Source organism: Erinaceus europaeus, chromosome 2 (genome assembly GCF_950295315.1).
Source record: "Erinaceus europaeus chromosome 2, mEriEur2.1, whole genome shotgun sequence".
In the NCBI taxonomy this organism is placed as follows: Eukaryota; Metazoa; Chordata; class Mammalia; order Eulipotyphla; family Erinaceidae; genus Erinaceus; species Erinaceus europaeus.
The window spans coordinates 6,716,515-6,852,108 of NC_080163.1; the positions used below are offsets into that span (position 1 = coordinate 6,716,515).

Consider the following 135,594-nt stretch of genomic DNA (forward strand, 5'->3'; position numbering starts at 1 on the left):
ATTCAACCTGGGACTTGGAGCCTCAGGCAGGAGAGTCTCTTTGCATAACCATTCAGCTATCCGACCCCCAACACACACACCCGAGAGTCATCTTTTGAAAACACAAAGCTGGGGGCCAGGTGGTGGTGCACCTGGTTGAGCTCGAGTTACAGTGCACAAGGACCCACGTTCGAGCCCCCAATTCCCACCTGCAGGGGGAAAGTTTTGTGAGTGGTGAAGCAGGACTGCAGGTGTCTCTCTCTTCCCATCTATCTCCCCCTTCCCTCTCAATTCTTGGATGTTGCTTTCTTTTTTAAATTTCTTTATTGGGGAATTAATGTTTTACATTCGACAGTAAATACAATAGCTTGTACATGCATAACATTTCCCAGTTTTCCATATAACAATACAACCCCCACTAGGTCCTCTGTCATCCTTTTTGGACCTGTATTCTCCCCACCCACCCACACCAGTCTTTTATTTTGGTGCGATACGCCAATTCCACTTCAGGTTCTACTTGTGTTTTCTTTTCTGATCTTGTTTTTCAACTTCGGCCTGAGAGTGAGATCATCCCATATTCATCCTTCTGTTTCTGACTTTTTCACTTAACATGATTTTTTCAAGGTCCATCCAAGATCTGAAAACAGTGAAGTCACCATTTTTTACAGCTGAGTAGTATTCCATTGTGTATATAGACCACAACTTGCTCAGCCACTCATCTGTTGTTGGACACCTGGGTTGCTTCCAGGTTTTGGCTATTACAAATTGTGCTGCTAAGAACATATGTGTACACAGATCTTTTTGGATGGGTGGATTCCTGGCTGTTTCTATCTAATAAACCCAGGTAATATATACACACGAAGCTGCCTCAGTTCTCTCCTGGCTTCTCCCCCAAGAGCAGCACCCCTGGCAGAGCCCTACTCCTTGTCAGAGGACTGAGAGAGCATTTTTTAAAAAATATTTTTATTTATTGGATAGAGACAGTCAGAAATTGAGAAGGGGAGATAAGGAGAGAGACAGAGAGACACCTGCAGCCTTGCTTCACCACTTGTAAAGCTTTCCCCCTGGAGGTGGGGACCAGGGGCTTGAACCTGGGTCCTTGTGCACTGCAACATGTGCACTTAAGCACGTGTGCCACCGCTGGCCCCCCATTTTGTTTATTTATTTATTTATTTATTTATTTTTAACCAGAGCACTGTTCAGCTCTGGCTTATGGTGGTGCGGGGGACTGAACCTGGGACTTTGGAGCCTCAGGCATGAGAGTCTGTTTGCATAACCATTATGCTATCTATCCTCCGCCCAGGCCCCCAATTTTTATTTTTTAAAATATTTATTTATTCCCTTTTGTTGCCCTTGTTGTTTTATTGTTGTAGTTATTATTGTTGTTGTCATTGTTGGATAGGACAGAGAGAAATGGAGAGAGGAGGGGAAGACAGAGAGGGGGAGAGAAAGACAGACACCTGCAGACCTGCTTCACCGCCCGGGAAGCGACTCCCCTGCAGGTGGGGAGCCGGGGGCTCGAACCGGGATCCTTACGCCGGTCCTTACGCTTTGTGCCACCTGCGCTTTATTTTTATTTTTTAATAAGACAGATACAGAAAAAAAGATAGAGAGAGAGACCAGAGCCCTGCTTCAGATCTGGCTTATGGTGGTGGTGCTGGGGATTGAGCCTGGGACCTTTGGTGTCTCGGACAGGCATGAAAGTCTTTTTCCATAACCATTATGCTGTATCTCCAGCCCCCTCCTTTAATTTTATTATTATTTATTTAGTATTGGATAGAGAGAGAGAAATTGAAAGGGAGGAGGGGGGAAAGAGGGAAAGAGACAGAGAGACACCCACAGCCCTGCTTCACCACTCATGAGGCTTCCCCCTGCAGGTGGGGACCAGGGGCTCGAACCTGGGTCCTTGTGCCCTGTAATGTGTGCACTGACCAGGTGCGCCACCGCCTGGCTTGAGAGGATGAATCTAAAAGGGCAGAACTGGTGACTAGGGTGCTGGCTCACCCATCCTAGGAACTCTCTGAAGTCAGGAAAAATGACAAGCAGCGCTTTATGTAACACTATGGAAATTTTCCAAAGCGTGCTCTCACTGAAAGAAAGCCCCGACCGGAGAATAGAACGGAGCCCTGTTCTTGCCGGTGGAGCAGAGCAGAGCGCGTGCCGGACCCCAGCTCTCTGGCAGGTCCAGGAGCCAGGATGGGGGGCTGGCAGCTCTGGCCAGGTCACTGAGGGACTGAGTTTCAGCGCTAGGCTGGATCCTGTGAAGAAGAATTATGTTGCAACAAAAGATTTCTGAGGCTGGGGAGAAAGCCCAACACCCAGCCACTGGCATCATCAGAAGCCAGAACTCAGCAGTGCTCTGGTAAAAGCAAACCAGAACAGCAAAGTTTGAAAAATGGGAGCTAAAGGGAGGAGCTGCTGCCTGGCTGGCTGGAGGTCGGGGACAAAGCAGGGGCCGCAGGGGAGGCCGGGCAGTAAGGGACCAGGTCCTGCCCGCCTGCTTTGGGCAGAGGCCGGCACCTCGGCAGGAGTGGCTGGCAGGCAGGCAGGCAGACCCAGACTGCCCGGCTGTGCTGTGCGAGGAGGAGGAAGACGTTCCCCCGTCACCCACCCCCAGAGAAAATCTGGCCAGTGGGTGGAAGTCTCTGGAACTAACTGGGGAGCTGGTTCTGGGAAGAAGAAAAACTTGTGTGTGTGTGTGTCTCTGTGTGTGTGTGTGTCTCTGTGTGTGTGTGTGTCTGAGTGTGAGTGTCTCTGTGTGTGTCTCTGTGTGTGTGTCTGAGTGTGTGTCTCTGTGTGTGTGTGTCTTGAGTGTCTCTGTGTGTGTGTCTGAGTGTGAGTGTCTCTGTGTGTGTGTGTCTCTGTGTGTGTGTCTGAGTGTCTCTGTGTGTGTATGTCTGAGTGTGTCTGTGTGTGTGTCTGTGTGTGTCTGAGTGTGTCTTTGTGTGTGTGTGTCTGTGAGTGTGTGTCTCTCTGTGTGTGTCTGAGTGTGAGTGTCTCTGTGTGTGTCTGAGTGTGAGTGTCTCTGTGTGTGTGTGTGTCTGAGTGTGTGTCTCTGTGTGTGTCTGAGTGTGTGTCTGAGTGTGTGTCTGAGTGGTGTCTGTGAGTGTGTGTGTCTGAGTGTGAGTGTCTCTGTGTGTGTGTGTCTGAGTGTGTCTGTGTGTGTGTCTGTGAGTGTGTGTGTCTCTGTGTGTGTGTGTCTGAGTGTGTCTGTGTGTGTGTCTGTGTGTGTGTCTGAGTGTGAGTGTCTGTGTGTGTGTGTCTGTGTGTGTGTCTGAGTGTGAGTGTCTCTGTGTGTGTGTCTGAGTGTGAGTGTCTCTGTGTGTGTGTCTGTGTCTCTCTGTGTGTCTGTGTCTCTAAGTGATTGTGTGTCTGAGTGTGTGTCTGAGTTTGTGTAAGTCTGTGTGTGTGTGTCTATATCTGTGTGTGTGAGGGTGTGTCTGTGTGAGTCTGTCTGTGTGAGTCTGTGTGTGTGTCTGTGTGAGGGGGTGTGTGTCTGAGTGTCTGTGAGTCTCTGTGTCTGCGTGAGGGTGTGTGTGTGTGTGAGTGTGTGTGTGTCTGAGTGTGAGTGTCTCTGTGTGTGTCTCTCTCTGTGTGTGTGTGTCTGAGTGTGAGTGTCTCTGTGTGTGTGTCTGTGTCTCTCTGTATGTCTGTGTCTCTAAGTGATTGTGTGTGTCTGTGTAAGTCTGTGTGTGTGAGTCTGTGTGTTTGTGTCTGTGAGTCTGTGCGAGGAGGTGTGTATCTGAGTGTCTGTGAGTCTCTGTGTCTGTGTGAGGGTGTGTGTGTGTGTGAGGGTGTGTGAGTGTGTGTCTGAGTGAGTGTGTGTTTGTGAGTCTGTGTGTGTGTGTGTGAATCTGTGTGTGTGTGTCTGTACGTCTGTGTGAAGGTGTGTGTGTGTCTGTGAGTCTCTGTGTGTGTGAGTCTGTGTGAAGGTGTGTGTGTGAGTCTGAGTCTGTGAGTCTGTGAAAGTCTGTGTGTGAGTCTATGTGTGTGTCTGAGTGAGTCTGGGTGAGTCTGTGTGTCTGAGTGTGTCTGTGAGTCTGAGTGTGTCTGTGAGTCTGAGTCTGTGTGTCTGAGTGAGTCTGTGTGTCTGAGTGTGTAAGTCTGTGTGTCTGAGTTAGTCTGTGAGTCTGAGTGTGTGAGTCTGAGTGAGTCTGTGTGTCTGAGTGTGTCTGTGAGTCTGAGTATGTGAGTCTGTGAGTCTGAGTGAGTCTGTGAGTCTGAGTGAGTCTGTGTGTCTGAGTGAGTCTGTGTGTCTGAGTGAGTCTGTGAGTCTGAGTGAGTCTGTGTGTCTGAGTGTGTGTCTGTGAGTCTGAGTCTGTGTGTCTGAGTCTGTGAATCTGAGTGTGTGAGTCCGTCAGTCTGAGTGTGTGAGTCCGTGTGTCTGTGTGTGTGTCTGTGAGTCTGAGTGTGTGAGTCCGTCAGTCTGAGTGTGTGAGTCCGTGTGTCTGAGTGTGTGTGTCTGTGAGTTTGAGTGTGTGAGTCCGTGTGTCTGTGAGTCTGAGTGTGTGAGTCCGTCAGTCTGTGAGTCTGAGTGTCTGAGTGTGAGTGTGTGTGTCTGTGAGTCTGAGTGTGTGAGTCTGAGTGTGTGAGTCTGTGTGTCTGAGTGAGTCTGTGAGTCTGAGTGAGTCTGTGTGTCTGAGTGTGTGTCTGTGAGTCTGAGTCTGTGAGTCTGTGTGTCTGAGTCTGTGAATCTGAGTGTGTGAGTCCGTCAGTCTGAGTGTGTGAGTCCGTGTGTCTAAGTGTGTGAGTCTGTCAGTCTGTGTCTGTGAGTCTGAGTCTGTGAGTCTGTGTGTGAGTCCGTCAGTCTGTGAGTCTGTGTGTCTGAGTGAGTCTGTGAGTCTGAGTGTGTGAGTCCGTCAGTCTGTGTCTGTGAGTCTGAGTGTGTGTGTCTGTGTGTCTGAGTGAGTCTGTGAGTCTGTGTGTCTGAGTGAGTCTGTGAGTCTGAGTGTGTGAGTCCGTCAGTCTGTGTCTGTGAGTCTGAGTCTGTGTGTCTGAGTGAGTCTGTGAGTCTGTGAGTGAGTCCGTCAGTCTGAGTGTGAGTGTGAGTGGAGGGCCGAGGGTCTGGGTGCCTTGGGGAGGGTCCAGGTGGGCGGCAGGTGCGAGCAGCCGGCTCCCTGCAGGTCACGGCCACGTGGCTGGGTGACAGGCCCAGCCCGGATTTCCAGGCTTTGAGAGCCTGGGAGGACGAGCCTCCCTCGGGGCCTCAGTTTACCTGGGAGACCGGGGGTGGCCCACACGCCCGACAGGGAGACAGCGAGGCCGGGGGCGAGCACAGCCGGGGCCGACGGCGGGGGTCCACGCCCGGGCCAGGCGGTGTGACCTCTGCCTCCCGGAGCTCCCGGCCGGGCCTCAGTTTCCCCACCGGCCAGACGCGCCGTGGGCACCCCGGGCGGGGGTCTCGGCTGGAAGGCCGGGGCCGGGATCGGGGTCTGGCGCCCCTCGCAAGGCCACTCACCTGTGGGAGCCCCGACTTCCGCCGCCCCGAGCTCCCGGCGCTTCCCGGCTCCTGGGCGTTTCCCGGCCACGTGGTCCGCCCCGCCCCCCGCCGCAGCCAATCGTCGCTCAGAGGGCGGGCGGACACGCCCCTTTCCCTCGGCCAATCTGCTTCACATCCTCAACCAAGCGGCCGGCCCTGAAGCTGTGATTGGTCCTCTAGGGCCTGGGGGCGTGGCTAAAGGCTTTTACTGACCAATGGCAAGTCGAGGCGGGCGAGACTGGCATACAGGGGCTGGGCGGCCGGGAAGATGCGAAGAGGGTGGGTTTCGGGCGGGGCTGGAGGCAGGGGGCGTCCACCGCCCCACCCGGGCCTCTGCGTGAGCGAGCGGTTCCTGCTACGAGGCCCTGCGGTGACAAATTGCCGTGGCCTCAGGTTTCATCATCATTTGTTTATTTGTTTTTTTAATTCTTAAAAAATATTTATTTATTCCCTTTTGTTGCCCTTGTTGTTTTATTGTTTTAGTTGTTATTGTCGTCGTTGTTGGATAGGACAGAGAGAGAGAAATGGAGAGAGGAGGGGAAGACAGAGAGGGGGAGAGACAGACTCCTGCAGACCTGCTTCAGCATCTGTGAAGCGACTCCCCTGCAGGTGGGGAGCCGGGGTTCGAACCGGGATCCTTATGCCGGTCCTTGTGCTTTGCGCCACCTGCGCTTAACCCGCTGCGCTACAGCCCGACTCCCAGTTGTTTGTTTTCATGAGAGAGATACTGAGAGGGACAGAGACCAGAGAGATACTGACCAGGGACAGATACTGAGAGGGACAGAGACCAGAGCCCTGCTGAGCTCTGGCTCATGGTGCTGCTGGGGATTGAACCTCGGACCTTGGAGCGTCAGGCAGCCAAGTCTCTGCACATGCCCAGCTCAGGTTTCAGCAGCAGCATCTTCTTCTGTTTCTTTTCTTTTCTTTTTTTTTTTTTAATATTTATTCCCTTTTGTTGCCCTTGTTGCTTTATTGTTGTAGCTATTATTATTACTTTTAAAGGTTTTATTTATTTATTCATGAGAAAGATAGGAGAAGAGAGAGAAAGAACCAGACATCACTCTGGTACATGTGCTGCTGGGAATTGAACTCGGGACCTGACGTTTGAGAACCCAGTGCTTTATCCACTGCTCCACCTCCCGGACCACCTGTTTCTTTTTTTTATTATTTCTTTTTTTTTTTCTTAGGTTTCCTTCTTTATTTATCTTTCTTTATTGAGGGATTAATATTTTACATTTGACAGTAAATACAATAGTTTGTACATGCAGAACATCTCTCAGGTTTCCACATAACAATACAACCCCCACTAGGTCCTCTGTCATCCTTTTCCAGGACCTATATTTTCCTTAGGTTTCACCTTTACGGCCCTAATTCCTACCAGAAATCCCACATCTTGTATTTTTTAAAAAAGATTTTATTTATTTATTTATTCATGAAGATGAAGAGAGAGAAAGACTCAGACATCACTCTGGTACATGTGTTGTGGGGGATTGAACTCTGGACCTCATGCTTGAGAATCCAATGCTTTACCACTGTGCCTCCTCCCAGACCACCATATCTTCTATTTTAAAGACATCTGGGTACAGGACTCAGCAAATGGGACTGTGATTCTGCAAAAGACTTCCCGAGGCTCCGAGCTCCGAGCTGCAACGCCCAGCACCAGCAGCAGGCCAGAGATGAGCAGGACTCTGGTAAAAAGGCAAACAAGGTGAAGCTCACCTGGCGCGAAGCCCAAGGACCTGCGGAAGGATCCCGGTTCGAGCCCCCGGCTCCCCACCTGCAGGGGAGTCGCTTCGCAAGCTGTAAAGCATGTCTGCAGGTGTCTGTCTTTCTCTCCCCCTCTGTCTTCCCCTCCTCTCTCCATTCCTCTCTGTCCTATCCAACGACGACGACATCATCAACAATAATGATAATTACAACAATAAAACAAGGGCAACAAAAGGGAATAAATAAATAAATAAATAAATAAATAAAGGGAGTCGAGCGGTAGTGCAGCGGGTTTAGCGCATGTGGCACAAAACGCAAGGACCGGCTTAAGGATCCCAGTTCGAGCCCCGGGCTCCCCACCTGCAGGGGGGTCACTTCACAGGCAGTGAAGCAGGTCTGCAGGTGTCTGTCTTTCTCTCCCCCTCTCTGTCTGCCCCTCCTCTCTCCATGTCTCTCTGTCCTATCCAACAACGACGACATCAATAACAACAACAATAATAACTACAACAACAATAAAAAAACAACAAGGACAACAAAAGGGAAAATAAATATATTATTAAAGTTAAAATAAATAAATAATTACTTGGGCTAGTGCAATAGCTCACTTGGATAGAGCACTGCTCTACCATGTGCTCAACCCAGGTTCAAGCCCCGTCCCCACCACATTGAAGCAAGACTCAGTGTTGAGGCCTCTTTCTCTACTCTGTGTCTTTCTCTATAAAAAGTATTTTGGGGGGGGGGGTAGCGCAGCGGGTTAAATGCACTTGGCGCAAAGCACAAGGACCAGTGTTAAGAATCCCGGTTCGAGCCCCCGGCTCCCCACCTGCAGGGGAGTCGCTTCACAGGTGGTGAAGCAGGTCTGCAGGTGTCTGTCTTTCTCTCCCCCTCTCTGTCTTCCCCTCCTCTCTCCATTTCTCTCTGTCCTATCCAACAACAAACTACATCAACAACAATAATAATAACCACAACAAAGCTACAACAACAAGGGCAACAAAAGGGGGGAAAAATGGCCTCCACGAGCAGTGGATTCATGGTGCAGGCACTGAGCAATAACCCTGGAGGCAAAAAAAAATAAAGGTGGTGTAGTTATTTCCTGTCTGCACTCCACCCTCCAAAACTGAGCTGCAGGTATTCAGGGGTCGTATGTGTTTTATTACTAGCAGGCCTGCAGTGCTGGGACCCAGGACTGGCACACAGTAGGTGCACCTGGCGGACAGGTACTCAGAGGTCACTTAGGCAGAGATGAGTCTGGAAGAGGCTAGGAGGGTGGGTGAAGGTGCGGTTCCCAGCACAGGCAGAATGGGGGGCTGGACCTGGAATAGACCCCATTCTGAGGTGGGACTAACAGCTTTTCCAGAAAGGCCTTGGGGACTGGCTGCCCCCGGGGAGGTGGCTGGAGAGCTGTAACCTGGGGGTTGGGGGCTGTGGGGAGCTGAGGCATTAGGAGAGGGTGTCAGAGGGGCCAGAACCACAGGCCCTGGACTGCTCCCACCTGCCAGCCTACACCCAGTGGGGAAGCTGGGGTGTGTCCTCTCCGCCCGGGGCCCAAGGGGTAGGGGACTGAGGTGAGAAGTTTGACACCTGCCCGGGGCACGGCTGGCACAGCTCGTGCTGGGGGCACTCAGTGGGCACAGGGAGCTGCTCTAGAGGGAGGGAGATGTCGTCGAAGAGGTCAAGAGGGGAGGCATCTAGGGCGTCCAGGTGCAGGCTGTGGCTGGCAGGGGCCCCTTCACTGGGGGCCGTGGCACGGGCCACCCCCAGGAACGGGGATGGAGGTGGCGGGGGCAGTCTTGGGGATGGCCGTCTTTGGGGAGGCGCCTCCTGGGACAGGATGGACAGGGCCAGGCTCTGGGTGGCCGCCTCGATCCTGGCAAACTGCCTGTGGAGAGATGGGCATTGGCTGGGTGACCACAGGGCACTCCCACCCCCACCCTGTCCAGCACCGCAGGGCTGCCCACCCCCTGCCCTGCTCTCCATCCCTTTGCAATGCCCCCCCCCCCAATCCCTTGGTCGGTTTTCTTGAGTTTAAAGATTTGGTTTTCTCTGGGGGCCATGTGGTGGTACCCTTGGTTAGATGCACACATTACAGTGTGCAAGGACCTGGGTTCAAGCCCCTACACCCCACCTGCAGGGGGAAGCTTTGTGAGTGGTGAAGCAGGGCTTTAGGTGTCTCTCTGCCTCTCTCTCCATTTCTATCTCCCTCTCCCCTCTCAATTTCTCTCTGTCTCTATCCAATAATAAATAAGTAAATATACTTGGTTTTCTGAGCCTACACTGGAAAGCACTGGACTGTTGGGACTGTGTGTGAGCCTGACAGAGCTCCGGGAGAACCACCCCCGTCCCTGGACGGAGGTCTGAGAAGATCCCTTCTTGGTGAGTCTCTCTCAACCGAGGTGAGCATAAGGGGGGAAACTCAGACTTGGTTCTTTCCTTCTTGACTCTCAGGCCCACAGAAACCCCAGTACTTCCCTCCATTAGCTGCAGGCCACATGGCCGCAGATTCACTCATTCAAAGTCACCTTCTGATCACAGAAGAACACACCTTATCACACACTCCATCACACACCTCAGACCCCAGACAAGAGAAATTCCAAACTATATGGCCTTTTGATATTCATCTTCTCTCTGTCTCACCCTACGGGTTTAACCCCTATGCTTGTCTCAAATAACTTTGGATAATTAAGTTGCTTGTGTCATGGAGAATAACTGTTTGTATCTCATCAATTCCTGTCATACCAGCCCCCTACCCTAGGGGCATGCTGACTGTTAAGAAACCTGTAATTTCTGACATATTTCAACAATAATTCCCTTCATTGCTTTTCTATTTAACTCATGTCCACTTTGCTAATAAATGGATTCTAGGATTGTAGACACGCTAAGAGTCCCCTGGTGTCTTTTACTTCGTGTCACCCCTGTCGTGAGCGAGAAAGAACCAGCCCGTTGCCTTTCCCCTGGAGACCACCCCGCCATAGAGAGACCCCGAAACTGGACAAAAGTAGGAGACATCACAGTAAGCACCACCACCATAGCCTACATCACTATCACCCCGACGACCACCACCTCCACCATAACCTACATCACCACTGCTACCACCATCACCATCACCACCATCATAACTGTCACCATCATAACCCACATCAACATCATCACTGTCACCACCATCACCACCACCACCACCACCACCACCATCACCACCAAAACCATCCCCACCACCAATATCACCATCACCACTACCATCACCATCACCATCACTATCACTACCATCATCACCATCACTATCACCACCACCACCATCACCATAACTATCATCACCATCATTATCACCACCATTACTGTCACCACCACCACCACCATCATCACCGTCACCACCACTAACACCATCACTACCACCACCTGCATAACCAGCATGAGCACCATCAGAGGTAGCCCTGTCGTGGGGCTCGGGACTTGTGAGCCTGAGAGCCTGAGTTGGATGCCCAGAACCTGTGCAGGATGACACTCTGGCCTTCCATAATCAGGCACATCGGCAGCTGCCTCAGAGGTAGAGTGAAGGACTTGCAAACATGGGGCATTGAGTTTCACCGCCATGCCACATAGGGCAGAGTGATGCTCTGGTTTTTATTTATTTAATAGAGACAGAGAGAAACTGAGAGAGGAGGGGGAAATAGGGAGAGAGAGAGAGAGGGAGGGAGACATCAGTAGCCCTGCTTCACCACTCATGAAGCTTCCCCCCTGCAGGTGGGGACCAGGGCCTGAACCTGCATCCTTGCGCACTGTGATCTGTGCGTTTAATCAGATGTGCCGCTGACTGGCCCCTCTGGTTCTCGTATCAGTGCATACCACCCCCGTTTAAAGAACATTTTATTTTATTTTTCTTTCTATTTTTATTTGATAGGACAGAGAGAAATTGAGAGGGGAGAGGGTGATAGAGAGGCAGAGAAACAGGGAGACACCTGCAGACCTGCTTCACCACTCTGAAGTGGTGAAGGGAGGGTCCCCTGCAGGTTGAGAACGGGTTCAAACCCAGGTCTTTATGCATGGTGACATGTGTGCTCAGCCGGGTGCACTCCCACATGCTCACCCCATTCTATTTTAGAACCAGGGTCTCCTGCATGTGATTTCACTTCTGGGCAGCCTTTCTACCTTAATGACAGAGGCAGAGGCCATGGCAAACAGAGCTTCTCGCTGGTGCGATCCTCCTCCCAGGCGGGGCCAGGGCATGTGATCGACTCAGTGAGCTCTCTCCTGATCTCATGCAGAAATCCAGGAGGATGGCAAAAGCCGCCCGCCTGCCCTCCCTCCAGGCTCCCTGGGGCCTGGGGTTCTGGCTGGGCTGGTCCCCCCATGCCCAGGACTCACCTGCAGATCTGCTTGTGCAGAAACCTTCTGTGGTTGGGTCTCCTTTTGGGGGGCCGACTCCTCCGGGGATGCAGGGTTCGGAGCACATGGGCGGCCGCACCACTCACGAAGGCACACAGCTCCCTAGGGCCGGGCTCGGGGACTTGGGGGGCTGTGGGGACCCCCGGGTGCATGGTATTCCTGTTGCTTAGAGATACGGCCCCTAAATCTGTGAGCCAGAGGGGCTCAACGCTGAGAAGGTGGGTGGTTAGAGAGAGAGCCTCTGGGAGGCCTGGTGGGTAGCTCCAGAGGGGAGGCACTGCCTGGGAAGGGGCAAATTCAGGCAGGTGCACCTTTCTGAGTTCCTGTTCCTCCTACCAGAGCTGGAGCCTGGTGGGCTCTGATGTAGAAAGATAGGGTCAGAGCTTGGGGAGGGGGGCTTCATGAGCACTGCTTCCTACCACCAATTAGCGCATAGTTGGACCTGGGATCTGGGGGCAGGGGAGCGTGGCTGGGGGTGCAGAGAAAGGCACAGGATGTAGCCAATTAAGGGGACAAAGGGCTCGTTAGGGAGCCCTGTGAGGAGAGAGTCAACCGCAGCGATTAAGCTGGAGGACCCCTAAGTGGAGTGTGTGTGTGTGGCGGGCCTGGAGCTGGAGCACAGGCTGGCGGGCTGGAGGACCCCTAAGTGGAGTGTGTGTGTGTGGGGGGCCTGGAGCTGGAGCACAGGCTGGCGGGCTGGAGGACCCCTAAGTGGAGTGTGTGTGTGGGGGGGGCCTGGAGCTGGAGCACAGGCTGGTGGGCTGGAGGACCCCTAAGTGGAGTGTGTGTGTGGGGGGGGCCTGGAGCTGGAGCACAGGCTGGCGGGCTGGAGGACCCCTAAGTGGAGTGTGTGTGTGTGTGGGGCCTGGAGCTGGAGCACAGGCTGGCGGGCTGGAGGACCCCTAAGTGGAGTGTGTGTGTGTGTGGGGGGGCTGCAGCTGGAGCACAGGCTGGCGGGCTGGAGGACCCCTAAGTGGAGTGTGTGTGTGTGTGGGGCCTGGAGCTGGAGCACAGGCTGGTGGGCTGGAGGACCCCTAAGTGGAGTGTGTTTGTGTGTGGGGGGCCTGGAGCTGGAGCACAGGCTGGCGGGCTGGAGGACCCCTAAGTGGAGTGTGTTTGTGTGTGGGGGGCCTGGAGCTAGAGCACAGGCTGGTGGGCTGTGGGGCCACACTGGGCCCTGCCGGCTTCCTGCTGCCCAGGCCTGGCGTCCAGGGGGAAACTGAGGCTCATGGGTGTGGGTCTCCGTGTTTGAGGTCAAGTCAAGAGAGGAGTTTGCTCTGGGCGCTGACACCCCACATTCTGGTGGGGGCTGGGGGGGACCGTGGGGCTGTTTTGTGCCAGCCCACCTGGGGGAGAGGAGTAACTCATGGGGCGGGGGCAGGGTTTCTCTGCGTGTCAGGGAGTGATCGTCGCCACTGTCCCCTCCTCAGTCCTCCCCTCCTGGCTTCACTGCCTCTCCCCGGCGCCTCCAGCCCTGTTTCAGGGACCACACATTGGCCTCTGTTCTCCCATTCTCTGTCTCTTAGGTTTCCAGTGGGTTGCTGTCTTTTTTTTTTTAATATCGATTTATTTTTTCAATTTTATTATTGGATAGAGACAAAGAGAAATTGAGAGGGTATGGGGGAGATAAACAGGAAGAAAAGGAAGCTTCACCCCTATAGGTGGGTACCAGGTGTTTGAACCCAGGTCCTTGTGCACTGCATTGTAAGCGTTTGCGCTTAACCAGGGGCATCACCACCTGGCCCCTAGGCTTTTCTTTTTTTCTCTTTCTTTCTTTCTCTTTCTTTCTTTCTTTCTTTCTTTCTTTCTCTCTTTCTTCTTTCTTTCTTGCTTGCTTGCTTATTTGGAGCTTGCCTCCAGGGTTATTGCTGGAGCTCAGTGCCAGCACTGGGAATCCACTGCTCCTGGAGGCTATTGTCCCCATTTTGTTGCCCTTGTTGTAGTTGTTATTGTTGTTGGGTAGGACAGAGGGAAATGGAGAGAGGAGGGGAAGACAGAGAGGGGGAGAGAAAGACAGACACCTGCAGACCTGCTTCACCGCCTGGGAAGCGACTCCCCTGCAGGTGGGGAGCCGGGGGCTTACACCAGTCCTCGCACTTTGTGCCATGTGCGCTTAACCCACTGTGCTACCGCCCAGCACCTACCCCTAGATTTTCAGCTGTGTTGCCTCCCAGGCAGCGGGTCTATTTTTTTAATCCTTTTTTAATTTTAATTTTTTAAATATTTACTGGGGGTGGGGGTAAGTTGCATAATGGCTATGCAAAAGAGACTATCATGTCTGAGGCTCCATAGTCCCAGGTTCAATCCCCCTGCACCACAATAAGCCAGAGCTGTGCAGTGCTCTGGTGTTTCTATGTCTTTCTCTCTCTGTATCTCTCTCAAAAATAAAATAAATAGGGAGTTGGGCAGCAGTGCAGCAGGTTAAGCAGGTCTGGTAGGAATCGCCTGTGGCCAGTTAATGTAAGATAAACATAACTCCCTGCCCTCCATGCGGCCTCAGATCTCATTCTTTGCTTACTTTTGAGCTATATTATGAAATTTCTTTTATTACACAGGCATCTGTCTGTCCCTCTCCCTATCTCCTCCTCCCCTCTCAATTTCTCTCTGTCCTACCAAACAAAAATATTTACTTAAGAGAGAGAAACTGGGGGGCCTAGGTGGTAGCACAGTGGGTCAAGCACACATGGTGCAAAGCACAAGGACCGGCAGAAGGATCCGGCTTCCAGCCCCCAGCTCCCCACCTGCAGGGGAGTCACTTCACAGGCGGTGAAGCAGGTCTGCAGGTGTCTGTCTTTCTCTCCCCCTCTGTCTTCCCCTCCTCTCTCCATTTCTCTCTGTCCTGTCCAACAACAACAGCTATAACAACAATAAAAACTGCAAGGGCAGATTCGACTTCCGGAGGCGGAGCTACGAGCAGCAGATCGCTTTCTCTCCTCTCCTCTCCCGGATCAACTAGGAATACCAAAGGAAACCACCCGGACCGAAACAAGACAGGACTAGAATGACCACAGGAACCCAGTAAATCACCCGTGAGTACAAACACGCGTGGCTGGTGACAGAGAGGAGAGAGGGGCCTAAGGAGAGATTAAGTGATTGCTAACAGTTCAACAGTTTATTAATGGAGACACCACCCCCAGTCTGCTCCACCAACAAGGGGACAGCTGAAGGGAGGAGAGGACTCCCCAGAGACTCACCAAGTGCAACTCTGAGTCTCCATTGCTACTACCCTCAGAATCTGGAGCAGCAACAGGGAGGGACACCAGGAGACAGAGATCTAAACGGGAAACTCAGGAGAAGACCTATACCTCGGTGGCATAGCTGAGGGGCTGTGAAAGTCTCTTTGCATAACCACTGGATTATCTCAGCCACACCCTGCTTTATCTCTTGGTCAGGAGTCAGTGATTAAGCCAAGAAGCCTATTGATAGTTTAAAAGCCCTCAGGCTCCCATAGCCTACAGGGGAAAAAAAAAAAGGCTTTTACACCACTAAACTCCAACTCAGGGATTGAAAAAACTGTTAACTTATATAAAATGGTTAAAACAACAAGAAAAAATATTGGAGACTCGAACCAGGACAAGAGTCCAGCTAAAAGTCCTCCAGAGGGTGAAGCACAAAACAACGAGTTCAACATCCAAACATTAGCTAAGGAAATAATAACAGGAGTGAGTAAAGAATTTGAAAAAATTGTAATCAGAAATGCAGGACAACAAATGAGAATATGGAAGAAAATTCTAATTATCTCATGGTTATTAGAGAGCTGAAAGCTGAAATCGCTGAGCTAAGAAGGTAACTAGCTGAACAAGCTAAAACAGTATCAGAGCAGGGCAACAAAATAGATGAACTCCAGAAAGCAGTAGAGGGCAGAGAGAATAGAATCAATGAGGCTGAAGACAGAATTGGCAAGATTGAGGATGAATTAGAGACAACTAAAAAAGAAGTAAGAGATCTCAAAAAGAGATTAAGAGATGCTGAAAACAACAACAGAGTCCTATGGGATGACTTCAAAAGAAACAATATACGCATTATTGGCTTACCAGAGGAAGAAAGAGAAGGGGAGGAAGAAAGGGTTCTCCAGGCCATAATAGCTGAAAATTTCTCTAGTCTAGGCAACACCAAAGACATAAAGATTCAAGAAGCCCAGAGGGTCCCAAACAGAATTAACCCAGACCTAAAGACACCAAGACATGTCATACTTAGATTGGAAAGAAATAAGGATAAAGAAAGGATACTCAAGGTTGCAAGAGAAAAACAAAGAGTCACCTACAAAGGAAAACCCATAAGATTAGCAGCAGACTTCTCCATACAAACACTACAGGCCAGAAGAGAATGGCAAGATATCTATCGAGTGCTCAATGAGAAAGGCTTTCAGCCAAGAATACTATATCCTGCTAGACTGTCATTCAGACTAGATGGAAGCATCAAAACCTTCTCAGACAAGCAACAGTTGAAGGAAGCAACCATCACCAAGCCTGCCCTGAAAGAAGTTCTGAAAGGTCTCCTATAAACAACCAGACCACCACAAATAGGACATATATCAAAACACTCTAAAACTCTACAAGAATGGCGTTAAAATATCTTCAATCTTTGATATCAATAAATGTCAATGGCCTGAATTCACCTATTAAAAGACACAGAGTAGGAAGATGGATCAGAAAACACAACCCAACAATATGTTGTCTACAGGAAACTCACCTAACCCAACAAGACAAACACAGACTTAAAGTGAAAGGATGGAAAACTATCATTCAAGCCAATGGCCCACAAAAAAGGGCAGGAACAGCTATTCTCATATCTGACATGATAGACTTTAAAATAGATAAGATTAAAAAAGATAGGAATGGACACTACTTAATGCTCAGAGGATCAGTCAATCAAGAAGACTTAACAATTATTAATATCTATGCACCCAATGAGAAGCCATCTAAATACATCAAACTTCTACTGAAAGAGCCACAGCAATATATTGACAGTAACACAATCATAGTAGGGGACTTCAACCCCCCACTATCTCAACTTGACAGATCATCCAGGCAGAAAATCAGTAAAGACATAAGGGAGCTAAATGAAGAGATAGATAAACTAGAACTATTGGACATTTTCAGAGTCATTCATCCCAAGAAACTGGAATACACATTTTACTCAAATCCACATGGATCATTCTCAAGGATAGACCATATGTTAGGCCACAAAGACAGCATCAGCCTATTCAAGAGCACTGAAATCATCCCAAGCATCTTCTCAGACCACAGTGGAATTAAACTAACACTTAACAATCAACAAAAGATTAGTAACAGTCCCAAAATGTGGAAGCTCAACAGTACACTTCTTAACAACTTCTGGGTCAAAGAGGAAATCAAGGAAGAAATAAATGTTTCGAGAGTTCAATGAAAATGAAGACACAAGCTATCAAAATATCTGGGACACAGCTAAAGCAGTCCTAAGAGGGAAGTTCATAGCTATACAAGCACACATTAGGAAACAAGAAAAGGCACAAATAAACAGCCTGATTGCACATCTTAAAGACCTAGAAGAAGAACAACAAAGGAATCCTAAAGCAACCAGAAGGACAGAAATTACTAAAGTTAGGGCAGAAATAAATAACATTGAGAATAGGAAAACCATACAAAAGATCAATGAAAGTAAATGTTGGTTCTTCGAAAGAGTAAACAAAATCGACAAACCTTTAGCCAGACTTACAAAACAAAAAAGGGAGAAGACCCAAATAAAAAATAAAAAAAGGGAGAAGACCCAAATAAATCGGATAGTAAATGAAAGAGGAGAAATCACAACAGACACTGCAGAAATTCAACATATCATGCAAGGCTTCTATGAACAACTATATGCCACCAAGCTAGAGAACCTGGAAGAAATGAATGATTTCCTAGATACCTACCAACTTCCAAAACTAAGTAAAGAGGAAGTGGATAACATGAACAGGCCCATCACAGCTAATGAAATTGAAACAGTTATCAAAAATCTTCCCAAAAATAAAAGTCCTGGACCAGATGGTTTTACAAATTAATTCTACAAAAGTTTCAAAGAAGAACTAATACCTCTACTTTTAAAAGTCTTCCAGAAGATTGAAGACACTGGAATACTCCCTGCCAGCTTCTATGAAGCCAACATCACCCTGATACCAAAAGCAGACAGGGACACAACCAAAAAAGAAAACTACAGACCAATATCTCTGATGAACATAGATGCGAAAATATTGAACAAAATTCTAGCCAACCGGATACAGCAGTATATCAAAAAAATTGTTCATCATGACCAAGTGGGGTTTATCCCAGGCATGCAAGGTTGGTTTAATATACGTAAGTCAATCAATGTGATCCACCACATCAACAAAAGCAAGACCAAAAACCACATGGTCATATCAATAGATGCAGAGAAAGCCTTTGACAAAATACAACATCCCTTTATGATCAAAACACTACAAAAAATAGGAATAGATGGAAAATTCCTGAAGATAGTGGAGTCTATATATAGCAAACCTACAGCCAACATCATACTCAATGGTGAAAAACTGGAAGCATTTCCCCTCAGATCAGGTACTAGACAGGGCTGCCCACTATCACCATTACTATTCAACATAGTGTTGGAAGTTCTTGCCATAGCAATCAGGCAGGAGCAAGGAATTAAAGGCATACAGATTGGAAGAGAAGAAGTCAAACTCTCCTTATTTGCAGATGACATGATAGTATACATGGAAAAACCTCAGGAATCCAGCAAGAAGCTTTTGGAAATCATCAGGCAATACAGTAATGTGTCAGGCTATAAAATTAACATTCAAAAGTCAGTGGCATTCCTCTATGCAAACACTAAGTTAGAAGAAATTGAAATCCAGAAAGCAGTTCCTTTTTCTATAGCAACAAAAACAATAAAATATCTAGGAATAAACCTAACCAAAGAAGTGAAAGACTTGTATACTGAAAATTATGAGTCACTACTCAAAGAAATTGAAAAAGACACAAAGAAGTGGAAAGATATTCCATGTTCATGGGTTGGAAGAATTAACATCATCAAAATGAATATATTACCCAGAGCCATCTACAAATTTAATGCTATCCTCATCAAGATCCCAAGCACATTTTTTAGGAGAATAGAACAAATGCTACAAATGTTTATCTGGAACCAGAAAAGACCTAGAATTGCCAAAACAATCTTGAGAAAAAAGAACAGAACCGGAGGCATCACACTGCCAGATCTCAAACTATATTATAGGGCCATTGTCATCAAAACTGCTTGGTACTGGAACATGAACAGACACACTGACCAGTGGAATAGAATTGAGAGCCCAGAAATGAGGCCCCACACGTATGGACATCTAATCTTTGACAAAGGGGCCCAGACTATTATATGGGGGAAGCAGAGTTTCTTCAACAAATGGTGTTGGAAACAATGGGTTGAAACATGCAGAAGAATGAAACTGAATCACTGTATTTCACCAAATACAAAAGTAAATTCCAAGTGGAACAAGACTTGGATGTTAGACCAGAAACTATCAGATACTTAGAGGAAAATATTGGCAGAACTTTTTTCCGCATAAATTTTAAAGACATTTTCAATGAAACGAATCCAATTACAAGGAAGACTAAGGCAAGTATAAACCTATGGGACTACATCAAATTAAAAAGCTTCTTCACAGCAAAAGAAACCACTACCCAAATCAAGAGACCCCTCACAGAATGGGAGAAGATCTTTACATGCCATACATCAGATAAGAGTTTAATAACCAACATATATAAAGAGCTTGCCAGACTCAACAACAAGACAACAAATAACCCCATCCAAAAATGGGGGGAGGACTTGGACAGAATATTCACCACAGAAGAGATCCAAAAGGCCGAGAAACACATGAAAAAATGCTCCAAGTCTCTGATTGTCAGAGAAATGCAAATCAAGACAACAATGAGATATCACTTCACTCCTGTGAGAATGTCAGACATCAGAAAAGGGAACAGCAGCAAATGCTGGAGAGGGTGTGGGGTCAAAGGAACCCTCCTGCACTACTGGTGGGAATGTCAATTGGTCCAACCTCTGTGGAGAACAGTCTGGAGAACTCTCAGAAGGCTAGAAATGGACCTACCCTATGACCCTGCAATTCCCCTCCTGGGGATATATCCTAAGGAACCCAACATATCCATCCAAAAAGATCTGTGTACACATATGTTCTTGGCAGCACAATTTGTAATAGCCAAAACCTGGAAGCAACCCAGGTGTCCAACAACAGATGAGTGGCTGAGCAAGTTGTGGTCTATATACACAATGGAATACTACTCAGCTGTAAAAAATGGTGACTTCACCGTTTTCAGCCGATCTTGGATGGACCTTGAAAAAATCATGTTGAGTGAAATAAGTCAGAAACAGAAGGATGAATACAGGATGATCTCACTCTCAGGCCAAAGTTGAAAAACAAGATTAGAAAAGAAAACACAAGTCGAACCTGAAATGGAATTGGCGTATTGCACCAAAGTAAAAGACTCTGGGGTGGGTGGGTGGGTGGGGAGAATACAGGTCCATGAAAAATGATGAATGAAATAGTGGGGGTTGTATTGTTAAATGGGAATCTGGGGAATGTTATGCATGTAAAAAAAAAAAAAAGAAGTAGAAACGCAAAGCAGAAATTGACTGAGTTTGGAGTATGGCACCAAAGTAAGAAAGCAGAAGTATACTAGAGTTTGCAGTGAGTACCTCCCTAATACTTCCTCTCCACTTTTCCATGCTTTGGGTCCATGATTGCTCAACAATTTGTTTGGCTTTGTATGTTAACTCTCTTTTCAGATGACACCAGGTTCCAGGTGTCATCAGGATGCCGGCCAGATTTCCCTGGATTGAAGACCCCACCAATATGTCCTGGAGCTCAGCTTCCCCAGAGACCCACCCTACTAGGGAAAGAGAGAGGCAGACTGGGAGTATGGACCGACCAGTCAACGTCCATGTTCAGCGAGGAAGCAATTACAGAAGCCAGACCTTCTACCTTCTGCAACCCACAATGACCCTGGGTCCATGCTCCCAGAGGGATAGAGAATGGGAAAGCTATCGGGGGAGGGGGTGGGATATGGAGATTGGGCGGTGGGAATTGTGTGGAGTTGTACCCCTCCTACCCAAAAAAAAAAAAAAAAACTGCAAGGGCAACAAAATGGGAAAAATAGCTTCCAGGAGTAGTGGATTCATAGTGCAGGCACCTAAGTCCCAGTGATAACACTAGAGGCAAAAGATAAATAAATAAATATGAGAGAGAGAGAGAAACAGAACCAGACCACCACTCTGGCACATCTGGCCAGGGATCAAAGCGGGGACATGCTTGAGAGGCCAACACTATCACCATCATCATTATTAATCACACGCGAGGGGGAGGGTTTTCCAGAGACAGAGTGAAGCCAGAGCAGCTCTTGGGGACATGCAGTGAGGGATCTCGACAGAGACCTCAAGTGTGAGAGTCCAGTGTCTCTCCCTTGAGGCATCTCCCCAGGCCTAAGAGTCCAACTTTTTTTTTTTTTAAGATTTTATTTATTTATGAGAAAGACAGGAGGAGAGAGAAAGAACCAGACATCACTCTGGCACATGTGCTGCCGGGGATCAAACTTGGGACTTCATGCTTGAGAGTCCAGTGCTTTACCGCTGTGCCACCTCCCGGACCACAGAGTCCAACACTTCCTCCCCTGTGCCACCTCTGCCTCCTGCCGTCTCTCCTGTTGCCACAGGGTTTTCAGATATTAACATTTGTCTATTGTCATTTCCTCAGGGAGGGGAGCCCCAGAGGGCTGTGGTCGGCCAGGTCTCAGAGGCTGGGAGTCCAGGGTCGGGTAAGGGGCCCAAGGGAGCGCTGCCTGGTGCCTGTGTGCGACCTTTGCGTGCTCTGCTCCAGTAGCCGGCTCGTGCCCAGACACCTGGCACCAAGGGCCACACCTGCCCGCCAGCTCTGCCCTGGTGCCAGGAACACACGCGGCCACCAGCCCGGCAGCCTCAGGCCTGGGACCATCACCAGGGGGCGCCAACTTGCGGGCGAGCCTGGGAGCCTCAGCGGGTGCTGCTGGGTGGGGCTGCTGGCTCTTTGTCTCCTGAAGAGGTGTCCGCCCAGCTGCACCCTGCAGCTGGAGGTCACGGAAGGCGTTCACAGGGGCCCCCACCTCATCCCAAAGTGGGAGGGTGGCACCCAGTCGCCCAGCAAGCTTCCTGAGCTCCTACTGTGCGCAGAGACGAGGGTGCAGCTGTGAGCGGCCTTGCCGTCCCCGTGACTGGCTGGGAGGGAGACACCCAGCAGAGTCTCAGAGGAAACATGGCAGAGGACCAGCTGAGACTGGGAGTGGGGGCTGCTCCGGATGGCTGCGTCCCAGGTCCCAGCAGAGGGCACAGGAGCAAGGCTGCGAGGAGTGAGGGAAGAGCTGTCGGAACGGAAGGGCAGGCTGTCAGGGCTTCTGGGCCAGGAGGGCTACTTGAGGACGGGCAGCCCTGAATTCCTATGACAGGCCTTGCTGCGTCTGGGTTGTAGAGAACCCACTCCTGACCCCCTCCAAGCATGGCAGCAGGCATGAGCAGTGCCCAGCCAGGCGCCCAGACTGGGCTTGTCTCCAGCCTCACCAGCCCCTGTGGGCACTTCTTGTTCAGGAAATCTACAGAGAGTGCCCGAGGGGTGTGTGGAGGGCTATCGTATCTGTTTCTGTTAAGACTTCATTATTATTAATTTGTAATAGAGTTTTATTTATTTATTCCCTTTTGTGGCCACTGCTGTTTTATTGTTGTAGTAATTATTATTGATGTCATTGTTACTGGATAGGACAGAGAGAAATGGAGAGAGGAGGGGAAGACAGAGAGGGAGAAAGACAGACACCTGCAGACCTGCTTCACTGCTTGTAAAGCGACTCCCCTGCAGGTGGGGAGCCGGGGGCTCGAACCGGGATCCTTGCACCGGTCCTTGTGCTTTGTGTCATCTGCGCTTAACCCGTGGCGCTACCGCCCGACTCCCCATTATTATTAATTTTTAAGTATTTTTATTAGTATCTTTATTGGATAGAGATAGCCAGAAATTGAGAGGGAAGGGGATGATAGAGAGGGAGAGAGACACCTGCAGCCCTGCATGACCCCTCTTGCAGGTGCGGACTGGAGGCTTGAACCTGGGTTGTTGCACGTTGTAATGTGTGCGCTCCACCAGGTGTGACACCACCTGGCCCCATTATTATTATTTTTTTAAATTTATACTTAATGGATAGAGACAGATATTAAGAGGGAGGGGGAGAGAAAGAAAGAAAGAAAGGCATCTGCAGCACTGCTTCACCACTCAGGAGGCTTTCCCTTTGCAGGTGGAGGCCAGGGTCTTGTACCTGGGGCCTTGGACAGGGTAACATCTGCGCTCAACCAGGTGCGCCACCACCTGGCCTCTGCTGCTTTTTACCAGAGCACTGTTCAGCTCTGGCTTACGGTGGATGGGGGATTGAACCTGGGACTTTCGAGCCGCAGGAATAAGAGTCTGTTTGCGCAACCATTACGCTAGCTACCCTCCGCCCGCTCCTTATTTCTTATTTATTAAAATTTATCTATGGGAGTCGGACGGTAGCGCAGGTGGCACAAAGCGCAAGGACCGGTGTGAGGATCCCGGTTCGAGCCCCCGGCTCCCCACCTGCAGGGGAGTCGCTTCACAGGCGGTGAAGCAGGTCTGCAGGTGTCTGTCTGTCTCTCCCCCTCTCTGTCTTCCCCTCCTCTCTCCATTTCTCTCCGTCCTATCCGACAACAATAATAACTACAACAAGGGCCACAAAAGGGAATAAAGAAATAAGTTTTAAAAAAGATGTCAAGAATAGAAATTCTTTTAAAAAATAAAATCAAACGTATTTATTTTGATAGGGCAGAGAAAATGAGAGGGACAGGGAGATCGAGAAACAGAGACACCTGCAGCCCCGCTTCACGGCTCAGGAAGCTTCCCCTCTGCAGGCGGGGAGCCGCGGGCTTGAATGCCCGCAACTCAGCACAGCGGCTCAGATCTGGGGCTCGCGAGGGGTGGCCAGGGGCTGGCAGAGAAAGCACAGTCGCTCCTGACCAGGAAGGAGGCCCCCAGGCTCCCCTTCCCGCTGGCCACGAAAGGGGCCACCTCTGCCCCTAAGCACGAAGGCCGCTGGGAGCCCCCAGCCCGCCAGGGCCGCCTCCGTGCACGTGGCAGGCGCCCGGGAACCCTCAGCCTGGCGGTCCTGGGAGCAGGGGGTGCGGGGGCGGGGGCTCCTCGAGCCTCAGTTGCCCCCGTGGGAGAAACAGGAAGCCCGAGGGCAAGCGCAGCTACAGCCTGGAGAGAGGCCGTGCAGGAGCACCGCGCGGCGGGACAGGCACCCAGGCCAGAGGATGCTGCCAGCCCTGTGCGCATCCCGCCCGCGGAGGCAGGAGGCCGCGGCCCGGCGCGAACTACAAGTCCCAGCATGCCCCGCGCGGCCGCGCGGCGCCCCAGAGCGCGGCGCTCGCCGGCGGCCAATGGGCAGAGGCCAGGGCGGGGTCTCGGCGGAGTGCGTGGTGACGCGCGGCGGCGACGTCGGGGTTTGTGTGCGCGAGCGGCCGCCGATAAAGGTTGGGTGCCGCGCGCCGGGGCCCGCGGGGCGGGAGCGCGCCCCCGCCCCTCCCCCGCCCCTTCCCGCCGCGCCGCCCGGAGCTCCACCTTCCCGGCGTCCCCCGCGGGCCGGCTCTGGGGCGCAGCGGCTCGCCCCCCTAGTCGGGGCTGCAGGTGAGAGACCGGAGGGCGGGGGGGCGGCGACTTCGGGGGAAACGGCGAGCGCGCTACCGGAAGGGGCGCCTTAAAGGGGAGGTCGCCCCTGCACGGCCGACGCGGCAGGCCCCGCCCCCTTAAAGGGCCAGGAGCGGGCTGGGGCCGGCGGGGCGGCCTGGGCGGGGGCCGGGGCGGGGAGTGGCCGGGGGCCGGGGCAGCCCCTCGGGCCTGCAGCCTCCGCAGAGGACGGGCCGCCTGCGAGAGGCGGGAGCCTGGGGCTGTGCCGGACGTTTGCATTCTTTTTCACATATTTACTTGGCATAGAGGCCGACCCTGCGAGGGGAGGGAGGGAGACAGACAGAGGGACACCTGCAGCACTGTTTCACCGGGTGTGAAGCTTCCCTTCTGCAGGGGAGGTCCGGGGGCCTTGAGCCCCGATCCTCAACCAGGTGTACCACCAGGCCCCGGCTTTTTAATAATTGATTTGGGGGTCGGGCGGTAGCGCAGCGGGTGAAGCGCAAGGACCGGCATAAGGATCCCGGGTTCGAGCCCCCCGGCTCCCCACCTGCAGGGGAGTCGCTTCCCAGGCGGTGAAGCAGGTCTGCAGGTGTCTGTCTGTCTCTCCCCGTCTCTGTCTTCCCCTCCTCTCTCCATTTCTCTCTGTCCTAGCCAACAGCGAACAACATCAACAATGGCAATAATAATAACCACAACGAGGCTACAACAACAAGGGCAACAAAAGGGGGAAAAATGGCCTCCAGGAGCGGTGGATTCATGGTGCAGGCACCGAGCCCAGCAATGACCCTGGAGGAAAAAAAAAATTTTATCCCCTTTTGTTGCCCTTGTTTTATTGTTGTAGTTATTATTGTTGTTGTTGGATGGGACAGAGAGAAATGGAGAGAGGAGGGGAAGACAGAGAGGAGGAGAGAAAGACAGACACCTGCAGACCTGCTTCACCGCCTGGGAAGCGACTCCCCTGCAGGTGGGGAGCCGGGGGCTCGAACCGGGATCCTTCTGCCACCTGCGCTTAACCCGCTGCGCTACCGCCGGACTCCCCACCAGGCCCCTATTTTCATTACTTAAATATTTGTTTGCGTATTGTGAGAGCTGGAGAAGGAGGACCAGAGCGCAGCTCAGCCGTGGTTTGTGGCAGTGAGGGGGGCTGGGCCTGAGACCTCTGCGGCTTCCTGGGAACCCCGAGACGTAGCCCCCAGAGTGAGCCGCCTTCCCGGCCCTATGGAGTAACATTTACGCAAACACACAGTCACCGTGTTTGTTTCATGTGAGGTATGGAGGCGCCAGAGCACTCGCCGCTGCAGTGTAGGCCCTGAGCTCTGCCCGCTGGGCTGTCTCCCTGACTCAGAAACTCCGTTTTCAAGTTCAGACTTATTTATTTATTTAGAGACCCAGAGCGTCGTTTTGCTACATGTGATCCTGAGGTCATGTTTGCAACTTGATGCCCGAGAGACTGAAGCTTTAGCCACTAGCATCACCTCCCGGGCGGCACTAATTATCACCATGACTATATATATATTTTAAAATATTTATTTCCCCTTTTGTTGCCCTTGTTGTTGTTTCTTTGTTGTTGTAGTTGTTGTTGTTGATGTCGTCGTTGTTAGGACAGAGAGAAATGGAGAGAGGAGGGGAAGACAGAGACGGGGAGAGAGAGACAGACACCTGCAGACCTGCTTCACCGCCTGGGAAGCGACTCCTCTGCAGGTGGGGAGCCGGGGGCTCGAACCGGGATCCTCACGCCAGTCCTTGAGCTTTGCACCACCTGCGCTTAACCCGCTGTGCTACCGCCCGACTCCCCATGACTATATTTTTAATGAGACCAGGGCACTGTTCAGCTCTGATGTAGGCAGTACCAGGGATTGAACCTGGGCCCTGTGGTGTGCAAGCCCTCGGCCCCACCTCAGTGTCACCTCAGCCTTTTTCATAGCCTTTTCCAAGGGGCTGCCCAGCCTTCACACAGGCACGTCCAGTCATGAGCCCTTGCCCTGTGGCCGGCGTCCTTCCAGGCTCGGGGGGCCTCAGTGAGTGGATGGCGTTGGCACGTAGCGGCTGGAGGCCGGGGTGCCGCCCACTGTCCCGCCTTGCCTGGGGGCAGCCCGAGTGCCAGCCCCACCGCAACACTGAGTCTGGGGCGGCCAGGCTGTAGACACCGGGAGGTGGGCAGCGCTGGCAGGTCAGGGGGCAGGGAGCAAGGCTGCCCCAGGTGGCACCCGGGACGGGTGTGTCAGGGGCGCCCGAGCAATGAGGGGTGTGTGTGTGTGGGAAGGAACCTTGCAGGGCTCTGTCCTCTGCTGGGGGCGGGCAGTGAAAGGTGTTCCCAGGTTTGCTTTAAAACATGGGGGCTGGGAAGGGGTAGGGACGTCGGCGGAGGCTGTCGATCAGCGGCCAGGAGGAAGAGGCAGACTTGAGAAAGGGGGAGAAGTCTCCGGATCCCGAGCCTGCTGGCGCTGGGCATGAGAAGGGACAGAGAAAACTGAGCAGGGAGGGACTGAGAGAGGAACCAGAGCAAAAGTATCGGAGTTCAGTTTTTTTATTTATTTTTATAATTTATTTATTTTTTAATATTTATTTCCTTTTCGTTGCCTTTGTTTTTATTGTTGTAGTTATCATTGTTGCTGTTGGCTAGGACAGAGAGAAGTGGAGAGAGGAGGGGAAGACGGGGAGAGAAAGACAGACACCTGCAGACCTGCTTCACCGCCTGTGAAGCGACTCCCCTGCAGGTGGGGAGCCGGGGGTCTCGAACCGGGATCCTTATGCCGGTCCTTGCGCTTTGCACCACGTGTGCTTAACCAGCTGTGCCACCGCCCAGCTCCCAGGAGTTCAGTTTTTAAACAGAATTTATTTTTCCTTTCCATTCGCTGGCTCCCCCCTCCTCAAATAAAGAGGATACCACAAAGGCACAAAACTTCCGCAAGCCCTGGCCCTATGAGTATTTTTTTTCCAAGGTTTTATTTATTTATTTGCAAGACAGGAGAAAGAGACCCAAACTTCACTTTCACACGTGCACTGCCCAGAATCGTACTCAGCAACTCATGCTCAAGAGCCCAAGGCTTCATCTGCTGCGCCACCTCCTCAGTCACAGGTCCACTCGCTAATTCAAGGGACAGAAGGCGCCAGAGCAAAGATGAGCGAGGTGGGGATGCCACCTGCAGGCCGGGCTTTCTCCCCACCATGCCACCTACAGGGCCAGTCCTTTGAGGCCTGCTTGCTTTCTGTCGTCAGAGCGTTGCTTGTGGTGGCACCAGGAATTGAACCCTCGACTCTAGCTCCTCAGGTGTGCCGGTCGGTGGTGCTGTGCCACCTCTCTCAGCCCTCGGGGCCTCTTAAAGGCTTTCAGGAAGGAGCACACGGACCAGGGTGGGGTTCAAAGGGGAGCCCGGGCAGGAGAGAAAAGCAGAGAGTCCCCCAGGGTGGGGTGGGGCTTGACAGAAGCCCAGGCCTGGGGCACCTCCCGTGTTGTATGTGTGTTGGGGGGCTCGGGGGCTCTGTCCCATCACTTCATTCTCAGCGAGGAGATCCGCGCTAGGTGCTGGGCCCGAGACTCCTTTGGCACGAATGCACCCTGGACGCAGACCCCTAGACGCAGACCCCGCAGGGAGTTTCCGCAAGCCTCTGCTGGGGGCGGAGGGCAGATCTGGAGCTGGGAGCCCAGGCTAGGGCCTGACGAGGAGGGAGCCAGCCCCGGGCCCAGGCGGGAAGTGGGGCTGGAAGCTGTTCAGGGGAGACCGGCCTCGCCCTGCACTCTGCCCGCAGCAGCGCCCCGTGCCCTGGCGGTCCCACCCGAAGCGTCGCGGCGTTGGGGAGGGCGGGCAGGGTGCCCGTCCGGAGCCTCCCGCCTGACCCTGCCCCCACCCCCAGGTGTGATGGTGGGCGCGCACGCGGCCATGGCGCCCGCCTCCACGGCGGAGGGGGCGGCGGAGAAGCCGGAGAAGCCGGGCCCCGCAGCCCCCGGCGCGGCCGCCTCGCAGTACGAGTGCGGGGAGTGCGGGAAGTCCTTCCGCTGGTCGTCGCGGCTCCTGCACCACCAGCGCACCCACACCGGGGAGCGGCCCTACAAGTGCGCCGACTGCCCCAAGGCCTTCAAGGGCTCGTCGGCGCTGCTGTACCACCAGCGCGGCCACACGGGCGAGCGGCCCTACCAGTGCGCCGACTGCCCCAAGGCCTTCAAGCGCTCGTCGCTGCTGCAGATCCACCGCAGCGTGCACACCGGCCTGCGCGCCTTCACCTGCGGCCAGTGCGGCCTGGCCTTCAAGTGGTCGTCGCACTACCAGTACCATCTGCGGCAGCACTCGGGCGAGCGGCCCTACGCCTGCCCCGACTGCCCCAAGGCCTTCAAGAACTCGTCCAGCCTGCGGCGCCACCGCCACGTGCACACGGGCGAGCGGCCCTACGCCTGCGGGGTCTGCGGCAAGAGCTTCACGCAGAGCACCAACCTGCGGCAGCACCAGCGCGTGCACACGGGCGAGCGCCCCTTCCGCTGCCCGCTCTGCCCCAAGACCTTCACGCACTCGTCCAACCTGCTGCTGCACCAGCGCACGCACGGCGCCGCCCCGGGCCCGCAGCCGCCGCCCCTCCCGCTGCAGGAGCCCTCGGGGCCCAGGGTCCCCTCCGCGGGCCCCGCCGCCGCCACCCCCGCCGTCCCCGTCCCCGCAGCGGCGCCCGTGGCCTTCCTGTCCGCCCCCAGCCCGCCCGCGCCCACGCCGCCCGCGCCCCCGCCCGTGGTGCCCGAGCTCTTCCTGGCGGCGGCCGAGACCGCGGTGGAGCTGGTCTGCCGATGCGCCGGCTGCGAGCTGGCCTTCGGCAGCGAGGAACAGCTCCTGCAGCACCAGCCCTGCCCCGGACCCGCGGTGCCGCCCGCGCCGCAGGAGGCCGTCCCCGACCCGCTGGGGACCGAGCTGCCCGCGCTGCTCCAGCCGGGCCCCACGCAGGCCGCCGCCCCCGCGGCCCCGGGGTTCGCCTGCCTGCCCTGCGGGAAAGCCTTCCGCACCGTGGGCGGCCTCTCCCGCCACCAGCACAGCCACGCGCCGGCCAGCGGCCAGGCCTTCCGCTGCGGCAGCTGTGACGCCGCCTTCCCGCAGCTCTCCAGCCTCCTGGCGCACCAGCAGAGCCACGTGGAGGAGGCGGCGGCGGGGCGGCCGCCCCCGCAGGCCGAGGCGGCCGAGGTCACCTGTCCCCAGGAACCCCCCGCGCCCACCACGCCCAACCCCGCGCCTGCTGCTCCCGCTGCCACCGCCGCCGAGCGGCCCTACAAGTGTGCGGAGTGCGGGAAGGCCTTCAAGGGCTCCTCTGGGCTGCGCTACCACCTGCGGGACCACACGGGCGAGCGGCCCTACCAGTGCGGCGAGTGCGGCAAGGCCTTCAAGCGCTCGTCGCTGCTGCAGATCCACCAGCGCGTGCACACCGGCCTGCGCGCCTTCACCTGCGGCCAGTGCGGCCTCACCTTCAAGTGGTCGTCGCACTACCAGTACCACCTGCGGCTGCACTCGGGCGAGCGGCCCTACGCCTGCGGCGAGTGCGGGAAGGCCTTCCGCAACACTTCGTGCCTGCGGCGCCACCGCCATGTGCACACGGGCGAGCGGCCGCACGCCTGCGGGGTCTGCGGCAAGAGCTTCGCGCAGACGTCCAACCTGCGGCAGCACCAGCGTGTGCACACGGGCGAGCGCCCCTTCCGCTGCCCCCTCTGCCCCAAGACCTTCACGCACTCGTCCAACCTGCTGCTGCACCAGCGCACGCACTCGGCCGAGCGCCCCTTCGCCTGCCCGGTGTGCGGCCGCGGCTTCGTCATGGCGGCCTACCTGCAGCGCCACCTGCGGACTCACGCCCCCGCCGGGCAGCCCGCCCCCGCCCCCGCCCCCGCCCGGCTGGCTGCGGCTCCGGCCGCCTCTCCGGCCACCCAGGACGTCCACGTCCTCCCCCACCTGCAGGCCACGCTCTCCTTGGAGGTGGCAGGGGGCTCGGCCCAGGGCCCAGGCCCGGCTCCCAACTCGCAGGCGTTTCTCCTGGTGCAGACCGCACAGGGGCTGCAGCTCATCCCCAGCCGCGTGCAGCCGCCCCCGCTCCCGCCCCCGCCGGCCCCCCCCAAGCTCATCCTGCTGCCCTCCAGCACCCCTGCGGGGGGGAATGGCCACCAGGGCCAGCGGGTGGTGGGGAAAGCTGGGCAGGCTGCTGGGGTGGTCTGGCTGCCCGGGCCTGGGGCGCTGGGGGTGCAGGGAGGGGGCAACTCGGGGGTTAGTGGGGGAGGGCAGGGCCTCATTGTTTTACAGAATGTGGGGGGTGGGAACTCGGGGCCTCAGGAAGTGAGTCGAGTGCAGCTGCTGCCCCTCCGGCCGGCCCAGGAGGTGACCACGGTCCAGCTGCAGCCAGCCCAGGAGGTGACCACGGTCCAGCTGCAGCCTCTCCAGCCGGCCCAGGAGGTGACCACGGTCCAGCTGCAGCCGGCCCAGGAGGTGACCACAGTCCAGCTGCAGCCTCTCCAGCCGGCCCAGGAGGTGACCACGGTCCAGCTCCAGCCCCTCCGGCAGGCTCAGGAGGTGACCACGGTCCAGCTGCAGCCGGCCAAGGAGGTGACCACGGTCCAGCTCCAGCCCCTCCGGCAGGCCCAGGAGGTGACCACGGTCCAGCTCCAGCCCCTCCGGCAGTCCCAGGAGGTGACCACGGTCCAGCTGCAGCCTCTCCAGCCGGCCCAGGAGATGACCACGGTCCAGCTGCAGCCACTCCGGCCGGCCCAGGAGGTGACCACGGTCCAGCTGCAGCCCCTCCGGCCGGCCCAGGAGGTGACCACGGTCCAGCTGCAGCCTGTGGCAGGCCAGCTGTCCAATTCCAGCGGGGGGACCATGGCCACGGAGGGCCCCAACCTGCTGGTGGTTCAGAGTGGGGCGGCCGAGGAGCTGCTGGCGGGCTCAGGCCCCGGGGAGGCGGGGGACGGCGAGGCGGACGGCGGTGTGGTGCAGGACGTGCTTTTCGAGACTCTGCAGACGGACGACGGCCTGCAGAGCGTGCTGGTGCTGAGCGGGGCGGACGGGGAGCAGACGCAGCTCTGCGTGCAGGAGGTGGAGGCCCTGCCTCCCGCCCTGGCCGAGCCGCCGGCCCCGGGGCCTCAGGGCCAGAAGCTGCTCATCATCCGCGCGCCGGCCTCGGAGCTGCTGGAGGGCGCGGGCGGTGCCGCCACGCTGCAGCTCCTGGCCCCGCAGCCCCCCGCGCCCGCTCCCGCCGTGCCGCAGGTGGTGCAGGTGCTGCCCGCGGGCGCTGCGCCCGGCGCCCCGGCGCCCCAAAGCCTGCCGGCCATCCAGATCGTGCAGGCCATGCCCGCCGTGCAGCTGGTGCACACCTTCTGAGCCCGCAACCCTGGGCGGGTTCTAATAAACGCCACGACCCTTCCTGCGGCTAGTGTTCTTGGGGGGCGGGGGGAGGGAGTCAGGACCGATTGGGTGGGGGCTCCCCCGGTTGAAGGGGTGCAGTGGTCGCCGGTGGCGGGGCAGTGCACTCTGAGCTCTGGGCTGAGTCACCCCCAAACTCTCCCCACCCCCAAGGGGTGACTGGGTGCAGGTTGCAGTCCTGAAGGGGCCCGAGGACTCGGGGAGGGTCCCGCTGAGGGCTGTCTGACAGTGAGAACCCACGCGGGCCCTGTCCCCAGGTTGCCTAGCAACCTGGATGCTCCCCCTCCCCGGGAAACCCAGCTCCCTCTGCCCCCCCCATAGCAACGGTTGCCAAGGTCAGGAGCAGGTGCTGCTCCCCTCCCTGGCGCCAGCGCATCACTTCCGCTTGCCCCCCTCCCCCCCCCGTACCCCCCAGAGGAGCCCCGGAGCTACGGGCAGGTCGGGGGGGGGGGCCTGCAGGAGGGGTGGGGGGAGCCCAGAGCGCCTCGGGGAGGGGGAGGGGTGCCGTGGAGCACCGGGGCCGGGACCCCAGACTCTGGAAGCCGCACTGGTTTGCGAGGCTTGGCTGCGGGCCCTTCGGGCCCCGTGCTCGCTGGTGGGTCTCTCAGGTGCCGCCTAGGCCGCCATGGCCCCGGCCACCTGTTGGACAGGGAGGTGTGAGAGGACGAGGCCCTGGTGCTGGAGGTGCTGAGGGTGGGCGCCCGGCTGCCTGCGCCCCCAGAGGCCTCACCTGCGGGAGCCCCAGCCGCCTCCATACTCCCCTGCGGCTCTAGGGATCCCAGCCACAGGGGCGGCCCTGCACTCCAGTCAGATGTCCGACCCTCCTCTCCCCACCCCTCTTAAGACCCCTCTGTCCCCACCCTCCTCACGCCCTCTGTCCCCACCCTCCTCACGCCCTCTGTCCCCACCCTCCTCACGCCCTCTGTCCCCACCCTCACACCCCTGCTGTCTGGTTGTTTCTAAGCAGGATCCTTGCACTTTGTTCTATGTGTCTCTGACCCAGTGAGCCACCGCGCGCCCGTCTCCCCGACGCACTAGGTCACACATTCATTCACCTCTGCCGTCGGCCATTCACTAATTCACTCTCTCACCCGGCGCCCCACTCGCTTATTTATTCTCACTCGTAGTGTCCACTCCTTCGTTCATTATCTCATTCACTCGCTTGTCATTCCCAGGGACTCTTCACTAGCGCGTGCATGCATTGGCTCACTGCTCCCGGGACTTGTTCATTCTTGTGCATGCGTGCACAGTCATCCATCCACTGCTTCCTGGATTCCTTCACTAACTCACCCATTCAGGTGCTTACTCTCACTGCCGTCCGGGCTCACTCATTCCCTCGAGGCCCCGCCCCTCGTGTGGCCCCGCCCACGGCCTGTCCCTGTGTCTCGCGAGGCCCCGCCCCTCGTGTGGCCCCACCCACGGCCTGTCCCTGTGCCTCGCGAGGCCCCGCCCCTCGTGTGGTCCCGCCCCTCACGTGGCCCCACCCACGGCCTGTCCCTGTGCCTCGCGAGGCCCCGCCCCTAATGTGTCCCCGCCCCTCGTGTGGCCCCACCCACGGCCTGTCCCTGTGCCTCGCGAGGCCCCGCCCCTCATGTGGCCCCACCCACGGCCTGTCCCTGTGCCTCGCGAGGCCCCGCCCCTAATGTGTCCCCGCCCCTCGTGTGGCCCCACCCACGGCCTGTCCCAGTGCCCCCTCCCCGCATCACCTGTATCTCCCCCCCAATCCTGGGCCCACAGAGCTGGGTCCTGCTGAAGGCCAGGCCCCGACAACCCTCCCGCCCACAGGCTGGCGTGAAGGACACAAGAGCCGCGTGGCGCTCCACGCACTGACCCGGCAGCCCGCCCGCTGCTCCTGGCAGCATCCAGCAGTGGGCTGCACTTCCTCCTGGCCTCCTTCGCCCTGGAGCTCCTCCTCGCCCTGGTGGCCTTGAAGCTGGGCCTTTTGGCCCGGTGGGCTCACTGCCGCCTCCCTGCGGCCTGGGGAGGAGCCCTTGGTGGCTGTGTGGGGCTGGGGGGACCTGTGCGGGGTGCTGGCCCTGGCCCCCGCCTCCAGCGCCAGGGTGTGGACAGGAGGTTGCTGGCCTTCTCGGAGGCCCTGGCCCGGGCCTGGTGGGGGACATGGGGTAGCCCCGGGCCCGGCTGGTGGTCCTGGTGGCGGTGGCAGCCTGGGGTGTGGCGGGCATGCTGGAGGGCTGTGGCTACCAGGCCGAGGGCGGGGGCTGCATGGGGTACACGCTAGTGCAGCCCTTCAGCAAAGACCTCTGACACCCCCCGGCCCCGGGGTCACGTTCCCCTCCCCCAACTCCCTGGCCGAGGGGAGTACAGGGCATCCCACTGCAGCCTGGCCACTGGCACTAGTGCCTGAACTGTGAGGTCAGGATGGGGGTGGCCAGGACGGGGCACATCTGGTTAAGCGCACACATTACTGTTAAGTGCAAGGACCCTTAGTTCAAGCCCTGGTCCCCACCTGCAGGGGGAGAACTTTACAAGCGGTCAAGCAGGGCTGCAGGTGTCTCTCTGTCTCTCTCCTTTATAACAACCCTTCTCTCAGTCTCTGTCTCTCTAATAATAAATAGTGAAAGACTTCATTAAACAAGAGAGAGAAGAGATCAGTCTGTTGGACCCTGCCTCAGTCTGCCTGGCCCTGGTGAGTAGGGGTGGGGGAGGGGCTGGGAGAGACACCTGCAGTCAGGGTGCCACCCCCACCCCAGCCCACCCCAGCCCAGCCCTGGCGGAGGGCCTCCGTGGGCTGCAGGCAGCCCCTCCCCGGGAAGGTGGGCCAAGTCCATCTGGTTTTTACACGGTTTGCTAATAGAGCTGAAGCTGCTGTGCGCGGTCTGATGGCTTTTCCAGTCTGTCTGGGGCGCCCCCTCCCTGTCTGGCCCCTCCCCTCCGCCTCCCAGTGGATGCTCGGGGTGCCAAGGGCCGTGAGCTCAGGCAGCCCCATCTCTGCCAGCCCTCTGACTCACACGCTCGTCATGACCGAATTCTTTCCGCCTCACAGCTGTGTGGACTATGTGTGTGCTCGCGTGTGAGTGTGGGTCCCCTCCCGGACCCGCCCAGCCCCTGAGGGACAGACAAGTTCACCCGCTCTTGTGGGGACCCGGCTCGGGACCCGGCTCCACTGGCCAAGGAGCTGGCGGTGGTTCTGCTGCTCCGTGCTGCACCCAGGAAGTCCTCCCTGCTGTCTGTCCACACATCCGCACTCCTGGGGCCCCGCCCTGTGCCCCTCGCCCCCTGGGGCCATGCCTCTCCTGCAGTCCCCCCCCTGCCCCCCCACACCTGGCTAGTCCTGCGGCCCCCACCCCCTGAGCGGTTGGTTCCCAGAAGCCGTCCCGTTCCTGCTCCATGTGGGTGTCTGCCGTTGGACACCCCTCCCGCTGCCACCCCCCTCCCAGCTCCACGGCCAGCCCCCGCCCGCCCTCCGGTCCCCTGCCGGCTGCTTCTCTTCCTCCCGGAGGCAGCCGGCCCTACTGCTCCTCTGTCTGTCCAGGGCCCTCACCACTGGCCCAAGCTCCCTCCCGCTCCCTCTCCCCCGCCAGCCCCTCTCATCCCCTGTCCCGTGTCCCCTGTCCTGGACTCTGCAGACATGAGGGTCCTGGTCTGCGTCCTTGGTGAGTGACCTTTTCTTGAGGACAGGGGCTGGACCCCACCCTCTGACCCTTGAAGCCCGTGCTGTGGGACTCCACTTCCTGGTGCCTCACTGGTGCCGGAGACGAGGGACATCTGGTGTCCCACCCTGGGGACCCAGCCCCTTGCATGCCTGGTCCACCCTCAGGGACAGCCCTTACTGGCCATGGCCTGGGCCCTGGACACTAACTTGCTGACTAACTTCCTGAGTGGTGGGTGTCAGGGTCTGAGCTGTGGAGACGGTGTGTCTGTGTCGGGGTGCTTGAGAAGGGGGCCTGCCCTTCACGCCCCCTCCCACCTCCCTTCCTGCAGCTGTGATGGGGATCCAGGCTGTTGGTAAGTGGCCCCCCCACACAACCCTGCTGGGACCCGGCCATCCCAGCCAGCTGTGACCTTGGCAACTGTCCCCACCCCTGTCCCTTGGGGGTCCTCCCACTGGTCTTCTAGACCCCCAGAGTTGGGGAGGTCCACCAGTGGCCAGGGGCAGCCCCTCCCCCCATGGCAGCCCTGCCTCGGTTTCCCCAGAGCGGCTGCGTCTGGCTGACGGCCCCCATGACTGCGCAGGCCGGCTGGAGGTATGGCACTTGGGACGCTGGGGGACCGTGTGTGACGACGGCTGGGACCTGCGTGACGCAGCCGTGGCCTGCCGGGAGCTGGGCTGTGGAGGGGCGATGGCCGCCCCTGGGGGCGCCTTCTTCGGGGAGGGGGCCGGGCCCGTGTGGCTGAGTGAGTTGGCCTGCCGGGGCAGGGAGACTCAGCTGGGGCTGTGTCCCCACCGGGGCTGGAGGGCCCACATCTGCTCCCACGAGGAGGATGCTGCTGTCGTATGTGCAGGTGAGACTCCCAGACCCTGGGGGCCCTTGTTCCAGACACCCCCTGGGACCCTACAGAGCCCTCACTGTCCACAGGCTGGGGGTCCCCAGCACCTCTGACTCTGCCATCCACAGGACAGCGCATGGCCAGCTCGAGGGAAGGATCCCTGCCGGACCTGGATCCCTGGCCAGAGCTGCTGGAGCTGAACCCCGGTTCCGAGGAGCCCCCCCAGAGGTCGCTCCCCTCTGCCACCCAGGGTGAGTCCACTTGGCTGCCCCCCACCCGGTCACATCACCCCCAGACTCTGGCACCCAGCTGGCTGGGGGGGGTGCAGGGAGAGCAGCTGTTACCTCACCCTGCTCTCATGTGTCCCAGCCCCCCGCCTGGCCGGGACCCCCCAGAACAGCCCCCGGAAGAAGAATCCCCGGCCGCCCAAGCAGGCCAAGTCTACCCGGGCCCCTCTGCTGACGGCTGGAGCCCCCCGTCAGGGTAAGCGAGGAGGGTCCCTGGATGTGGGCTGGTTGAGATTCAGGGTCCAGCCTGGACCAGACAACCCAGGATTCCGAGGCCACCTCACTTTTCCTTCAGTCCAATCAGGAGATGCCCCCAGACCCCCGACTCTGGGACATGCTGGAGGGTGGATCCCAAGCCCCTCCCCACCTGCCTCGGTTTCCCCAGACGGGCCTCTGTGTGTCCTGCCGCCTCACACGACGCCCCCATGTCCCCCAGAGCGGCTGCGTCTGGCCGGCGGCCCCCACGGCTGCGCGGGCCGGCTGGAGGTGTGGCACTCGGGGCGCTGGGGGACCGTGTGTGACGACGGCTGGGACCTGCGTGACGCGGCCGTGGCCTGCCGGGCGCTGGGCTGCGGGGGGGCGCTGGCCGCCCCCGGGGGTGCCCGGTTCGGCCCGGGCACAGGGCCCGTGTGGATGGACGATGTGGGGTGTGGAGGCGGAGAACAAACCCTTCAAGACTGTGCCCGAAGCCCCTGGGGCCGGAGCAACTGTGACCACAGCGAAGACGCCGGCCTGGTCTGCACGGGTGCGGCCCTGCCCCCATCCCTGCACCCCTCCATCGCCTGTCACTGCATCCCTCTGTTCTTCTTCCGTCCTTCTGTGCCCCCCACCCCCCCCACACACAGCCTTTTATTTTTGGCTCCCAGGTATGCCCGTATGATTCTACCATTGGAGGGCACTCTGCTCCCGGGTCTAAGAGTGTGGAGAAGAGACAGAGAGGGAGAGACACCCCACTCGGGAAGCTTGAACCCGGGGTCTTTGAGCGCAGAAGCGTGCACCAAGCCCGGCAAGCTCCAATCCACGCCCTCCCACACTCTCTGTCCCGTGTGATTTTTTTTTGTCCTATTTCTTAATATTTACTCGTTGACCCGAGAGAGAGAGAGAGAGAGAGAGAGAGAGAGGAGATGAGCGAGAGAGTCTCTGGGCTGAATTCGGAGCCCCTGGTGGCTCAGCCGTTTCTCTCCCCCAGGCCCGGCCCCCCGGCTGCGTCTGGCCAGCGGCCCCCACGGCTGCGCGGGCCGGCTGGAGGTGTGGCACTCGGGGCGCTGGGGGACCGTGTGTGACGACGCCTGGGACCTGCGTGACGCGGCCGTGGCCTGCCGGGAGCTGGGCTGTGGGGGGGCGCTGGCTGCCCCTGGAGGCGCCTTCTTCGGGGAGGGGGCCGGGCCCATCCTCCTGGACGACCTTCGTTGCCGTGGCAATGAGACGACCCTTCGCTTGTGCCCTTCGAGGCCCTGGGGACAGCATGACTGCCACCACCGGGAGGACGCAGGAGCCGTGTGCGACGGTGAGGGGAGGGGGCGGGCCACAGAGACCCAGCAGGCTACCCCCGGCCACCCCCACCTCACCCCTCCGTCCACACCAGCCCCCTTCATCATCTCCTCCACACCCCTACTCCATAGCCCCTACCTCCTGTGTCCACACCACCCCCACCTCACCCCTCCGTCCACACCAGCCCCCTTCATCCCCTCCTCCACACCCCCTCCTCCATAGCCCCCTACCTCCTGTATCCACACCACACCCACCTCACCCCTCCGTCCACACCAGCCCCCTTCATCCCCTCCTCCACACCCCCTACTCCATAGCCCCTACCTCCTGTATCCACACCACCCCCTCTTCACCCCTCCATCCACACCAGCCCCCTTCATCCCCTCCTCCACACCCCTACTCCATAGCCCCTACCTCCTGTATCCACACCACCCCCTCTTCACCCCTCCATCCACACCAGCCCCCTTCATCCCCTCCTCCACACCCCCTCCTCCATAGCCCCTACCTCCTGTATCCACACCACCCCCTCCTCACCCCTCCGTCCACACCAGCCCCCTTCATCCCCTCCTCCACACCCCTCCTCCATAGCCCCTACCTCCTGTGTCCACACCACCCCCTCCTCACCCCTCCATCCACACCAGCCCCCTTCATCCCCTCCTCCACACCCCCTCCTCCATAGCCCCCTACCTCCTGTATCCACACCACCCCCTCTTCACCCCTCCATCCACACCAGCCCCCTTCATCCCCTCCTCCACACCCCCTCCTCCACACACCCCTGACCTCCTGTGTCCACACCACCCCCTCCTCACCTAACAGAACTGTTGGTGTGACCCCCTGTCCTCCCAGGTATGCCTCTGGGGTATGTGCCCCCCACAGCCCCCTCAGTGGGCAGCAACACCTCCACACACAGGCCTCCAACCCCCCCAGTGAGCCAGGCTCCAGGGACGGCCGGCCTCTCCGCCCCTCCCGCCTCTCCCACTGCCCCATGGGAGCCGGGGCCAGAAGCTGGTGAGTCCTCACTCCCCCCCACCCCCCCCCGCCATGTCCTGTCATCCCTGGCCTTCTCCCCAGGCCTGGCCCCTCTCCTGCGGGAGCGTAGGGTGGGGCAGAGCCCCCTGCTTGGAAGAGGCCGTGTGGGTGTCTGTGGGGGTGTTGGTCTTGTGTTAGGTGGTCACCAAATGATTGCACCACTCCCAGAGGACTCTGCTCAGGACAGAGACAGGCCGGGAGAGAGGAGAAACAGATGCGGCACCTGTGGTGCGTGTGGTGCTGGGGCTCAAACCCAGGTCCCTCTCTGCGATGGGTGGGGTCCACCCGGGGGAACGGGGAGGTTAGGATGCAGGATGGAGGGCAGCTGTGTCTTCAGCGCCATTTCTGTGGGAGGGAGATGGCAGGCAGGCTGAGTAGGCTTAAGGCAGGTGGGTCGGGGCAGATGGGTTAGGGCAGGTGGGTTAGGGCAGGTGGGTTAGGGCAGGTGAGTTAGGGCAGGTGGGTCGAGGCAGGTGGGTTAGGGCAGGTGAGTTAGGGCAGGTGGATTAGGGTAGGTGAGTTAGGGCAGGTAGGTTAGGGCAGGTGAGTTAGGGCAGGTGAGTTAGGGTAGGTGAGTTAGGGCAGGTTAGTTATGGCAGGTGGATTAGGGTAGGTGAGTTAGGACAGGTGAGTTCAGGCAGGTGGGTTAGGGTAGGTGAGTTAGGGCAGGTGAGTCGGGGCAGGTGAGTTAGGGCAGGTGAGTTAGGGTAGGTGGATTAGGGTAGGTGAGTTAGGACAGGTGAGTTCAGGCAGGTGGGTTAGGGTAGGTGAGTTAGGGCAGGTGGATTAGGGTAGGTGAGTTAGGACAGGTGAGTTCAGGCAGGTGGGTTAGGGTAGGTGAGTTAGGGCAGGTGGATTAGGGTAGGTGAGTTAGGACAGGTGAATTCAGGCAGGTGGGTTAGGGTAGGTGAGTTAGGGCAGGTGAGTTCAGGCAGGTGGGTTAGGGTAGGTGAGTTAGGGCAGGTGGATTAGGGTAGGTGAGTTAGGACAGGTGAGTTCAGGCAGGTGGGTTAGGGTAGGTGAGTTAGGGCAGGTGGGTTGGGGCAGGTGAGTTAGGGTAGGTGGATTAGGGTAGGTGAGTTAGGACAGGTGAGTTCAGGCAGGTGGGTTAGGGTAGGTGAGTTAGGGCAGGTGGGTCGGGGCAGGTGAGTTAGGGCAGGTGAGTTAAGGTAGGTGGATTAGGGTAGGTGAGTTAGGGCAGGTGAGTTCAGGCAGGTGGGTTAGGGTAGGTGAGTTAGGGCAAGTGGATTAGGGTAGGTGAGTTAGGACAGGTGAATTCAGGCAGGTGGGTTAGGGTAGGTGAGTTAGGGCAGGTGAGTTAGGGTAGGTGAGTTAGGGTAGGTTAGTTAGGGCAGGTGGGTTAGGGCAGGTTAGTTAGGGTAGGTGAGTTAGGACAGGTGAGTTCAGGTAGTTAGGGTAGGTGAGCTAGGGCAGGTTACTTGGGGCAGGTGGATCAGGGTAGGTGAGTTAGGGCTGGTGGCGTCAGGGCAGGTGGGTTCAGGGCATGTGGCATCAGAGCAGGTGGGGTTAGGGCAAGTGGTTAGGGCTGGTGGTGTCAGGGCTGGTGGTGTCAGGGCAGGTGGGTTCAGGGCATGTGGCACCAGAGCAGGTGGGGTTAGGGCAGGTGGTTAAGGCTGGTGGCATCAGGGCAGGTGGGTTCAGGGCATGTGGCATCAGAGCAGGTGGGGTTAGGGCAGGTGGTTAGGGCTGGTGGTTAGGGCTGGTGGCATCAGGGCAGGTGGCATCAGAGCCGGTGGGGTTAGGGCAGGTGGTTAGGGCTGGTGGTGTCAGGGCAGGTGGTGTCAGAGCAGGTGGGTTCAGGGCAGGTGGCATCAGAGCAGGTGGGGTTAGGACAGGTGGTTCGGGCTGGTGGCATCAGGGCAGGTGGGTTTGAGGCATGTGGCACTAGAGCAGGTGGGGTTAGGGCAGGTGGTTCGGGCTGGTGGTTCGGGCTGGTGGCATCAGGGCAGGTGGGTTCAGGGCATGTGGCATCAGAGCAGGTGTGGTTAGGGAAGGTGGTTAGGGCTGGTGGCGTCAGGGCAGGTGGGTTCAGGGCATGTGGCATCAGAGCAGGTGGGGTTAAGGCAGGTGGTTAGGGCTGGTGGCGTCAGGGCAGGTGGGTTCAGGGCATGTGGCATCAGAGCAGGTGGGGTTAGGGCAGGTGGTTAGGGCTGGTGGTGTCAGGGCAGGTGGTTCAGGGCATGTGGCATCAGAGCAGGTGTGGTTAGGGCAGGTGGTTCGGGCTGGTGGTTCGGCTGGTGGCATCAGGGCAGGTGAGTTCAGGGCATGTGGCATCAGAGCAGGTGGGGTTAGGGCAGGTGGTTAGGGCTGGTGGTGTCAGGGCAGGTGGTTCAGGGCATGTGGCATCAGAGCAGGTGGGGTTAGGGCAGGTGGTTTGGGCTGGTGGTTCGGGCTGGTGGCATCAGGGCAGGTGAGTTCAGGGCATGTGGCATCAGAGCAGCTGGGGTTAGGGCAGGTGGTTAGGGCTGGTGGTTAAGGCTGGTGGTGTCAGGGCAGGTGGCATCAGGGCAGCTTGATTGATCAGTCCATTGAGGTCAGGGCAGGTCAGCTGGAAGCACCTCAGCAGTTGGGTTTTTGGGCACAAGCTCCCCCGGCTGTGTGTGGCACCCACCTGCGTAGGGCTGTGGAGTTGCTCGGTGTGCGGCCTGGAGGGAGGTGGGGGCCGGGCAGTGGCGGTGTGCACAAGGCTCTCTCCTGCAGCAAACTGTCCTGTTCCCTCTGGGAGGTGTCCTGAGAATCCAGGGCATCAGACAGGACATGAAGGAGGGCGAGCCGTGGACACTGGGCCTGCTTCGCCAGAGGCTCAAGCCTGCTGTGACTTTGCCGTGAGCCCAGGCTGCAGGGGCTGTGGTGCCATGAATTCTCAGAGTCAGCCCAGAAAGGGAGAGTGGGCTTTGCAAAGCCAGAGAGGGCGAGACAGGGAGAGGGAGAGATAGCACAGTAAGGGGGGCAGGTGGTAGGTGCAGCCAGTTAAGCGCACATGGTGTGAAGTGCAAGGACCGGCACAAGGATCCCGGTTCGAGCCCCAGGCTCCCCACCTGCAGGGGAGTCGCTTCCCAGGTGGTGAAGCAGGTCTGCAGGTGTCTGTCTTTCTCTCTCCCTCTCTGTCTTCCCCTCCTCTCTCCATTTCTTTCTGTCCTATCCAACAACAACAGCATCAACAAAATGGAAACAAAAAATGGCCTCCAGGAGCAGTGGGTTGGTAGCGCCGGCACTGAGCCCCAAGGATAACCCTGGAGGCAGAGCGAGAGAGACAGAGAGACAGAGACAGAGAGAGAGAGAGAGAGGTACACAGCAAAATCTGGGGCGTTAGCCAGTGAGTGGATTTGCTGGATGTGTTGTAACCTACCCACTGTCAGGCAGACGGGGCTCAGGAAGGCGGGGAGGAGGTGGCGAGGAGCAGAGAGACGCACCCCGACTCCCGGCTTGGTCTTTGCCCCACCCCAGGGTCCCCCCAGCTGCGCCTGGTGGCAGGGCCCAGCAGGTGCTCGGGCCGGCTGGAGGTGTGGCACTTGGGGCGCTGGGGGACGGTGTGTGATGACGCCTGGGACCTGCGGGACTCGGCTGTGGTCTGCCGGGAGCTGGGCTGCGGACCCCCTCGGCCGCCCGACCCCACCGCTGGCCGCTTCGGCTGGGGCGCCGGCCCCATCTGGCTGGACGACATGGGGTGTGTGGGGACCGAGGCCTCGCTCTCCGACTGTGCCGCTGCCCCCTGGGGGAAGCACAACTGTGCTCACAATGAGGACGTGGGCGTCACCTGCACAGGTAAGGGGCTGCCTGCTCCTGGAGGACTTCCTGGAGGAGAGAACAGGGTAGGGTGAGAGGAGGCACAGCCTCTGCTGAGTGTCCATCTCCTCGTGCTGTCACTCTGCCCTGGTGTCCCAGGGAGGTGGCAGGAGGGATGCCCTGCCCTTTATGCTGATGATGAGGCCAGGGCACAGGGAGCTTGAGGAACTTTTTCTTTCTTCCTTTTTTTTTTTTTAAATCGGTTTTATTTATTATTGGATAGAGCCAGAGAGAAATTGAGAGGGGAGAGGGAGATAGAGAGGGAGAGAGACAGAGAGACACCTGCAGCCCTGCTTCACCACTCCACTCACAAAGCTTTCCCCCTGCAGGTGGGGACCGGGGGCCTGAACCCAAGTCCTTGTGCGCTGTAATGTGTGCACTTAACCAGGTGCATTGCCACCTGGCCCTGAGGAACTGTCTCCCTCCCTCCCTCCCTCCCTCCCTCCCTCCCTCCCTCTTTCCCTTCCTCCCTTCCTTCTGTCACCAGGTTTATTTCTGCTCCCCGTGCTCACATGACTGCACTGCTCCATTTGTTTGTTTGTTTGTTTGTTTTGACAGAGGGTGGGAGAGAGAGAGAGAGAGAGAGAGAGAGAGCGCAAGCCTGAAGCACTGCCTCACTATTCTTCTTCATCCTTTTCCCCAGAGCACTGCTCAGCTCTGGTTTCTGGTGGTGCAGGAGATTGAACCTGGGACTTTGGGATCTCAGGCATGAGAGTCTCTTGCAGAACCATGATGCGGTCTCCCCCATGCCCCTGCTCTACTATTCCTGAGGTTTTTTGCCCTGCAGGTGCGAACCCTGGTCTTGGAGTGTGGCAACGGCCATGCTCTGTGGGGAGAGCCACCACCTGGCCCTGAAGTTAAGTAGGTGGGGGGTGAGGGGGCATTGGTACACCTGGCTGAGTGTACATGCACAAGTACCTGGTTCAAGCCCCTGCTCCCCACCTGCAGGGAGGATGCTTCACAAGTGGTGAAGCAGGGCTGCAGGTGTCTCTCTTTCTCCCTCCCTATCTCCCTCTATCCTCTCAATTTCTCTTTGTCCTGTGAAGACAGAGGGGCTAGGTGGTGGCGCACGTGGTTGAGCGCACATGTTACCATGTGCAAAGACTGGGGGTTTAGCCTCTGGACTCCACCTGCAGGGGGGAAAGCTTTGTGAGTGGTGAAGCAGGGCTGCAGGTATCTCTGTCTCTCTCCCTCTCTATCTCCCCTTTCCCTTCCAATTTCTGGCTGTCTCACTGTCCAATAAATCAAGATAATAAAATTTTAAAAAAATAAAAAGGGGGGAAAAAGGGGAAAATGGCCACAGGGTAATAATCCTCGTGGGAAAACCAAAGGAAAAGGCTCTACTGGGAGTGGTGGAACCATAGAGCCATGAAGTTCCAGGAAGTCCCAGAAGGAAAACACCTAACTAGGCAATAAACAAAAGGATTTGTGCAAATCGCAAGGACCGGTGTAAGGACCCCGGTTCCAGCCCCCGGATCCCCACCTGCAGGGGAGTCGCTTCACAGGCAGTGAAGCAGGTCTGCAGGTGTCTGTCTTTCTCTCCCCCTCTCCGTCTTCCCCTCCTCTCTCCATTTCTCTCTGTCCTGTCCAACAACAATGACATCAATAACAACAATAATAACTACAACAATAAAACAAGGACAACAAAAGGAAATAAATAAATGTTAAAAAAGAAAATAAGGGAGTTGGGTGGTAGTGCAGCAGGTTAAGCTCACCTGGTGCGAAGCGCAAGGACCGGCGTAAGGATCCTGGTTCGAGCCCCCAGCTCCCCACCTGCAGGGGAGTCGCTTCCCAGGCGGTGAAGCAGGTCTGCAGGTGTCTATCTTTCTATCCCCCTCTGTCTTCCCCTCCTCTCTCCATTTCTCTCTGTTCTATACAACAGCAATAATAATTACGACAATAAAGGGCAACAAAAAGGGAATAAGTAAATGTTAAAAAAAAAAAAAAAAAGGAGAGGGGCCTGCAGGTACAATGAGGACAGCGGCGTGGCCGTGGCTGAGGGTCTGCCTCTCCCCTCCACTCTCCTCCAGGCACCCCTGGCCTGGATTCCGTGGCAGATCCCTTCAGCTGGAGCTGGATCCCTGGCCTGGGTAGTGACCCCAACGCCTGGGTCCCTGGGGAACTGGCCACCAAGCCCTCTGTGAGGCTGACGCCCAGTGCCCCCCAGAGGAGCACCCCCAAGGCCCCAGGCAAAGCGCCCAAGAATGCCAAGAAGTGGGGGGCTAGGACCACCAAGAGACCAACCACTCGGACCCCCCAGCTGCCAACCACCACACCCACCCTTGGCCGGATCACCCAGCACACTGCTGAACCCAGCACCTGGCCCTCGGCCACCCTGCTCACAAGGGCCCCCCACCGGCTGACCTCTCCGGCCACCACCACACGGACGCACCGGACCCGCCAGACCCCGGCTGCTAAGACTGTGGCCACACAGAGCACTCTGGATCCCCTAGAGCCGGTCTCTGGGGTCACTGGGCAAGCCCCTCTGAGCTCCGGGGAGCCGTGGGCCGGGGCAGCAGGGCCAGGTGAGTATGTGCAATGGGTCACACGCGTCCAGTGTGTGCACATGTGTGTATCTGTGAATTGTGCACACCACGTGGGAGACACATGCACGTGATAGGCGCATGAGTGCAGGCTGGGTGTTATGTGCCCATTACAGTGTGCGCTACAGATCCCGTCCTGCACAGCGTGTACGTGTGTGCATCGTGTGTGCTGTGTGTAATATGCACGTGCAGCGTGTCTGTGTCCACATGAGCGCACTGTGCATTGCGCATGTGCAAGACGACCTGCGAGGAGTGGGTGGAGTCTGAGGTGACGTCAGCCGCACCTTTTCTCCTGATTGGCGCGCGCGGGCCCATCAGGTGTGTATAAAAACCCTGGGCCTCCCTGCCAGGCGGTTTTCGGATCCGGCTGGCCGACGGGCCCAACCGCTGCGCTGGCCGCCTGGAGGTGTGGCACGCGGGACGCTGGGGCACCGTATGCGACGACGGCTGGGACCAGCGGGACAGCACCGTGGTCTGCCAGGAGCTGGGCTGCGGGCGCGTCCGGCCACGCGTGGGCAAGACCCACTACGGCCCCGGGGCCGGGCCCATCTGGCTGGACGACGTGGGTTGCCAGGGCGCCGAGGCCTCGCTTAGCCTCTGCCCCGCCCGGGCCTGGGGGCAGCACAACTGCGACCACGACGAGGACGTGGGCCTCACCTGCACCGGTACCCGCGGGGGCCCCCGGGGGTGGGCAGGAGCAGCCCCTGAGCCGGGCGTGCAAGTCGACCCCCACTCCTCCTAGGCCACAGCGACGCGGAGGACTACCCGCCCTGGACCTGGGACCCCACGTCCGGGGAGGACCTGGCCAAGGGGTCCACCCCCGCCCCCTCCCGGGACAGCACGGGGAGCCTCGGGGCCTCCTCCCCAGCAGGTGAGCACCGCCCGGCTGGATCCTGAGCGCCAGCCCGCAGCCCTCCCTGCCTGGGCGGGTCCAGCTCTGCAAACTACGGCCCCTCGGCCAGGGCCTGCCTGTCCGCTCCTCTGGGCGGTCTCCTGCCTGGCCGCTCGTCCCCCGGGTGAGGGGCAGCCTCTGGCCTCCTGCCTCCCGCCTTCCCCCCACCAGCTACCAGTGTTCTCCACCCAGCCCTGCCCTGCCCTCAGGGTCTTACACTCACGTGTGTGGACACGTGTATGTGTGCTCACAGGTGTGGGCACGCATGTGTCTGCTTGTAGTCACATGCACAGTGCACGCACGCGTGTATTGGTGTAATGTGCTCACCCGTGCGTGAACACACATACACGTATCCACATGCGTGAGCGTCGCGTGTACGCGCGTGCATTGCATTTTGGTGTCGTGTGCCCTGCATGTCGGCAGTCCTGCGTGTACACGTGTAGGTCTGAAGTGTGAGGTGCACCCGCGTCAGAGTCCGAGGTGACTTGTCTCCTGATGACGTCATCTGCAGCTTGTCTCCTGATTGGCGACTGGACCCCGCCCGGCAGGCTGCCCTGTTCTCATTGAGGAGACTAGATTTTCGGTTCTGGGGCGCCCACTGGTGGCGGACGCAGGGGTGGGGGGTGCTGGCTGGCCTGGGAGCAAGTGGGACAGGGCAGTGGGATGCGACAGCCAACACTTCCCACTCGCCCGGCGAGGTGACCCTGAAAAGCAGGCACCCCCTCTTTGCGCCGCAGTGTCCCCTTCTGAAGCTCCAGGGCGCCTAGCAAGACCAAGGGGAGCTTGCAGCTAGCAGGCCTGGGCCCTGGTGGGAAGTCCAGGTCACGTCGGGGAACCGCTCTCAGCCTGGCCATCACACACGCTCTGTTCCACTGCTCTGGGTGGGCTGTGATTTCATCCAAGAAAGAGACGGGGAGTGTGGTCCAGGAGGTGGCGCAGTGGATAAAGCACTGGACTCTCAAGCATGAGGTCCCGAGTTCAGTCCCCGGCAGGACATGTACCAGAGTGATGTCTGGTTCTTTCTCTCTCCTATCTTTCTCATGAGTAAATACATAAAAACTTTAAAGAAATATGAAAGAGGGGGTCGGGCAGTAGCGCAGCAGGATAAACGCACGTGGCACAAAGAGCAAGGACAGCATAAGGATCCCAGTTCAAGCACCCCGCTCCCCACCTGCAGGGGCGAGCCCCCCACTCCCCACCTGCAGGGGAGTTGCTTCACAGGCGGTGAAGCAGGTCTGCAGGTGTCTGTCTTTCCCCCTCTCTCTTTTTCTCTCCTCTCTCGACTTCTCTCTGTCCTATTCAACAACATCAATGGAAATAATAACAATAAACAACAAAAGGGGGGGGAAGCCTCCAGGAGCAGTGGATTCGTAGTGCAGGCATCAAGCCCCAGTGATAACCCTGGAGGCAAAAGGAAAAAGAAAAAGAAAAGAGAGAGAGAGAGAGAGAGGACAGCACCAGGATTTCCCCTGGTGCAGAGCGTCTCCTATGTGGCTTTGGGGCTCGAGCCTGGACCAGTCTCTCTGACTCAGAAGTTCCAGCCTGCCCCGACTCATTGCCTTGGCTGAGGCTGAACAGTCCCAACGTGGCTGTGAGAGTCGGTTCTCTGCATCTCTGCAGGTGATGATAGGGACAAGTCCTCCTGGACATGGGACAGGCTTCTAAAAGGGGCCGTCACCAAGGGGCCCACCGTGGCAGGCAGAGCAGGACCCGCTCCCACCACTGGCACCACCGGGAGCCCGGGCCAGCCTCCCCCAGCTCCGAGGGCCCGTGGACACATAGGTGAGGCAGGGCATACAGGGGCCAGGGTGTGGGATGGGAGTCCCCAGAATGGCTGGAGAGGGAGTTCAGCGGGTAGGGTGCATGCCTTGCCATGGTGCAGCCCATGTTTCCACCCCAGCACCACGTGGGAGGAGCTGTGGGCCTGCTGTGACCTCCCTGTCTGTGTGCCTGAATGAAGGCGCGGCTCAGGGTGGCGGGCCTGTGCCGGCTGCAGGCACAGCCTGTCTGGAGGTGGACCAGAAAGGCTGAGGTGGGGTCGGCCAGGCAGCGTCAGGCCGGAGCTGGGCCTGGCTGAGGCTACTGACCCCTCGGGCCCCAGGTCTCAGGAGTGTCCAGCCGTGATGTGATCAAGACAATCGATATCTCAGTGCCACCGTTAAAAAAATAATAATAGTGACTAGGGGCTGGGTGGTGGCACACAGCTGCAAGGGCCTGGGCTCCAGCCTCTGGCTCCCCACCTGCGTGGAGACGCTTCACAAACGGTGAAGCAGGTCTGCACGTGTATCTTTCTCTCTCCCTCTCTTTTATTTATTAAATATTTATTTGCTAGAGACAGCCAGAAATCGAGAAGGGAGGGGCAAACAGGGAGAGCGACAGAGAGGCACCCGCTGCCCTGCTTCACCACTTGTGAAGCTTCCCCTCCCCCCCCCCCCCCCGCCCCGCAGGTGGGGACGGGGGCTCGAACCCAGGCGCACCACCGTCCGGCGGCCCCCTCCCCTTCCCTCTCAATCTCTCTCTGTCCTATCCAATAAAACGAGGGAAAAGAAAAGAAAAAAGTCGCCTGCAGGAGCAGCGGGTTCCCAGTGCTGGCCCCTGGCCGCAGAGTAAGTGGGTGGAATGACAGGCGGAGGCGGACCGGGCTGGCAGCGCCGCAGAGGCTCCGGGCTGGGCTCCTGGCTCGGTGTCGGCGTCCGCACGCGCTTTAAACCCGCAAGCTCGTCCGCCCCGCGCCCCTAACCGCCAACATCCGCCAGGTGGCGCCCGGAGACACCGGAGGCGGGGAGGCGGGACACTAGGCGGGCCGAGGCCCTCTAGCTAGCGACGAGTGACGTCACGGGACACCGCGGCTTCTCATTGGCTGTTCCCTCTCGGAGGGCAGGGCCCACTGACCACACTGTCTCTCGCCGCAGATTCCGCCCCGAGGCCCGGGGCGGCCAAGACCGCCCCCCGCAGCCCGCCCCCGGCCTCCTCCACCTCGCCGGGGCCTCCCAGGCCTCTGACCACCACTGACTCAGAGCCGGAGCACGTCCCCGAGGACACAGCTTCCACCGGCACGGTGACCTCTGACCCCCCCGACGGGCGCCCGTCCAGCCCGGACCCGGCCTCGGGCGTGGACTCAGACCTGGCCAGGGCCGCCCCCGGCTCCACTGCGCTTCCAGAGATGAGCGCTGAGCTCGCCGCCACCTCGCCGCCCCCCGCCAGGACCGAAGGACCTCTGACCTCTGACCTCTCTCAACCTAAGGCAATGACCCCCACCTCAGAGATGACCCCAGAGTCCGGAACAACTCCATACTATGATACAGCCTCAGTGGCTGCTGGATCCCCAGATCCGACCACTAGCCTTCACACTACAGTGACCCTTCACCCCACAGTGACCTTTTACCCTACAGTGACCTCTCAACCTACAGTCACAGCCACCCGGTCCACAGTGACCCCTGGCCCTGTCACAGCCCCCCAGCCCACAGTGACCCCTGACCCTGTCACAGCCCACCAGCCCACAGTGACCCCTGACCCAGTCCCAGCCCCCCAGCCCACAGGGACCCCTGACCCAGTCCCAGCCCCCCAGCCCACAGGGACCCCTGACCCTGTCACAGCCCCCCAGCCCACAGGGACCCCTGACCCTGTCACAGCCCCCCAGCCCACAGGGACCCCTGACCCTGTCACAACCCCCCAGCCCACAGTGACCCCTGACCCAGTCCCAGCCCCCCAGCCCACAGTGACCCCTGACCCAGTCCCAGCCCCCCAGCCCACAGTGACTCCTGACCCAGTCCCAGCCCCTCAGCCCACAGTGACCCCTGACCCAGTCCCAGCCCCCCAGCTCACAGTGACCCCTGACCCAGTCACAACCCCCGAGCCCACAGTGACCCCTCACCCTGTCACAGCCCCCCGGCCCACAGTGACCCCTCACCCTGTCACAGCCCCCCGGCCCACCACCATGGCTGAGACTCACCCTGCCCCGAGTCCCAATGACACCTCCACTCCTGGGCCCGGGACCACGGCCCGTCTGGCTCCCCTGGAGCCAGAGCTCCCCTCTCCAGCACCGACAGCCGGACGCAGCCTGAAGCCCCGGCCGACCTCCAGGAGCGCCCCCCAGCCCTCCGCGTCCCAGGTGTCCAGCCTGGAGCCCTCTCCAGCCCCAAGAACAGACCCACTGTCCGCTGAGGACGTCAGGCCCCCTGGCCGCCAGAGCCCCAGGCTAAGCCCTCCACCCACCCAGACCCCAAGCTCAGCCTCCGACCCCACCGAGACCTCTGACCCCCACCACTCTCCCCCGGCCCACCCCTCAGAAGAGCCGACCCCGGGTGGGAACACAGGCGCCCCGGGTCCGTGTGTGGCCCCGCCGCCGCCACACGCCAGGGTCATGGCCTGCGAGCCCCCCGCCCTGGTGGAGCTGGTGGCCGCCGTGAGGGACGTGGGCGCCCAGCTGCACAGGCTGACGCAGGCGCTGGAGAGGGAGCAGCAGGAGCGCCGAGCGCTGAGACTGGGGCTGAGCCAGCTGGCGGAGGCCGCGCAGGGTCTGGGGCAGCTGGGTGAGGCGGTGAGGAGACTGGCAGAGGCGGCCCGGCCCCCCAGCACGCCTGCGCCCACCACCGCCGCCCCGGAGGAGGAAGACAGGCCTTTGCGGGGAGACGTGTGAGACAGAGATCTCCTGCGTGACCGCAACCCCAGCCGGTAACCAGAGTATCTACGAGCAGGATGCTGGGGCGGCCGCTCGGGAGTAAAGGGCAGGGCTTGACCAGCGTGAGGCCCTGAGTTCAATCCCCGGCGGATCCCTCGTGAATAAATGAGTCAGCTTTTAAAACTAGCAAGCTGGGAGTAACGCTCCAGGGGTGGAGGGACCCTGCGTGCGCGCAGTCATGAGACTGATGTGCCCGGCGGTCGAGCAGGTGAGGGGCGATGGAGGGGAATGAGTTCACTCCAGGGGGATATGAGCACGGTGGTGATGAAGACAGAGGTGGTGGGATTGGTCCTGGTGAGGAGGCTGGTGACGGTGATGGAGAGAGAGAGAGAGAGAGAGAGAGAGAGTGCGAGCGCTCACCATGCCTGGGGCCCAGTTCTGTAAGGGAGAGTCATGGCACCAGACGAAGCTGGTGTCTGTCTAAGTGTCTATATGTTTAGGGGTCTGTCCATCTCCCAGAATGGGGTAAATTACATCAATGGAAAAAAAAAGATTTTACTTGTCAGGGGGCTTAGAAGTTTGGGACTGGAGGTCGGGCGGTAGCGCAGCGGGTTAAGCGCACGTGGCGCAAAGCACAAGGACCAATGTAAGGATCCCGGTTCAAGCCCCCTGGCTCCCCACCAGCAGGGGAGTCGCTTCACAGGTGGTGAAGCAGGTCTGCAGGTGTCTGTCTTTCTTTCCTCCCTCTCTGTCTTCCCCTCCTCTCTCCATTTCTCTCTGTCCTATCCAACAACGACATCAATAGCAATGATAATAATAACCACAACAATCATGAAAACAACCAGGGTAACAAAAGGGAAAAAATGGCCTGCAGGAGCAGTGGATTCATGGTGCAGGCACCCGAGCCCCAGCAATGACCCTGGAGGCAAAAAAAAGAGAGAAGTTTGGGAGATGTTGGGAGATGCCCTGCCCAGCACTCAGCCCCAAGCCCCTGCGGACTCTCAGGAGGCTCCCCCTTCAGAGAGGGCAGCTCTCGCCCAGAGCAGAGCCAGGACCCAAGCCCAGGAGGCCGAGTGCCTGCTCTGACCAGAGGACGGGACCCAGGAAGGACGCCCGGACAGCCCTGGTCTCAGCTTGTGGACTTGTGCCTTCCTTTCTAGTTGCTGCAGACTCAGCAGGGAGCTGTTGTCACCTCCCAGCCAAGCTGCAGCCGGCTCAGAGGTCACAGAAGGTGGCGGAGGCCAGCAGGGTCCAGTTACTCTCTGGGGGGGGATGCCCGGGGGTCCAGATGGGTGGACTGTGCGCTCGCCAGCGGGCCCCCAGTGCTCTGGAATTCTGTTTCCAAGTCTCACTGAGCCCGAGACTTAAATAGCCGCTGACTGCAGCCCGGGGAGGCCACCCATTCCTGCTGGGGCTTGGGGCTCCGCACCCCAACGTGAAAGCAAGTGGGATGTGAAAGGAGGAGCAGGCGAACCCAGGCTCCGCTCACCTCAGAGGACGGAGCTGGGGCCTACCGCGTTCAGGCCCTCCCTGCGAGGCAGGGTCGAGTCGAGGTGCCACCTCCGCCACCTCCCACTAGCCCTGAAGAAGCGGGCGCTTAATCCCCGGTCACTCTATACCTGCTTGGCCTGGCGGCTAAGCCTGAACATCTGGCCCCGGGACCTAGGCCAGGGAGGAGGGCCAGCCCCCACCCACTGCTGGCTGTGACCCTGGACCCTCCCAGGGACAGCTGAGCCCCAGCCCCAGTGAACCCAGGGCGGTGGCTGCAGAGGCCTTGGGTGCTCAGAGGCAGGAAGCACATTTGCAGAAGCTCATGGCTGGTCAGGGTTTGAAGACAGGCAGGCAGGGGCACGCGGGTACTCGCTCCTAGCAGAGGGAGCGCGGGAGCCAAGGCATCGGCCTGCCATATCCCGAACACACACACACAGACACACAGACGCACACGCACACGTGTCCACACCGAGACCCCCAGGTGGAGGAGCTCACACAGCCTGTGTCTATGCACTGGCCCTGGGTACGAATCCCGTGTCTGACCGCTGTGTCTACACACTGGCCCTGGGTACAAATCCCGTGTCTGACCGCTGTGTCTACACACTGGCCCTGGGTACAAATCCCGTGTCTGACCGCTGTGTCTGCACACTGGCCCTGGGTACAAATCCCGTGTCTGACCGCTGTGTCTGCACACTGGCCCTGGGTACAAATCCCGTGTCTGACCGCTGTGTCTACACACTGGCCCTGGGTACAAATCCCGTGTCTGACCGCTGTGTCTACACACTGGCCCTGGGTACAAATCCCGTGTCTGACCGCTGTGTCTACACACTGGCCCTGGGGTCTGCTTTTTTTTTCTCTTTTTCCTCCAGGGTTATCTCTGGGGCTCGGTGAGTCCACTGCTCCTGGAGGCTATTTTCCCCAATTTCGCTGCCCTTGTTCTTGTTCTTATTGTTATTATTGCTGTTGGATAGGACAGAGAGAAATCGAGAGGGGAGGAGAAGACAGAGAGGGAGAGAAATAGACACCTGCAGAACTGCTTCACTGCTTGTGAAGCAACCCCCCTGCAGGAGGGGATCTGGGGGCTTGAACCAGGATCCTTACTCCAGTCCTTGCATTTCACACCATGTACACTTAACCCACTGTGCTACTGCCTGGCCCCCGTCTGCATTTTTTAAATTTTATTATCTTTATTTATTTATTGGCTAGACAGCCAGAAATCAAGAGGGAAGGGGGAGAGAAAGAGAGACACCTGCAGCCCTCCTTCACCACTTGTGAAGCTTTCCTCCTGCAGGTGGAGACTGTGGCTCGAACCCAGGTCATTGCACATTGTAATGTGTGTGCCACCACCGGCCCCCTGGGGTCTGCATTCAATATATATATATATATATATATATATATATATATATATATATATATATTCACTTGTCTGTGTCTATTCCAGATGCATTTACTTATTTATGTATTATAAGCAAGAGACGACAGCACCACTGGAGCTCACGGGGGGGGGGGGGTGATGGTGGTGCCAGGGGTCGAACTCAGGACCTCACACTAGCCAGAGCATCACTCTAGCACAGGAGACGCAGGGCATGACCTCGGGACCTCACGCTTTTGATTTCAGGGTTTTATCCACTGTATCACCTCCTGGCCTACTGCATGTTTTTTTAAAGACCAGAAACTTTTAGACACTTAGGTGTATGCTTTTGGTATTGCAGGGCCTCATAGCAAGGAGTCATTCGGTAGCTGTCTTCCAACCCTTCCACCTCCTGGAACCTGCCTGGGAACCAGAGGGCAGGTCAGCATCAGCCCAGGCAAGCTGAGCGGAGTTCTCCTCCCCTGCTTCCAGAGGAAGGGGAGGGAGCCAGACCCCCACAGAGAGGAGAAGGCTCTTATCCCTGTGTCTTTAGGAAGCTCCATTTTCCTTTTACACTGGAAAAGCATTTTTTTTTTATTCCTGCCAGAGGTATTGCTGGGGCTTCATGCCAGCACTAGGAATCCACTGCTCCCAGATAGGACAGAGAGAAATTGGAGAGAACAAGGAAATAGAGGGGGGAGAGAAAGACAGACACCTGCAGACCTGCTTCACTGCCTGTGAAGCGACTCCCCGGCTCAAACCCACATCCTTGCACTAGGTCACCTGTGTGCTTAACCACGTGTGCCGTGCCGCCCTGTTGGTCTGTGTGTGATTATGTTCTGCAACTGTGGCTGTGCGCTGGGTGTCAGCTGTGGCCACGAGTCCTCCGCCCACCCAACCCCCCAGGGCCCCTTTGGGTGAGTGTCTGCGTCTCCCCTGGGTGCCCCAAGGAGTGGGGTGCTGGGCCCCAGGGCTCCAGGCTGTGCTGGGAGGGGCTGCGCCATGAAGGGCCCAGCCTGGTGTGTGTGGGGGTCTTGGCTGCCTCTGTCTCCTGGGGTCCCCACACACATTCCTGCTCTATTGTACACACACTCTTTCCCTCTCTCTCCCCTCCCTGCGGCGCACTCACCACACACTGTTCTGTCTGTCACACCCAGGCACCACCCCTGCTCAAGCTGTCACCCTCACAGCAACCCTCGTGCACCACACAATTCCTCAGACTCACTATTGTCCTCACACTCTCATGCCACACACACACACTCTCTCTCACACACATTATCACACACATTCACACACACATTCATTCACTCACACTTACACACACACACATAGTCACACACACAGTCACACTCAAACACACTTTCACACACTCACACTCTCATTCACTCACTCTCACATTCACACACATTCATTCACTCACTCTCACACACACAGTCACATTCACACACACACAGTCACACAATCACACAGTCACACACACTCACACACACACACTCACACACAGTCACACACACAGTCATACTCACACACAGTCACACACACACAGTCACTCACGCAGTCACACTCACACACACTTACATTCATTCACTCACACACACAGTCAAACTCACACAAACTCTCACACACACATTCTCACACTCACACACACATTCATTCACTCACTCTCACACACACACAGTCACACACACAGGGTCACACACAGGGTCACACACACGGTCACACACACAGTCACACTCACACACAATCACACTCACACACACATAGTCACACTCACACACACAGTCACACTCACACACACAGTCACACTCACACACAGTCACACTTACACACAGTCACACACACAGTCACTCATGTAGTCACACACACACACTCACACACAGTCACACACACACACTCACACACAGTCACACACACACACACACACACACACACACACACACACACACACACTCACACTCTTACCCTCCCATACACAGCGTCACACACGCTCTCGCACTCCCTGTCTCTCTCTCCTCATGAAAGCAGGTCACCCCTGCAGTGTGAGCTCTAGAACATGTGACCAGCAGTCCTGGGCAGCCCTGGGTTCGAGGCCAGCTGGGCCCTGGCTGTGTGGGGCCCCTGTGTCTGCTCTGCCCTGGACCCAGGGCACAGTGAGTGCTAAGTACTCAGAGAGGTCTCCCAGTTACCCCATTAGCGCTGCCTAATTAGTGGCAATGCCTAATTAGTGCTGCCCAGGCCTCCCCCTGAGCGGGGCCGGTCTTCACCTCCCAGCTAATCTCCAGCTGCTGCCACCAATTAGCACCCTCAGCCTCCCCGCCCCACCCCCAGTCCGCCCCTCCCGGGTTTGGGGGACACATTCTTGGCTGAATGCTTGGGCTATTTCAGAGTCAACAGAGGATGGCCCGCAGTTCCCGCTCCTGCCCACCCCCACTCCTCCCATCTTGTCCTCCCCTGACTGCCCCCTCCCCTCCAGGAAGCACACCTGGGTTGCCAAGACAGAGCCTGTTGTTTCTCTGGACTGCACCCACATTCCTGGCTCCCTGGGGTCACCCTATGCAGGCTGCTGCTCTCCCCCCCCCTCAGGTAACACCTCGGAGGCCCCAGCAGGGCACCGGGAGGGGTGCGAGCGACACCGGATCTCCCTGGAGCAGGCTGGCAGTGGGCAGGCCGCCAGGCAGGGTGCTAGGAAGAGGGAGTGTCTGCAGGTGGCTGCCAGAGGGAGGTGGGGGGGGGGTGCGGGCTGAAGTCCCCACTGCACACGGGACACGACACACATGACCTGTGCACAGGGGGCCCAGGCACTCACACATGCGCTGGTGCTCCTGGCATGTTCAGCTGGACAGGGGGCTCTGGCAGGACGCCTGCCCTGGTCACCCCCACAGTCTCTCCATCTCCCTCTCTCTCTCTCTTACACACACACACACACACACACACACACACACTTTATTTATTTATTTTTGGTGCCTGCACTATGAATCCACAGCACCTGGAGGCCTTTTTTTTTTTTTTTTTTTTAATATGGAGCAGAGAGAAATGGAGAGAGGAGGGGAAGACAGAGAGGGAGAGAGAAAGACAGACACCTGCAGACCTGCTTCACCGCCTGGGAAGCGACTCCCCTGCAGGTGGGGAGCCGGGGCTCGAACGGGGATCCTTGTGAGGGTCTTTACGCTTTGTACTGTGTGTGCTTAACCTGCTGCTCCACCGCCTGCCCCCACAAACACCTTCTCTCTTCCTGTCTCTCCTCTTTCTCACACACACACCTAGCCACCTAGTCTGTCCTCTCTCTGTTTCTCTCTCTGTGTGTGTCTTAATGAAAGGATTTCTAATATGGGATGATCTCACTCTCAGGCCGAAGTTGAAAAACAAGATTAGAAAAGAAAACACAAGTCGAACCTGAAATGGAATTGGAGTATTACACCAAAGTAAAAGACTCTGGGGTGGGTGGGTGGGTGGGGAGAATACAGGTCCATGAAAAAGGATGAATGAAATAGTGGGGGTTGTATTGCTAAATGGGAATCTGGGGAATGTTATGCATGTAAAAAAAAAAAGAAGTAGAAACGCAAAGCAGAAATTGACTGAGTTTGGAGTATGGCACCAAAGTAAGAAAGCAGAAGTACACTAGAGTTTGCAGTGAGTACCCTCCCTAATACTTCCTCTCCACTTTTCCAAGCTTTGGGTCCATGATTGCTCAACAATTTGTTTGGCTTTGTATGTTAACTCTCTTTTTAGTCACCAGGTTCCAGATGTCATCAGGATGCCAGCCAGACTTCCCTGGATTGAAGACCCCACCAATGTGTCCTGGAGCTCAGCTTCCCCAGAGACCCACCCTACTAGGGAAAGAGAGAGGCAGACTGGGAGTATGGACCGACCAGTCAACGCCCATGTTCAGTGGGGAAGCAATTACAGAAGCCAGACCTTCCACCTTCTGCAACCCTCAATGACCCTGGGTCCATGCTCCCAGAGGGATAGAGAATGGGAAAGCTATCGGGGGAGGGGGTGGGATATGGAGATTGGGTGGTGGGAATTGTGTGGAGTTGTACCCCTCCTACCCTATGGTTTTGTTAATTAATCCTTTCTTAAATAAAAAAAAAATAAAATAAAAAAGAAAGGATTTCTGTAATTAAAAAATATATTTTTATTGGGGCCGGGTGGCGGCGCACCTGGTGGAGCTCATGTATCACAGCGCACAAGGACCCGGGTTTGAGCCCCCAGCCCCCACCTGCAGGAGGAAAGTTTTGTGAGTGGTGAAGCAGGGCTGCAGGTGTCTCTCTGTCTCTCTCTATCACCCTGATTTCTGGCTGTCTCTAATAAATAAAGATAATATTTAAAAAAAATTAGTTAATTCTTGGGTAGACACAGAGAGAAATTGAGAGGGTAGGAAGATCGAGAGGAGAGAGGGGGAGAGACAGAGACACCTGCAGTCCTGTTTCACCACTTGTGAAGCTTCTCCCTGCAGGTGGGGACCAGGGACTTGAACCTGGATCCTGTCACTGTAACGTGAGCGCTTAACCAGGTGCGCCCCCACGCCTGGCCCCCTTTCTTTCTTCTCCATCAGTGTGTCTCTTTCTGCGTTTCCTTTCTTCTCTGAGTTTCTTTTTAATTTTTTTATTATCTTTATTTATTTATTAGATAAAGACATAAATGGAGACGGAAGGTCAGTCCCCTGCACCACCATAAGCCGGAGCTGAGCAGGCTCTGGGGGGAAAAAAAGGAGAGAGAGAGAGAAGACGCCTACAACACTCCCCCGCCCCCGCAGCTGTGCAGGTGTGCAGCTGTGCAGGTGTGCAGGTGTGCAGCTGTGCAGGTGTGCAGGTGTGCAGGTGGGGACCAGGTGCGCCACCACCCAGGCCCTCTCCCTCTGTCCGTCTGTCTCTCACACCACCCCATTCTTCTGTTCCCTCACAGACGCGGCAGACAGACAGACAGCACCCCAGACTCCAGTGCCAGCCGGCCTTTATTTGCAGGGAGAGCAGGCTGTGCCTTTGGGTGGCAGGACCCCCAAGAGAGGCCAAGAGGGGCCGGGGCACAGAAAGCCCCTCCCCCAGGGCTGCGGGACACAGGGACACAGGAAGATCCAGGACAGACAGCGCCGCGGGACGGCTAGGGGCTGACCAGGGCAGGGGCCGGGCACAGGCAGGTGAGACCCTGCCAGGGGAGAGAGGAGGCCAGAGGACAGACACAAGGCCCCTCAGAGGAGCCCCTCTAGCGACTGCTCTCCCTCACTCACCCCAGCTGGCTCATAGGCTCTGCCTGGCCTGCCCTTCTCCCTGCCCCTCCTCACTCACCCCCTCTCCAGCTCTCCCTCCTCACTCACACCCTCCCTCCAGCTCTCCCTCCCCACCCCTCCTCACTCACCCCTCCCTCCAGCTCTCCCTCCCCACCCCTCCTCACTCACCCCTCCCTCCAGCTCTCCCTCCCCACCCCTCCTCACTCACCCCTCCCTCCAGCTCTCCCTCCCCACCCCTCCTCACTCACCCCTCCCTCCAGCTCTCCCTCCCCACCCCTCCTCACTCACCCCTCCCTCCAGCTCTCCCTCCCCACCCCTCCTCACTCACCCCTCCCTCCAGCTCTCCCTCCCCACCCCTCCTCACTCACCCCTCCCTCCAGCTCTCCCTCCCCACTCCTCCTCACTCACCCCTCCCTCCAGCTCTCCCTCTCCACCCCTCCTCCCCACCCCCTCCCTCCAGCTCTCCCTCCCCACTCCTCCTCACTCACCCCTCCCTCCAGCTCTCCCTCTCCACCCCTCCTCCCCACCCCCTCCCTCCAGCTCTCCCTCCCCACTCCTCCTCACTCACCCCTCCCTCCAGCTCTCCCTCCCCACCCCTCCTCACTCACCCCTCCCTCCAGCTCTCCCTCTCCACCCCTCCTCCCCACCCTCTCCCTCCAGCTCTCCCTCCCCACTCCTCCTTACTCACCCCTCCCTCCAGCTCTCCCTCCCCACTCCTCCTCACTCACCCCTCCCTCCAGCTCTCCCTCCCCATCCCTCCTCCCCACCCTCTCCCTCCAGCTCTCCCTCCCCACTCCTCCTCACTCACCCCTCCCTCCAGCTCTCCCTCTCCACCCCTCCTCACTCACCCCTCCCTCCAGCTCTCCCTCCCCATCCCTCCTCCCCACCCTCTCCCTTCAGCTCTCCCGCCCCACCCCTCCTCACTCACCCCTCCCTCCAGCTCTCCTTCCCCACCCCTCCTCCCCACCCCTCCCTCCAGGTCCCTCACTCACCCCCTCCAGACCACCCCCCTCCTCCCTCTGCTCACTCGCCCTCCTCCACGCCCCTCTCCCCACCCCCTTCCTCCCCCTCCTCCCCCTCCTCCCCCTCCTCCCCGCCCTCCCGCAGCCGCCAGGGCCGCCCCAGATACTCGGTGACCGAGCCCACGGGGCGCCTGTCCCCGGGCCGGGGGTCCAGCAGCCCCCCCAGGAGCGCGTCTGCGGCGGGCGCCAGGCCGAGCCAGGGCCGGGGGCGCAGGGGGGCGCGGGGCTCGGCGCGCCAGGCCAGGAAGTCTCCGTAGAAGGGGTCGTCGGGCAGCGGGCGGTCCCAGGGGAAGCAGCCGGTGAGGCCGCAGAAGAGGAGCACGCCCAGCGCCCAGGCGTCCAGGCCGGGCCGGATGGGCAGCCCGGCGGGCAGCGGCGGCGGCGCGCACAGCTCGGGCGCCGTGTAGGGCAGGGGCGGCCCGGCCAGGCGCAGCAGGGTCCCCCGCGGCCGCGTGTGCCCGAAGTCGGCCAGCTTGACCCGGCGGCAGGCGGCGTCGCACACCAGCACGTTCTCGGGCTTGAGGTCCCGGTAGACCAGGCCGAGGCCGTGCAGGTGCTCCAGGGCGCCGGCCAGCTGGGCCGCCACGCGGGGAGCCGCGCCCGGGGGGAGCCCCACCTGGGAGCGGGGAGGGGTGGTCAGGGAGGGCGCCCCGGAGGCGGCGGCGAAAGCGCCACTGGCAGAGGGGGGAACCCGTGCCGGGGCCCTTGAGCCCGAGGGGCCGAGGCGGAGATTCAGGGGGGCTGGGGACATGCCTGGGGTCAGGGTCGTGCCTGGGGTTCATGGGCATTCCCAAGGCTCAGGGATATTCCTGGGGTTCAGGGTTGTTCCTGGGGGTCAGAATCATCCCTGGGGTTCCAGGGACATGCCTGGGTTTTCAGGGTCATGCCTGGGGTTCAGGCTTGTTACTGGGCTCAGGGTCATGCCAGGGGCTCAGGGTCATGTCTGGGGTTCAGGCTTGTTACTGGGGTCAGGGTCATGCCAGGGGCTCAGGGTCATGTCTGGGGTTCAGGCTTGTTACTGGGGTCAGGGTCATGCCAGGGGCTCAGGGTCATGCCTGGGGTTCATGGACATTCTCCAGGCCCAGGATATTCCTGGGGTACAGGGCTGTTCCTGGCTTTTCAGGGTCATTCTTGGGGTTCAGGGACTTGCCTGGGGTCAGGCTCATGCCTGGGGTCAGGGTCATGCCTGGGGTTCAGGCTTGTTACTGGGCTCAGGGTCATGCCAGGGGCTCAGGGTCATGCCTGGGGTTCAGGGTCGTTCCTGGAGTTCAGGGTCATTCCTGGGGTTCAGGGCCATGTCTGGGGTCCAGGGCCATGTCTGGGGTTCAGGGACATGACTAGGTTCTTGGGGCTCAGGGTTATTTCTGGGGTTTGCTGCAGTGCTGGGGCTGGGGGTCCCATGTGCCGTCACCCACCTTGGGCTTGATGAAGGAGATGAGATCCCCATGCAGCACGGGCTCAGTCAGGAAACTGTAAGAGTCAGCTGACTCCAGGCCGATGCCGTAGGCTGCCACGATGCCGGGGTGCGAGCCCAGCCAGAGCCCCACACAGAACTCCTGCAGGAAGCTGCGCAGGGAGGTGGAGGCCTTGGGGAGCTGCTTCAGGGCCAGAAATGTGCCTGCACAGATGGGACGGGAGAGAGGGGTCTGCTCTCCTGGACCCCAGCCTGGGTCCTTGCCGAGGCCCCTCCACCACCCAGCCCTGAGTCCACCTAGATCTGGAAAGCCCAGTCTCTCCTCAGATCCAGCCCTGACCCCTCCTCCCTCAGGCCCAGTGGTCCCACAGTCCCTCCTCCCTCAGTTCTGAGCTCAGAACCTCTATGCTATCTCTTTTTTTCTTTTTAATTTAATTTTATTTATTATTGGATATACACAGAAATTGACAGAGGAGGAGGAGGAGGTAGAGAAGGAAAAGGACAGAGAGACACCTGCAGCCCTGCTTCACCATTCGTGAAGCTTTCGGCCTCTAGGTGGCGACGAGGGGCTTGAACCCTGGCCCTTGCACACTGTAATGTGTGCACGTAACCAGGTGTGATACCGCCTGACCCCACTCCATGCTCTGTCTAACCCCTTATTCCAGCACAGATGCTGAGGACAGTGGGGAAAGCCAGCCCACACCAGTGGGCCTGGGGGCAGTGAGATGAGATTGACTGTGGGGCAGGGGGCAAGCACTCCTAGACCCTCGGCCTCCTGGAGGCAGGGCCTCTGGCCCCTCCCCTTTGCTCAGGGCCCAGCCCACAGGACAGAGAGCAGCAGGCTGCAGGCTGCAGGCAGTGACAGCCCCCCCCCCCCACCTGCTGAAGGGACCCCTGTGGTCTCTTGATCCCTGCCTATGGTGGCACCCAATGTGAGACCCACAGGAGAACTTTCTGTCAGCCCAAGAGAGCCTCCACCCCACTCCCCTCCGCCAGGCCAGGAGAGTGGGCAGGACCCCTGCTCAAGGGCCCCAGAGTCCTGCACTTCCCTGACACAGGCCCTGCGCCTTCTCTCCCAATTCATGACAAGTCCTCACTCTCCATCACAGAACAAGGCTGTGTTTGCAGACAGAGACAGATTTTCTTTTTAAAGATTTATTTTATTTTCCTCAGAGACTAGAGCACTGCTCAGCTCTGGCCTAAAGCAGTCTGAAGATTGAACCTCGGACCTCAAGCATGAGCTTTCTGGAGGGTTCCTGGTATGCGCTATCTCCCTGGCTCCCGGGGACAGGCCGGTACAAGAAGGCGGCCCACACCCCATAGGACCAGAGTCCGTACAGAAAGAGACAGGGGCAGGGAGCTCGCTCGGTCTATAGGGACACCAGACTTGGCTGCCTGAGGTCTCAGAGGCTCCGTCTCAGTCCCCGACACCACCTTATGCCAGAGAGATCTGGCTTCTCTCTCATGACCAACCAACCAACCAATCAATCTTATAAAGAGAGAGAGAGAGATTAGGGCCAAGGAGAGACCCAGTGATATAGCCATAAGCCCAGAAACATGGGGCCCTGGCTTTGGTCCCCCACACAGCAGAAAACAAGAAAGACAGGGCAGGTGGTGGCGAACTGGGTTAAGTGCACATAGTACAAAGCGCACAGACTGGCGCAAGGATCCCGGTTCGAGCCCACCGATCTCTATCTGTAGGGGGGATGCTTCACAAGCGGTGAAGCAGGTCTGCAGGTGTCTTTCTTTCTCTCCCCCTCACTATCTCCTCATCCTCTCTCTTTGTCCTAGTGAATGAAAAGAAGAAAAGAAAAGGTAAAATATAAAAATAAAAACTAGGGGGAGTCGGGCAGTAGTGCAGCGGGTTAAGTACACGTGGTGCAAAGCACAAGGACAGGCATAAGGATCCTGGTTCGAGCCCCCGGCTCCCCACCTGCAGGGGAGTCGCTTCACAGGCGGTGAAGCAGGTCTGCAGGTGTCTGTCTTTCTCTCCCCCTCTCTGTCTTCCCCTCCTCTCTCCATTTCTCTCTGTCCTATCCAACAACGACGACATCAACAATAATAACTACAACAATAATAAAAACAACATGGGCAACAAAAAGGAAATCAATATATTTTTTTAAATCTTTAAAAAAAAATAAAACCTAGAAAAAGAGAAACAGGCCAGGTGGTGGTGCACCTGGTTGAGCACACACATTACAGTCTTCAAGAACCTGAGTTCAAACGCCTAGCCCTCACCTGCAGGAAGAGAGCTTCACGAGTTTCTCTCCCTCCCTACCCCCTCTCATCTCAATTTCTGTCTCTACCCAACAGAATCAAACAGAAAGACAGGAACAGAGAGAAGGTGACTGGTGGCACAGGAGCCCTCTGGTTTCATAAAATAAATGTACCAAGCAACCCAGGAGGCAGGGCAGCGCTGTGCCCTCAAGCATGAGGCTCTGAGTTCAACCTCTGATCAGATCAAATGTACCAGAGCAATCTGCTCCTCTCACTCTCTCCTTCTCTCCTCCTCCCTCCTGTGTGATAAGCAAGAACTAGACTACAGCTACAGAACAGAAAAAGACAGCGCAGACTTTTTAGCCCGGGAGGTGGAGCAGAGGGGTCTGATGCAGGCCTTGAAGCCAAGGCTGCACCCTTGGACTGAGCCAGAGCTACGCCTAGTTGGGCCCCTGCTCCCCCGCATAAAGACTCACATTGTTTGTTTTGGGTTTTAAGAACAAGGCCCTGAGGAGGAACCAGCCTGGGGACAGGTGGACCTCAGCCGCCCACCTGGGAGCGGGTGTCAGGAGAGGACATCAGGCGCCCCTCCCTGTCCCCACACCCCTTCCTGCCCCGCCATGTGGGGGTGCATGCGAGGGGGACAGGCATGCTCATCTCTGGGTCCCCATACCTCCCAGGTGGCCTCTGGAAGGTGGGATCTGAGCCAACATCATCTCCAGGCCTCTGGGGAGAGAAAGGGTGTGTGTGCTTGACGGGAAGTGGGTGTCCTGTGCTTGCTATGGCCTCGAGGGTGACTGCCAGGGTGGAGGTCTCCTAACTGTCCCCAGCACCGGAGGCAGCAGACAACTTAGAATCACAGTCCGGGAGTCGGGCGGTGGCGTAGCGGGTTAAGGGCAACGTGGCGCAAAGCGCAAGGACTGGCTTAAGGATCCCAGTTCGAGCACCCGGCTCTCCACCTGCAGGGGAGTCACTTCATAGGTGGTGAAGCAGTTCTGCAGGTGTCTGTCTTTCTCTCCCCCTCTCTGTCTTCCCCTCCTCTCTCCATTTATCTCTGTCCTATCTAACAACAATGGCATCAATAATAACTACAACAATAAAATAACAAGGGCAACAAAAAAGGAATAAATAAATATTTTTTAAAAAAGCTTAACAACAACAACAACAAAAAAAAGGATCACAGTCCATGGAGGAGAGTGAGCTCAGAGAGGGTGGGTGGGCTCCCCAGCACACACCGCATGGAGCGGGCACCCGGACCTGGCCGCCACCACCTCCCAGACTCCTTACCTTTCTGGCGGTGGGTGACCAGAAGCACCCGGCCGTAGCGGCCTTGGCCCAGGGGCCGCTCGAGCTGGTACAGGTCCTCCACCTCGGCTTGCACCAGCGACTGCGTGCTCAGGGCCATCATGCCTTCCAGCGCCAGGGCGGCCTCCTGGCCCTGCCGAAGCTCCTCGGGCGTCAGCCCCCCCAGGTCCTCCTCAGCACCATTCTCTGCGGCCCCCGCCTCCTCCTTTGTCTCCACAGATGGTTTGTCAGGCATCTCTGCAGAGACAGGCGAGGTGACAGGGGCAGGGGCCAGAGAAGAGGAGCCTGCAGACCAGCAGAGTCTGGGGAGAAGGGGCTGGGGGACCCCTGGGTCTCGGGAGGAGGGGCTAGGAGACCCCTGGGTGTGAGGGAGGAGGGGCTGGGGACCCCTGGGTCTGGGGAGGAGGGGCTGGGGACCCCTGGGTCTGGGGAGGAGGGGCTGGGAGACCCCTGGGTCTGAGGGAGGAGGGGCTGGGAGACCCCTGGGTCTGGGGAGGAGGGGCTGGGAGACCCCTGGGTCTGGGGAGGAGGGGCTGGGAGACCCCTGGGCCTGGGGAGGAGGGGCTGGGAGACCCCTGGGTCTGAAGGAGGAGGGGCTGGGAGACCCCTGGTTCTGGGGAGGAGGGGCTGGGAGACCCCTGGGTCTGAGAGAGGAGGGGCTGGGAGACCCCTGGGTCTGGGGAGGAGTGGCTGGGAGACCCCTGGGTCTGAGGGAGGAGGGGCTGGGAGACCCCTGGGTCTGAGAGAGGAGGGGCTGGGGGACCCCTGGGTTTGGGGAGGTGGGGCTGGGAGACCCCTGGGTCTGGGGAGGAGTGGCTGGGAGACCCCTGGGTCTGAGGGAGGAGGGGCTGGGAGACCCCTGGGTCTGGGGAGGAGGGGCTGGAGACCCCTGGGTGTGGGGAGGAGGGGCTGGGAGACCCCTGGGTCTGGGGAGGAGGGGCTGGGAGACCCCTGGGTGTGGGGAGGAGTGGCTGTGGAACCCCTGTGTTTGGGGAGGTGGGGCTGGGGGACCCCAGGGTCTGAGGGAGGAGGAACTGAGGTCTCACTGGCAGTTGTCACTGTGACTCAGTTTCTCTCTCACCAGGGACTCTGAGTACCTGGCAACCCATCACTGGTGTGGGTGAGGTCAAGTTTGCGGTCACAGATGTCCCTTGCCCCCCCTCCCCAGGGCCCAAGGGTGAAAGATGAACCAGATAACTGGAGACACCCCTCCTTGTTTCCACAGCAAACAGACGTGAGTCCTGAGGTGCATGAGTAGCCCAGCTCCTAAGAGCAAACAGGTGCTCGGTGCCCCCAGGGACTCGGGCTCTGAGGGGCTTGGCCGGCACTGGGGCTCTGCTCTGAGCCCTGAAGGGCCTGGCGTCCAACTCCAACAGCCTCCACACACACCTGCTTTCTCCCTCTCAGGTGCAGGGTCCCCCAAACCCCTTCTCCCTCACACCTAGGGGTCCCCCAGCCCCTCCATTCTCAGAACTGGGGCCCCAGCCCCTCCTCCTTCAGAACCAGGGGCCTCCAGACCCTCCTCCCTCAGAACTGGGACCCTAGGCCCTTGCCCTGAGCCTTGCACACTCTCACCTTCTTAGCCCCGCGAGACCCCTGGCTTCTTAGCCCATCCCTCAGCCGTGTGGGGATCTGCCTGCGGCAAGAGGTCCAGCCCTGCTGTGCTGAAGCACCACCCCCCCACCCCAGCCCAATCCAGGGTTCAGGTCACCCGCCTGGGTCACCTCAGGTGCTCAGGGGTCGCTCACCTCCTCCGATGCCGGACTGCGGGCTGGGACCTGAGGCCGCTCCCTGTCCGAGGCTGCCTGACCCTCCACTGCCCGCTGTGGTCAGTGCGGGCACCGGAGCCCATGCCAGGGAGGCCAGTCCGCAGGAGCGGGACACTCCCCTCCCGGCCCCGGGCCCCGCCCTGACCACTCCCCCAGCCCTCTGCAAGGAAGGGGTCCCCCAGCCCCTGCTCCCTCACACCCAGGGGACCCCAACTTCTCCCTCAGACCTGGGGTCTTTCGTTGTTGTTGGACTTAGGGAAACTTTATTAGTCTTTTAGGAGCAATGTAGTCTAAACATGAGTAAAGGTAAGGAGTAAACTCCATGGACAGACAGACAGACTGGAGGGAGAGGGTGAGGCTAGTCCAGAAGAGACACGCAAAAACGGACAGATGGACAGATGGCGCAGTGGGTCCTCACCTTGGACATGAGGTCAGTTCCCGCCCAGCTTCTCCCCAGCCCAGGGCTCTGCACCTGCCCCTCACACCCACGGCCCTCCCCTCAGATCCCCTATCAGACCCAGGGGTGCAGACCCCCGGCCCCACTGGAATCTGGACTCACAACCATGTCGTGCCCCCCGTTCCCCCCAAGGCCCCTTCCTCCAGTTGCTCCACCAGCTGCTTCTCCACCCCGTGTCTGAGGTCACCCTCTCTACAAGGCTCTGGAATCTCTTTGTCTCAATTTTTCCCAGACAGCACCCAGTTCTCATGACACATCCACCCCTTGCTCCACCACCAGAGCCTGTCTGACCAGAGGGCCTAGGGAGGCAGCTGGGGGCCAGGGAGGGCCAGCTGGAGGGAGGATTTTATCCTCTTCACCCCCTCCATGGTGGGCCTGAGGGAGGAGGGGCTGGGGGAACCCTGGGGGCCTGAGGGTGGAAGGGCTGGGGGGACCCTGGAGGCTGAGGATGGAGGGGCTGGGGGACCCTGGAGGCTGAGGGTGGAGGGGCTGGGGGGACCCTGGGGCCTGAGGGTGGAGGGGCTGGGGGACCCTGGAGGCTGAGGATGGAGGGGCTGGGGGACCCTGGAGGCTGAGGATGGAGGGCCTGGGGGACCCTGAGGCCTGAGGGTGGAGGGGCTGGGGGGACCCTGGGGCCTGAGGGTGGAGGGGCTGGGGGGACCCTGGAGGCTGAGGGTGGAGGGGCTGGGGGACCCTGGAGGCTGAGGGTGGAGGGGCTGGGGGCACCCTGGGGCCTGAGGGTGGAGGGGCTGGGGGACCCTGGAGGCTGAGGATGGAGGGGCTGGGGGACCCTGGAGGCTGAGGATGGAGGGGCTGGGGGACCCTGGAGGCTGAGGATGGAGGGGCTGGGGGACCCTGAGGCCTGAGGGAGGAGGAGATGGGGGAACCCTGGGGGCCTGAGGGTGGAGGGGCTGGGGGGACCCTGGAGGCTGAGGATGGAGGGGCTGGGGGACCCTGGGGCCTGAGGGTGGAGGGGCTGGGGGGACCCTGGGGCCTGAGGGTGGAGGGGCTGGGGGGACCCTGCGGCCTGAGGGTGGAGGGGCTGGGGGACCCTGAGGCCTGAGGGAGGAGGGGCTGGGGACCTCAGGGCAGATGGTGGAGCTGGCTAGTGGTGCAGCACAGCACATGTATCTGTGAGTCCTCAGGTTCGAGACCTGCAGTGCACACGCCAGAGTGATTCTCTGCTTCTCCCACCTCCTAAGTCAAAGACTGGGTGAAGACTTCTTTTTCTTTCTAATTTTCATTAGATAGGACAGTGAGAAATTGAGAGTGGAGAGGGAGACAGAGAAGGGAGAAAAAGAGAGACACAGCCCTGCTTCACCGCTCATGAAGCCCCCCCACTGCTGGCGGGGACCAGGGGCTTGAACCCGGGATCTCTTGCTTGGTGATCTGTTTGCTTAACCCAGGGTGCCACCCGCTGGCCCCCGAATATTTCCTGATGAAGATGACCTGGTCGTGGAAAAGGCCCAGTGGGACGATCGTAGAACAGCTCCGTGGGGCCTGCTTGACTCTAGTGACCAGCGAGAACCAGCGCAGGTGTGGTGCCGCCTTTTATTTCAGAAAGGCTTCCCATAGGCAGAGCGGCTGCCCCAGGGTGCAGATGGCAGGACTCTGTGCCCGCCTGCCCCCTCGCCACCCCCACCTCTACACAGCCCCAGGTCCCCGTGGACTCCATCATCCGGGCTGGTCAGCTTTCTCCCCAGGCCACCGTCACTGTGGCTTCACACAGTGCATCTGACACTGTGCTGTAGGGGAGCCCAGGACACCCCCAGGCCCTGCAACCACACAGGTGTCTGATTCCTGCTGGGGGTGGCATGGTGCTGTGGACCCTGGACGGGGGGGGGGGAGGGGAGGAGTGACCCTGGTCCTGGGCGTGGAGGTGGCCGGTGGGGCCTCAGTCAGGGAAGGTGCCCTCAGGGGCGGGCACACTGGGACCTGAAAACACCTGCAGGAAGGATGGATGGTGTGAGTGTGAGTGTGTGTGTGAGTACACTTACGGGCTGAAAGGCTGAGTGACTCCCCCATACCCGCGCCAGCCAGGGAGGTGGGGAGGTGCAGTCTGTGCTCTTCCGTTTCGGATCCTGAGAGCCCCGTGGGGCATGTGGACAGTGGGACACATGGTCACCCAAGGTCTTAGAGAGGCTGGGGGATCTCTGGGAGTGAGAGAGGAGGGGCTGGCAGACCCATGGGCCTGAGGCAGGAGGTCCGCTCACTGTGGACAGGAGAGACACCTTCTGGCTCGTCCTCTCAGAGCAGCTGTCTGTCTATCCAGGTGTCCGTGGAGGAGAGGGAGGTGCGTCTGGCCCAGGCTCCAGCCACCTGTCTCAGTCACCTGGTCAGGGAGCTTCCCCCCCTGTCCCCCTTTTCCCCCCAGCTTTGTCACCATCCTCCTCATCTGTCCACTCCTCCAAGCTAGACCTCCCTTCCTCCTCCTCCTCCTTTTCGTCCTCCTCCTCACCTCCACCCACACTCTCCAGGCCTCCCACTTCCTCTCTGCCACCCTCCAGTCCCCAGTCGTCCCCCAGGAATTCCAGGACCGTCAGCGGGGGGCTCCTGGTGTCAGGGTCCAGGTCCAGCAGCCCCAGGAGCAGAGCCAGGGCAGGGGGTGCAAACTGCCCCCAGGAGGCTGGGGGCCGGGGTGGCCGGGGCTTGGCGGTCACCCACCCGGCGAAGGCTTCAAACTCGGGGTCTGGGGCCAGCGCCACGTCCCAGGGGAAGGCGGCGGTGGAGGCACAGAAGAGCAGCACCCCCAGGCCCCAGGAGTCGAGTGACGGCCGCAGGGCCAGTGTGGCGGGGGGCCGTAAGAGGCAGAGCTCGGGGGGCGCGGAGGGCAGGGGCCCCGGGGGCGCAGCCACCGGACTCCCCTCAGGCCGGGTCAGGCCCAGGTCGCCCAGGGCCACTCGGCTGCAGACGGGGTCGAACACCAACACGTTGTCGGGCTTCACATCGGCGTGGACCAGCCCGCGGCCGTGCAGGAAGTCCAGCGCTCCGGCCAGCTGCGCTGCCACCCGCTTCAGCAGTGGCTCCGGGAGGCCCTGGGTGGGGAAGCGGGCAGTCGGGGGCCGGGTTCAGGACGCACCGCCAGGCCCGTGGCTGCCTCCAGCGTCCCCCCAAGCCCCTCCTCAGCATGCCCTCCAGGTCAGCACCAGCTCACCCTGCCACCCCTCTGCAGAGCAGGTGCTCAGCTCAAGGGAACCTCGGACCACGTCCCACCTGCCTCTGCACCCCCTTCCTCACCTCCTCTGCACCCCCTTCCTCACCTCCTCTGCACCCCCTTCCTCACCTCCTCTGCACCCCCTTCCTCACCTCCTCTGCCACCTGGTCCTCTCCAGTGACCCACTCACTTTCCGTGAACTTAGTAGCCACCTTTCTCCTTTTTTGCACCCATAGATCCATCATCCATCCATCCATCCATCCATCTTCCATCCATCCAGTGTTCCATCCACCCATTAATCATCCATCTATCCCTCCATCTGTCTATCCACACATCCATCATCCCTCCGTCCTCTTTCATCCCCCCACTCACCACCCCGCAGCTCTAAGCATCACACACCCTTCCAGCCATCCACCAAGCCATCCCTTCATCCTTCTGTCCAGCTGTCCTTCGATCTAGGCACACGCCCGTCCACCCTCCACCATCCTTCCCTCTGTTTACCTTCCTTCTGTTTATCCCCATCCCGTCTCAAGTGCAAAGCCCTTCGGGTGAGCTCTACCATCTCCGCGTCACCCTGCACCCTCCTGGGCTCGCCCTTGCCCGTCACTGCCCTGCCCACACACCATGGCCCTCAGCCTGTTGGGGGGGCTGTGTCCTGTGTCAGGAAGCCTGTGGCCTGGGTCCCCCTGCCCTCACCCTCTCCTGCAGCATCCCGCTGAGGTCACCGCAGGGCGCGTACTCCTGCGCGAAGGCGAAGTACTGGGGGGTCTGCAGGGGTACCCCCAAGGTGTGCAGCAGCCCCGGGTGGGCCGACACGCAGCGGCCCACACAGAACTCCCTCAGGAAGGTGGTCCTGGGCACCAGGTCCCGTCGCAGTAGCTTCAGAGCCACGGCCGGGCCTGCAGGGAGACGGGGCCTCAGAGCCTCAGCCTCCTCCCCGGCCCCTCACACCCCTACTGCCTGTCCCCTCTGTGCTCTGCTGTGTGGCCTCCCCCCACTGTCTGACCCTCCCTGGGCCCTGGAGTCCTCTCGTCCATTGTGCTCCTGACTTGCTGTGTGACCTCAGGCGAGTCTCTCGCCCTCTCTGGGCTAACTCTCAGCAAACATCAGACTCCAGGCTTCCCGAGAGAGGGGACCGAGACCCCTCAGCCCCCCCCCACTCCAGGTCCCCTGCCTCAGTGGTCCCTGCGGTGGGGACTCACCCCCTCGGCGAGGCCGGGCAAGGAGCACGCGGCCATAGGAGCCGGAACCAAGCTTCTGCAGGAGGTGGTACTGGGCCCGCAGGGTCCTCAGGGGGGTCACCCGGCTGGCCGTCAGCTCTGCCAGCCGCTGGAGGGCTGAGGCTGTGTCCTGTGGGCGGGGGACAGGGACAGGGACGGGGTCAGCGTCCCCAGGGAGGAGGATGAGTCACAGTGACTCAGGGGCACCTGTCTGGTGCGCTGGCAGGGCTGGGCAGATGGTTAAGGACCCTGCCCGCCACCCTCTGTGGGTGCCCCCAGCCCCCAGCCCCCACCGCACCCCTTCTGTTTCTCTTGAATCCATTTCGGGATGTGGGGGATCTTGGTTTTGCTGTCTCCAGCAAAGCTTTGCGTGATTCTGGGCCTCCGCAGCTTCTCGGGGTCCCTGCCTCCCCTGGCCGCTCCCTCTCCCTCCTCCCCCTCCCTCTCTCTCTTCCTCATGCTCCACCTCTCACCTCTGGGTCCCCATCCTCAGGGCTCTGGGGGTACCTGAACTCCATGTCAGGGTCACCCGCTGTGGACTGGCCCTCTGCTGTGGGCCTCTCAGAACCGGCCTTCACTTCCGGAGCCCGGCAAGACCCGGAGCCTGTCTGAAGGGTCTGTCTGAGCCTCCTCTCGGGGTCCCTCTCTTTGCTGGGGGACAGCTCTGAGCTCCTCCTCTCCCTCTGGCCTCACAGTCTGCCCTCCCAGAGGGGGGATCTCTCTGTCTCTCTTGGTCTCTGTCACACTGGCTCAGCTCACAGGCTGTGGGGTCTCCCTGTCCTGCCGAGGGTCTCCAACCTGCTCTTTCATGCTCACCCTCTCCCAACTGTGAGTGCCCTGTCTGTCTGTCTGTCTGTCTGTCTCTCGGTCCCCAGACTGTCCCCCGAGCCCTCTCTCCTCCCGGCTGTCTCTCCCAGTCTCTCTGTCTCCCTCCTCCTCTCTTTGTCCCACTCCCCCTGCAAACCTTTTGTCTCTCCCTCTCTTTGGAGCTGAGACAGGGGCGTGTGTGACGGCTCAGCAACGCCTGCGTCCCACACCCCTCCCTCACCCCCCCTCCCCTTCCAAACTTAGACCAGCTTGAACTCTGGGCTCACAGCCCAGGACAGACGGGACAACGCACATTGTGAACCCCCAAGGGCCAGGTCTGTGAGTGTCAGAACAAGGGGGGACTGGCCCTGCCACACACCCGACCTGGGATGGACCCAGAGCCCTCTGAGTGAGTCCTTGTCCGCAGCTGGGCACCAGGCTTCCAGGCCGAGGGACCTGTTCCCGGAGACCAGCTGCCCAACACAGGGCACCCAACACCAGCCCTCCACCCTCACACCAAAGGGTCCTCCAAGCCCTACTCCCTCAGACCCAGGGTTCCCTCAGCCCATCGTGCCTCACATCAAAGGTTCCTCCAGACCCTCATAACTCACACCCAGGGATAAATAACCCAACCTCCCACAGACCCAGGGGTCCCCAAACCCCTCCTCCTTCAGGCCTAGAGATCCCACAAACCCTCCTCCCCCAGGCCCAGGTTGCCTCCAGACCTTCTCCATGACACCAAGGGTCCCCCAGCACCTCCTACCTCAGAACCCGGGGACCCCGACCCACCTCTCTCAGACCCAGGGGTACCAAACAGCTCCTTCTTCAGACCCAGGGAAACGCAGCCACTACACCCCAAGGTCAGGGGTCATCCAACCACACCCCCGAGAGACCCAGAGTTCCCCAGCCTTTCCTCCATCACACCCAGGGGTCCCCAGCCCTTCCTCCATCACAGCCAAGGGACCCCCCAGCCCCTCCTCCTCTCACACCCAGGGGTCGCCCAGCCCCTCCTCCCTCACACCCAGGGGTCCCCCAGCCCCTCCTCCCTCACACCCAGGGGTCCCCCAGCCCCTCCTCCCCCACACCCAGGGGTCCCCAGTCCCTCCTCCCTCACACCCAGGGATGGCCCAGCCCCTCCGCCCTCACACCCAGGGGACCCCCAGACCCTCCTCCCTCACAACCAGGGGTCCCCAGACCCTCCTCCCTCACATCCAGGGGTCCCCAGTCCCTCCTCCCTCACACCCAGGGGACACCCAGCCCCTCCTCCCTCACACCCAGGGGACACCCAGCCCCTCCTCCTCACACCCAGGGGACCCCAGCCCCTCCTCCCTCACACCCAGGGGTCCCCAGTCCCTCCTCCCTCACACCCAGGGATGCCCCAGCCCCTCCGCCCTCACACCCAGGGGACCCCCAGACCCTCCTCCCTCACAACCAGGGGTCCCCAGACCCTCCTTCCTCACACGCAGGGGACACCCAGCCCCTCCTCCCTCACACCCAGGGGACACCCAGCCCCTCCTCCCTCATACCCAGGGGTCCCCAGGCCCTCCTCCCTCACACCCAGGGGTCCCCAGCCCCTCCTCCCTCACACCCAGGGGACACCCAGCCCCTCCTCCTCACACCCAGGGGTCCCCAGCCCCTCCTCCCTCACACCCAGGGGTCCCCTAGCCCTTCCTCCCTCACACCCAGGGGTCCCCCAGACCCTCCTCCCTCACACCCAGGGGTCCCCCAGCCCCTCCTCCCTCACACCCGGGGTCCGCAGCCCTGTCCCTTAGAGGCGCTGTCTGCAGGCAGAGTCCTAGAACAAAGCGCTTCTTCCCCACCATCAGCTCTGCTCTGAGCAGTCCCGTCTGGGGAGAGGGATCCACACCGGCCGCTCCGGGGCCCCCTAAGGGAAGATCGTGCCCCCAGTTTGCAGAGCAGGAAACTGAGGCTCCCGTGCTGCGCCCTCGTCCAAGGTCGGCACTGAGCGGGGCAGGCGGCTGGCCAGGTCGGGTGACTCACATGGATTTCCACTATTACTACGGCCCTGCTATTAATAAAGCCACGGCCGCAACACTGAGCTGGAGGCCTCCCAGGCCCGGCCGCCCGGCCAAACGTCCTTCCTGGCCGATGCTGGGAGTTGGACTGTGCGGGGCTGCCACATGCTGGCAGGTGGGGAGCAGGCCTCAGCCCAGGGTTACTCCGTCTTTAGAGGAAATGAAACACATTGTATCGAGTGAGACAGGGAGTCACCACAGCACCAGTCCCCATCCATGGAGCTCCCTCCCCCACGCAGTGTGTGGTATTCCCATGTGGTGCCAGGGGCTCGAACCTGCAGCCTCAGACGTGGTAAGGCATGAACTCTACCAAGTGACGTATTTTAAAATATTACAGCCTATTGACATGTCCTTGTTTTTAAAATTTTTAATATTTATTTATTTTCCCTTTTGTTGCCCTTGTTGTTTTTTATCGTTGTAGTAATCGTTGTTGTTATTCATGTCCTCGTTGTTGGATAGGACAGAGAGAAATGGAGAGAGGAGGGGAAGACAGAGAGGGGGAGAGAAAGACAGACACCTGCAGACCTGCTTCACCGCCTGTGAAGCGACTCCCCTGCAGTTGGGGAGCCGGGGGCTCGAACCGGGATCCTTAGGCCGGTCCTTGCGCTTTGTGCCACGTGCGCTTAACCCGCTGCACCACCGCCCGACTCCCTGCTTTTTCTTTATTGGGAGGGTTTAATGGTTTACAGTCAACAGTAAAATACAGTAGTTGGTATGTGTGTGACATCTCTCAGTTTCCCACATCACACTCTAAGCCCTACCTGGGTCTTCCATTGTATTCTAGGACCTGAAACCTGCCCTCCCACTCCCAGAATCTTTTTTATTTTGGTGCAAGACACCAAACCTAGTCCAAGTTCAGCTTTGTGTCTCCCCTTCCATTCTTATTTTTCAATTTCTGACATCTCTCTCTCTCTCTCTTTTAAATTCTTTTTAAAATTAATTTTAGATTTGAGCGAGATGCTTATTTTTGAGAGAAAGAGACAGAAACACCAGAGGCCTGCTCAGCTCTGGCTTATGGTGGTGCAGGGGACTGAACCTGGGACTTTTGGAGCCTCAGGCATGAGAGTCTGTTCGCATAACCATTATGCTATCTCTCTCGCCATGACATCTATTTTTTAAAATGAAAAATAATTTGGTGTCTGGTCCTTGTTTGAAAGCACCCCAATTACAACTCCCCCAGGAGGTCCAGAGAGGTGGACACAAGGAGGCACTGGGTTAAGGGACAAGGGGCCTCCTCTTGCCCTTTATTCTTGGCTGGAGTTGATGTCCTGGCTGAGACTAAAATTCACCAAAATATGTCACAGGCATCATGAGAAGCTGCGGCCCAAATACTTGGGTATGTTTCTTGATAAAAGTCGAGAGAATTCCCTGCTCTAAAATAAATCTAATGTAGCTTAACTTCAGGAAGGGCACTAAAGATGAGAAGACAGCTAAGAGTCAGAAGACAGCTCAGCCAGTCTGAGCAGCAACTTGCGTGTCTGAGGCCTCAGAGTCAAAGGTTCAGTCCCCAGCACCGCCTGTGCCTGTGCCTGTGCCTGTGCCAGAGCTGAGCAGTGCTCTGGTCTCTCTCTCTTTCTCATTAAAAAACTCAGAAGAATTGGGGGGCCGGGCAGTAACTCAGCAGGTTAAGCGCACATGGTGCAAAGGGTGGGGACCAGAGTAAGGATCCTGGTTCGAGCCCCCGGTTCCCCACCTGCAGGAGGGTCACTTCACGGGCGGTGAAGCAGATCCACAGGTGTCTGTCTTTCTCTCCCCGTCTCTATCTTCCCCTCCTCTCTCCATTTCTCTCTGTCCTGTTTAACAACAACAGCAGCAATGACAATAATAATAACAACAACAACAACAACAAAGGTAACAACAAGGGCAACAAGATGGGGAAAATGGCCTCTAGGAGCAGTGGTTTCGTGGTGCAGTCACCGAGCCCCAGCAATAACCCTGGAGGCAAAAAAAAAAAAAAATTAGAAGAATTGATTAACAACTGTTTATTTTTATTTTTGGACAGAGACAGAGAGAAATTGAGAGGGGAGGGGAAGGAAGAAAGGGAGAGAGATAGCCACTTGACAGCTCAGGCAGGGGAGGACCGGGGCCTCGAACCTGGGTCCTGGTGCACCAACACGCATGTGCTGTACTGAGTGCGCCCCCGGCCCCAGCAGAGGCCTGAGGCAAAGTAGTCTGTGGTTGACCTCCGTAAAGACACAGACCATCCGCCCACGCACTGATTCCATGTCCACACGCGCTGAGTCCTCCAAGTGATGCCTTTGGTGGGTCCCCAGCGTGGAGTCCCTAAGGGCCTCGCCAGTCCAGGCCACAGCCCCTCCAGACCCTCCTCCCTTCTGCTGACTCCACGAGCTGCTGACTCTGTCCCGAGCGCAGAAGTCATTGCATTTGGGCTGCAATACTGGCCATTACTCCACAGCCAGTTCCATTTTTAACTTGAGAGAGCCAGGTCAGGGCCTAATCACTGTGCCACCTACCGCCCCAGTTTCAGGACCTGACTTAAAATAACAATAATGACAGGGAGCCGGGCGGTGGCGCAGCGGGTTAAGCGCAGGTGGCGTACAGCGCAAGGACCAGCGTGAGGATCCCAGTTCAAGCCCCCGGCTCCCCACCTGCAGGGGAGTCGCTTCACAGGCGGTGAAGCAGGTCTGCAGGTGTCTGTCTTTCTCTCTCCCCCTCTCTGTCTTCCCCTCCTCTCTCCATTTCTCTCTGTCCTATCCAATAACGACGACATCAATAACTACAACAATAAAAACAACAAAGTCAACAAAAGGGAAAATAAATAAAATAAAATAAATATTTTAAAAATAAAAATAACAATAATGATAATAAAAATAAATTTATTTGCTCATTCATTCCTGAGTGAAAAGCTAGGCATTTGGCAATTCTGATCTCACCAGGGGAGTGCTGACTCTGACCACCTCCCTGGCACCCCTTTTATTTTAATCCGTTCAAGACCTGGGGAGTCTTCCCAACCACCCCTGGGCTGGGAGCTGATTTCCAGTTTAACCAACAGTTGGAAAGCGACAGAGTCAGGATTCCTTGAGGAGAACCCTGACAAGATCTGGGGAGTTGGGACTGTGCTCCTGCTTGCTGGGGGCTGGGGGCAGACCTGTCTGTTGCCCTGGGCCACTCTCTGGCCAGGTGTGTGTGTGTGTCCCTGTGGTGTGTATGTCTCAGTGTGTGTCTGTGTGTGTGTGTCCGTGTGGTGTGTGTGTCTGTGTGGTATATGTGTCTGTGTGGAGTATGTGTCTTTGTGGTGTATGTGTCCGTGTGGTGTGTGTCTGTGTGGTGTGTGTGTGTGTGTGTTTGGTGTGTGTGTCTGTGTGGTGTGTGTGTGTGTCTGTGTGGTGTATGTGTCCGTGTGGTGTGTGTCTGTGTGGTGTGTGTGTGTGTGTGTCTGTGTGGTGTGTGTGTCTGTGTGGTGTATGTGTCCGTGTGGTGTGTGTGTGTGTTTGGTGTGTGTGTCTGTATGGTGTGTGTGTGTGCGTTTGGTGTGTGTGTCTGTGTGGTGTGTGTGTCTGTGTGGTGTGTGCGTCTGTGTGGTGTATGTGTCTGTGTGGTGTGTGTGTGCATTTGATGTGTGTGTCTGTGTGGTGTGTGTGTCCGTGTGGTGTATGTGTCCGTGTGGTGTGTGTCTGTGTGGTGTGTGTGTGTGTTTGGTGTGTGTGTCTGTGTGGTGTCTGTGTGTGTCTGTGTGGTGTATGTGTCCGTGTGGTGTGTGTCTGTGTGGTGTGTGTGTGTGTGTGTCTGTGTGGTGTGTGTGTCTGTGTGGTGTATGTGTCCGTGTGGTGTGTGTCTGTGTGGTGTGTGTGTGTGTGTTTGGTGTGTGTGTCTGTGTGGTGTGTGTGTGTGCGTTTGGTGTGTGTGTCTGTGTGGTGTGTGTGTCTGTGTGGTGTGTGCGTCTGTGTAGTGTATGTGTCTGTGTGGTGTGTGTGTGCATTTGATGTGTGTGTCCGTGTGGTGTGTGTGTCCATGTGGTGTGTGTCCGTGTGGTGTGTGTCCGTGTGGTGTGTGTGTCCGTGTGGTGTGTGTGTCCGTGTGGTGTGTGTGTGTGTGTCCGTGTGGTGTGTGTCCGTGTGGTGTGTGTGTCCGTGTGGTGTGTGTGTGTGTCCGTGTGGTGTGTGTGTCCGTGTGATGTTTGTGTTCGTGTGGTGTATGTGTCCATGTGGTGTTTGTGTCCCTGTGGTGTGTGTGTCCGTGTGGTGTGTGTGTCCGTGTGATGTGTGTGTCCGTGTGGTGTGTGTGTCTGTTTAGTGTGTGTGTCCGTGTGGTGTGTGTCCATGTGGTGTGTGTCTGTGTGGTGTGTGTGTCCGTGTAGTGTGTGTCTGTGTGGTGTGTGTCCATGTAGTGTGTGCGTCCGTGTGGTGTGTGCGTCCGTGTGGTGTGTGCGTCCGTGTGGTGTGTGTGTCCGTGTGGTGTGTGTGTCCGTGTAGTGTGTGTCTGTGTGGTGTGTGTCCATGTAGTGTGTGTGTCCGTGTGGTGTGTGTGTCCGTGTGGTATGTGTGTCCGTGTGGTGTGTGTCCGTGTGGTGTGTGCGTCCGTGTGGTGTGTGCGTCCGTGTGGTGTGTGTGTCTGTGTGATGTGTGTGTCCGTGTGGTGTGCGTGTCTGTTTAGTGTGTGTGTCCGTGTGGTGTGTGTCCGTGTGGTGTGTGTGTCCGTGTAGTGTGTGTCTGTGTGGTGTGTGTCCATGTAGTGTGTGTGTCTGTGTGGTGTGTGTGTCCGTGTGGTGTGTGTTTCAGTGTGGTGTGTGTGTCCATGTAGTGTGTGTGTCTGTGTGGTGTGTGTGTCCGTGTGGTGTGTGTCCGTGTGGTGTGTGTCCATGTAGTGTGTGTGTCCGTGTGGTGTGTGTGTCCGTGTAGTGTGTGTGTCTGTGTGGTGTGTGTCCATGTAGTGTGTGTGTCTGTGTGGTGTGTGTCCGTGTGGTGTGTGTGTCCGTGTAGTGTGTGTGTCTGTGTGGTGTGTGTCCATGTAGTGTGTGTGTCTGTGTGGTGTGTGTCCGTGTGGTGTGTGTGTCCGTGTGGTGTGTGTGCAGAGCCCGCAGGCCGTAGCCGCTGCTCCTGGAGCTGAAAGGCCAGCCTGTAGAGCAGCCCCTGGGTTAGGGGAGGGGGTGAGAGGGGCCGCCTCGGGCTCCCAGCCCCCGGAGACTCACTGGTGATCCTGGGAGCTTTGCACCTCCCCATTTAGCACCGCCACTTCTCAGGGTCACCCCGAGTGACCTCGAGGAGCAGGTGTGTGGGGGGAGGGTCTGGCGCTGCCCGTGGGGTGCACACGCCCCTCTTTGCGGACTGTAGCTGGCGGGTCACCCCTGCCCGTGCCCGTCCCTGGGTGCGCCCGCAGCCAGCCCCTCTGGGGACCGGGGCTGCTCTCAAGTCTGACCTTGGGTCCTGCTCCGTCCAGGGGATGCTGACCGTCCACGCCTCAGTTTCCTCCTTAGGAAGCTGAGTGACTGCCTGCTGGCCCCAGAGCGCTGCTTTAAGGCAAAGTCGGGGTCCCTGGGCTGTGTGCTCTGCATGCTCCATCTCACCTGGTAGCAGAGTACGTGTGTTCACGTGGTACTACAGAAACCAAGTCTAGTGACATTGTGGGAAGACAAAAATAAGAATCAAATGGCCCAGGAGTTGACACGGTGGATAAGGCGTTGGGTTCCCAGTCATGAGGTCCCAAGTTTGAGCCCTGGCATTGCACGTGCCAGAGTGATGCTCTGGTCCTCTCACTAATGATTCAGTCTTGGAAACAAACCTAAAAAGAGAAGCATTACGTTTGTTAAATAGGTCATATGTGATTATTGCATGGATCAGTGTGCATTCCATACCTGAAGTCAATTCTATTATGTCTAAGTGCTGGTACAAGGAATCTAATACTCATTTTTTTTTTTTTTTTGCCTCCAGGGTTACTGCCAGGGCTCAGTGCCTGCACCACAAACCCACCGCTCCTGGAGACCATTTTTTCCCTTTTGTTACCCTGGTTGTTTTACCATTATTGTGGTTATTATTATTGTTGTTATTGACGTCATTGCTGTTGGACAGGACAGAGAGAAATGGAGAGAGGAGGGGAAGACAGAGAGGAGGAGAGAAAGACAGACACCTGCAGACCTGCTTCACCACCTGTGAAGCGACTCCCCTTCAGGTGGGGAGCCGGGGGCTCAAACTGGGATCCTCACACTGGTCCTTGCGCTTCGTGCCACCTGCACTTAACCCACTGCGCTGCCGCCCGACCCCCCGATACTGATGTTTTAATTTACCATATATATACAGCTTGGGCTGGGAAGGTGGTTCTGAAAGTGCAGTGCAGGACTTATGGGAGTGAGGGCCTGGGTCCAACCCCCAGCAGTATGAATGGACACTGGGCTCCCACTGAAAAAAATTGCAAATACCCATTTGGGAGCTCTCTCTCATTCTCAACTGAAAAAAATTCTTTAGAGATCATTTCAAATAAATTTCTTTCTTTTCTTTTTTTTTAAAATTTTTTATTTATAAAAAGGAAACACTGACAAAACCATAGGATAAGAGGGGTACATCTCCACACAATTCCCACCACCAGAACTCCGTATCCCATCCCCTCCCCTGACAGCTTTCCCATTCTCTATCCCTCTGGGAGCATGGACCCAGGGTCATTGTGGGATGCAGAAGGTGGAAGGTCTGGCTTCTGTCATTGCTTCCCCGCTGAACATGGACATTGACAGGTGGATCCATACTCCCAGCCTGTCTCTCTCTTTCCCTAGTGGGGCAGGGCTCTGGGGAAGTGGAGCTCCAGGACACATTGGTGGGGTCGTCTGTCCAGGGAAGTCTGGCCAGCATCCTGCTGGCATCTGGAACCTGGTGGCTGAAAAGAGAGTGAACATACAAAGCCAAACAAATTGTTGACCAGTCATGGACCTAAAGGCTGGAATAGTGCAGATGCAGAGTTGGGGGATCCTCCATTTTGCAGATAGCTAGTAGGTATATTTTAGTTATATTCCAAAGGGCCTGTGACTAGACTAGTTTTTTTCTTCTTTTTCTTTTTTCCCCTGAGCCTGAAATTTTACATGCAGGTGGATCCACGTTATTGTCTGGGGAGATGATGTCATGGTTGGGAAAAGGACCAGAAAGCTGGATCAGGGAAGAGAGTGGCTCCTTAATATGGGAAACGGGTATAAACATAGTTGATTGTAGACCCCATTGATTTGATGTGATCTGAGGCCCAAATTTCTTTCTTTCTTTTTTTTTTTTTTTCCCACCAAAGCCCTGCTGAGCTCTGGCTTATGGTGGTATGGGAAACTGAACTTGGGAACTCAGAGCCTCAGGCATGAGAGTTTCTTTCTTTTCTTTTCTTTTCTTTTTTTTTCTTTTTGCCTCCAGGGTTGTTGCTGGGGCTCAAGGAATCCACTGCTACTGGAGGCTATTTTTTCTTAATATTTTATTTTATTTATTTATTCCTTTTTGTTACCCTTGTTTTATTGTTGTTGTTATTGATGTTGTTGTTGGATAGGACATAGAGAAATGGAGAGAGGAGGGGAAGACAGAGAGGGGGAGAGAAAGACAGACACCTGCAGACCTGCTTCACCGCCTGGGAAGGGACTCCCCTGCAGGTGGGGAGCCGGGGGCTCGAACCGGGATCTTTCCGCCTGTCCTTGCGCTTTGTGCCACCTGCGCTTAACCCGCTGTGCTACCGCCCGACTCCCTATCTTTTTTAAAAAGATTTTATTTATTTATTTATTTATTTATTTATTTATGAGAAAGATAGGAGGAGAGAGAAAGAACCAGACATCACTCTGGCACATATGCTGCCAGGGATTGAATTCTGGACATCATGCTTGAGAGTCCAAAGTTTTATTATGTGCCACCTCCTGGACCACATCTATCTTAAAAAAAAATTATTTATTGGGGAGTCGGGCGGTAGCACAGCAGGTTAAGCACAAGGACCAGTGTAAGGATCCTGGTTCGAGCCCCCAGCTCCTCATCTGCAGGAGAATCACTTCCCAGGCGGTGAAGCAGGTCTGCAGGTGTCTGTCTTTCTTTGTCTGTCTTTCTCTGTCTCCCCCTCCTCTCTCTCCATTTCTCTCTGTCCTATCCAACAATGACGACATCAATAATAACAACAGTAATAACGACAACAATAAAACAACAAGGGTAACAAAAGGGAATAAATAAATTATTTAATTTTTTAAAAATTATTTATTTTTTCAAGAGAAAGATAAGAGGAGAGAAAGAACCAGACATCACTCTGGTACATGTGCTGCCAGGGATTGAACTCGGCGCCTCATGCTTGAGAGTCCAGGGCTCTACCCACTGCACCACCTCCTGAACCACTTATGGTCTGTCTACCTATTTATCACTATCTTGTGAAATAAACAAGCCTTTGAAAAACTAAAATAAATAAATAAGTAAATAAATAAATTTTAAAAAGGGGTAGGTGTTGGCGCACTTGGTTGAGCCCACATGTTACAATGTGCAAGGACCCGGGTTCAAGCCCCCAGCCCCCGCCTACAGGAGTATAGCTTTGCGAGTGGTGACGCAGGGCTGCCGGCATTTCTCTGTCTCTCTCCTCCTCTATCTCTTACTAGCCTCTCAATTTCTGGCTGTCTCTATCCAATAAATAAAAATCATGTAAAAATTAAATAAAATAAAAAATAATAAAACAAGAAAGAATTGACTAGGAAGTACCATGCCTATGAGCCGGCTTTGAGCCCCAGCACCATCTGGGATTGCCCAGCCACCAGGGGGAGCTCTGGCGCTGTGGTGTCCCTCCCTCTTTCTCTCCGCACTGCCCCGGCTGAATGAAAACTGGCCTGGGCAGCGGAGAAACAGCCTGTGTGTGGGAGGTCCCAGGTCCTCTTCTTCTTCTAGCGTTTGCCCTTCTTCTGTAGCCAGTCAACAGCGTCAGGTTGAGCCTGATGTCAAGTTTCGAGACCTCCTTTGAATCTGGAGAGGTGGCAGTCGTTCACTATGTGGGTCATAGTCTGTCTGGAGCCGCAGGGCCAGTTCGCGTCGTCTCTGGCTCCCCAGCGATGGAACATAGCGGTGCACCGGCCATGGCCTGTTTGATAGCGATGGAGGAGGGCCCGATCATAACGTGCCAGGTCAAAACCGGGTTGACGCTTGCAGGGGTCTGTGATGAGGTGTTTGTTCTTTACCAGGTCCTCAAGAAACAAAGTCAACTTCCCCTCCACCTGTATCTGTCTGCAAGCTTCCGAGGGTCCAGCGTCACCCCACCTGCCCTGGCTGCTTTGGCCCCGACAGCCCAGCTCCGTGATGATGTGATGACCTTCACTCCCGTGGGCTCCGAGGCTCAGGCCCGTCTGTGTGGCGCTGAACCCCCCCAGTGCTTGGAGATCTGTGCAGCTGGGCTCTTCCTCGAGGCTCCAGCCATCGTCACTTCCTTTCAGAAATATTGTTTGACTTATTTCATGAGCCTGAGAGAGATAGACTGCAGAGTGAGGTGGGAGAGAGAGAGAGAGAGAGAGAGATGGAGGGAGGGGCCAGGTGGTGGCACTTGCCACCATGTGCAAGGACCTGGGTTCGAGCCTCCGGTCCCACCTGCAGGGGAGAAGCTTCAGGAGCAGAGAAGCAGAACTGCAGGTGTCTCTCTTGATCTCTCCCTCTCTATCTCCCCCTCCCTCTTGATTTCTTAATTAAAGGTGAGGAAAAGCAGAGGAAGCACAAGCTGGGAGTGGGGAGACTTGGAGTGTTGTCATGGAGTGCCAGCTGCCACCAGGCGGCAAAAATAAACAAGAGAGAAGAAACCAGAGCATCACTCTGGTGCCTGCGACCCTGGGGGGTCAGGCTCAGGACCTCGTGCCTGCGAGTTCCAGGCCCTGTCCACTGTGCCACCTCCAGGGTCAACAGGCAGCTTCTCAGCTCCCCGCACCCCTTCTTTCTGACCCCCTCCCCAGGTCAGGCTCCCCATTGTCTCGGGAGAAAAGGAGCTCCCCAGGCCGGCCCTCGGCCCTCTGGGAGTTGTAACTTCCACTGCAGCTGCTGCAGACAACCCCCCCCCAACATCAGGCATCCGGAAGGGCTCAGCCCCTCCCCTCCCCTCCCCTCCCCTCCCCTCCCCTCCCCTCCCCTCCCCAGGGCAGCCAGACCCACTGTCCCCTCCTGGGGGCCAGCAGAATGCAGGTTTCCCCAGCCCCACCCAGAAGAGATCATTCCTGTGGATGCCTGAACTCAGCCCCCCCACCAGGCCTCAGGCTGATCCCCGAGCCCAGAGGGGCAGGGGCTATTTATTTCTGTTATTTATGTATTTATTTGGACTATTTACTTCTTATTAGCCACCACCTTTGAGAGTTGAGGAGAGGGAGGTTGGAAGGAGGCTCTGGCCTGGAGTCCCACTCAGGTCTGAGTCTGAGCCCCGACCTGGGCCTCAACCTCTGTCTGCACCCTGAGCCTCTGTGTTGGGCCTACAGGTTAACCGCTGGGGCCTAGAATATGCTCCACCCACCTACTCACACCTTTCCGGGAGCCTGATCTGGGGCGGGGACACACAGACAGGGGGTTCTGGACTTGACCAGGAAAGTGTGTGTGTGTCCACCCTGGTATGCAGGCGTTTATGTTTATTTGTTTGTCTATTTATTTGCCTCCAGGGTTAGCACTAGGGCTCAGTGCCGGCACTATGAATCCACTGGTCCTGGCGGCCAGTTTTTTCCATTTTATTGGACAGGACAGAAAGAAATTGAGAGAGGAGGGGGAGATAGAGAAGGAGAGAGAGAGAGAGAGAGAGAGAGACACCTGCAGCCCTGCTTCACTGCTTGTGCAAGTGGGGACCTGGGGACTCGAACCCAGATCCTTGCACTTAATACATGTATGCTTAACCAGGCGCATCACCACCTGCTCCTCCTTTCTTTTTTTATTTTATAATAAAATGTTTCTAAAATTTTTATTTATAACCACTGGGGCCTTTTGTGGCCATGGGATTCCACGCTTCCCCCTTTGCGACACAGACGGAGACACAGAGGGGGAGAGACAGCACAGCAGAACTGCTTCACCCCGACTTCCTCTGGTGCTGTGTGTGGCGCTCCATACGGTGCCAGGGCTTGCACCTGGGTCGCCGCGCAGAGCACAGAGTAACGTGTGCATTTCCCTGTGAACCCTCTCCGGACTCCCTGTTTCATTTTATTTTATTTCCTTTGTGCAGCTCTGGGTCCTGGCACGTGCATGAAACCGCCCTGGCGTGGCCTGGAAGGCCGATGTTTCCTTGTTCTCCAGAGAAGAGGAGGCAGACGCAGAATGGAGACACTATTTCAGCCCCCGGAGCCCCACCTGGTGCCGTCCGTCCACAGTGCTCCCAGGTATTTGTGGGGCTCAGACGCTGGGTCCTGAGTGTGGGGAAGCGGGCGCTCTACCAGGCGGGCTATTTCCCGGCACAGTGGGCACATGTCCGTGCCATGGCGCTGGGCTCCACACGACTGTACAGGCAGGAATCTGCCTGGCCCTGCCGGCGCCCTGCACAGAGGCGCTCAGATCGGCACCCAGTGGGTATCGGGGGGAAGGTTTGGGCGTAGCGGGGAGCAGGCTGGGAGGACGTCTGAGCAGGAGCTAGGGCTTGACTCTGGCACATTGGACGGCAGGAATCGAACCCAGGGCCCAGCCAAGGCCCTCCAGCTCAGGACCTCACACTGCCATGGCCCTTTCTCTCTGTGTGTCTCTCCCTTTCTCGTTGTCTCTTCCCCTCTCCCTCCCTCAGAGGGACCCAACTTCTGGCTCCCCATGTGCCCCCAGACCAGAGCCCCATTCTGGGAGGGGAATGTGGCCGGATGTGGGGCCTGGAGCCAGGTGAGGGGCAGCAAATATTCCTGGAGCCTGAGGTGGCAGGCGCGGGCTGGGCGTGGTGAGATAAGGCTGAATTCCAGACTGCCGCCAGCGGGGAGGGGTGGGGGGGGGTAGCCGCATGTACAGGGGAGGCAGGAGGAGCCGCAGGAGTCTGTGTAGTTGGGCAGGTGACATTCCTCACACAGGCCTGGAAAGAGGTGCCCTCGCTGGTGGGGGCCATGTCTCCAGCTCCTCCTCCCACCCCAGCCGGAGGCCCCTCCTACCCCCCTGTTGTTTTGTGTTTTTCCAGAGCCCTGCTCAGCTCTGGATTCTGGTGGTGCCCGGATTGACCCTGGGACTTCTGTGCCTCAGGCATGAGAGGCTCTTTGCATAACCACTATGCCATCTCCCCTGCCCACCTTCTTTTTTTCTGTCCTTCTTTTTCCTTATAGAGCAGAGACAAACTGGGATGTAGGGGGAGGGAGAATTAGAGCCGTCTGAAGTACTGCTCCACCTCTGGCCAGATGCTGGTTCCCGGGTCCAGACAGGTGTCTGTGTGACGGCCAACAGAGGCTGCAGCTCTACAGAGAACCGTTCTTTACGGAACTGAGGGCCGGTGGGGGTGCACGTGTTGCAGTGTGCAAGGACCTGGCCTGCGGGGGTCCTTCACCTGTGGTGAAGCAGGGCTCAGGTGTCTGTGTGCCTCTGTCTCCCTGTTCCCCCCTTCCCTCTTGATTTCTGGCTATCTCTACCCAATAAATAAATAAAGATTTTAAAAAAGAAGAAGAAGAAAGAGAGGAAGGAAGGAAGGAAGGAAATGACCGGGTGGATGAGAGAGACAGCTCGCAAGGTAGGGTGCGTGGTCCAGAATTCAACCCAGGCTCCATAGGAGAGGTGCCATGGTACCAGGAGAAGCTCCAGTGCTGTAGTCTCTCTCTCTCTCTCTCTCTCTCTCTCTCTCTGCCCGGGTTGGTGCAATCATGCATGCAGAAGGCCGGGGCTACAGAAACAAAAGGAACACCAGGTGGGCTTCAGAGCACTTCTGCCCCCTGCCCGGCCCCAGCAGCCTTATCTGCAGTCTGCAGCCAGGAAAGACATCACCAAGCAGGGCGATGTCTGTGCTTCTTGGGTGTCTGTCAGATGTACCAAACAGTATCAAGCAAAGTGTCCCCATGTCCCTGCATTTAAATCAGGCCCAGGACAAGAAGCTTCCATCAATACCCAATCTGATTTCTGCACTGAGATGTCTGGGGGGTGGGTATGAGGATGAGGATTTTTTTAAAAAGAGTATCAATTTCTTTTTAAATTTGTTTGTCTTTATTTATTTACTGGCTAGAGACAGCCAGAAATTGAGAGGGAATGGGGACGTACAGAGAGAGGGAGACAGAGAGCCACCTGCAGCCCTGCGTCACCACTTGTGAAGCTTTCCCCCTGCAGGCGGGGACCAGAGGCTTGAACCCGGGTCCTTATGCACTGTAACATGTGCGCTCAACCAGGGGCACCACCACCTGGCCCCTGGGTATGAGCATTTGCAAATTAATTTGGAATGACTTCCCCTCCCCCCAGCACTGCTCAGCTCTCGCTTATGGTGGTTCGAGGGGGTTGAACCCGGGATCTTGCAGCCTCACGGGTGACTGTTATGCTGTCTCCTTGGTCCTGGGATGGAACATTTTAATAAGTTAGAGCCTGGGAACTCTATACATGCCCCTCAGTTGTGCTGTGAACCTCCGGTTGCGCTAAGCAGTGACGGTATTCAGTCACTATTCTACAAGTCTTCTCTTTGGAACTCCCCTACTGTGCTTGAGATGACTTCCAGGTAGAGGCGGAGGGAGGGACACAGTGCGGGAGCTTCCCATCCCCCCAAGTCAGGGTCATTTAGTTGTGGCTGTTTCATCCCAATCCTTCCCTTTTGCCAATTCATTGACAATTCTGATCTTTGTTGCTTAATTTGCTGTGATTCTCTTATATGCTGTGAGCACTGGAGAAGAGATTTCTGGGGGGGGGGGAAGGCTATTCCACCCCCATCCTGGTCTTTTGTGTTTTTGAGTTACTCTTAATATTTTCTTGTAAATAATTTGTAATACTGTAGTGAAACGGATCAAAATGTCATTTTCTAATACAGAGCAAGATATGTGGGAAGAAATTGTACAATTTGGGGGTCGGGCGGTGGCGCAGTGGGTTAAGCGCACGTGGCGCAAAGCGCAAGGACCGGCGGAAGGATCCCAGTTCGAGCCCCCGGCTCCCCACCTGCAGGGGAGTCGCTTCACAGGCGGTGAAGCAGGTCTGCAGGTGTCTGTCTTTCTCTCCCCCTCTCTGTCTTCCCCTCCTCGCTGCATTTCTCTCTGTCCTATCCAACAACGAACAACATCAACAATGGTAATAATAATAACCACAACGAGGCTACAACAACAAGGGCAACAAAAGGGGGGGGGGGGAATGGCCTCCAGGAGTGGTGGATTCATGGTGCAGGCACCGAGCCCAGCTCGGTGGAGGAAAAAAAAAAAAAAGAAATCATACAATTTTTGTCCAACAACAGATGAGTGGCTGAGCAAGTTGTGGTCTATATATACAATGGAGTACTGTGGGACTGTATGAAAGCTTGGTGGAGCTTATGGAAGCTCTCCCATAGACACCCCACTTGTTAGCCTTTGTTATAGAGATGAGCCAAGAGGGAAAGTCTCCCAGACTCAGTTTCTCCTTGTTAGTCTCTCAAGCTCACAGAAAGCCTACAAGCCTCTCACACTCAATTCCCCCTGCTGACAGGCCAAATGGCTGCCTGCTTGAGGGTTCACTCAAAGCTCACATGTCCACTATAACTTCATCTTCTGATCATAAAGGAGAACACACTCTATCATACACCCCAGCAGTGAGACCCCAAATTCTGTTTCCTTGTGCCCTTTGATATCTGTGATTTACATCAAACCTTGTTTTTCTTCTTCTCTCCCTCACCTTACTGGTCTAACCCCTCTGCTTCTCTCAAATACCTTTGGATAATTAACCTGCCTGCATCATGGAGACTAATTGTCTTGACCTTTATGTATCTCATTAATTCTTGTCATACCAGCCCCCTGCCATGGGGGCAAGCTGACCTTTAAGAAACCTGTAATTTCTGACACATGTGAAAAATGTTCTTTGTTTAACTGTCTATAAAGACCCATACTCTTCTCCCAATAAACGAGTGTTTGGACCAGAATATTCCCCGATGCCTCCTTTCTAAGTCACGCAGCCCCTTGAGCTGGTGAGGGAGGGTCGGAGGCTTACCCCCCCCCCCCCGTTGGAGCCACTCCATGTGAGCCCCAGCAGAATACTACTCAGCTGTAAAAAATAGTGACTTCACCGTTTTCAGCCCATCTTGGATGGACCTTGAAAAATTCATGTTAAGTGAAATAAGTCAGAAACAGAAGGATGAATATGGGATGATCTCACTCTCAGGCAGAAGTTGAAAAACAAGTTCAGATTGGATCGACCTTCTTGTGGTGCATCCCGTGAGTACCCATTTATTGGGGAAACTGACGATCCTTCCTAGCTGACTGAATCCACATGGATCCCAGTCACTTTCAAAGCCAGCAACAAGCAGACATCAGGCTCAACCTGACGCTGTTGATTGGCTACGGAAGAAGGGCAAACGCTAGAAGAAGAAGAAGAAGAAGAAGAAGAAGAAGAAGAAGAAGAAGAAGAAGAAGAAGAAGAAGAAGAAGAAGAAGAAGAAGAAGGAGAGGAAGAAGAAGAAGAAGAATGGAAAACACAAGTAGAACCTGAACTGGAATTGGCATATTGCACCAAAGTAAAAGACTCTGGGGTGGGTGGGTGGGGAGAATACAGATCCAAGAAGTATGACAGAGGACCTAGTGGGGGGTTGTATTGTTATATAGAAAACTGGGGAATGTTATGCATGTACAAACTATTGTATTTACTGTTGAATGTAAAACATTAATTCCCCAATAAAGAAATTTTTAAAAAGAATAGGAAAGCTATCAGGAGAGGGGATGGGATATGGAGCTTTGGTGGTGGGAATTGTGTGAAGCTATACCCCTCTTATCCTATGGTTTAGTCTATGTTTCCTTTTTATATATATTTTTAATTGTACAATTTGATTATAATTATTTCCCACTGACCTAAACTTTTGAGTGTTTCATGAAATAAATGTTCTACACCAAGAAAAGAAAGATGTGGCTGGGAAGGTCCCGTGAGACTTGTAGGCCCCCCAGGTTCAGGCCCTAGCACCATGTCCGTGCTCTGGTCTCTTTCCTTCATATATAATAATACACCTTTTTTAAAAAAAAATATTCCCTTTTGTTGCCCTTTTTATTGTTGTAGTTATTATTGTTATTGATGTCGTCATTGTTGAATAGGACAGAGAGAAATGGAGAGAGGAGGGGAAGACAGAGAGGGGGAGAGAAAGACAGACACCTGCAGACCTGCTTCACCGCCTGTGAAGGGACTCCCCTGCAGGTGGGGAGCCGGGGGTTCAAACAGGGATCCTTAAGCTGGTCCTTGCGCTTTGCACCACCTGCGCTTAACCCGCTGCGCTGCCGCCCGACTCCCTTTTTTTAGAAGAGAAACTGAGGACCAACCAGGGGATGGCATAAGTGGCACACAAATAACTTTCATGTCTGAGGATCTGAGGTTCCAGGCTAATCCCCACCCAGCCAGAGCTAAGCTGTGCTCCGGTGAAAAGAAAAACGAGGCAAACAAAACCCCTTATGCCAGAGGGCGTGTGGAGCAGAACACGTGGACGGCGCTCCCAGGTCCCTGCTTTTCCCAGCACGAGGCTCCCACCTGCGCCAGGGCCTTCCCTCCACCGGCCTCCTCATTGCGCTCACAGCTGCCAGGTCAGCTCACGGAGGCCCCCAGGCTCTCGCTGGCTCCTGCAGGGTCGCGTAGTTGGGTCTGAAGGCCTCGTCCGCACCCACCCAGCTCGCAGCTGAACTGCCTGGTAGGATTCAAGGTACTAGAACCTTCTAGAACAGCTCGCCCTGCCAGTGGCCACCGAGCACCTGCACACTAGAGACGGTGCAGCGGGAGAGCCCAACTAGTGTTTTGCTTTATCTGTCTCTTGCTGGCCTTGCCTTTTAATGTTTCCTTTCGCGAGGACACTCCACAGGCGGTGCCTGAGTGGGCCTGCGCCCCGCGTCCTCGTCCTGCTCTGCTTTATCTCCGCCGTGCTCGTTCTAGCAGCCAGGGGCGACTCGGGCAGCGGGGCCCGGGGCTGGTGCTCGGCTTTGAGCGCTAGCGGGACCCAGGCCAGAGGGACGCTTTGCTTCTCTCAACCGCTCCCTCACTGATGAATACATTCCCCCCCCCCGACAGTGAGAAACTGAGAGGGTAGGAGAGACACCTGCAGCCCTGCTTCATCCCCCATGAAGTTTCGTCCCTGCGGGTGGGGGGCTCGAACCTGGGGCCCTGCCTCGCGGTGCCGTGCGGCCAAGCAGACGCTCCATCTTGCCGACACAGCAGGTGTAAGGGGAAAGAGCCCGAGGGCCGGGCTATGGGCCTGAGTGAGGGGCGGCCCCCAGCTTCCGGGGAGCACAGGGTGGGCTCTGCTCAGCACCCCAGTCCAGCAGAGCCTGGTGGGGACCTGGGGGTGTATTGTGGGGGGAGGCCTGCCTGCACCTGAGCTCTGGCCAGCAGGGCAGGGTCAGGGCAGGAGGGGGGCTGCAGGGCAGGGTCAGGACACGAGCGCGTGCGCATATGTGTGTGTGTGCAGGGCATTGGGGGGAGGTGCTGCAGGGCAGGAGGGGGGTGCAGGGAAGGATCGAGGAGGGCGAGGTCAGGGCATGAGAGGGGTGTCTGTGCAGGGCATGAGGGGGGAGGGGGTGTAGGGCAGGGTCAAAGGGTGTAAGGCAGGACGGAAAAGAGCAGTGTCTGCAGGGCGAGAGTGGGGGGCGGGCAGTGCAGACAGGCAGGATTGAGGGGTGCAGGGCAGAGGCAGGGAAGGAGGGGGGCTGCAGGGCATGATCAAGGAGGGCAGGGTCAGGACATGAGTGGGGGGTGCAGGGAAGGAGCAGGGAGAAGGGGTGTAGAGCAGGGCAGGAGGGGGAGCAGGGCAGGAGGGGTGCAGGGCAGTGTCAGGGGTTGCAGGGCAGGGTCAGGGGTTGCAGGGCAGGGTCCAGGGTTGCAGGGCAGGGTCGAGGGTTGCAGGGCAGGGTCCGGGGTTGCAGGGCAGGGTCCGGGGTTGCAGGGCAGGGTCGAGGGTTGCAGGGCAGGGTCAGGGGTTGCAGGGCAGGGGCAGGGGTTGCAGGGCAGGGTCCAGGGTTGCAGGGCAGGGTCAAGGGTTGCAGGGCAGGGTCCGGGGTTGCAGGGCAGGGTCGAGGGTGGCAGGGCAGGGTCCGGGGTTGCAGGGCAGGGTCCAGGGTTGCAGGGCAGGGGCAGGGGTTGCAGGGCAGGGTCGAGGGTTGCAGAGCAGGGACCGGGGTTGCAGGGCAGGGTCAGGGGTTGCAGGGCAGGGTCGAGGGTTGCAGTGCTGGGTCTGGGGTTGCAGGGCAGGGTGAGGGGTGCACAGCTGAGTCCGGGGTTGCAGGGCAGGGTCAGGGGTTGCAGGGCAGGGTCCAGGGTTGCAGGGCAGGGGCAGGGGTTGCAGGTCAGGGTCCAGGGTTGCAGGGCAGGGGCAGCGGTTGCAGGGTTGCAGAGCAGGGTCCGGGGTTGCAGGGCAGGGTCAGGGGTTGCATGGCAGGGTCGAGGGTTGCAGAGCAGGGTCCGGGGTTGCAGGGCTGGGTGTGGGTGCACGGCCGAGTCCGGGGTTGCAGAGCAGGGTCTACGGGTGCAGGGCAGGGTCAGGGGTTGCAGAGCAGGGTCCGGGGTTGCAGGGCAGGGTCAGGGGTTGCAGAGCAGGGTCCGGGGTTGCAGGGCAGGGTCAGGGGTTGCAGAGCAGGGTCCGGGGTTGCAGGGCAGGGTCAGGGGTTGCAGAGCAGGGTCCGGGGTTGCAGGGCAGGGTCAGGGGTTGCAGAGCAGGGTCAGGGGTTGCAAAGCAGGGTCAGGGGTTGCAGGGCCGAGTCCGGGGTTGCAGAGCAGGGTCCGGGGTTGCAGGGCAGGGTGAGGGGTGCACGGCCGAGTCCGGGGCTGCAGGGCAGGGTCCGGGGTTGCAGGGCAGGGTCCAGGGTTGCAGGGCAGGGTCAGGGGTTGCAGAGCAGGGTCAGGGGTTGCAGGGCCGGGTGAGGGGTGCCGGGCTGAGTCAGGGGTCGCAGGGCAGGCGGGAGCGGGCGCGCCCAGTCGTCCACAGCCCCCCAGCCTCCCGAGGCTCCTCCCTCGCGCCGGCCCCCAGACAGCGCCCGTCTCGCCGGCTCACGGGTCACATTTATTCACAGACAGACCGACACACAGACAGACGGGGTGGGGGTGGGGCGCCGGCTGGGAGAGGCGTCCAGAGTGTGTGCGTCGGGGGGGGGGGGGGGGGGTCCGGCCGGCCGGGTCGGGCCGCGTCAGGAGGGGCCCCCCAGCCCGCGCAGGGCCGCCTTGCTGTCCGGCTCGTCGCCGTCCATCTCGAAGGCCGAGTGGTCCTGGCTGTCGAAGCAGGAGGCGCTGAGGAAGACGGGCGCGGGCGGCGGCGGCGGCGGGCTCCCGGGCGACGGCGGCTCCTCCTTGACGCGCGCGGGGCCGGGCGGGAGCTCGGGGGCGTCGGGGCCGGCGGGCGGGGGCGGGGGCGGCGGCGGGGATGGGGACGGGGGCGAGGCGGCCGGGCCCGGGGCCTGCAGCGCGGCGGCGGCGGCGGCGCGCTCCAGCTCGGCGCGGTGGCAGCGCTGGTGGCGCAGGAGGCTGTAGGCTCGCGAGAAGCGGCGCGGGCAGCGCGGGCAGGGGTGGGGCGCGGGGCCGCCCGCGTGCACCTGCGCGTGGCGCGCCAGGTCGGCCAGGCGCTTGAACTCGCGCTGGCAGCGCACGCACTGGAAGGGGCGCGCGCCCGAGTGCGTGACGCCGTGCTGCCGCAGGTGCGCGCGCCGCCGGAAGCCCTTGCCGCACTCGGGGCACCAGAAGCGCGGCTCGCCGGCCGGGGCGCGCGCCTGTGCGGCCTCTCCCGCGCCCGCGCCCGCGCCCGCGCCCCCGCCCCCGCCGCCGTCGGGGCCCTTCCCCGCCGTCCACGTGCCGGAAGCGGCGGCGGCGGCGGCGGCGGCGCGCTCGGGCTCCCGCTCGTCCCTGCTGCGCGGCGCGGGCGCGGGTTGCGGGGCCAGCAGGCTGAGCGCGCCGTGCACGCGGCGGTGCTGCCGCAGGTAGGAGGCCAGGCGGAAGGCCAGGCCGCAGTCCGGGCACACGAACGGCCGGTCGGGGGAGTGCACCAGCCGGTGGCGGGACAGCGACCAGGGCCGCGCGAAGGCCTTGAGGCAGATGGAGCACTGGTGGCGCTTGGGGCGCGGCGGGGGCCCGGCCTGGCCGTCGGGGTCGCCGTCGGGGCGCAGGCAGGGGTGCGCCTTGAGCTCGCCCTTGGTGGCGAAGGCCTCGCGGCAGCGCAGGCACAACAGCGTCCAGTCGGCCTGCAGCAGCACCTGCTTCTCCTCCTGCCGCCCGGCCGCCAGCGCCAGCTCGGCGCACAGCTCGGCCGCCTCCGGCTCGCCCGGCCCCGGGGGCGCCGACGGCTCGGGCTGGGGCTCCCGCTCCCGCTCCCCCTCTTCCTCCTCCTCGGCGGCCTGCTCGGCGTCGGGCCCCGGCGACTCCGGCTCCCGCTCCGGCTCCCGCTCCGGCTCCGGCTCCCGCTCCCGCTCCAGCTCGCCGCCCGCGTGCTCCTGCGCCAGGTGGCGCCGCAGCTGCGCGGGCTCGGGGAAGGTGCGGGGGCAGGCGGCGCAGCGCAGCGGGGGCTGCGGGCCGTGGCCGCGCAGGTGGCGGGACAGGTGCGCCGGCCGGCGGAAGGCCTTGGGGCACAGCGGGCAGGCGTGAGGCCGCAGCCCCGAGTGGCTCAGCCGGTGCCGCGACAGGTAGTAGGGGAAGCGGAAGAGGCGGCCGCACGTCGGGCAGGGCAGCGGGGCTCGAGCGGCGCCCGCGCCCCCCCGCCCGCGCCCGCGCCCCCGCCCGCGGCCCCCCCGGCCCCGGGCCCGGCCGCGACCCCGCGGAGGCGGACTGCCCCGGGCGGGCGGAGGCGGCTGTGGGTCCATCCTGCGGGAGAGAAGGAGCCGTCGGAGGGGAGACACGGATCCATGATGCAGATGATTAATGGACGGTGGGTGGGCAGACGGTGATAGACCGGACAGGTCAGCGATGGGTGGGCGGACAGAAGAATGGACGGACAGATGGTGGTCTGGGTGGGCGGACCCATGGATGGACAGACAGAAGGACAGATGGGTGTGATATGGGTGGGTGGACCCACGAATGGACAGACAGGAGGACAGATGGGTGATATGGGTGGGTGGACCCACGAATGGACAGACAGAAGGACAGATGGGTGTGATATGGGTGGGTGGACCCACGAATGGACAGACAGGAGGACAGATGGGTGATATGGGTGGGTGGACCCACGAATGGACAGACAGGAGGACAGATGTATGTGATATGGGTGGGTGGACCCACGAATGGACAGACAGGAGGACAGATGGGTGTGATATGGGTGGGTGGACCCACGAATGGACAGACAGGAGGACAGATGGGTGTGATATGGGTGGGTGGACCCACGAATGGACAGACAGGAGGACAGATGGGTGTGATATGGGTGGGTGGACCCACGAATGGACAGACAGGAGGACAGATGGGTGATATGGGTGGGTGGACCCACGAATGGACAGACAGGAGGACAGATGGGTGTGATATGGGTGGGTGGACCCACGAATGGACAGACAGAAGGACAGATGTATGTGATATGGGTGGGTGGACCCACGAATGGACAGACAGGAGGACAGATGTATGTGATATAGGTGGGTGGACCCACGAATGGACAGACAGGAGGACAGATGGGTGTGATATGGGTGGGTGGACCCACGAATGGACAGACAGGAGGACAGATGGGTGATATGGGTGGGTGGACCCACGAATGGACAGACAGGAGGACAGATGTATGTGATATGGGTGGGTGGACCCACGAATGGACAGACAGGAGGACAGATGGGTGTGATATGGGTGGGTGGACCCACGAATGGACAGACAGGAGGACAGATGGGTGATATGGGTGGGTGGACCCACGAATGGACAGACAGAAGGACAGATGGGTGTGATATGGGTGGGTGGACCCACGAATGGACAGACAGAAGGACAGATGGGTGTGATATGGGTGGGTGGACCCACGAATGGACAGACAGAAGGACAGATGTATGTGATATGGGTGGGTGGACCCACGAATGGACAGACAGGAGGACAGATGGGTGTGATATGGGTGGGTGGACCCACGGATGGACAGACAGGAGGACAGATGGGTGTGATATGGGTGGGTGGACCCACGGATGGACAGACAGAAGGACAGACGGGTGTGATATGGGTGGGTGGACCCACGGATGGACAGACAGAAGGACAGACGGGTGTGATATGGGTGGGTGGACCCACGGATGGACAGACAGGAGGACAGATGGGTGTGATATGGGTGGGTGGACCCACGAATGGACAGACAGGAGGACAGATGGGTGTGATATGGGTGGGTGGACCCACGAATGGACAGACAGGAGGACAGATGGGTGTGATATGGGTGGGTGGACCCACGAATGGACAGACAGGAGGACAGATGGGTGATATGGGTGGGTGGACCCACGAATGGACAGACAGGAGGACAGATGGGTGTGATATGGGTGGGTGGACCCACGAATGGACAGACAGAAGGACAGATGTATGTGATATGGGTGGGTGGACCCACGAATGGACAGACAGGAGGACAGATGTATGTGATATAGGTGGGTGGACCCACGAATGGACAGACAGGAGGACAGATGTGTGTGATATGGGTGGGTGGACCCACGAATGGACAGACAGGAGGACAGATGGGTGATATGGGTGGGTGGACCCACGAATGGACAGACAGGAGGACAGATGTATGTGATATGGGTGGGTGGACCCACGAATGGACAGACAGGAGGACAGATGGGTGTGATATGGGTGGGTGGACCCACGAATGGACAGACAGGAGGACAGATGGGTGATATGGGTGGGTGGACCCACGAATGGACAGACAGAAGGACAGATGGGTGTGATATGGGTGGGTGGACCCACGAATGGACAGACAGAAGGACAGATGGGTGTGATATGGGTGGGTGGACCCACGAATGGACAGACAGAAGGACAGATGTATGTGATATGGGTGGGTGGACCCACGAATGGACAGACAGGAGGACAGATGTGTGTGATATGGGTGGGTGGACCCACGGATGGACAGACAGGAGGACAGATGGGTGTGATATGGGTGGGTGGACCCACGGATGGACAGACAGAAGGACAGACGGGTGTGATATGGGTGGGTGGACCCACGGATGGACAGACAGAAGGACAGACGGGTGTGATATGGGTGGGTGGACCCACGGATGGACAGACAGGAGGACAGATGGGTGTGATATGGGTGGGTGGACCCACGAATGGACAGACAGGAGGACAGATGGGTGATATGGGTGGGTGGACCCACGAATGGACAGACAGGAGGACAGATGGGTGATATGGGTGGGTGGACCCACGGATGGACAGACAGAAGGACAGATGGGTGTGATATGGGTGGGTGGACCCACGGATGGACAGACAGAAGGACAGATGGGTGTGATATGGGTGGGTGGACCCACGGATGGACAGACAGAAGGACAGATGGGTGTGATATGGGTGGGTGGACCCACGAATGGACAGACAGAAGGACAGATGGGTGTGATATGGGTGGGTGGACCCACGAATGGACAGACAGGACAGATGGGTGTGATATGGGTGGGTGGACCCATGAATGGACAGACAGAAGGACAGATGGGTGTGATATGGGTGGGTGGACCCATGAATGGACAGACAGAAGGACAGATGGGTGTTATATGGGTGGGTGGACACATGAATGGACAGACAGAAGGACAGATGGGTGTGATATGGGTGGGTGGACACATGGACACACAGAAGGACAGATGGGTGTGATATGGGTGGGTGGACACACAGAAGGATAGATGGTGATATGTGTGGGTGGACACATGAATGGACAGACAGAAGGACAGATGGAGATAAGGGTAGGTGGACACATGAATGGACAGACAGAAGGACTGGTGGGTGGACACATGAATAGACAGATGAGCAGATGGGTGGTATGAGTGGATGGACACATAAGTGGACAGATAGATGGACAGATGGGTGATATGGATGGATGGACAAATGGACAGACAGAAGGACAGATGGATAATATGGATGGGTGGACACAAATGAACAGACAGATGGTGGATTGGTAGGTAGACTGACTGAGTGGTCCGGGAGGTGGTGCAGTGGATAAAGCACTGGACTCTCAAGTATGACATCCCAGGTTCAATTCCCAGCAGCACACGTACCAGAGTCATGTCTGGTTCATTTGCTCGCCTCCTATCTTTCTCATTAATAAATAAATAAAATCTTTAAAAAAAAAAGATGATTGATAGGTAATTCCACAGATAGATGGGTGAGCAAGTAGATTGATGATTGATGGTTGGACACATAAACGGACAGACATGATGAGGTGGTGGGTGGGTGGATGATTGATGGGTGGGGTGATGGCAGCTTCCTAGAAATCTAACAGTTGATGGTACTCAGTGAGGTGGTGGGTGGGTGGATGGAGATGGCTGATACCAGCATCAGCGGCTGTGGGGTGGACAGATGGGTAGATGGTGGGAGCTGGGCAGACAGAAGGTAGAGCCAGGTGAATGGTAGACAAGTGAAAGCTCGTGGATGAATAATGGTAGATGATGGGTGGGTGGGTGGTAGGTGGGTGTCAGGGTCACAGACTGATAGGTAGATGATTGATAATAGATGGGTAGGTGGCATATGGGTAGTGGACAGACACACAGGGCAGAGACAGACATAGATGACAGGCGGCAGGTAGCTGTGTGGATAACGGGATGCAGATACAGAAGATGTTTATAACAGACTCACAGATGGTCGACAGGTAGCTGGGCAGATCATAGCTTGGTGGGAGATGGATGGATGGATGGATGGATGGGTGAGTGGGTGGGTGGATATGGGGGAACAGAAAGACAGAGACCAGGAGCAATGGAGAGACAGCAGAGGACAGCCAGAGGGACAGAGAAGAGGACAAAGCAGAGGGACCCAGGTGGAGACGGTGTGAGCACAGCAGGCAGAGCCAGGACAGGGCGGGTGAGAGACAGGACACGGGGATGCTGATGGAATTGAGGAGACAGTCAACCTCCTTTCTCTCCACACCCCCTTTGCACACACACACACACACACACACACACACACACACACACCCGCCGCCAGGGCAGTCTGGGAGGACCTGGAGTCTGCCCTCTGTGCTGAGCAGAGGGAGTGGGATTCAGAGCCGGGAGGCCCCGGAAATGGAGGGGTTGGACAGGTTGAGTGCCTGGACACCAGAGGGCTGGGGGGGGGGGGCCGGTAACGCCCTGGGCTTGGGGCACATAGACCCCAATGTGTGGGGGCGTGGATCCCTGCGTCTGGGAGGGGGGGCTGGGCATCTCAGACCAGGGAGAGGACTGAGGGTCCCCATTGCCGAGAACCCAGATGGGGTGCAAAGCCCAGGCCTGCGCCCCCAGCAAGGCAGCTAGAGGTGGGGAGCCCCTGAGTGCCAGGCAGGCTGAGGGGAGACCCCCGCAGGCCCAGTCTGTGGTCGCAGGGGGCATGATCTGCGGGCGCAGACTGTGGGGATTCTGGCGCCTGGGGCTCAGCCCTGATTTGGGGGGATGGGGCCTTACCTCCGCCTCCTTGGCTCCTTTCTTCCTTCCCCGCGGGCTGCCCAGCAGGGACGGCAGCGCTGGTGGCGGGAGGGAGGGTGGGGAAGGCTGGGAGGAGGCTGGGCTCGGTGTCACCCTCTAAGCCTTCCCCCCAGAAACCTGTCTTTTTCTCGCTGGAGCCTTAAGAGGAAAAGACTGGCCGGAAGCAGGAGGACCGGGGGACCCAGGGGGGCAGGCAGGGGGCTGGCCGGACGGCTCGGGGGTTTTTTGGGGGGTGGCAAACGGGCGCTGTCCCCTGGGCTTCCTGAGAGAGGAGTTGCTATCTGGAACCTAGGAGACCTGGTCCAGCCCCCCCCCCCATTCATTCATTGCTTCCCGTCAGTCCTGGCTGTGCAGGTGTGCCGGAGGAGGGAGGTGGAGGCAGACACTGCTTCAAGGACAGCACTCTGGGCTAGACTCCACCTGTCCCTGGGCTCCCTGAGCAAGGGGCTGCCGTGGCGGCGCTCTGTGTGTACACGCCCGCCCGGCCCCACTCTCTGGCCAGGGCTCGCTGCCACCCAAAGTCCGCAGTAGGCAGCTGTGCATTTATATATTTGAAATATCCCTAATGGATTTCCTGACGTCGTCGGGGAATGAACCCCAGGCCGTTAGAGTGTGAGCTATTATCGATGAATCCCCACCACCACCCCCGGTGTTTTCCATGTCCCATTTCCTAGGAGAGAAAGAGACATCACAGCTAGACCCCACCATCCAGGGAGACTGCCCTCCTTCTGTCCAGAGGGCTTCCATGTGGTGAGGGGAAGCCAAGGGCCTCGATCTGCCGGGTGAGCTGTCTCTGCAAAGCTCAAGCCAAAGACAGTCTCCGCGAGAACTCCTAGTGCTGTCCCTGGTGCTGGAGTGCCAGTGGCCAGAACAGAAGCCACCAGAGCCTGTCTCTGGGGCGGTCACCGGCTCGATCCATCCTCCTGGACACCTGGGACCAGGAGTCAGAGCCAAGACTGTGCTGTGTGTCTTCAGGGACGTCCCCCCCCCCACTCTGGACCAGGTGGATTTGGGAGAGTGGGGCGGTGGGCCCCACAGCTAGCTAGTCTCCGGCAGGAGAGAGGAGCAAGCCCAAGGCGCCTGCCCGCACAGCTGCTGGGGGATGCTCGAGCTCCTTCCTCCCTTTCACCTTCTCCCTCATGAGACTCGCTTTCCACATCACATGAAAGAAATCATTTTCCTTTACTGTTCAGGCAGAGGCCACCGCATGGAAGCTTCCCTCGAGCCGAGCGACGAGGGCTGGAAGCAGCGCACTGTCTTAAAGAGCTCACGTGCACGTGCTTCTTTGCAGTTACTTTTCAGATATTTTTATTTACGTGTCACTGGGGCTTGACTGCTCCAGGCTGACTTTCTCAGTGACCGAGGGGGTAAGGGGGGAAACAGGTGGTGCCAAAGCTACCCAGTACCGTGGGCGCCGGGCTTCACCCGGCCTTCGCTCTGTCTGTCTGTCTGTCTGTCTTTCTGGCTCGCCTTTCTTTTTCACTTATTTACTTACTAATGAGAAAGAGAGGAGGGGACCAGAGCATGGCTTTGGCACACGCGATGCTGAACTTAGGTATTGATGAGGAGGAGGAAAGTGGGAGGGGAGGTTCAAGCAGACAGGACAGCACAGTGTGTGTGTGTGGGGGGGGGGGCAGGGCCATGTTGGGGGTTCGCTTGTTTTTGTCATCACTAGTGCTTCATGGCTCCAGGGCTGACTTTTAAAATTATGGTTATCTTTATTTATTGGGTAGAGACAGCCAGGAAGGGGGAGGTAGGGAGAGAAACAGACACCTGCAGCCCGGCTTCACCACTCACTTCGCCCCCGGCTCTCCCCCTGCAGGTGGGGCCGGGACTCCGCCAGGGCTGTTGCAGAGACCGGAAGGACACCGCACGGCCGCACCTTCCCGTGGCCGGCGCGCTATCCGTGGAGCTATTCTGTGGTGGGAGGGGCAGCGCCCTGCTGCTGGATGGCGGTCACCCTGTGTCCGGCTGTGCGCCAGTGTCTCAGGGTGGCGGGTCACCGGCTCTCCCTGCGCCCGGGAAATCTGCAGGGGCCGCGCGCAGATGAGGGGGGGCCCCCACCCCCGTCGTCTCCCGGCAGCTCTCCATCTCCTGCGCACCCCTCCCTCTCGCCCGCCTCCAGGGCAGAGCTCCCCCTCCTCTGCTGCCCCCTGGCCCCCCGGGACTGTCCCAGCCGCAGAGCGCCCTTCCCGGTCACGGTCACGGGGCGGGGCGGGGAGCTCGGCACCAGGCGGGTTGGGGGGGTGCAGGTGCCCTGGGGTCGCCCCCTGGGAAAGAGCGGGAGGCGGGGCTGAGGCCGCTTATCTCCCGCCCCCCCAAGGGAGAGACCCACTCGGTGGAGGCCCGCGCCCGCATCTCCATGGCAACCTGGCCCGCCGCCAGCTCAGCCCGGTGGGCGGGGCTTGTCCTAGGGGCGGGGTTTAATCTGGGGGCGGGGCTTAGCCGCTGACCACAGCACCGCGGAGGGGGCTCCACAGATGGAGCAGCGCCGGGGTCTGGGGTCTCTCCCCTTTTATCTAGAAAATAAAGAATGAACACGTCGGCCCAGGAGCAGTGAGGTCACACATGCTGGAGGCCCCGCGTGCAAAATAAGAAGTGATAGTAAACGGGGAGGGGGGGTCAGGAGGGAGCCCCACACCCCAACCCCGCCAAGGAGAAACCCTCACAGCGGGGGAAACAGGACGGGGTTTATTGGGGCCTGGGGACACTGGGCGAGGTGGGAGGTCAGGTTTCCGGAGGCTGTGCTAGCCCACCTCCTTCCCCCGGGGTTAGGAACAGTGGTGTGTGGGGAGAGACGGAGGGAGACGGACTAGGGGCTGGGGCGGGGCGGGAGGGCGGTGACCACTCCAGCCAGGATGGGGGTGGGGGGCAATGTGGACCCTCCCCGGCTCTCCAGGGAGGGGTGCGGAGTCTTCCGTGTTCATTCTAAGGAGGGTGAGGTGCAGGCCTCAAGCCGGCCGGCCCATCCGAGCAGCCGGGGTGCATCTGAATCCACCTACAGGGTGGGCGTCTGGAGCCAGCCCACTCCAGGTTGGGGCGGGGGGCTGATCCCTTCCGCAGGACCAGATTGGGGCCAGGGGCAGGGGCACCTATCCTGGTCCTCTCTCAGCAACGGGAATGAGACGGGCAAGGCAGGCTCTGGCTTGATCAGCTTTCTGGGGCCACCTGGGATCTGAGCCGCCCTGGGAGGGGATCCAGGGAAGCTTGGGTACATGACCCCCACTGTCCTCCAGACCCAGGTGGGGGGATGATGGCTCTGAGTGGGCGTGGCGGGGCTGTCTCCCTTCAGGGGTGGCAGGGGTGCCCCATGGTTTCTGAGCAGGGACCTCGAGATGAGAAGTAGCTGGGGAGACCCGTTTCCCATTGCTAGCTCAGCCTCGGCTGGATTCTCTCTGGGAATCCAGGGGGTGCCCTGTCGGGGAGCCTCACTCCGCTGTTCCTCAGCTCAGGGGACCCCGTCTTTGCAGCCAGCACTGGCCCCCAGGTTCGGCTCAGCCCGGGCAGAGTGAGGGGGGGCCTCTGTCCGTGTCCCCTGGGAATGCGGGGCACTCAGTCTGTGCCCTGAGAGAGGGTGCAGGCCAGCCTCCCCCCGCACAGCAGACCCTCAGAGGACGGGGTGCTCAGTCCGTGCCCTGTGGGGGAGGGGGTGCAGCTCAGGTCCCCTACGGCGGCGCGCTCAGTCCATGCCGTGGTGCAGCTAAGGCTCCGGTGGGGGTGCCGCTCAGACCCCCCGACGGCGGCGGCGCGCTCAGTCCATGCCGCGGTGCAGCTTGAGGTGGCGCGACAGGTTGCTGAGCGTGATGAAGCCCTTGCCACAGATGTGGCAGGGGAAGGGGCGCTCGGCGCCGTGCAGCAGGCGGTGGCGCTTGAGGTAGCACTCGTGGCGGAAGAACTTGCCGCACTCGAGGCACGGGAAGGGCTTCTCGCCCGTGTGCACCAGCACGTGGCGCTCCAGGTCGCGCGGCGAGCGGAACAGCTTCTCGCACTCGGAGCAGCCGAAGATCTTCTTGGTGCGGCCGGCGCCGGGCGCGGGCTCCCCCTGGGCCTGGGCCTGGGCCTGGGCCACCGCCGCCGCCGCCGCCTCCGGGCCGCCCCCCTGGCCGTGGCTGGCGCGCCGGTGCTCCTCCAGGGCGGCCAGCGCCGCGTACAACGCCCCGCAGTGGCCGCAGCCGTAGGTGGCGGGGCCCGAGTGCGCCTCCAGGTGGCCGGTGAGCGCGGCGGCCGACGCGAAGAAGGTCCCGCAGTCGCACTGGTACAGGGTGTCCTCCGGCTCGGCGGCGCCCGCCCCCGGGGCCTCGCCCTCGCCCTCGCCCTGGGGCAGCAGCGCGGGCAGCTCGGGCGCAGCGGGCCCCGCGGGCTGCAGGAACAGCTCTCCGGCCGCGTCGGGCGTGGCCCCCTGCACGGCGCCCACCACCCAGACCTGCGCGGGGGGCGCGCCGGCCGCCTGCAGCTCGTGCGTCAGCTTGTGGCGCTCCAGCAGCGCGGGCGCGTTGAAGTCGCGCTCGCAGCGCGGGCACTTGAAGGGCTTCACGTCGGTGTGCGCCGCCCAGTGGGCCGCCAGCTCCCGGCCCTGCGCGAAGCGCCGCGCGCAGGCGCCGCAGGCAAACGGGGGCAGCGAGGCGGTGGCCGCCGCCGCCTCCTCCGCCAGCCCCCAGCCGCCCGCGCCCGCGCCCGCCCCGTCGGCGCCGTCCCCGCCGCCCGCGCCCCCGCACACGGAGCACGGCCCCGCGTTGCAGCAGGCGGCGCAGGGCACGCTGAGGGCGGGCAGGCCGGGCGCGGGCGGCAGGGGCGCAGGCAGCACCCCGCGGTGCTGGCGCTTGAGGTGGCGGCCCAGGCTGGAGCGGGAGGAGAAACGCAGCTCGCACACCAGGCAGCAGTAGGGCTTCTCCCCGGTGTGGACCACCTGCGGGCGGGCGGGCGGGGGGGGGGGGGGGGGCTCAGGGGCGGCCCAGGCTCCACTCTGCTTTCTCCCCCTCACCCTCTGGGCGTAAATGCGACTTATAAAGGCCAAAGGGGCAGCTGGTTAGGCGCTCATAGGACAGTGCGCAAGGACGCGGGTTCGGGCCGCCCTTCTCTCTTTTTAAATTTGTAAAAAGGTATTCTTGGATAGACAGAGGGAAATGGAGAAGGGAGGGGGGAGATAGAGGAGAGAGACAACGAGACACCTGCAGCCCTGCTTTCCCCCCGGGTCTCACACGCCGTGTAGTGTGTGCGCTTAACCAGGTGCCCCATCACTTGGCGCCCACCTCGAGCTCCTCTTCCCTTCTCAATCTCTCTCTCTAGCCAATAAGTAAAGATTAAAAAAAAAAAAAAAGAAAAAGCTGTCTTACTCTTTCATTAACAAATAACTGAAAAAGAAGTCCAAAAACTTGGCCTGCTAGAGTACCAGCCTGTATGCCTGAGGCCACAGGTTCAACCCCGGGCACTACCTTATGCTGGAGCTAACAGTTCTCTGGTCTCTCTCTCTCTCTCTCTCTCTCGATACAGAAGTAAGTTACGATTTCAAGAAACGGGGCCCTCCAGCCTCACAACCTACCCCTCCCCCCAGATTCCTCACTTCCAACAAGCCTCGGGGGGGGGGGGGGGGGGGGGCTGGGGCTCCCCGACAGAGGCTCAGTCGCTGGCAGCAGGGTCTCACACGACAGCTGTCGTCCATCCCTTCCGGGGGCGGCTAGGACGGCACAGAGCCGCCGGGCTGGGTGCAGACGGACCTGCGGGGGCGGGGGGCACCCACCTGGTGGTGCAGCAGGCCCGTGGAGTCGCGGAAGCCCTTGGGGCAGGCGGAGCAGCGGTAGGGGCGCTCTCCCGTGTGCGAGCGCAGGTGGTTGGCCAGGTTGAAGCTGTGCTTGAAGCCTTTGCCGCAGCGCGGGCAGGCGTGCGGCTTCAGCGCCGTGTGCCGGGCGAAGTGGCGCCGCAGGTCCGAGCGGTAGCGGAAGCTCTTGCCGCACTCGCTGCAGTGGAAGGGGACCCGCGGGGTGGCGGGGGCGGCGGGGGCGGCGGTGGGCGCCGGCGGCGCAGGCGGCTCGGCCTCCTCCATGGTCGCCTGGTGTGTGGACAGTGCTGCCCGCCGGCTCTCTGGAGGGAGGGCGACAGGTGGGCAGGTCAAAGGTCAGACCCGACCCCCACCCCTGGGAACCTGCCCTGCAAGCCAGCTGCATCTCTGAGCCCCTCCACTCTCACACAGGCTCCTCTTCCTCTCATCTGCCGGCCCTCCCACGATGTCTACACTGCTGGGCTTTGTCCTCACTGCTTCGGGCAGACTCTCATAGGAAGAGACGGAAGGGGAGACGGCACCACGGCCTCCCCGCCACTGCAGCACGTCCTTGTTGGGGGCCAGGGCTCAGAGCCGTCTTGACAGCTCCCTGCTGTGTGTCTGTGAACTCCTCTCCTTTGCAAAACTAAACAAGTCCGCTCTTCTCTGCCGCACCCGGTGGCTACTGAGGCCCGGCGCTAGCCACCGTGATAAAGTGCCCCACTCTGCTCTTTCCCAAATCCTGTACTCTTCCCTGAGGTTCTTGGCTGTCTTGACACTCGTTCCTAGCCACGTCTTCTTCTTTCTCAATCTTTATTTATTGGATAGAGACAGACATTGAGAGGGGAGGGGGAAAACAGAGAGGAAGAGAGAGACACCTGCAGCCCTGCTTCACTACTCACAAAGCTTCCCCCCCTGCAGGTGAGGACCGGGGGTCAAACCTGGGTCCTTGCACATTGTAATGTGTGCACTTAGCCAGGTGCACCACCACCCCCCGCCCCGTCCCCCCCATAGTCATTTCTCTGTCCGGGAGTGTTGGTAAGCCTGCCTCCCTCTGCCAGTGATCTGCTCAACCCTAAGCCTGGCGGAAGGCTGTCTCCTGCCGCTAAAACTCGTCTGTGGTCAAGCTGAACTACTGTACCTGGGTCCCGCGCATGATGGATGCCTGCTGATTGTGACTAGATCCCACCCACTGTGGCGAAGCCCCACCCTCTATATGTGAGTCCTGCCCTCTCGGCTGAGCCCCCACCACTGTAGCAAAGACCCATGCATTGTGGGTAAACCCCACCCACAGAGGGTAAGCCGCCCCCACTGCAGTGAAGGCCCTCCAGCTATGGCCAGGCCCTGCCCCGGTCTGGCCCCGCCCACCGCGATAAGCCCGCCCTTGCTGGGCCCCGCCCCGGTCTGGCCCCGCCCACCGCGATAAGCCTGCCCTTGCTTGGCCCCGCCCCGCCCCGCCCACCGCGATAAGCCCGCCCTTGCTGGGCCCCGCCCCGGTTTGGCCCCGCCCACAGCGATAAGCCCGCCCTTGCTTGGCCCCGCCCCTGGATGGCCCCGCCCATCGTGATAAGCCCGCCCTTGCTTGGCCCCGCCCCTTGCTCCAGGCCCACCTGTTCCTTCCGAAGTTGCTAGGGCTGTCCTAGAAAACACTGCTCTTCCAGGACACGCCCTTTCTCCTCCCATAGCTACTCCCACTCCCCTCTCATCCCCTCCAGCTCTCCTGGCTGGGGTCGTGTCTTCTCCAGGTGAAGAATCACCACTGAAGCCCTTCGACTGAGGGTGTCAGCGCAAGGGGCGGAGCTTCTGAAGCCAACCTTCCAGGCTGGCCAGAACAGCTCCTGGAAGCCGAAACATGACCAGTGACAGAGGCACTGGCGCAGTCTGCTGCCAGGGGTGCTAGCCGGCCTGACCACTGAAGGCTCCCCCTGGCTAAGGTGAGCCTTGCGATTCCTCCTCCACGCCCACCATCATCTCAGCACATCCTCTGGGCCCCAGCCTTGCAGTAAGCGCGTTCTCTCCAAGGCCTTGAACTCCCCGCAAGTCTCGCTCCATTTCCTTCAAGTCCCCCCCCCATCACAGCGCTAAACCCACTCCCTCAGGGTCAAGCACTTCCACTAAATCCCGCCCCAACAGGCCGCACCTCTGGGCAAGCCCTGCCCCTCAACAAACCCCAACCCTACTGCCAAGGCAAGCTCTACCCCTACCACCCTGGGCAATCCCCGCCTCTACCCGACAAGCCCCGCCCATGTCTCGGCAAACCACGCCTCCTCCAAGGAAGCCCCACCCTCTGATCCAAACAGACCACGCCTACCGACACGGGCCACGCCTTTAGAAACCCATCCATTGGTCCGGGAGGTGGAACAGTGGATAAAGAAACCCATCCATCACCCGGCAAGCCACACCCCTTATTTATTCAGTCCCGCCCATCGACACTCTGGGCCCCATTTGGCAACTGAAGCTCAACTAGGTCCCCTCCAGCCTGGAACCCCCCCCAAGAGCACTGTAGTCGAGCAACACCCCTCTGCAGAACCACCCCTTTGTATAAGCCCCTCCCACTCTACCATCCGAACGCCACGCCCACCTCCACCATAGGCCCCGCCCCTGGTCTGGCCCCGCCCAGCCGCCGTCGGGGCGGCCCCCCCAGCGCTCCAGGCCCGGGCCCCGGAGACGGCCGTGTGGTCCCCTCTCCCGTGTCCTTAAGAGGTGCGGCTCGGCGCCGGGAGTGGAGCGGATCCAGCCGGCCCATCGGGTCGGCCAGTCCACACCGCCGGGACCGAATGGGGGTTCTGGAGCCCCCCGGCAGCCCCGGGAGGCCGGGAGCGCCCGTCGGCTTTCTTCCTTAATTACTTACACCTCCCTCTGGGCGCCGACATTTTGGGCAGCGGGGGCAGCGTCACTTCCACCCGGGGGGCCCCTCGACTTCCGTCTCGGCCCCCTTCTCCCCCGCGCCCCCCTTCTTCCCGCCCTCTGGGCTGCCCCCTTCGCGTCCCCGCTCCGAGGTCAGCGACGCCGCGCGGGCGCCATCTTGGGTGAGGGCAGCCAGGTGGGCGGGGCCCGCGCGACCCCCGGCGCCATGCTGACCAAGGGCGACGGGTCCCGGCGCGGCTGCGCGGCCCTCGGGCGGGCGCCGGCGCGGGTTCCCGCCGCGGTGTGTGCGCGCGCTCCGGGGGCCGCCCGTCTGGTGCCCTTTCCCCGCCGCGGGCTCCGTCGGAGAGGGCCGTAGCCACATCGGAGCCCGCGGGCGGCGACGTCGGGCCAGGACACAAGGGCAGGCTCCATCTTGTCAGCCGCCCTCCCGGGGGACTCTGAAGCCGGCACGGCGCCATGTCAGTGATGGGCAGCAGGAGCCGCCATTTCCCTGCTCGTCCTCCGCCGCCGCCTATTTCTCAGGGGCTCCCCGGGCAGCGGGCTTTTGTGTATTTCGGGGTGAAGAAGGCTGCGAGCGGGGGGAGGCGTGTCGGGGGGGGTCACGCCCCGAGCAGGACCCGCGCCCACTTGGCCGCCGCGAGCCCCGACGGGGCCCCTTTGTTCCTCGCGCGGGGGGGCGGGGCGGGGCGGGGGCGGGGCGAGAGCCGTCGGGGGGCGGGGCCTGCGCGCGCCGCCGCCGCCGTGGGGCGGCCCCCGCCCCTCCCCGCGCGTCGACCCCGCGCGCCCTCGCGAGCCCCGGCGACATGCAAATGAGGTACCCCGAGGCAGGGTCCCCGCGGGGAGGGGGCGGGGGGAGCCCGCCGGGCGCGCGCAGACCCCCCGCCGCGGCCCTGGGCGCCGGCGACCCGCCGCCGCCGCTCATTGGCCGCCCGCCCCGCAGGGCCCGCCCAGCGTGCGGGGCTCGGCGCGGGGGCGGGGGTCGCGGGCGCCGCAGACCCGGGTTCTCGCCCCGAGTCCCCTCCGGCGACGGCCATGTGACTGCCGAGGCGCGGGACCCCCCCGCGGGCGGACCGGAAGGGGCGCGGGAGCACCTGCCGCCCCGGCTCCCGCGCCGCACCCGCGCTCGGGGCTGGCGGGGGCGGAGGAACCGAGCGCTGGTGCGGCCCGTCTGTCCCCCACTAGCTAGAGCCACTGCGGGGTCGCACTCTGCCCTGGGCCTCCTCGCCCTCCCCGTTTGCAGACTCGAGGGGTGCAGCCCCCTTCCCGGCTCCCCGGGTGCGCGTGGCGGCCGACGGCCCCTCCCCAAGCCACAGACCTCCCGGGCACGTGTCTGTCTGGCAGCCCGTGCAGATGTTGGGCAAACGGCGAGACCACAGGAGGAGCGAGGGGCTCTCTGAGTCTGCACAGCCCCACCCCCGGGGGGCAGCCACCCCTGCCTGGGGCCACCGGGCACCGGGCCTCTGTCCTTTTCTCCTTCCGGTCCGGCCCGAGCCCCTCCTCCAGCCCGCTGGCGAGCAGGAAGGGGAACTGAGCCTGGGCCTGGGCCTGCGCCTCGCCGGACTCGACCCTGCCTGGAAGACTCCTCTTTCTCTCTGCGCCTGAACTTGTAGCCGCAGGGGCGGGACCCGGCGAGGGCCGGGGCTGTGTCCGCCTGCCGGCTGGTACTGAACCCGCTGCTGCTCTCACACCCTCCGGGGCATGGCCGGGCCTCGCGCCTCGGACCCGGGATGGGCGCGGTGCTGGGGGACGTGGGGAGCTCCAGACCCTCCCGGCACTGATGGCTGCCCCCTCTCTCCTCCCAGCCCGGCTCCGGTGCCCAGACCAAAGCCCCCCACTGCTCCATGGACACCCCCAGCCCAGCACCGTCGTTGCCTTCGCCTTGGCCCCGGGAGGAAGAGACACCGCTGGCCTCGCCTCCTCCTGTGCCCCGGGGCCGTCGAGGCAGACCTCCCCGCGCCGGGGGCCCAGCCTCCTCCGGGCAGAGACTCAAGGTCTCGCTCCGTCGGAAGCGGGGCCGCCCCCCCAAGGCCCGGCCGGAGCCCCGGCGGGGGCGGGAGGCCGCTGTCCCCGTTGAGGACGGCGGGGGCGCCGAGGGCGCCGACCTGCTGCTGATCGACGACCAGGGTGTGCCTTACACCGTCTCGGAAGAGTCGGCCCTGGGCGAGGCAGAGGAGCCCGAGCCCCGCCAGCCCGAGGGCTCCCCGCCCAAGAAGCCGCCGCTCCTGTGCCCCGTGTGCCTGCGCGCCTTCACCTACCTCTCGGACCTGGAGCGCCACAGCATCTCGCACTCGGAGCTGAAGCCCCACGCGTGCCAGGACTGCGGCAAGACCTTCAAGCGCTCCAGCCACCTGCGGCGCCACTGCAACATCCACGCGGGGCTGCGGCCCTTCCTGTGCGTGCTGTGCCCGCGCCGCTTCCGCGAGGCCGGCGAGCTGGCCCACCACCACCGCGTGCACTCGGGCGAGCGGCCCTACCAGTGCCGGGTGTGCTGGCAGCGCTTCGCCGAGGCCAACACGCTGCGCCGACACATCAAGCGCAAGCACCCCGAGGCCGTGGGCGCGCACCGCTGCACCCCCGACCCCGTGCCTGAGCCCCCGTGGGGTGCCCTCGTGGAGCAGGGCATCCCGGCCACGGCGGAGGGCATCCCGGCCGTGGAGGAGGCGAGCGAAGAGGAGCCGGGGGAGGAGGACGAGGAGGGGGAGGAGACAGAACAGGCCTGACCCTCACTCTGGCCTCTGTCCCGCCGGGCCGGACACCCCGGGCCTGAACTGCGGTGCCCGGGTGCCCGGCTGCTTTATCACTCTCCCTGGGACGGACGGGCCCTCAGAGGCAGAGGCTGTGGGAATAAATCTCTGCCTTCTGGCATCCCGTGTGCGTTCAGTGATGGTGCTGGGGCCCGGCCGCTGTGCTCACCTTCCAGAGTCCCTCCCTGACAGCACCCTCAGGCGGGTGTGGGGGTCTCGGTGGAGCCCCCGCGTGCGCCTCAAGAGCTGGGCTCGGGAGTCAGGCGGTAGCGCGGCGGGTTAAGCACAGGTGGCGCAAAGCACAAGGACTCGGGGAAGGATCCTGGTTCCAGCCCCTGGCTCCCCACCTGCAGGGGAGTCGCTTCAATGGTGGTGAGGCAGGTCTGCAGGTGTCTGTCTTTCTCTCTCCCCCTCTCTGTCTTCCCCATCTCTCTCCATTTCTCTCTGTCCTGTCCAACAACGACATCAATAATAACTACAACAATAAAACAAGGACAACAAAAGGGAATAAATAAGCATAAAAAAATAAAAAGAGCTGGGCTCCCCCTGCCACTCCGGAAGGTCCCAGAACACTCCCCATGGACAGCCACTGGGAAACACTGAGCCTGGGGCCAGAGAGAGAGCTCACTGGGCCGGGTGCCTGTGTCGGCCTCCGTGCGACCGGCAGGCAAGCCCTGGCACCACAGAGGGAGTAGCCGGTCTGCTCCCGCCCTCGTCTCCTCTCTGTCTCTTGTTCTGTGAAGTCCCTCAGATGCAAGGCCCTCATGCCACCCGAGGACAACAAACAAAAAACACCGCAGGGGGCTTGGCAGCGGCACACTCAGTAGAGCACACTAATCACTACTCAGAAAGGCCCAGGTTCAAACCCCCAGTTCCCCCAGTGCCCACGTGCAAGGGAGGAAGCTTCCTGAGCTGCAACTTTGTCCCTTTCCACTTTCCACTTTCCACTTTGTCTCTTATCAGGAAGAAAAGGGAAAGGTTGGAGGGGAACTAGCAAAGACTTTGTCTTCTGTGTGTATACGGGTCCAGAACCACCCATCCCACCCCAGACTCAGCCCCAGCTCTGTCTTCAGCTGAGGGTTTGGAGGGGCTGACAGCTCTGACGAGTGCAGGTTCAGAGGTGTGTGGGCCCGCTGGGGCTGCTGATGAGTGGACAGTGAGATAAGAACTCTGGGGAAGTCGGGCGGGGGCGCAGCGGGTTAAGCGCACGTGGCACAAAGCACAAGGACCAGCATAAGGATCCCGGTTCGAACCCCGGCTCCCCACCTGCTGGGGAGTCGTTTCACAGGTGGTGAGGCAGGTCTGTAGGTGTCTGTCTTTCTCTCCCCGTTTTTCCCTCCTCTCCCCATTTCTCTCTGTCCTATCCAACAACAACGAAATCAATAACAACAATAATAACTATAACAATAATAAAACAACAAGGGCAACACAAGGAAATAAATAAAAATAAACTAAAAAAGTAATATTAAAAAAAAAACTACAGAAGTGCATAGGAGCTGGGCACAGAGGGTTAAGCACATGTGACACAAAGCACAAGGACCAGCATAAGGATCCTGGTTTGCGCCCCGAGCTCCCCACCTGCAGGGGAGTCGCTTCACAAGCATGAAGCAGGTCTGCAGGTGTCTGTCTTTCTTGCTCCCTCTCTGTCTTTCCCTCCTCTCTCTATTTATCTCTGTCCTATACAACAACGATGACAGCAATAACAACAATAATAGTAAAAACAACAGTGATAAGCAACAAGGGCAACAAAAAGGAAAAAAAGGCCTCCAGGAGCAGTGGATTCATAGCGAAGGCACCGAGCCCAGCAATAACCCTGGAGGCAAAAAAAAAAAAAAAAGAAAGAAGTGTGCTGTGGCCTTTCCCCAAAGGGATCTAATCCCAAGTCTGGGGCAGAAGGCTTGAAGATTTACATCCCCTGCAGGTGCCTGAATGATGCTGTTGCTGCTGGTAGCCAAACCAAACTGATTTTTCTCCTTTAAAAAAATGTTTTGGGGAGTCAGGTGGTAGCGCAGCGGGTTAAGCACCGGTGGCACCAAGTGCAAGGACCGACTAAGGATCCCCAGTTCGAGCCCCCGGCTTCCCACCTGCAGGGGAGTCGCTTCATAAGCGGTGAAGCAGGTCTGCAGGTGCCTGTCTTTCTCTCCCCCTCTCTGTCTTCCCCTCCTCTCTCCATTTCTCTCTGTCTTGTCCAACAATGATGACATCAACAACAATAATAATAACTACAACAATAGAACAACAAGGGCAACAAAAGGGAATAAATAAATAAATAAATATTTTAAAAAAATGTTTTATGGGGCCAGTTGGTGGTGCACCTGGTCGAGCATACATTACAGTGTGCAAGGAGCCAGGTTCGAGCCCCCAGTCCCCACCTGTAGGGGGAAGCTTCATAAGCAGTGAAGCAGTGCTACAGGTGTCTCTCTGTTTCTCCCTATCACCCCCTTCCCTCTCAATTTCTGGCTGTCTTTATCCAATAAATAAAGATACTACCACATATATATACATATATACATATCATGCAAAAAAATGTTTAAATGAGAGTTGGGCGGTAGCACCTGGTTGCGGGGAAGGAAAAAAAAAAGACAAAGCCTGCGAGTCCTTGCAAAGCACAAGGACCGGCGTAAAGATCCCGGTTCGAGCCCCCTGGCTGCCCACCTGCAGGGGAGTCGCTTCACAGGCGGTGAAGCAGGTCTGCAGGTGTCTGTCTCTCCCCCTCTCTGCCTTCCCCTTCTCTCTCCATTTCTCTCTGTCCTATCCAACAATGAAAATATTGATAATAACTACAACAATAAAACAACAGTGCCAACAAAAGTAATAAATAAATATTTAAAAATGTTTAATTATGGAAAGAAGGAACCACATGACAGTTGTTACATGGATATAACTTCTCATCGAACCAAAGTTTCTCCACTCCGAAGATTGATTTTTATGAGACACCAGAGAAATACTCAGTTCTGTCTTGCAGTGGTTGGAAGAGTTGTCGGGAGTAGGAGATTGAACCTGGAGTCTCCGAAGCCTCGGCATGTAGTCCAGTCACTACTGCTTCATCACTTTCCCACCCGGAGCCAAACTTTAGAGACCAAAGGGAACTTGTTTGGAGGTTCTTAGGGGAACACAGACACTCTGATACCCTCGACCTACAAAAGGCAGCTTCGTCTCTAATCGGGGAAGGTCCTCCTCTTTGACCCAGTGCTCAGCATTGGGAGGGACACCCATGGAGCCCTGAGGGAGGAAGAAGACACCCAGCTAGTCAGCCACATCAGCCTGACTATCAGTGGGGTGACAGGTGTCTCAGCTAGACTGACCTCACACCCTTGGGGACCTAAGGGAAGCAGCCCAGGTGGTAGACAGTAGAGGACTGGTCTCACAGGATGCATTGGATCGACCTTCTCGTGGTGCATCCCGTGAGTACCCATTCATTGGGGAAACTGACGATCCTTCCTAGCCGACTGAATCCACATGGATCCCAGTCACTTTCAAAGCCAGCAACAAGCAGCTCCTGAAAGCTTTCAACCTGACCTGTTGACTGGCTACGGAAGAAGGGCAAACACTAGAAGAAGAAGCATGAGGTCTCAGATTTGCTTCCAGGCTTCTCATGTGGCAGGGTGAGCCTGTCTCTCTCTTCTCAGAAATGTTAGTTTTTTTTTATTACTTTTTTTTTTAAAATTTCTCACAGCACTTCTTAGCTAGGGATTGAAGCTAGAAATATTGGGACCTCAGGCATGAAAGGTTTTCTGCATAACCCACCCCAGCCCAAGGGAAAAAAAAATATATATATATATATATATATGCCTCCAGGGTTATTGCTGGGGCTCAGTGCCTGCACATTAATCCACTGCTCCTGGAGGCCTTGTATTTTTCCCCTTTGTTGCCCTTGTTGTAGCCTGGTTGTGGTTATTACTGTTGTTGTTGATGTCGTTCGTTGTTGGACAGAGAGAAATGGAGAGAGGAGGGGAAGACAGAAAGGGGGAGAGAAAGACAGACACCTACAGACCTGCTTCTCTGCTTGTGAAGGGACTCCCCTGCAGGTGGGGAGCCGGGGCTCGAACCCGGATCGTTACGTGGGTCCTTGCCCTTTGTGCCACGTGCGCTTAACCCGCTGTGCTACCACCCGACACCCTACTTATATTTTTCTTTAAAGAGAACTTAATGGGGAGGGATAAGAAAAAAAGATAAAGAGAACTTAATGGAATGAGAATCTATGGGAATGGCTTAGGGCTGTGAGGCAGGAGGTGGTGTCTAAATGCTTTGAAGGGTCATCTAAATACTGGGTTGTATGAAAAGTCATGACACATTTTTGCATAAAAAAAATATGTCAGGGGCAGGGGTAGATAGCATAATGGTTATGTAAAGAGACTCTCGTGCTTGAGGCTCCAAAGTCTCAGGTTCAATCCCCCCGCATCACTGTAAGTCAGAGCCGAGCAGTGCTCTGGCTTTTAAAAAAAAAAGCAAAAATCACGTCATGACTTCATCCGCAACCCACCACCTGGAAGGGGCGTGGCAACAGCCGGGGCGGGGCCTCACGCGCCGAGTGGGCGGGGCAGCTCCAAACCCGGTGGGCGTGACCAGGGGCGGGACTTAGCCGGAAGTCCGGGCACGCAAGGCGCAGGCGCAGCTCGCTGGGCTCGCCCGCCGGAAGCGGCCCGATCCTCCCCCGCCCGCGCCGACGGGCCAGTGCGCAAGCGCGCTTCCCCTCCCGGTGGCCGCCGCCGCCGCGGCCTCCTCCTTCCGCTCCTCCACGCCGGCGCCTCGGAGCCGGGTGCGACTTCCGCTTCCGGGCGGGCGGTGGGCGGGCGGGCAGGCGGCGCGGGGCCGCCGAGGAGGGGGAGGGGGCGGCACTTCCGGCCGGGCCCTCGGGTCTCCCCGGAGCTGCGGCGCCTCCTCCGCCTCCTCCGCCTCCTCCCGGCGGAGACCCCGGCGCCGGTGAGTGACAGGGGCCCGGGCGGCGGGTCGGGGGGCCCCGCTCCGCTTCCTCGGCCGCCCCAGTAGCGCTGCCCTGCGGGAGCGCCCGCAGCCGGGCGACCCCCCGAGCGCTTCCCGGGGGCCCCGCGCTGACGTCCCGGCGCCCCGACACCCCCGGGCCCCGCAGCCCCGACCCCCCGGGCCCCGCAGCCCCGATCCCCCGGGCCCCGCAGCCCCGACCCCCCGGGCCCCGCAGCCCCGATCACCCGGGCCCCGCAGCTCCGCAGCCCCGACCCCCCGGGCCCCGCAGCCCCGATCCCCCGGGCCCCGCAGCTCCGCAGCCCCGACACCCCGGGCCCCGCAGCCCCGGGCCCCGCAGCCCCGCAGCCCCGCTCGAGCCGCCCCCGCCCCGGCGCGCGCCCTGCCCGGGTGCCGACACGGAGCTGTGCATGGCGGCCGGCGGCTCCGGGGCCTTCTCGTCATTGGCGCTCGGCCCCCAGCTCCCTGTCAACCCCGCCGCCCCACCCCCGGAACCGCTGCCCCCGGCGTCGCGGGTCTCCGCCTGCAGGTGGCACCAGCGGCCGTGCGGCCGGACCGGACCGGGCCCCCGAAACAGCCCCCCCCCCCCGCCCGCCGCCCCGCGAGCCCCTCCCCGGGCTCCTGCAGGGGCTCGTCGGTCTGTCTGTCCGCTCGGGAGACGGGACTTGCGGGCGGCAGGTGCAAAGGCCCTGGGGTGGCCCGGCGGCGGGAGCGGCCGCTGCTGAGGCCGGAGGGGGGGGGGTCCCGGGCGGGCCTGGGGGCAGGGAGCCTGGCCCCGGTCGGCAGCTCTTCGTTTGCCCAACGAGTGTTTGAGGAGCGAGAGAGCATCTTCTGTCCCTTTTGATGTTTTAATTATCTTCGTTTGCTTATTAGATAGTGGAGACAGCGGTCCGGGAGGTGGCGCGGTGGGGAAAGCTTTGGGCTCTCAAGCCCGAGGTCCCGAGTTCGATTCCCCGGCGGCAGCGTATGTGCCAGCGTGACGTCTGGTTCTTTCTCTCTCTTCCTAGCTTTCTCATAAATACACTTAAAAAAGAAAAAGATAGTAGAGACGGCCAGAGATTGAGAGGGAAGGGGAGATGGACGGACAGACAGACAGACACCTGCAGCCCTGCGCCACCACTCGCAGAGCTGTGCCCCCAATGTCTGGTTCTTTCTCTCTCTTCCTAGCTTTCTCATAAATACACTTAAAAAAGAAAAAGATAGTAGAGACGGCCAGAGATTGAGCGGGAAGGGGAGATGGATGGACAGACAGACAGACACCTGCAGCCCTGCACCACCACTCGCAGAGCTGTGCCCCCAATGTCTGGTTCTTTCTCTCTCTTCCTAGCTTTCTCATAAATACATTAAAAAAAAAAAAAGATAGTAGAGACGGCCAGAGATTGAGCGGGAAGGGGAGATGGACGGACAGACAGACACCTGCAGCCCTGCGCCACCACTCGCAGAGCTGTGCCCCCAGGGGGGCACCAGGGGCTCAAACCCGGGTCCTTGCGCGTTGGAACACGTGCGCTCACCAGGTGCGCCACCGCCCCGCCCCTGGATGCAGCAGAGGAGGAGAGTGACAGACCGCAGCTCGGGGGACAGTTGGGGGGCAGTAAGGCGCTTGGGAGGTGGCACAGTGGTGGTGAGCCGGAGTCTCAGTGCCAGCAGTCGGAGCTGAGTGGTGCTCTGACCGACCCCACACACAGCCTGCAGCAGAGGGTGGGTGGTGCCAGCGGGCCGGACGGCCTCCCCTAGGAGACCCCACTGTCTGCTTGTCGCCTCGGGAAGCCAAGCACCGAAAAGTCACACCCGGGTCCCGCCGTGTCGGGGTGGCGGAGCAGAGCGCTCCCTCCCTCCCCCCTCAGCCGCGAACTTGACCTGGGCTCCTGGGGGAGGCACAGCCTGAGGACAGAGCGGGGCACATGGCCAGGCCCCGGCCACCACCCAGAGTTCCGAGAGGCCGCGCCGCCCCGGTCATCAGGGGGAGCCTGAGGCGGAGGTGCTGCTGTCTGGGTGCGAGGGCCACCGGTAGGAGGCGCTGGGCAGACGGGAGCAGGAACGTGAGACCTGAGGACGGGCTGAGACCTGAGGACGGGCGGGCAGAGCGTCTGGCGTCTGAGGCGCCACTGAGTGGTAGGAAAGGCAGCCAGCCTGCACGGCGGGGCAGTGCCAAGCAGGCCTCGCTGAGACCCAATCTGAGCACGCAGGGATGAAAGTCGGCCTTCCAGGTGGACGGGGCAGATGCAAAGGCCCTGGGGCAGGGCCCGAACTGACCCAGCTGCCTGCAGAGGCTGGGCGGCTGCAGGACGAGAGGGTGGAAGGCATCCCCCAGGCTGGGACCAGTCAGCATCCACCCACTCACCTCTCTGGTGCCAGCCCGGGGCGACCACCACAGACCTGGGGCTCCCCTCAGTGCGCGGCACAGCCGTGAGGCGCCGGGGCTCGAACCCACGCCGCACACTTGGCTCCGGGTGGGCTGTCTTTCCGGCCCAGCCCATCCTTTATTTGGGAGAAAGAGACATCAGGGTGACAGCACCCGCTGGGCCTGCCCAACACCCTCCGAAGTGGGCTTAGGAGACGCGGCCTCCTCCCTGGCCGCCCACCTTTCCTCCGTGAAGGGAGGTGGCGACAGTGGCCCCCTGGTGTCCGGGAGAGCCGGTCGCGTGGGATCTGGAGGGGGCCTGTGTGGTGCGTGGCGCCCTGCTGTCTGAGGAAGAGACCCTGAAAGTTAAGAGCCCAGAGCCCTGCTCCGCTCTGCTCCAGCTGATGGTGGTGCTGGGGCTTGAACCTGGGGCCGCAGAGCCTCAGAATGGGAGTCTTGCAGAACCGTGATGCTCGCTCCCCGGCCCAAGGTGCCTCTCCTGTTGACTGCAGGGCAGCCCTCGGACCCTGGCCTCACAGAGACCTGCAGCTTCACAACTGCCTTCCCAGCCCTGGCTTCGAGACCTCGGGGTAGCGGCCTCTCCCTTTTGCCTCAGTTTCCCCACTTAGAAAGCGAGGCTGCCTGGCAGCAGGAGACTGAGCTGAGCGCGGCTGGCTCGGCTCTGGGTGCTTTTCTTTTGGGGGGGCTGCCAGGGGCCCCACCAGGGCTCTCTGGGGGACACCTCTCCCCTAGGGAGACACCGGTATGCAGCCGGGTGCCTCGAAGAAGCAGATGTCTCTCTTCCCTGTGGAGACGGCGCCTGCTCAGCCCTGCCCCCCGGCCCAGAACCCCCTGTCCTGGGGAGGCCGCAGGCCGCCATGTCATCTCTGCTCAGCTGCCTTCCCTCCCTCAGCAGGGAGCTCGCTCTCATCAGCCTAGTCTCACCCCTCGCACAGCCGCATTTTTAAAGACACTTTTGCTGAGGGGTTTATAGCAAATACAGTCATTGGTACCTGTGTAACATTTCTGGGGTTTTTTTCTTATTTTTAAAATCGTATTTACTCGGAGAAAACGCCTGCAGCCCCGCTTCACCACTCGCGAAGCTTTGCCCCCGCAGGTGGGGACCAGGGACTCACGCAGGTCCCTGCGCGCTGCGCCATGTACTGAGCGCTCAGCCAGGGGCGCCGCCGCCCGGCCCCGAAAACCCCGCAGTTTTCTGCCACACACTCTCCCCATCACAGCCCGACTCCCCACCCCAGTCGCAGACACGGTTCACGTCCTCCCGGGTGGGTCCGTGGGCCCTCGGGTGCTTCCCCCCCCCCCCCCCCCGCCAGCAGGTCTGCGCCCGGTGCCCACCCCAGGCCGGGCACAGTGGCCAGCAAGCCCAGCCTGTGGGGGAGTGGTGCAGGAGGGCCAGCAGGGCTGGGGGCCGTTGGAGCGGGGTCTCCCCTCTCAGGGGGTGATCTCTGAGCAGCCTGGAGGCCTGGCGGCAGCGTCCCCACACCCCTCCCACTCAACCTTTTCCAGCAGTGCCCCCCAGCACCCCAACATCAGGCTCCCACCCATGCTGGAGAAGGGGCGCTGAGGCCCAGATGTGCTGTGACCTTGACCAGCTGCCACGGGCTCCGAGGGCGAAGACATGTGACAGGCCACCGCTCTCGACAGTGCCCAGCAGTGGCTTCCTCCCAGTCGCCCCCTTCAGCCCCGCACGCCACCACCTGCCAGGCAGGCCTGCCGCCTTCTGGAAGGGCATTAAAGGCGGGGTGTGCAGTGCCCAGCAAGTGGAGTCTCCACTTTGAGCCGGTGCCCAGAAACCCCTCCCGGGCCAGGGTGGAGATACCGCCCCTCCCACCTTTCAGGGGCTGCGTGCAGGCCAGGGCAGGTGGGGACTGAGGGTCTCTGGGCACGTCGCTCTCATAGCCTCACCCTGCTGGAAGCATCTCCCCGCCCCACCCCGGGTGTGTGTGTGTGTGTGTCTGTGTGTGGGGGGGGGGCAGGGGGGTAGCGTGATGGCTTGGAGGTCCCAGCTTCAGTCCCTGGCACCACCAGAAGCCAGGCAGTGGTTTGGGGAGAGCTAAGAGATTAGGCAGAGCAGGCCAGGAGACAGCCTCCTAGGACCTGGGTTCGAGCCCCACCACCACACAGGATCAGCGTGCGAGTGCTGCTTCCCGAGCGCTAGAGCCAGGCTGTGTCCCCGGGGAGCGGACGTCTGCAGGAGCGGTGGATCACCCATCGCACAATCGCAACCACGTCAAGAAGCAAAAAAAAAACAAACCCAGAGTGGGCCTGGGTCTGCAGCCCCTCCTGCAGGCCGCAGTCTCCCAGCCCACTGGGCACCGGGACAAGTGCCCGCCTGCCACACAGGGGCCCTGGGCGACTGCCAGCTACACCTGCCACTGAGCTTGAGCGAGGGCCAGGGCCTCCTGGGCGCCCTGGGCAGGCACTTTGTCACCTCCCCCCCTTTTTTATCTTTATTAGATAGAAACAGCCTGAAATTCCCACTGCCCAATCTCCAGTTGTACCCCTCCTACCCTATGGTTTTGTTAATTAATCCTTTCTTAAATTAAAAAAAAAAAAACAGCCTGAAATTGAGGAGAAGAGGGTGACAAGGAGAGAGACAGGGTGTCAGGCAGTAGCGCAGCGGGTTAAGCGCAGGTGGCACAAAGCACAAAGACCGGCATAAGGATCCCGGTTCGAACCCCCGGCTCCCCACCTGCAAGGGAGTCGCTTCACAGCCGGTGAAGCAGGTCTGCAGGTGTCTGTCTTTCTCTCCCCGTTTTTCCCTCCTCTCCCCATTTCTCTCTGTCCTATCCAACAATAGCTGACAGTAGTAATAACTACAACAACAAAAAAACAAAGGCAACAAAAGGGAATTAGTAAATATTAAGAAAAGAGGGAGACAGAGACCTGCAGTCCTGCGTCACCACTTGCAAAGCTTTCTCCCTGCAGGTGGGAGTTGGGGGCTCGAACTTGGGTCCTTGCACATTGCAACATGTGCCCTCAACCAGGTGCGCCACTACCCGGCCCCCCCGCCTCCCTTTGTAGGTGAGGGACCCAGGCAGAGGGGCTCGGGGGTGCGGCCTGCCAGCTGCTGAACCTGCCCCACTGTCACCTGTTTAGTCTGGTTTTTAGTATAGTTTTATTTAAAGTGATTTCTCATTTATTTGTGTTTTTTAAGCTTTATGTATTCTTGGTAGAGACAAGTTGAGAGGGCAGGAGGAGGGAGGGAGACAGATACCTGCAGCCCTGCTTGTGAAGCTCCCTTTCCACAGCACGTGGGGCCGGGGGCTTCAACCTGGGTCCTTGTGCACTGTACCAGGTGCACCACTTCCTGGCCTTATTTGTATATGTTAAGGGTTTATTTGTGAGAGAGAGAACCAGAGCATCACGTTGACCTACATAATGCCAGGGATGACATTCAGGACCCCACATACTGCAGGCACCCCCGAACCATCTCCCTGACTGCCCAGCTGGCCGGTGGGTGCGTTTCGCCATTTTACTGGCATGAATGGTTCACGACACAGGTGTGGACACGTGGCTACAGCATCACCTCTCCCCGTGACAGGTGTCTGCACAGCACTCTCACCCTCAATTAAGGTCTATTCTGGCATCCTGCACCCTCCTCACCCCTTTCCTTCCCTTTCCCAGAGCCCTTTGCTTTGGCACAAAACACCACCGGTATTTAGAGACAGAATCGAGGGGAGGGGGAGATGAGGAGACAGACCTCCAGCCCTGCCTCACTACTTGAGAAGCTTGGGGATGGGGGCTCGAACCTGGATTCTTGTGCATTACAGCACATTACACACATCCACCCAACCCTCACCATCTTTTCTTTTCCTTAATTTCTCAGTGCCTACACGGTGATTCCACTTCTGCATGCGGCTTTGAGGGGGAGAAAGACACCTGCAGGTGGGGACCAGGGGCTTGAACCTGGATCCTCACGCAGAGAGCTGTGTCCACTCCGATGGGCGCACCACTGCTCGGCCTCACCCAGTGTTTGTTGATATTTATTTTGCTTCCAGGGTCATTGCTGGGGCTCAGTGCCTGCACCAGGAGTCCACTGCTCCTGTGCTATGCCTGTTTTTAATTTATTTAAGAAAGGAGACATTAACAAAACCATAGGGTAAGAGGGGTACAACTCCACACAATTCCCACCACCCAATCTCCATATCCCATCCCCTCCCCTGATAGCTTTCCCATTCTCTAGCCCTCTGGGAGCATGGACCCAGGGTCACTGTGGGTTGCAGAAGGTAGAAGGTCTGACTTCTGTAATTGCTTCCCTGCTGAACATGGGCATTGGCTGGTCGGTCCATACTCCCAGCCTGTCTGTCTCTTTCCCTAGTAGGGTGGGTCTCTGGGGAAGCGGAGCTCCAGGACACATTGGTGGGGTCTTCAGTCCAGGGAAGCCTGGCCAGCATCCTGATGACAGCTGGAACCTGGTGACTGAAAAGAGAGTTAACATACAGAGCCAAACAATTTGTTGAGCAATCATGGATCCCAAGCTTGGAATAGTGGAGAGAGGAAGTGTTGGGGGTACTCACTGCAAACTCTAGTGTACTTCTGCTTTCAGGTATATATTTTGCCCTAGTTTATGGATACGTGTGAACATATGCTCTCTCTCAGGGGACCTGGTCTATATCTAGGTTTGGGGACTTTGTTAGGAAGTGAGCCACCTGGGATGGAGTTAGAGAATCCTATGAAAGGAAAGGTCTCATCCGAGTGATGAAGCTGAAGGCTTGTCGTTCCACACCTGAAGTCTCTGGACACAGTCTGAAGTGAAACACGCTGGGGTGGCACTTGTGTTTTGTTTTTTTTTTGAAACCAGAGCACTACTCAGCTCTGGCTTGTGGTGGGTGACTGGACCTGGGGCCTTGAAACCTCAAGCATCTGTGTCTGTTTGCTTGCCGTTATGCTGTCTACCCCACCCTGCCCCTTTAAAAGTATACGAACATATTTTCATGTTATTTTTTTTCCATGAAGACTAAAGCATTGCTCAGCTCCACGGGTGCAGTGCCAGGGCGGCGGCCGAGACCCCACACATGCAAGTCCTGTACTCTGCCACTGAGCTAAGACTCGCAGGAGCCAGGGCTGGCAGGCAAAGGCTGCAGGCTTAAAGCCTGGGAGACTCCACCAAGGGCACCTGCGGGGGACATCCAGCCCCAGGAGAGCAAACGCGGTGGGGGAGAGGTGTGAGGGCCCCGGGCGGGATGCACTGCTTAAGCGGACGGGGTTCAAGCCCCTGGTCCGCACCGGGTGGTGACGCAGGGCGGCAGGTGTCCCTCTGCCCCGTGCCTCCCCACTCGGTTTCTCTGCCCAGCCCATACAATCTCAAACCTTAGGTGAGACCCAAGGAAGGCGGCAGGGGAGGGCCCGGCCGCACGGCGCCCCGCTCAGTCTGCCCTCCTCCGCAGGGTCTCCGGTCGCCGGCAGCGCCGAGATGGAGGCCAACCCAGCCGGGGGCGGCGCGGGCGGCGGCCTCGGGGGCGAGGACGGGGTGCACTTCCAGAGCTACCCCTTCGACTTCCTGGAGTTCCTCAACCACCAGCGCTTCGAGCCCATGGAGCTGTACGGCGAGCACCACGCCAAGGCGGTGGCCGCCCTGCCCTGCGCGCCCGGGCCCCCGCCGCCGCCGCCGCCGCAGTACGACTACCCGCCGCAGGCCGCCTTCAAGCCCAAGGCCGAGGCGCCCTCCTCGTCCGCCGCCAACGCCGCCGCCTCCCAGGCCAAGAAGCCCGACCCGCCGCCGGCGCCCGCTTTCGGGGCGCCCCCGCCGCCCCTGTTCGACGCCGCCTTCCCCGCCCCGCAGTGGGGCATCGTGGACCTGTCGGGGCACCAGCACCTGTTCGGGAACCTCAAGCGCGCGGGGCCCGCCGCGGGGCCGGGGGCGACACCCGGCCTGGCGGCTCCGACCGGCACCCCCGGGCCGCTGCCCGCGCCCGCGCAGACCCCGCCGGCCCCCGCCGCCGCCTCCTCCTCCTCCTCCTCCTCGGGGCCCGCCTGCGACCCGGCCAAGGACGACAAGGGCTACTTCCGCCGCCTCAAGTACCTGATGGAGCGGCGCTTCCCGTGCGGCGTGTGCCAGAAGTCCTTCAAGCAGTCGTCGCACCTGGTGCAGCACATGCTGGTGCACTCGGGCGAGCGGCCCTACGAGTGCGGCGTGTGCGGCCGCACCTACAACCACGTCTCCAGCCTCATCCGCCACCGCCGCTGCCACAAGGACGCGCCCCCCGCCGCCCCGGCCCCCGGGCCCCCGCAGCCCCCGCAGCCCGGCGCGCCGCCGCCGCCCCCCCTCGGCCTGCCCGCGCCCCCCGCGCCCGCCGGCAGTGCCGGGCCCCCCGCCCCCGCCGTCTCCGCCGCGCCCGCGCCCGCCGACCCCGGTGCGGCCCCGGCAGCCGTGGGGGCGCCCCTGCCCGCGGCGGCGGCGGGGGGCGGCGGCGAGGGACCGTTCGCCTGCCCGCTGTGCTGGAAGGTGTTCAAGAAGCCGAGCCACCTGCACCAGCACCAGATCATCCACACGGGCGAGAAGCCCTTCTCGTGCTCCGTGTGCAGCAAGAGCTTCAACCGGCGCGAGAGCCTCAAGCGCCACGTGAAGACGCACTCGGCCGACCTGCTGCGCCTGCCGTGCGGCGTGTGCGGGAAGGCCTTCCGGGACGCCGCCTACCTGCTCAAGCACCAGGCGGCGCACGCCGGCCCCGGCGCGGCCCGGCCCGCCTACCCCTGCGAGCTGTGCGGCAAGTCGTACTCGGCCCCGCAGAGCCTGCTGCGCCACAAGGCCGCGCACGCCGCGCCCGCCGCCCCCGAGGCGCCCAAGGACGGGGCCCCCGCCGCGCCGCCGCCCCCGCCGCCCGCCGCCTTCCCCGCCGGCCCCTACCTGCTGCCGCCCGAGCCGCCCGCCGGCGACAACGACAAGGCGGCGGCTGCGGCCGCGGCGGCCGTGGTGTACGGCGCCGTGCCCGTGCCGCTGCTGGGCGCGCACCCGCTGCTGCTCGGGGGCGCGGGCGGCGCGGGGCCCGCCGGCAAGACCTTCTGCTGCGGCATCTGCGGCCGCGCCTTCGGGCGCCGCGAGACGCTCAAGCGGCACGAGCGCATCCACACGGGCGAGAAGCCGCACCAGTGCCCGGTGTGCGGGAAGCGCTTCCGCGAGTCCTTCCACCTGAGCAAGCACCACGTGGTGCACACCCGCGAGCGGCCCTACAAGTGCGAGCTGTGCGGCAAGGTGTTCGGCTACCCGCAGAGCCTCACGCGCCACCGCCAGGTGCACCGGCTGCAGCTGCCCTGCGCCCTGGCCGGGGCCGCGGGCCTCTCCGCCGCGCAGGGCGGGCCGGGCGCGTGCGGGCCGGGCGCGGGGGGCGGGGGCGCGGCCGAGGCGCTGGGCTACGCCTGCTCGGACTGCGGCGAGCACTTCCCGGACCTCTTCCACGTCATGAGCCACAAGGAGGCCCACATGGCCGAGAAGCCCTACGGCTGCGACGCCTGCGGCAAGACGTTCGGCTTCATCGAGAACCTCATGTGGCACAAGCTGGTGCACCAGGCGGCGCCCGAGCGCCTGCTGCCGCCCGCCGCGGCGGGGACCCAGCCCGAGGGCGCGGGCGCGGGCGAGGCGGCCGGCGTGCTGGACGACGGGCTGGCGGGCGAGGTGGGCGCGGCCGTGGCGGCGCTGGCGGGCGTGGCGGGCGGCGACGAGGCGGGCGGGGCGGCCGGGGGCGCGGCGGGCGGGGCCGGGGGCGGCGCGGCGGGCGGCGAGCGCTTCAGCTGCGCCACCTGCGGCCAGAGCTTCAAGCACTTCCTGGGGCTGGTGACCCACAAGTACGTGCACCTGGTGCGCCGGACCCTGGGCTGCGGCCTGTGCGGCCAGAGCTTCGCGGGCGCCTACGACCTGCTCCTGCACCGCCGCAGCCACCGGCAGAAGCGCGGCTTCCGCTGCCCCGTGTGCGGCAAGCGCTTCTGGGAGGCGGCCCTGCTCATGCGCCACCAGCGCTGCCACACCGAGCAGCGGCCCTACCGCTGCGGCGTGTGCGGCCGCGGCTTCCTGCGCTCCTGGTACCTGCGGCAGCACCGCGTGGTGCACACGGGCGAGCGCGCCTTCAAGTGCGGCGTGTGCGCCAAGCGCTTCGCGCAGTCGTCCAGCCTGGCGGAGCACCGGCGGCTGCACGCCGTGGCCCGGCCCCAGCGCTGCGGCGCCTGCGGCAAGACCTTCCGCTACCGCTCCAACCTGCTGGAGCACCAGCGGCTGCACCTGGGCGAGCGCGCCTACCGCTGCGAGCACTGCGGCAAGGGCTTCTTCTACCTGAGCTCCGTGCTGCGCCACCAGCGCGCACACGAGCCGCCGCGGCCCGAGCTGCGCTGCCCCGCCTGCCTCAAGGCCTTCAAGGACCCCGGCTACTTCCGCAAGCACCTGGCGGCGCACCAGGGCGGCCGGCCCTTCCGCTGCTCGTCCTGCGGGGAGGCCTTCGCCAACACCTACGGCCTCAAGAAGCACCGCCTGGTGCACAAGGCCGAGGCCCTGGCGGGCAAGGACGCCTGACGCCGCGGGCCCCTCGGCCGAGCCCGCGCCCAGCTCCTGGGGGCTCAGGCCGGACGCGGACGGTGGATGGGCGCGGGGCGGGGCGGGGCGGGGTGGGCGCGGCCGCGCTTGTACAGAGCAGAGACTAATAAATCGTATCCACGGCCGCGCTGGTGCAGTGGGGGCGGCCCTCGAGGTTCGCGGGCGGACATTCCCCGAGGCTCCCTCCCCGCGGTGGGCGAGGTCCTTGCCTCCCGCCTGTCGCGGCCATTCTGGCGCGCAGAGCCCGAGACCGGGGACCCTCAGCCCACGTCGCCACGGGGGCGGGGGGCGGGTGTGCGGCGAAGCCGGCTGTCGGGACTGCGGGGCCGGGCGGGGCTGGCGACAGCCGCGGGGACCGGGTCCTGCCCCGCCTGCCCCTGCCAGGCCCCTGCCAGGCCCCTGCCAGGCCCCTGCCCTGCCCCGGCCCAGCCCCGGCCCGGCCCAGGCCCTGCCCCTGCCAGGCCCGGCCCTGCCCCTCCCAGCCCCTGCTCCGCCCCACCCCGCGTTGAGGGCTTGGACCGCGGCCGTCGGGCAGGCGCGCAGTGGGTAGAGTGCGGGGGCTGCCTGCAACCAGGAGGCACCGAGGGCGACCTCTGCGCACTGAATGCGCCGGCCGGTGTAGCGCTCCTCTTGCTCCGTGAAACGGGTAATACGGGGCCGGGCCGGGCCGGGCGGGGCGGGGCGGGGCGGGGCGCCTGCTTGGGCGCAGGGGAAGCTGTAGGCGTGGGGCCGCAGGTGTCTGGTCTCTAGCCTCTCCTACCCTCTCCGTCTCTGGCCGTGTCTGTCCAATACATATAGACTATTAAAAAATAGGATGGATAGGGAAGTCTGGCGGCAGCACCACGGGTTAAGCGCACGTGGCGCAAAGCGCAAGGACCGGCGTGAGGACCCCGGTTCGAGCCCCCGGCTCCCCACCTGCAGGGGAGTCGCTTCCCAGGCGGTGAAGCAGGTCTGCAGGTGTCTGTCTGTCTCTCCCCCTCTCTGTCTTCCCCTCCTCTCTCCATTTCTCTCTGTCCTATCCAACAACGACATCAACATCAATAATAGCTACAACGATAAAAGGCGGGTAACAAAAAGAAAATAATTATTTTTAAAGGATGGATAATAGAAAAGACTTGCTCAGGGAAAGCAATTCGAGATAATGCAGAGACCTGAGTGCTTGATGCTCCCGCGTGGCGCCACCTTGTGGCGAAGCTGAGCAGCGCGCTGGCCTCGCAAAAGGAACGGATTTTCGAAGAATCTGAAGCTCTGGGGAGAGTCCACAGACTTGGCAAGTTGCCGTGTGCGGGGCCTGCATCACACGGAAGGTGCAGTGGCGTCTGTCGCGGTGAGAAGTTAGCACAGAGCGGTGGAGTCGTGCCTGTGTGAGCTCTGGCACTGTCAACATATTCAGAATTATGTTTCTTATTGCCGTCAGAGTTATTGCTCAGTCTGGGTAAAGCCATTGCTCTTAGCAGCCAATACCCCCCCTTTTTTTTTTCTATTTTACTTGATAGGACAGAAATTGCAGGGGGGACACCTGCAGACCTGCTTCAGCGCTTGTGAAGCTTCGCCCCTGCGAGTGGGCTGGAACCCTGCTCCTCGCACATGGTGATGTGTATGTCCAGCCATCTGTGACACCTGGCCCCATCCCCCCACACCTTTTCTTGATTTAAAACAACATGAAGGGCTGGGTGGTGGTGCACCTGGTTGAGCACACATGATGCTGCGCTCAAGGACCCAGGTTTGAGCCCCCAGTCCCCACCTGCAGGGGGAAAGCTTCACAAGCGCTGAAGCAGGGCTGCAGGTGTCTCTCTGTCTCCCCTACCCTCTCGATTTCTGGCTGTCTCAAACCAATAAAGATAATAAATTTTTAAAAAGGGGGGAGTCGGGTGGTAGTGCAGTGGGTTAAGCACAGGTGGTGCAAGGCGCAAGGACCACTGTGAGGGTTCAGGTTCGAGCCCCCGGCTCCCACCTGCAGGGGAGTCGCTTCCCAGGCGGTGAAGCAGGTCTGCAGGTGTCTGTCTTTCTCTCCCCCTCTCTGTCTTCCCCTCCTCTCTCCATTTCTCTCTGTCCTGTCCAACAATAACAACATCATCATCAACAACAATAATAACTACAACAACAAGGGCAACAAAAGGGAAAATAAATAATAAAAAATATATTAATAATTGGGGTCCAGGCAGTAGTGCAGCTGGTTAAGCGCACATGGTGCAAAGCACAAGGACCGGCGGAAGGATCCCAGTTCGAGCCCCCGGCTCCCCACCTGCAGGGGAGTCGCTTCACAGGCAGTGAAGCAGGTCCGCAGGTGTCTGTCTTTCTCTCCCCCTCTCTGTCTTCCCCTCCCCTCTCCATTTCTCTCTGTCCTATCCAACAACTACGACAGAATAACAACAGTAATAACTACAACAATAAAACAACTAGGGCAACAAAATAAAGAAAGAAAGATGACAAAGCCTGGGCCATGGCACAGTGGAAACACTCAAAGATGAGGCCCTGCATTCTGCCCGAGCAGCGCTTGTGCCGCAGTGTTGCTCTGGCTCTTCTTGTTCCCTGCCTCCCCTCCGAGCCCCCAAGTCTGATGCCGCAGCCCCAGCCCCAGTGGCAGTTTTGGTGACAGGAAGGCGGCTGCTCACCACCTGTGGGTGGCCCAGCCCTGGGCACAAGATGGGCACGGAGAAACCCATCAGAAAGTCCTTTAAGAGGAAGAGTGGAGGTGGCCCGGCCCCAGCTCCCAGTCCTTCCCTGCGCCCAGCACCGGCCAGAGCACCAGCACGCCCTTGGCTGCTGCTTCCAAGTGGGACTGGAGCCACCGGGGAACCGGAGGCTGCTTCTCAGGCAGGGCACGGGCACGGATGCGAGTCTAAAGCTTTGGGAGGGGCGTTTACAGCCCCATTGCCAGTGGCCTTAGAGGGAGTCTGGCAGTGTTAAGGTAGCAGGGAGTGCAGGTCTGACAGACTCTGGGAATCACCTTTCTTTCTTTCTCTCTTTCTTTCTCTCTTTTTCTTTTGTCTTTCTTTACCAGAGCCCTGGTTAGCTCTGGCTTATGATAGTGCTGGGGATTGAACCTGGGCCCTCTGGTGTCTCAGGCATGTAGGCCTTTTGCAGAACCATGATGCCGTCAACCCAGCCCTCACATGGTGAAGCTCTCGTTGTGACCCGGGGGGCGGCCCTTCATGGAGGACTTGTAGGCGTCTCCCGCCTGGGGCCTGGGGCAGTCACCCAGGTCAGTGCCGTGTGCTGAGAGGGCAGGTAGCATCCTGCTTCACCTTGGGGAGCCCCTCCGTGGCTGGGGGAGCCTGCAGGTGGCCCTGGGCACCAGCTGCCCTTTGCACCCCAGCCAGAGCCCCGCTGTCCTGACAAGACCCGCACAAGGACAACCGCCGGAGCCAACCAAAGGGGGTGCCCCGGCCGGTTTCTGGCACCCACAGGGCCGCGTCTGAACCTCGGAGTCTCCGCGAAACCCGGAGGAGGGGTGATCTCAAGCCTCACCCTCTCGTGGGCCAGAGATCTCTGCCTCCTGGGGGCCTCAAGAAGCACTGCCCACAGCCTGGCCTGTCACCCCCGCTGCAAGCTTGCGGCTCAGAGGGAGGGCGCAGGACTTACACCCCCTGCCCCTGCCCGCGGCTGCTTCCTGGGCCAGGAAGTGGGTGCAGTGCGGGGCGGGGCGGGGCGGGGCGGGGGTGCGATTCCCACATGCTGGTGGTTGCAGACCGGCCGGAGGCCGCGGGGCACTGGGCTGTGGGGCTGTGGGGCTGCGAGGCTGCTGGCCACACCGTCCGCCCCCTTCACCCCCGGATCTCCATGAGGGTGCCCCCCTCACCCCGGGGTGTGTGGCCGGGCATCAGGACCTGGGCAGGGGCAGAGCGGACAGCAAGCTGGGGCAGCCGGTGGACCCTGCCTCGACCTCCCCACACACCAGCCCACGCCAAACACACACCTCTGAAAGCGTCCAGCCCCCCGCCCGAGATTCTGGACTCCACAGGGCCCCAACAACACTTCCCTTCCTTGCCGCCAGTGAGGTACCCAGTTCAATCCCCACACCAGCACTGAAATGCTACAGTGACGCTCGCTCTGAATCTCTCTCTTCTTTATTATCTTTATTTATTTGATAGAGACAGCCAGAAATTGAGAGAAAACAGGATACAGAGAGGGAAAGAGACAAACACCTGCAACCCGGCTTCACCACTGGTGAAGCTTCCCCCCTGCACGTGAGACCGGGTCCCTGAAACATGAGTGTAACCAAGTGTGCTGCCACCCAGCGCCCCCCTCTTTAATGAAATTAATCTTTTAAAAAATATTTTCCAGGGCAGGGGGAGATAGCATAATGGTTATGCAAAGAGATTCATGCTTAAGGCTCTAAAGTCCCAGGCTCAATCCCCAGCACTCAATCCTCACCATAAACCAGAGTTGAGCAGAGCTCTGGTAAAAAAACAACAAAAAAAAAAAAAAAAAAACACGCCAGGCGGTGTCACACCTGTTTCACTGCACGCAACACAGTGCGCGAGGTCCCGGATTCCAGCTGCCGGGAAAAGCTTCACGAGTGGGGAAGCAGGGCTGCAGGTGTCTCTTCCCCTATCGCCCCTCCTGTCTCAGTTTCTCTCTGTCTCTATCTAATAAGTAAATACATAAAGAGTTAAAAAAAAAAAAAGAGGGGGCCAGGCGGTAGCGCAGCAGGTTAAGCACACGTGGCGCAAAGCGAAAGGATCCCGGTTCGAGCCCCCCGGCTCCCCACCTGCAGGGGAGTCACTTCACAGGCGGTGAAGCAGGTCTGCAGGTGTCTGTCTTTCTCTTCCCTTCCTCTCTCAATTTCTCTCAATCCTATCCAACAACAATGACAGCAAATAACAACAACAATAAACAAGGGCAACAAAGAGGGAAAAATAGCCTCCAGGAGCACCGAGTTCCAGCAATAACCCTGGAGGAAATAAATAAATAAATAAATAAATAAATAAATAAGGGGGTCGGGCGGTAGCACAGCAGGTTAAGTGCAGGTGGCCAAGGTGCAAGGACTGGCATAAGGATCCCGGTTCGAGCCCCCCGCTCCACACCTGCAGGGGAGTCGCTTCACAGGCAGTGAAGCAGGTCTGCAGGTGTCTGTCTTTCTCTCCCCCTCTCTGTCTCCCCCTCCTCTCTCCATTTCTCTCTGTCCTATCCAATGACGACGACATCAATAACAACAACAATAACTACAATAAAACAAGGGCAACAAAAGAGAAAATAAATATTTAAAGAAAAAAAAAGAGGGCAGGGGTAGATAGCATACTGGTCATGTAAAGAGGCTATCAGGCCCGACTCCAAAGACCTAGGTTCAATCCCCCACACCATCTTGAGCCAGAGATGAGCAGTGCTCTGGTAAAAAGAAATAAAAGACTTCCCAGGGGTCGGGCGGTGGCTCAGCCAGTAGAGCAGTAGAGGCCACACTTGTCACAGACGAGGACCTGGGTTCCAGTGTGGGTTTCCACGTGGGAGCTCCCTGCAGAGAAGCTTCAGGAGGCCTGCAGCAAGGCTGTGGTGTCCGTCTCTCGTCCTCACAGGAACAAAAGAGTCTGCCATGAGAGATGGGGTCTCTCAGGCACAAGTCCCCTGCAGCAAAAAAAAAAGAAGAAGAATATTTTTGCCCCCCGGGTTATTTCTGGGGATCAGTGCCTGGACTGTAAACTCATTGCTCCCGAAGGCTGTCTTTTTTTTTTTTTTTATTAAAAGGGGAGGGTAGATAGGGAGAGAGACCGAGAGACACCTGCAGCCCTGATTCACCACGTGAAGCTTCCCCCCCCCCGCAGGTGGGGACCAGGGAATTGAACCCGGGTCCTTGCGCCCTGTAACATGTGCCTTCCCCACCTGCAGAGGCAATTCCACAAGTGGTGAGACCGTGCTGTGGGTTTCTATCTCTATCTCTTTCCCCCTTTCCTCTCAATTACGGTTTCTATCCAACATTTTCAAAAAGTTAAAAAATAAAATATTCTTTTTTTTCTAAAAGATTTCATTTACTTATTAATGAGAAAGCTATGAGGAGAGAGAGAAAGAACCAGGCATCGCTCTGGGTCCATGTGCTGCCGGGATTGAACTCAGGACCTCATGCTTGAGAGTCCAGTGCTTTATCCCCTGCGCCACCTCCCAGACCACAAAAAATAAAATATTCTTAAGCGCACGTGGCGCAAAGCACAAGTAAGGATCCCGGTTCAAGCCCCCGGCTCCCCACCTGCAGGGCAGTCGCCTCACAGGTGTTGAGGCAGGTCTGCAGGTGTCTGTTGGTCTCTTTTCCTCTCTATCTTCCCCTTCTCTCTCAGTTTCTCTGTCTCTACCCAATAACAAATAAAAAAATCAATAAAATATTCACAGAGGGAGGATAGGGAGACAGAGAGACAGCTGCAGCACTACCTCATTGCTCGTGAAGTGCCCCCCAGGTGGGGGCCAGGGGCTTGAACCTGGGTCCATGCACATTGTTACCTGTGTGCGCTGTCAGCCGTGCAACCGTCTGGTCCCAGGAGCACTGGCGTCTCGAGCCTGTGGCGTGAAGCTCATCCCTGAGAAAGGCTTTGCTTCCTCCTGTCTAAACTCCCTGCGGGATCTGGACGCCTCTCCTGTCCTGTCTGCTGTGTCCCAGTCGCTTCTTGTTTCTCCAGCTGGAAAGCCTCTGGGTTGGAGCCTGGTTTCCACACCCGCCCCCACTGTCCCCAAGTAGCCCGTGTGACACTTTAAACACGGGTACTTCCTGCTCAGAACTCTGCCAGTTACCCGTAACCCCAGCTCAGCCTCCAGATGTCCACAGGGATCTGGCTTCTGCAGCTCTCTCTGCCCCCACTGTAAATAGTCGCTGGCACACAGCTTCTGGCCCTGGCTAAATTTAGCTCTCCACCTCCCCCTCCACTCTCTCTCTCTCTCTCTCTCTCTCTCTCTCCTTCTCTCTCTCTCCATCAACTCACTCCTGGTTTGTTCTCTAGACACTAGCACTGTCTCGTGTCCACATGTGCAGCTCTCACTCCTATGCTGGTTCTGGATGAAGCCCTCCCTCGCGCCACGTCAGCACACCTTGCACCGCACAATAGGGGCCCCACAGACAGACAGTGCAATGGTGTCCCTCACACACACAAAAAGAGAAAATCTTGGAGGACTGGGGAGATAGCCTAATGCTTTTAAAAAAAATTTTTTTAATTTAATTTATTTTTCCTTTTGTTGCACTTTTTTTATTGTTGTAGTTATTATTGATGTCGCTGTTAGGACAGAGAGAAATGGAGAGAGGAGGGGAAGACAGAGAGGGGGAGAGAAAGACAGACACCTGCAGACCTGCTTCACCGCCTGGGAAGCGACTCCCCTGCAGGTGGGGAGTTGGGGGCTCGAACCAGGATCCTTATGTGGGTCCTTGCACTTTGCGGGTTATTTTTTAAATTTTTAAAATTTTATTTATTTATTTACTTATTTATTATTGGATAGAGACAGAGAGGAATTAAGAAGAGAGGAGGACACAGAGAGGGAAAGAGACAGAGAGACACCTGCAGCCCTGCTTCACCACTCATGAAGCTTTCTCCCCTGCAGGTGGTGACCAGGGTCCTTGAACCTGGGTCCTTGAGCACTATAATGTGTGCTTTTTAAAAAAATATTTATTTATTCCCTTTTGTTGCTCTTCTTTTTATATTGTTGTAGTTATCATTGTTGTTGTTGTTGGATAGGACAGAGAGAAATAGAGAGAGGGGGAAAGACCGACACCTGCAGACCTGCTTCACCACCTGTGAAGCGACTCCCCTGCAGGTGGGGAGCCGGGGGCTCAAACCAGGATCCCTATGCCGGTCCTTGTGCTTTGCGCCACATGCGCTTAACCAGCTGCACTACCACCTGGCACTATAATCTTTTTTTTTTTTTTAAAGATTTTATTTATCTATGAGAAAGATAGGAGGAGAGAGAAAGAACCAGACATCACTCTTGCCCATGTGCTGCCGGGGATTGAACTCGGGACCTCATGCTTGAGAGTCCAAAGCCCTATCACTGCGCCACCTCCCGACCTCTTTTTTTTTTTTTTTTTTTTTTTACTGTTCAGCTCTGGCCTATGGTGGTGCAGGGAATTGAACCTGGGACTTTGAAGTCTCAGGCATGAGAGTCTCTTTGCATAACCATTTGCTACCCACCCCTACCCTCCCAGTCCAATCCTTGGAATGGATGTATTAGAATTTGTCTCTGTCTCTTTCTGAAATTATCTCTCTATCTGAAATTACCTCTCATATGTATTCAAGAAGTTGTGTTTTTGTTGTTTTTTTTCCAGAGCCCTTCTCAGCTCTGGTTTATGGTGACGCAGGGGATTGAACCTGGGACCTCAGAGCCTCAGACATGACAGTCTTTCTTTGCATAACCATGATGTTATCTCCCCAGCCTTAAAATAAATAGTCTTCTCCCCCTTTTTTTTGTTTTTAGATTTTATTTATTAATTAATGAGAAGATAGGAGGAGAGGGAGAAATAACCAGACATCACTCTGGTACATGTGCTGCTGGGGATTAAACTCGGGACCTCATGCTTGAGAGTCCAGTGCTTTATTCACTGTGCCACCTCCCGGACCACAATAAAGACTTAAAAAAAAAATGTTTAGTGACCAGGTGGTGGCGCACCTGGTTGAGCGCAAATATTACAATGCTGCAAGGACCCAGGTTCAAGCCCCCAGTCCCCACCTGCAGGGAGAAAGCTTTGCGAGTAGTGTAGTGC

General features: G+C 59.1%; 10 protein-coding genes and 4 long non-coding RNA genes across 36 annotated transcripts in view; 7 read left to right on the forward strand and 7 right to left on the reverse strand.

Annotated features, from left to right (window-relative positions):
- Nucleotides 1-5,546, reverse strand: part of ISOC2 (isochorismatase domain containing 2) — a 10,590-nt gene extending 5,044 nt beyond the window's left edge. Inside the window, exon 1 of the mRNA XM_060176404.1 lies at nt 5,438-5,546. The gene's annotated coding sequence lies outside the window, so the exon portion shown is untranslated. The remainder of the gene's footprint in view (nt 1-5,437) is intronic.
- Nucleotides 5,547-23,853: 18,307 nt separating this feature from the next.
- On the forward strand, nt 23,854-31,624 carry ZNF628 (zinc finger protein 628). Of its 20 annotated transcripts, XM_060175984.1 has the most exons (5): nt 23,854-24,251; nt 28,107-30,586; nt 30,620-30,661; nt 30,695-30,736; nt 30,779-31,624. In XM_060175984.1, exons 1-5 carry the CDS (start codon nt 23,879-23,881, stop codon nt 31,580-31,582), a joined length of 3,741 nt encoding a protein of 1,246 aa, XP_060031967.1. In that variant the 5' UTR covers nt 23,854-23,878; the 3' UTR covers nt 31,583-31,624. The 20 variants fall into 20 exon arrangements, with proteins under 20 accessions (XP_060031967.1, XP_060031979.1, XP_060031971.1 ...); XM_060175996.1 differs by having other exon boundaries at nt 28,107-30,736; nt 30,779-30,811; nt 30,896-31,624; XM_060175988.1 differs by having other exon boundaries at nt 28,107-30,661; nt 30,812-31,624.
- Nucleotides 31,625-32,249: 625 nt separating this feature from the next.
- Nucleotides 32,250-34,165, forward strand: NAT14 (N-acetyltransferase 14 (putative)). Its single transcript, XM_060186532.1, is given in 6 exon segments — nt 32,250-32,278; nt 33,312-33,466; nt 33,469-33,611; nt 33,613-33,679; nt 33,682-33,732; nt 33,735-34,165. Coding segments are annotated over 6 exon segments (600 nt in total). The 3' UTR covers nt 33,890-34,165.
- Nucleotides 34,166-35,096: 931 nt separating this feature from the next.
- SSC5D (scavenger receptor cysteine rich family member with 5 domains) lies at nt 35,097-50,926 on the forward strand. Its single transcript, XM_060176449.1, is given in 14 exon segments — nt 35,097-35,238; nt 35,567-35,590; nt 35,780-36,088; nt 36,202-36,324; nt 36,443-36,556; nt 36,797-37,105; nt 37,550-37,867; nt 38,695-38,856; nt 42,346-42,663; nt 44,715-45,190; nt 45,490-45,892; nt 45,970-46,098; nt 47,740-47,901; nt 49,032-50,926. Coding segments are annotated over 14 exon segments (4,599 nt in total). The 5' UTR covers nt 35,097-35,213; the 3' UTR covers nt 50,759-50,926.
- Nucleotides 38,992-42,438, reverse strand: LOC132533855 (uncharacterized). Its single transcript, XR_009545596.1, has 3 exons — nt 42,312-42,438; nt 41,510-41,628; nt 38,992-39,222 (listed from the first exon to the last, which is right to left on the reverse strand). It is a non-coding gene; the product is annotated as an uncharacterized LOC132533855 (long non-coding RNA).
- A 7,592-nt stretch (nt 50,927-58,518) lies between the features above and the next one.
- On the reverse strand, nt 58,519-58,925 carry LOC132533859 (uncharacterized). The gene is made up of 2 exons (XR_009545600.1): nt 58,893-58,925; nt 58,519-58,862 (listed from the first exon to the last, which is right to left on the reverse strand). It is a non-coding gene; the product is annotated as an uncharacterized LOC132533859 (long non-coding RNA).
- Nucleotides 58,926-59,832: 907 nt separating this feature from the next.
- SBK2 (SH3 domain binding kinase family member 2) lies at nt 59,833-66,978 on the reverse strand. Its single transcript, XM_007535209.2, has 4 exons — nt 66,516-66,978; nt 64,750-65,004; nt 61,247-61,449; nt 59,833-60,447 (listed from the first exon to the last, which is right to left on the reverse strand). The coding sequence occupies exons 2-4, from the start codon at nt 65,000-65,002 to the stop codon at nt 59,833-59,835; spliced, it is 1,071 nt and encodes a 356-aa protein (XP_007535271.2). The 5' UTR covers nt 65,003-65,004; nt 66,516-66,978.
- A 1,236-nt stretch (nt 66,979-68,214) lies between these two features.
- Nucleotides 68,215-85,534, forward strand: LOC132533851 (uncharacterized). The gene is made up of 3 exons (XR_009545591.1): nt 68,215-68,529; nt 74,368-74,502; nt 85,323-85,534. It is a non-coding gene; the product is annotated as an uncharacterized LOC132533851 (long non-coding RNA).
- Nucleotides 69,128-72,258, reverse strand: SBK3 (SH3 domain binding kinase family member 3). The gene is made up of 4 exons (XM_007535175.2): nt 71,841-72,258; nt 71,350-71,497; nt 70,844-71,046; nt 69,128-70,028 (listed from the first exon to the last, which is right to left on the reverse strand). The coding sequence occupies exons 1-4, from the start codon at nt 71,883-71,885 to the stop codon at nt 69,330-69,332; spliced, it is 1,095 nt and encodes a 364-aa protein (XP_007535237.1). The 5' UTR covers nt 71,886-72,258; the 3' UTR covers nt 69,128-69,329.
- Nucleotides 85,535-93,209: 7,675 nt separating the features above from the next.
- ZNF579 (zinc finger protein 579) lies at nt 93,210-99,816 on the reverse strand. The gene is made up of 2 exons (XM_060176215.1): nt 99,709-99,816; nt 93,210-95,014 (listed from the first exon to the last, which is right to left on the reverse strand). The coding sequence occupies exon 2, from the start codon at nt 95,011-95,013 to the stop codon at nt 93,355-93,357; it is 1,659 nt and encodes a 552-aa protein (XP_060032198.1). The 5' UTR covers nt 95,014; nt 99,709-99,816; the 3' UTR covers nt 93,210-93,354.
- On the forward strand, nt 98,609-98,936 carry LOC132533856 (uncharacterized). Its single transcript, XR_009545599.1, has 2 exons — nt 98,609-98,743; nt 98,797-98,936. It is a non-coding gene; the product is annotated as an uncharacterized LOC132533856 (long non-coding RNA).
- A 1,607-nt stretch (nt 99,817-101,423) lies between the features above and the next one.
- FIZ1 (FLT3 interacting zinc finger 1) lies at nt 101,424-108,494 on the reverse strand. 2 transcript variants are annotated; one of them, XM_060176231.1, is made up of 3 exons: nt 108,336-108,494; nt 105,467-105,807; nt 101,424-104,635 (listed from the first exon to the last, which is right to left on the reverse strand). In XM_060176231.1, the coding sequence occupies exons 2-3, from the start codon at nt 105,767-105,769 to the stop codon at nt 103,481-103,483; spliced, it is 1,458 nt and encodes a 485-aa protein (XP_060032214.1). In that variant the 5' UTR covers nt 105,770-105,807; nt 108,336-108,494; the 3' UTR covers nt 101,424-103,480. The 2 variants fall into 2 exon arrangements, with proteins under 2 accessions (XP_060032214.1, XP_060032219.1); XM_060176236.1 differs by lacking the exon at nt 108,336-108,494 and adding an exon at nt 106,626-106,695.
- A 570-nt stretch (nt 108,495-109,064) lies between these two features.
- ZNF524 (zinc finger protein 524) lies at nt 109,065-111,217 on the forward strand. 2 transcript variants are annotated; one of them, XM_060176369.1, is made up of 2 exons: nt 109,065-109,166; nt 110,155-111,217. In XM_060176369.1, the coding sequence occupies exon 2, from the start codon at nt 110,194-110,196 to the stop codon at nt 111,070-111,072; it is 879 nt and encodes a 292-aa protein (XP_060032352.1). In that variant the 5' UTR covers nt 109,065-109,166; nt 110,155-110,193; the 3' UTR covers nt 111,073-111,217. The 2 variants fall into 2 exon arrangements, with proteins under 2 accessions (XP_060032352.1, XP_007535273.1); XM_007535211.3 differs by lacking the exon at nt 109,065-109,166 and adding an exon at nt 109,910-110,013.
- Nucleotides 111,218-115,752: 4,535 nt separating this feature from the next.
- ZNF865 (zinc finger protein 865) lies at nt 115,753-126,938 on the forward strand. 2 transcript variants are annotated; one of them, XM_060176078.1, is made up of 2 exons: nt 115,753-115,855; nt 123,790-126,938. In XM_060176078.1, the coding sequence occupies exon 2, from the start codon at nt 123,816-123,818 to the stop codon at nt 126,900-126,902; it is 3,087 nt and encodes a 1,028-aa protein (XP_060032061.1). In that variant the 5' UTR covers nt 115,753-115,855; nt 123,790-123,815; the 3' UTR covers nt 126,903-126,938. The 2 variants fall into 2 exon arrangements, with proteins under 2 accessions (XP_060032061.1, XP_060032055.1); XM_060176072.1 differs by lacking the exon at nt 115,753-115,855 and adding an exon at nt 115,887-116,019 and having other exon boundaries at nt 123,790-126,936.
- Nucleotides 126,939-135,594: the final 8,656 nt, after the last annotated feature.

Coding starts and splice junctions, on each gene's coding strand:
- ZNF628 (XM_060175941.1), top strand. CDS start 23,879: ATGCTGCCAGCCCTGTGCGCATCCCGCCCGCGGAGGCAGGAGGCCGCG. Junction 24,252..28,106: donor CCCCCTAGTCGGGGCTGCAG/GTGAGAGACCGG, acceptor CCCCACCCCCAG/GTGTGATGGTGGGCGCGCAC.
- FIZ1 (XM_060176231.1), bottom strand. CDS start 105,769: ATGGAGGAGGCCGAGCCGCCTGCGCCGCCGGCGCCCACCGCCGCCCCC. Junction 104,636..105,466: donor CGGGCCTGCTGCACCACCAG/GTGGGTGCCCCC, acceptor GCCCGCCCGCAG/GTGGTCCACACCGGGGAGAA.
- SBK3 (XM_007535175.2), bottom strand. CDS start 71,885: ATGGAGTTCAGGTACCCCCAGAGCCCTGAGGATGGGGACCCAGAG. Junction 71,498..71,840: donor CTGAGGATGGGGACCCAGAG/GTGAGAGGTGGA, acceptor CCCCGCCCACAG/GACACAGCCTCAGCCCTCCA. Junction 71,047..71,349: donor TGCCCGGCCTCGCCGAGGGG/GTGAGTCCCCAC, acceptor GTCTCCCTGCAG/GCCCGGCCGTGGCTCTGAAG.
- SBK2 (XM_007535209.2), bottom strand. CDS start 65,002: ATGCCTGACAAACCATCTGTGGAGACAAAGGAGGAGGCGGGGGCCGCA. Junction 61,450..64,749: donor GGTCACCCACCGCCAGAAAG/GTAAGGAGTCTG, acceptor CCATCTGTGCAG/GCACATTTCTGGCCCTGAAG. Junction 60,448..61,246: donor TCTCCTTCATCAAGCCCAAG/GTGGGTGACGGC, acceptor CCCCGCTCCCAG/GTGGGGCTCCCCCCGGGCGC.
- ZNF865 (XM_060176078.1), top strand. CDS start 123,816: ATGGAGGCCAACCCAGCCGGGGGCGGCGCGGGCGGCGGCCTCGGGGGC.
- ZNF579 (XM_060176215.1), bottom strand. CDS start 95,013: ATGGACCCACAGCCGCCTCCGCCCGCCCGGGGCAGTCCGCCTCCGCGG.
- ZNF524 (XM_060176369.1), top strand. CDS start 110,194: ATGGACACCCCCAGCCCAGCACCGTCGTTGCCTTCGCCTTGGCCCCGG.